Source organism: Tachypleus tridentatus, chromosome 9, assembly GCF_004210375.1.
Source record: "Tachypleus tridentatus isolate NWPU-2018 chromosome 9, ASM421037v1, whole genome shotgun sequence".
NCBI lineage: Eukaryota > Metazoa > Arthropoda > Merostomata > Xiphosura > Limulidae > Tachypleus > Tachypleus tridentatus.
Window position 1 is genome coordinate 47794454 of NC_134833.1, and position 144179 is coordinate 47938632.

General features: G+C 32.3%; 1 protein-coding gene across 3 annotated transcripts; it reads left to right on the forward strand.

Annotated features, from left to right (window-relative positions):
• Window positions 1-10735: 10735 nt before the first annotated feature.
• Window positions 10736-81947, forward strand: LOC143225201 (ATP-binding cassette sub-family G member 4-like). 3 transcript variants are annotated; one of them, XM_076454201.1, is made up of 13 exons: window positions 10736-10879; window positions 12266-12560; window positions 14370-14487; window positions 21854-22043; window positions 35890-36035; window positions 41544-41667; window positions 53082-53196; window positions 56538-56716; window positions 62546-62650; window positions 63023-63191; window positions 65476-65576; window positions 72608-72763; window positions 78376-81947. In XM_076454201.1, exons 2-13 carry the CDS (start codon window positions 12281-12283, stop codon window positions 78718-78720), a joined length of 2028 nt encoding a protein of 675 aa, XP_076310316.1. In that variant the 5' UTR covers window positions 10736-10879; window positions 12266-12280; the 3' UTR covers window positions 78721-81947. The 3 variants fall into 3 exon arrangements, with proteins under 3 accessions (XP_076310316.1, XP_076310317.1, XP_076310318.1); XM_076454202.1 differs by lacking the exon at window positions 78376-81947 and adding an exon at window positions 74150-76836; XM_076454203.1 differs by lacking the exon at window positions 12266-12560 and having other exon boundaries at window positions 10771-10879.
• Window positions 81948-144179: the final 62232 nt, after the last annotated feature.

The following is a 144179-nucleotide window of genomic DNA, read 5'->3' on the forward strand; positions in this document are numbered from 1 at the left end:
TATCTTTAAAAATCTTATCAAATACATATTGGAAAAATAGAATTGAGGGTGTGAAAGTTGTGTGAGATCAACTATGAGAAGTGTTTCATGCTTTGAATGCATTGCACAAACATGGCACTGACTAGACAAATGGAGCTATAGCCTCAGATGCTTTAAGAGTGGGCAATGACAATGCTCCATGGTAGTTTATCATCTCTTCAGTAGTTTGGTATGATGCCTTAAACCACGTCAAAAGAACAAGCAAGTTATTAGAGTGCCCTGAAAAAAATTGGTGTTCTCCAAACATTTTGAGAAAACAGTTTTGTAAAGGCCAAAGTAGAAAATAGAAAGATTGCTAAAGCGATGAAAGTAGTAAGAGTACTTTCAGACCAAATACAAAAGCAGAAATAACAAACTTTTGATTATGAAAGTAGAGAATAGTCACAGAACCCTTCTGTTTCTTAGTTCCTGCCTCCTGCTTAATGATATTTTCAATTGCAAACTCTCTATGATTTTTTGGTTTCATCTGTTTTATAAACGATATAAAATTGTTTCAGGTCAGAACATCCTATATGTTACTTGTGTTAAGATTGCGAACAAAATGATTGACTCAAATGATTTACATTTAAAGTATTATGTGCAATTAAGGCACTAGCATGCAATGTTTCTCTACTACTTCAGATTCTTGATTATATCTTCAAAGGAAATTTACTAGAATTGTATCCAGATTTGACTCTTTTCATTTTTATTTATTGCGCATATAACACTTGTCTTGGATGAAAGACTGTTTGAAACTGATAAGAGCTATTTAAGGTTTGCCATGTCGTAGAAATATTTAAATGGTTTTGTTCAGATTTCCATGGAGCATGAAGTTACAAGAGAGGTATTGATAATTATAAAGATTTTACTGTCTTTAATGCACGTGAAGTACATTTATAGGGCTATATATTCAAAAGGGAAAAATGTTAAAATTTCATTTGTGCTTAAAGACAATATTTGCTTTGTAAATAGGTAAAGTTATCTAAGTTCAATATATTCAGTATCAATCTGGAAAGTTTGGGTTAATGACTCCTGGTCTAAACATACATTTAAAATCTACTTTTGGTGGAATTGTTTGAAATTATGTCATCTTTTTCAGTTTTTATTGGATGTATGAATCACTCTAAGAATGAGCCTTTAGTATCACACTATTCTTTGAGGGCTTCAAAAGGTCTAACTCCAACCTTGACGATGTGCTTTTAATTTTGGTGTAATTTACATTAGGGTAGTTCTTATCTATTAAATTATAATTTTCTATTTTTTTCTCCATATTTTAACCCACTAATCAGTTCCTAGTTCTCTTCTAGTAGACGGTTAAGAGAATCAATTAATTGTTCCGTCCATCTCTGACAATATTCTAAACATGAATCTTGGGCTTTCACCTGATTGATTTATTTCTGAAAAAGTGAAGTATCCTCATATCAATTGTTACTTGTTGGAAATCAACAATAGCAGATGAGAACACTATGAATATATTTTGCAATTATAACACTATTCCAGGCCAAGGCCCTTATTAAATGTACCTAAAATCAGTACAGAAACTAACGAAAATGCAGATTAGAATGGCAATAACAGATTAAATAAATCAAACACCAACATGGTATTATGCGTACATTAAAGCCAGATAATACACTAAAAGACTGTTGAGTGATTCATAATAAACAAACAGAATAAAACGAAAGGGTATGTAAAACATCTACATCAAGATAGATTGAAATAAGAAAAACTACAAGTTAAAGAAAGAAAAGGAAATGAAAGGACATAGGATGGGTGCACAAGTTAAGTCAAGGAAATGAATGTAAAATAGTTAGTCAAATAAACTCTTTGTTAAGTGAATTGTATCTATGTTAATTTGCTCAGCAACTCAGTAAAAATGGCATCAAGCAATATCAATGCCCTTGGACTGATGGCAACTTCAGAGAAAACCAGGAATGGTATACAGTGGATAGACTAAAATCACTAACTTGCTTTTACACTCCTCTATAAGGCATGACAACAGTCATAGGACAAACATGATTGCCTGTCATAGCCTACATGTGATATGCAATAAGTTAATCTTGTTGAAGAGAGGGAAGGGATACAGGAGCTATGCAATAGCTAGAAACTCATTCATATTCGAGCAGCTTTTGGCGCAATTAACATTGGCATAGTAATGCATTACATGAACAAGCATGGGAGAAATTTCAATAATCAGTGAAGTGTACGGATTCTGTCTTCCAGAGTGAAACTAAAGCTCATACTGACATCATATCCGCAGCCATTTCAATGTAATAATAAATATAGTGATAGACTGTCTTGCTGCATGTGCCATAAAGTAGCAAGGTGAAACTGTAAGGTTCAGTGAAAAAAGACTTTTATCACTTCCTTAAGCTATTTTGTCAAGAGCAAATGATACGATATTGGGAGTAGTACAAAAAATGCTTGTACTGAATAACTTAGTAGTCAGTCAGCCTAGCTTTATCAGGGTATAGTAGAGTTCGTGACAGATTTAATGCCAAGTACCAATTTTTAATGGTTGTGTTTGTTTCGGTTAAATTTATCTTTATGAACTTACATAACTTAGTCTGTGATATATTAAATTTATATTTCGAATTTCATCATTACTTGTATATTCACGAACAACTTTTGCTCCCCGTTGGCACAGGGTATATCTGTAGACTTACAACGCCAGAAATCGGATTTTGATACCTGTGATAGGCATATATTCCCATACCATATATTCCCGACATCAGCAGAAAAATGACCAACATTTGGCAAAAACTAGTAACAAAATATGACATTCCAGTTAATACCAAATTTATTCAAAAACCAGGCATAAAACTGAGGTCTATACTATGTAAAAACTACACTGACAAACACCACAGCAACATTATTTATAAAATGTAATGTGATAACTGTCACGACTTCTATATTGGAGAAACAAGTAGAAAAATGGAAACCAGATTCAAAGAACATAGGAAGTCACCTTCACACGTTTTCGAACACTGCAAGTCAAATAAACACAACATAACCATAGAAAACACTCAAATACTAAATAAAGAAACAAACGCAAAATTAAAGAAGCCTTACTTATACAACAACTGAAACCCAAAATAAACCAATACAAAGGAACGCCTTTATACCTATATTAAAATTAATAAAATAAATAATATAAAATTATATATTCAAACATCCAACACCGCCCTCTACATTCCGACACTCAATTACACAACCTTTTTCAAATATGTGGTCAGCTCTCGGTCAGTTACCTCTTTCTTTCTTTGTGAACCTGACGATGACCGAAGAAGGTCGAAATGTTGTTCGCTCCTCATCGTAAAATATTTTCTCAACCCAAACGAGCTGTTTTTACATATATATTTCTCTACAAGTGGGTTTTTTCGACATCACTGATCTGCGGTTTATTCTATACAAAGTCTAATGCAACTGGTCACAGAAGTTGTGCTTAAAATAAATTGTTTCTTTTTCAGGCATTATGTTAAAATGGCTTGGATGGTCGTGTTTATGACATTGGAGGAACTTTCAGGGTTTATTTGTAATTATAGGCATTTAACTACCCTGTTGTACACTAGAATGGTTGTAGGTTAAAGTGCAAGTAACTGAAGCTAGCAGTATTGCTAGCATCGCATTCATTGCATCAAAGCTGAAAGCAAGTATACAGCTACCAACACATAAATAATTGATACTTTGTATAAACTTCAAACTCAACTCAGCAAAAGCATATGTGAATGTAGTCCCCAGCTGGTACAGCGGTAAGTCCACGAATTTACAACGCTAAACTCAAGGATTCGATTCCCTCGGTGGACTCAGCAGATAGCCCGATGTGGCTTTGTCATAAGAAAACACACACACACTATATCAATGTATTTATGAGATCAGTTAGCTAATTGGGTTAAACAATGAAAAACTTAGCATCACATAAATGCAGTTAATGCATGTTAATAAAGAAATCATTGTGTCAAATTTCACAATATGCATCACTTTGCCCGATTTCCGCTTAGTAATAAAGCTTGGAAAATCATTAGTATGGGTGAGAAATAACTGAAAGAGTTTTGTGGCCATTATTTTCCGAGCAAATGAGCAGGATAATGTTGTTTAACTAAATTTTAAATATAACTCAGTGACTTGTGCAAAAAAAGTAGTTCAAGGAATAGCTCTTGCAAAATGGTCAATGGGACCAGAAAGGCTTACACAACGTTGCTTTCTGACCTATCAAGCACAGTTTAATGATATGAGATATCCACCAGAAATTACATCACAGCTACTTGTAACCAGTTATAATGGTACAGTAGTTGAAAGGCTCTCAACTGAAAGGAAGTGATGACCTTTATTTTCCAATGATCCCAAGTATTAATATGAAATACTGTCGCTGCATCGAATGGTGTTCATACACTGTATGGTTACTGATCAGTCAACAGAAGCTAAAACAGCTTGAGTGAACTGATATAATAAATAGTACGTCATAAATTTGTAGAACTGAAGATGATAGCTAGGATTTCAAAATCTCAGGTGAAAGAACTTCATAACCATTGCTTTCTGAGCTATACCCAATAGAATGTATAAACTACATCTTCGATTTCTGCTTGATCATTGACAGCTAGGATGTCGTTTGATTGAAAAAAAAACACTGACAGAAAGGACATTGTGACTCTCCTTTCCAAGTTTAGATTAAATATTCTGAAACAAAACTTTGCCCATAATTCTGCGACAATCACTTTCATGAATTAGGTAAGTTGTAAAACTTGTTTTGAATATATCATCCTACACTTAAGATATTTTGTCTATATGTGCTGGTTATACAATACACGAGAGAGTTGTGTTTTCTCTTGAAGCAAAGTAGCACCAGCATAAACTATACTTTCAGTTAAAATGTCTTAATTTATCTCAATTTTGCCAAACATTGTTTATTTCATATAGCCTGAAATATACAGTACTGAGGCTAATTCTTTCATGTCATTCCAGAATGCAAATTTTAACACGATGGTAGTGCTTCACTGATCCCTGTTGATAACTGAATGACGGAGGGTGAGAATATTTATCATTCTTTAGAATTCTCATATACTTTCACAAAGAGCATGTCATAAAAGCTATGCTTGAATGAACATTCTGACAAAATTTAGGGTCTGAAATAACTATTATCGTACCCCATGAAGTGTCTTAACTATATAGAAAGAAGTTAGCAAGGAGTTAGCATATGGTACCAGTACATGCTAGAATAAATCAATTTAATAGTACTCCACAAATAAACATTGGTAGAAACAGTGTTTAATATTATATATATATTAAATTTTGTTGTTATGCCACAGCTTAGGAAGTGTAGAAAATTATCAGTAAAGTAGAGTTTGTATAAAAGCTTTACGTGATGCTGGTTGGACTCTCTGACAAGTTGCACATAAAACATTGTCAAGTACCTCTTAGACCATGAAACCAAGAAGTAAAACTTGAAAATTGGAAAGGAAGAGGTAGAACACTTAAACTCAATTATACTGATATTAAGTAATTCAAGGAAGACTGCCATTGATCCCAAGCATGAAATAAATGACCATGTAGTAAATGACAGGAAAGTGTCCATATTTACAATATTAAGAAGACTGAAATAGAATGGGATATTTGTTGTGTAACAGTTAAAATCCTTTGTTTTGATTTCTAAACATTGTCAAGAGGCTAACGTTGGCTAAAACATACACAACTGAACTGTTGGTGATTGGAAAGAGGGTGTTATGGACTGTTGTGTCCAAGTTTGAAATATTTTGTTCAAATTGTAGGTTGTATGTCCAGTTACAAAATGTTAAAGATATTTACCTCAATGCATAACTCCTACCATGAAGCACTGGAAGGCAATGTGATGGTTTGGGGGAAGGTATTTGGATTGAATGGATTGAATAATGGACCAGTATACCATCATTCGTGATTCGTGATGACATGAAACATTGAGATACATTTTTACAATATACCATCAGATATTGATCCGTTTTGATATGCTCAATGTTTTCCGTATTATCGGTAAATAATTCTATTCTGAGGCTTATATTTCTTCCAGAAAGTAATAATCTGGCTAAGGGAGAAGTCATTTGTTGATCCCTTTAATAATTATAGAAGATACCGTTTCGTTGGATGCTGTAGGCAGTCTTCCTATAGGAAGATTACCAATTTGGTTTGGAGATTGTTAAATGGGATATTTGCATGTCTCAGTTGAATGTGTGAATTTTCTTATAACAAAGCCCCATCGGCTATCTCCTGTGTCCACCGAGGGGAATCGAACACCTAATTTTATGGTTGTAAATCCGAAGATTTAATGCTGACCCAGCAGGGAACCTAAGTTTAATGATGAAAGCATACAATGATACAATAAATATATTCGTTGTTTAAAGACTTATCGTTGTACATTTTTTATTATTGTTTAAAGATGTTTTATTTTGATTATTACTACTTTCAAAATTTACATGACTTATCCCCATTTTGCCCCTCCCATCGAATGATTTGTTTTTCAGAATTTGGGTTACACCCAGAAACCTATCAATATAGACAGAAGACTATCATTATAATAAAAGTGCCTATCTCTCTGTATGTGGCCACCATGGCTAAAAGAGTGAAGACCCTGGAGACATGGAACTTTGTACACATACTAAGGTGATTCTGAGAGAGTGCTCCTGGTATTATTTATTTAGATAGTTTCTGTAATAAGAAACGAAGAGAATGCTAAGTTTGGAATTGAAAATGTAATGAAACACTTAGGTTGTTGTTTCTACTTTGTGTCTCAATTTGTTTGTGATCTTGCATGTCATACGCATTTTAGTTGGCTGGACAGGTCTCTTGAAGAGGGAGGTCAACTTGAAGAAAAAGATGTCTGATATTAAAGAAATTATTCCCACAGCATTAAGCAAGGACCTATGCTAAGTTTGTATTTCATGGTTTTAATTATACTGAATGAACTGGAGAGAGAGAGATGGTATTATGCTACACAAATTCTACCACATAACGAATGTAAAGCTTTCCCTTTGCTTAGAACAGAACACAGGGGTTGTATCAATAGAAAAGAGGACTGTAATTCTAGAAATACTATTACCTAAAGATACAAGTAAAAGTGCTGGATCCTTTCCTGAAGTCAGCTCCAAGTTGTGAATTTGACAACTACAAGGAACTATTTTTTCTTGTGGAAGATATAACAATCGAAATTCTGCATTCAGAATTCGGTCAATACATAGCAAAATCTTCTCCAGACAATCCAGAACTTAAAACAGTGAGATTCTAGAAAGATACTACAGCAAGATATCCACCTCTGTCAGCAGCAGCATTAGTACTACTTTGTATTCCGGCTAGAAGTGCAGCAGTATAGTGTTCCTTTAGTAAATTACACTATATTCAAAGACCAGACCGCAGTAAAATTTCGAAAATTACACTGAAACAGCAAATGTTTCTATACAGTGTTTGACATCTGTAACCAAATTGCATAGAAAGTTTTTTCTTTATGTTTATTGTTTTGAAAACCAACCAAAATACAAGACAAACTGTTGGAAAAGCCACACTTTCTTTTCTTTCTAACATTTTAAATTAGTTATACTTTTTTTCTTCAGACTGAAAGAGTAGCCATGTGAAAATACTTGGTTGGTGTTTAAGGATGAGAATGTATATTTCTTTAAAAATAATGCAGGTTGATGGCAGAATGATCAGTATATTTCTTGTAACCTACTTTAAACGTTTTTTGAGATTTATAGAGTAACCATCTGAAACACTTGGTGTTTAAGAAGCTATTTTTAACTACGACGTTGTAAACTGTTTTTGCGTTAAAACATTTGCGATTTTTTCTTAATAAAACCCAATTTTAACCTGATTATTTATTTTTACTTGATTATAGAAAAAAAACTTTTACTTGATTTTGTCCACTTTAAATTTAAAAATTCTGTCGGATTAAAAAAAAAATGTTGGTTAGAAATTAGTAAAAAAATTTCACCCTAAAATCAAAACCCCTGCTTATTTAAAGGCTATGGTTAACTTTCCAACCCCAGTATATATCAATGGTTTGTTTATAATTAAGCAGAAAACTACACAAAAGGCTATTTATGCTCTGCCAAACATGGGTATTGAAACTTGATTTATTGCGGTGTAAGTCCAAGAACGTGCCGCTGTGCCATTGGAGGTATCTCAATGGTGAGTCTGTGGACTTATAACTAACTGGTTTTCAATACCAATGATGGGCACAGCACAAAAAGGCAGTTGTGCAGCCGCGGGTTCGAATCCCCGACATACCAAACATGCTCGCCCTCCCAGCCGTGGGGGTGTATAATGTGACGGTCAATCCCACTATTCATTGGTAAAAGAGTAGCCCAAGAGTTGGCGGTGGGTGGTGATGACTAGCTGCCTTCCCTCTAGTCTTACACTGCTAAATTATGGACGGTTAGCACAGATAGCCCTCGAGTAGCTTTGTGCGAAATTCCAAAACAAACAAACAATTTATTCATTTATTTATTTTTAATTATTTTTAATAAGGCTAGAACGTAGGAGGCCTGTTTTATTTTAGCACTATTTTATTATTATTATTATTATTTTAAATTTAATTTTATCTTAAAGAACTGATGTACAAGTTTAACGGGGAGAAGTGATTAGGTCTTTCTTCATCATATATGCAATATTTGTCTAGTTCGCATAACAACTTATTTTTTCGCCAATTTTTATCAAAATATTTTATTGTATATCTAGAAGTCTATCTGGTATTGTTTGTTTATTTGAGTAATTGTGTATGAACTTTGAGGAAGTGGTTTTAGGTACTGTGTATGCTGATGTAATTATTGTGTTCTGTAATGTTTGGAGTTTGGTTTGTATTTGTTTTTCACTTACATTGATCCATGCAGGAGCTGCATAGTCTGTTGTTTCAGTTAATCTAATTAAATGATCTGTTGTTTGTCTATATTTTCTAAATCCGTTTTGTTCTTCTGGTAATTTTGAGTTAATCTCCAAAAATGTGGAGAGTCTGTTGCTTATTATTCTTTCAAGAATTTTGCCTACACAGCTGGTCATACTGATCGGTCGATAACTGTTTGGTTTATTGGCTGGTTTTCCTTCTTTGTGGAACATTAAAATATTAGCATGCTTCCAAGAAACTTGGATGTATCCAGAGTATAGAGATAAATTAAATATGGCTAATAGGTGGTCAAATAATTTTGGTGTGCCTTTTTTGAGAAGAATTTTTTTGTATTCCATCATTTCCCGGTGCTTTGTTTTTTGAATTTTTGATTGCTTGTTCAAGTTCATTTAGTTTTATTTTTTTGGTGAGCAGTTGGGTATTGTAGTCATGTGTATTATTAGTATTGCTGTTTATAATGTTGACTGGAAAATGTGGTTTATATAATTCTATGTTATTTGTTACGTGGTTGTTTATTTTATTGTAGTAATAGTTGTTCATGTCCGAGTCATTGTGTGTTTTAAATGCGTTTTGTAATTGATGTTTGAAGGCTTCTGCGTTTTCTTTGTTGATTTGTGCTAAGGTGTTGTTATATTCCAGTGTTGGCTAATTTATTGTCGTGAGTTCATTTGTGAATCTTTTTAAGTGTATCCAGAACTAACTAGGGTCGGTTTGTTCGTTTAGTTGGGAGCAGAAGTTGTCCCATTTCTCTTGTTTTAGCTGTTTAATTTCTGCTCTAATTTTATTTCTAATGTTGTTAATTTGTGTTTTTATTTCTTGTTCTTGTTCTCTTGTTGCCATGAATAATCTTCTTAATTGTCTTCGTTGTTTTATCATTGTTGATAGTTGTTTGGTTGGTTTCCATGCATTGTTTGTGGTTGTATATTGTTATTTTGGTACTGTGTCCGTAGCTGCTTTTAGAAGGCACTCCATGATTATTTGACTGTAACAATCAATTTCTGATTCGTTATTCGCTGTATGTTTAATTTTGTCTGGTAGTATGTTGTCTAATACTTTTTGAAATTCTTGCCAATTTGCTTTTTTGTAATCAAATTTGTCTTGCTTACAGATTTTATTTTTATGGGGGGTGAGATCGAAGACGCACCATCTCCCAATATGGTGTGTCAACATCTTTCCCCACATTAAAATTTATGAGCTTTTGTCTCACATTAAAAGAGGTGAGATGGATGTCTAGGGTATCATTTGAATTTGTTGCATAGGTAGTATGGGTAGGTGTATTATCATTAATAAGGGGTATGCTATTGTTATCTATGAATTTTAATAGGTGTCTGCCATTTGAGTTAGTGGATTTACATCCAAAGTTTTTATGTTTGCTATTCAGATCACCTATTACAATTGTATTTTGGTTGTGGGAAAAGATGTTGTAGATGAGATTTATGTCTATGCACTTTGTTGGAAAACAGTATAATCCTGCTATTGTTATTATCGAGTGGTTTACTAAGAGAATATCAACCACTATATTTTCGTTGCTGCTGTTCATTTGGATTTCAGTAACAGAAAGATGGTTTTTATATAGTAACATAACTCCTCTGTTGACGTCTTGATTATTTCTTCTATCTCTTCTTATTGACGTATAGTTACATATTTTGAATCTATTCTTGGGATAAATTAGTGTTTCACTTATGATAAGAATATCAGGGTTAGTACCTGTTATTAAGTCTTCGATCTCGTGTTTCTTGGAAGCAAGTGCACCTTGGATGTTGATGCTTAGAACTGTGAATTTTAAGATTTCAGCATTATCCTGTAATTTCATATGTCATTCCGACATGTTACTTGTTTTGATTTTGTGGCCTTTTTACGCATGCTCAGTAATGCAGTAGTAGAACAGGTTTCTCATTCAATTTGAATATATAAGGTATGGGTTACGTTTAAGCTAGTGTAGTATTTAATAGTGAGGTTTGAACGATTGATAATTTGTTTTGTGGCGAAAAGATAATTGCTTTGGTAAGTTTATATTTGTACTTGGTATGCGTTTTGTTGAATTCAGTATAAATATAGTATTTATTTTCACCATTGGCTATCGCGTATTTAAATAGGACACATGTAGGTTGATAATAATGTATTTATCAGCCTTATTTAATATTTTATGGAACTACTGGTATAAAAATCTATTTGCATGGAGAACTTGCAAATACGCTATCATTGTCAAAATGTTTGTGTCGAAAAGTGTTTTATATTACCAGTATTAGGTGTAACTAATCATCATTTGTTTATATTTAAATATTAACATTCCTAAACAGAAAAGTGATGTTGAACAAATATTTGCTTTGCCTCTATTAACTTAATGCTGAAAAATAATGTATATTTTTAATTTAAATATTCTTTTATACTAATTAAACACCAAAAAAGAAGTGGATCTAATATCCTAAAGATAATTTGGGCAATTACGTTCAAATACAACATCAACAATTTTTAAATTTCTGATTAAGAAAGCCTGTTTTTCTGTATTTAATTATTAGTATTATATCATATGACAATACTATGTCTATGACTAATTGAAAAAAATATTATAAACGTAAAAGTAATGTTATAGGACAATTTTAAATCTCTATAAAGGCAAATAATGAAGAAGATACATATATTAAGGAAATTGTATTGACCAACAGACTTCAAATGAAGTTAAATGAACAGTGTAGTTGCCTTATTATTAATTATGTAAGTATTTGTGTTTTTAATTTTTTGATCATGAGTTGAAGTAGTTGTGCAAACAGTGAGATTCTCATTTCTAAGTAAAGAAACTTTTAACCAAACTATTGATTTCCTGTCATGTTTCCATTTTTTTTTCTTCGTTGTCCATCATTTCTCATTCCCTCCCTGAAACAGCAGTCTTCCTCAGTGCTGTCTCATCTTTTCATAAACTGAGGCTAAAGCAGCAAGCGAAGTACTAGCAACATAATGAATATTTCTGAGTGTCCTGAAAACTGCAGTCCAACACACAATTTTCAAATATCTGTGAATGTAAACTTATGTATACCATTCAGAATTGTATAAGAATATTAACAACACATCATCAAGTAAACCATTACTTAAACATATAAGTTAATTGCTAACTAATAAAATTGTTGCATCAAGGTTTCAAAATTATGCTATATGTTTTTTTTTGTGTGTGCCAAATGGTATTTCAGAAATTCTGATAATGATGTTTCTGTATCCACTTGATTTTATTTCACTGTTTAAATATTCTAAAATGAGTATATGTATTTTATCCAGGTCTAATTACTAGAAATATTTGATTTGATGTATTTAATCTGTTTAGATCTTTTAAACACATAGTAATGAAACTGTTTACTTGATTACAAATAAAGAGACATGCATATATTGGTTGGTTAGAATTTCAAGCTGGTGATGAACACCCAACCTGTAGAAGCTGTGATGCAAGGTAATCAGGATAGAAATACTGTGATAGCAGGTTATGGTGAGAATAACCATTGGGAACATGAATCTGTTGACATGCAGCTGTTAACATCTGGTTTACAAAAGGAACCTATACATGTCATTCCAAGAGCAGATGAGAATGGGTCCTCTGATTTCAAAATGTTATTTAAGTTGAGAGGCATTCAAATGGTAAATGTTGAATGGAAGAATCTCACCTACACAATTTCAGAAGGTTACATTTATAAGTGCAGTAAGTCTATTCTTTACATTTATTTTTTTAAACTATCTAAGATTAATTTTGATGAAAAAATAATTAACTTTTACCAGTATATGTAAATTATATGCTTGTATACTGTTTTTTTTCTCTTCTATACTGAACTAATATAATGTGTAATTACATCTGTTTCTGTAATTTGTATGTGAAGCTGTTTAATATTTATTTAATATCAAAAGGTAACCTCAGTTTAATTTTAAAACTACTGAAAGAAGTCTTGTGTTACTGTGTAAAATTTAGAATCTTAAGTCTAAGCACTGCAAGTTGTATGAATGAAAAACATAAAAAACAAGCCGGGAAGACAATCAGCCCATTGTCATCTGTCCTCTCCTCAAACTCAAATGTTATCCTTTGCATCCATAAGTTTATTCAATAAAATGATTGAAGAAAAATGCACACATCACAAATCCAGGTAATATTTGAGACTAAGAAAACAAGTGACAGATTTTACCCTGAATATTTAATTCCAATAATGTAACCACAAAAAGAAGTATCTTTGAGGTTTAATTCAGCAAAGCTACTGAATTCACTGGTTGGAGGAGAGGAAGCAAAGGGTTGTAACAAGTGAAGTTCAAACTAAAATAGAACAGCAAGTGAAGTACCTCAGTGTTCTGTTCAGGGATTCTTACTTGTTTTGAGATTTACATTTCTGATGTGGATAATTTACTGATAATACTAAAGTTTTGAGTTTAGTCATCTGTCATTAGGTTTCTGTTTATCTGAAAAATATTTGAATCATTTGGAGAATTGAGCAAATAAAAGAAGATGAATTTAGTTATACTAATTGTTTTTTGAATAGGTTACTTACCCTTTGAAAATGGTAAATTAGCAGGATTCTGAGTTTTAGAGAGGACGCTATGAGTATTGCATGAATCAAGGTAGATGTGTATTGATGAAGTGAGTGGGACAGTTTAGATGGACTGATTGTCACCATATTGTTCCTCAAATATTGTATGCTATTTATTCTCTAATTGTTTTTTACTCTGAAGAAAACACAAGTGTAAGGTTCTTATATTATTTCAAATTTAAAAGGAATGCTACTACATTTTAAACATCTGGATTTCTAAAAATTTAGAAATTAGTCTACAAGTCTTTGGATTCTTTAAATATTTTTATTGTAGGTGTTTATTATAAATTTCAGACAAAACCAAATGTGCTAAATGGATCAACAATGGGTTTAAGTAACTAGTAATTCACAAATGTTTAGCTCATAAGAAAATAATATGAAATTTACTAATGTTAAAATGGGAGACAGAAAGGTTCACTGAATAAAGCTAAAACAAATCTAGAAAATTGTGAAATGTCTTTAAGCCAAGAGTTTATAAAAATAAATAAATAAAAATTAAAAAAATATTATTTTGCTTTTTTTTGGCTTGTTTTTGGTTATAACAAATTAATTAGTCAGTGATTTTTGTTGTTTTTAACACAGTCCTTCATTTTGATTTTGTTTTAATTTACTTAACTCTTGTCAGTGTGAATATTCTCACATTATAGTTTGTACCCTGGGATCCTTTCAATTAGTGCAGCATTTTTTAATTTTGTTTCAGCTTGTTTTTGTTTTTTTTGTGTGTGGCATATTTGGAAAAGAATGTGACATTTCCCATTTTTGCTTGGTGAAATATTTACATGTGTTATTAATTCATCTTATTTTTTGTTTAAAATGGTTAAAAAGAGAACTTTGGAAATAAACAGAAATCTAAAAATAATGGCAAATGTTGTTAATTTGTGATATATGAATAAATGTTGAATATATACGCTCAAACTATGTCTTTTAAACTTGTGAAGAGCGTAAAACCATATTGAATGGAATATCTGGTGAAGTTGTTAGTGGAGAAATGACAGCAGTTATGGGGCCATCAGGAGCAGGAAAATCAACATTGATGAACATCCTGACTGGCTATATGTAAGTTTAAACAAACAAACAAACACGCACGCATGCGCGCGTACGTTGAAAATAATATGTAATAGGTTGTGGTAAAAGCCTGTATACAAATGTAATGGTGTATCTAAAATAGAAAATGTAAATGTACAAGCTTTGAATAGTTACAAAACTATTGTTCCTTTAAAGTAACTTTCACAAGCAGTGGTGTATAGCTAGGATCATGAGGGATCCTGGGGTATACTGTTGGTAACTTTGATGGGAGTACGGAGCTTCATAGATAAAATGTGGATTCAGCAGCATAGAAATAAATTTAGTTTTATGCATGTGTTTGCCTTAGAAAAAATATCTTGTATTCATGTGGCTTATTGTGTTTAATCTAAACATTTTATGTCTCCAGGAGGAATAAGAATTACCATAAAAATAAAACTAGTTATTGTAAAATATTTATTGATAACTGTTACTCACCATTCAATATTGCATTATGTATCCACACTTTTTGCTTGACAAACTATTCAGGGAGGTGGTGCATATTGTTTCTGAGACACATGCCAGCTCATTCTCAAGTGACACTATTAATGAGTAGTATTTTTTTTTTCCATGGTATTTCTCAAATAAATTTATACTTTCAGTTTTTGAAATTGAACATTCTGACTTTGCAATAACAGCTGGAACTGTTAGAATGTCTTAAAGAATGGCATTCTTGGGAAATTGTTGTTGACATTTTGTATGGTCACCAGAGACGTGATCAAAGCCATTTTATAGCTGCTATCTGAACTGTTCAGGTGTATTCTCTTCCTTTGCATTTATTCTGATGGTTTCTCTGGCACAGTTCTCATGTCTTTTCTGTTCTTGAGTCATGATTTTATTTGGTATATGGTTGCCATCTTGACAAAGGGATTAAAAGTAAGGATCAACAACCTGAAATAATGACCTTGGATACAGTAATCAAGATCTGTACTCAAGATCATAATTACCTTATGTTAAAAAAAAAAGAAATCAGAAGGCAATATTTGCAGAATATAAAATGAGCTGAACACGAATAGTTGTAGTCAGACTTTGGCTCCCATAGCTTTCCTATTGCTTCCTGTATTTTATGGTTGATAGCTTTCAGCCTGAACACCTTTCTCTCCTGTTCAGAAGCTTGTTTTTTGTGAGAAAGCATGCACTGAAAAGTAAACTATCTAGTCATTTTTAAAACAATTATTGATATATTATCATGTGACTATTCTAGGTTTGGAATAGAATCCCACAAATGTAGGCTTTATGTTTACTATTACGGTGAGCTTGAGGACTGGTTATCAAATAGAAGGAAAGATCAGGTATTTTGAACTTGTTATAGGTGCATTTAACTAGATATGCAAATTCTCTTCACCATATTTGCAGGTATGGAACACCAAAAGCTCATCACAAACACAAATAGGCATTACGAATACGAGTCTAGACAGCGAATAAGTGTACAGAATGAATGAAATTACCCTTCAGTCATGCTGTTTGTTTGCTCCTTCACCTTGGTTGCTATGGAGACATTGCATTGTGAGAGAGCAAAGTTCCCAGATGTCTGATCTTGAATCCTGGACTTATTCAGAAAATTTTCATTTTTGTCATTTGATCTTGAAATTTTGTAAATTGTAGCATTTAACTGCATGATTGGTGCACATCACTTTCTCTATCTGCCTACCATAACAATATTTTACTATTATTGGTTTATACATGCTTGAGTCTCCATTTAGTATTATTTTTTTGATACCATACACTATGTATGTCTTCACTTTCCCAAAATCTTTCCACTATAATGTCAGACTTCATTTGTGTGGAGAATCATTCCAGTTTTTTCAACAATGATGCTCTATAGAGATGGCTGTTGATTGATTTTGTAAACAAATGCTAAAGAACTCATTCCTTACATCCACATATAACAGATTTTTTTTTTATGGAAACCAATTCCAGCAACAAAACCAGATTTTGCAATGCATTTATGCCCAAAACTGTGTTAGGACCAGCCATGATAAAGAGTAATAAATGGTTTGCTATCACTGTCTGTATCTTCTGCTTCTTTTGCTGAGAACTTTTTCATTTGTTCCAGTATCTTTTATTGTTTGAAACATTTGCTTTTCCCACAACTGAAACAAATAGAACATAAAATTAGATGGGATTTTTGTTATGATTTTATGACAATTAAATAGTGGGCTCTATTGTTATTTACTTAATAGTAACAGATTTGAATCTTCTTAAATCTGATATTATTCAATGAAAATTTGAATAAATATAATGAGAAGTTATGTTTATCATAGATAATGTTTTTAAAGGAAGAAACTATGGAATTTCAGTAAGCCAGTAACCATGTTAAAAACTTCCTGTGTATTGGATCATGCATAAATATTATGTAAAATACCTTTCTGAACATATTCTTCAGACACATGAATGGAACCTCTAATATTGAGAAAGTTCCATCCAAATGAGCATGCCCTCCACTACAACTCACAACACACCAAACTGCTTTATTGTTTACATCTAACTTATGAATGTCTTTCATATCTACTTGCTCTTCTAACTCTCGTACCATTTCAATAGTTTCAAAGCAAAAGTCACAAATGAATGGGAATGTCTATTTCAGGTCTTCTTTGGATTTAATGAAAAGTGTAGTCAGTCATATTTACTTGCCTTGTGTCTAAAAACCAAACATGTGGATAAATGCAAACTTAATATATATATAAAAAAAAAGAAACCAATTATAGTATTATAAATAATAAGTACCATTCTGTACGAAACACTTTATCCAGTTAGATACTGGTATATTTACCAATTTAAAACATTAAAATCATGGAGTTAATTCCATGTGGTTAACAGAGTGCATTTTGCGATGAAGATAGCCTATTTTATAGTTTTGAACAAAGAAAACAACTATCACAAAACAAGAAAAGAAATTTGTTTCATGAAATGAACTCCTTTATTATAAAAAAATATATACTTATGAATTTGGAAATGCCTTAATTCTGTTTATAAAATTCACATATCATTTTTTCTCTGTCCATGTAGTGAATGCAGTCCAGTGTCATTGGCAGTATTAAGCTTTTACTTTTCCACTGTGAAAGGTAGCTCCATGACTTATTACAATTCAAATTATGTTTATTCTAAGTTGTTTTGGCTACATTTTTCATTCATGCTTTTCTTGACTTTACTTGGCCAAACTCGTACTCTCTTTTTCAATAGTGCCATTGCTTCAAGTTGTTGACCATGTGTATACTTGAACTAAACTGATGATGGGAATGGTATTATTCACTGTTATGTTCATTGTCCAGTTATATAACTCCCAGTGTGTAGTGTATTGCAGTAGAAGATTAGTTTGACAGTTTTCCTACTAATTTATTGGACAAAAAACCAGATGTTTTAAAAATTTAGTAGTTTACAATGCCATAATTAATTCAAAATGTAAATTATAATCACATGTTGGATGAATTGTACATTTATTACATTATCTCTGCTGAAATTAGTATTCCAAATTCAGAACTAAGAAATTCAAGAATTTTGTAAATATGAAATGTATACTATGGGAGAGTAAGATATGTAGTATTTGCATACTACAAGGTTGCATTTCAAGGGGGTACTTCAGAGTTCTACAAGTTGGTATTCATTATCAGGTTATTTCCTTTGGAATTACACATCTCACTAGGAAGTTTGATTTAACAGGGTAGCATGCCATTCTTCTGTAATGCAATAAGAGAAAGTTTTACAGTAGGAAAGTTCTGATTTCATAATTACAACATTTTGACTCATGGTAGTGGGTTATCATTAGGTTATAGTTATATTCACTAAACCAGTTTGAATTTGAGAGAATGTTACAAACTTATGATGAGGAGTTCAAGGTTTTTTGGTGATATTGAATTAGTTTTTTTTTAGTAAAATGAGATGAATAAGCTTGTGATGGTTTTTCAGTGTCTTGAAATTGTTACGTGTTGTACAGCAAATTTTGTGCACTGAAACGTAAATGATATCCATTTTTCTTCATTATGTACAAATATTTCACAAAATATTATGTACTTTTACATAGTGAATCATTTTCATTAGAATTGGGTCACATTTTGTTATGCTCATAATGTTGACAGCCACTGACTGTAGAGTTTTCTAAACAAATCATAACATAAGCATCTTATTGATTGTTTTAGAATCCATGAGAAACACTTTTAATATATAAATGGTTTAACAGGCTGCATGATGTGTCATTTCTGCATATTATTTGCTTGTGTGTGAACTTTTACATTACTTTTTCCTTTCCAATATTACTTGTTCATTGTTGTGGTAATGAGGTTGTGTAAATCACCCAAACATATTCTATTATATCTGCTTTAAACTTCTTGTAAAGAAACAAAGACAAAACATTACAAAATTTGTCAAAAAAAGTGTATTTCTGTAATTTAGTAATAAAACTTTGGGACCAAGACAAATCTTGGGTCCTGTATAAAATTTGCACGCTTTTGTTGAAACATTGAGACAGTAGACTGAAGGTAAGAAAAAGTATTGGAATTTTGTTATTTAGTGTGAGCATAGAAACCATGGAAATGACTGCTGTTTTTATAATCCAAACCTTCAATCTGATTTAAGACCTATTGGATCTGGTGCACCTGTATGTACTTCACTGATGCCTCTCGATACAGTTTCATCTAATTCTGAATATGTAAGCAGTTGAAATTATGATATTTGTTGCTTTTCACCTGAAACGTCTGGTGAACCACAGCTTTTCACATGATGTAAACTTAAAGATTCAGTGAGAGATTTGAGCCTTTTAAAGGATTTGTCAGAGATTTTGGGATAAGAACTTAATTCTTCCATGAACATCATTTTACTGGAACAGAAATCATGAGATCATACCATACTTTTCTCAAAAAGATTTACTAGTTTATTGCAGCAGCATTGATAAATTGATACCAGTGCTTAGAGCTGCAGTCTGTGAAACAAGTGAGTGGTGATTGTTTATTTCTTCAAACGAAGCCTAAAAGGTGTTCTCCTTCACAGTGGTTATATATAATATGCATCTGCTCCTATTACTCATTTGGTTCACTTGAAGAAAATTCAAGTCATGAGCTTCATCTTAATGAGATCACATACAAAGATCATAGTTGGTTACTTTATGTAGATGTAAAAGCCTTTTGTATGGTGTTAGATTAACAAATTTACTCAAACCTTCCATGTTTTGTCTTAATGGGACAGCAGAGCATGAAATCAGCACTGGATAAAGAAGCAAAGGCCATTCAGAGTTACTGTTTTACTGGGATTGAAAAACATTGAATGTGAAAGTTTGGTTGACACAAAGGAAGTTCTATTACCTCCACATAAAACTGATCTTGATGAAGCAAAAATGGCAACTGTTTCAAGTATTTAATTTAGCAATTCTCAGGTCTTTTTTAAGTGAAACTTAAATAATGGATTTTTGGTGTGCTTCAGATTATTAAATTGACTTTGAATGGACAGTTCAAAAGGACAATAAGGAAAATTGAAAAAGAAGCATGGATTGTCTTTAAAGGTGTTATTGATAAATTTTTAAGAAACAACAGTAACGAGCTCAATAAATTCAAAGAATTGGGTTGTAATATGAGCTTCAAAGTTTGCTTCTTGCACTTGCATATTTACTATTTCACTGGAAATCTCTGTGCCTTCAGTGAAGAACAAAATGAAGGTTGCATCAAGACATCAGGGAAATAGAGAGGAGGTATCTGAGAAGGTGGAACATTAACATGATGATTGATTTCTGCTGGTCATTGAAACAAGATGTTTCAGATGCAATACATAAAAGATGAAGATTTCACAAAAAACAATGAATGGGAATGTATATTTGTTTCACTGCAGTGTTCTGCTCTTTATTATTTTTTAATTTTTAGTAAATATGATGATAAAAAAAATGTTCATTGTGTTAAATGAAGAAATAATTTCTTTATTCTTCTTCCCAATGCATAAAGTCCTTATGTGAAAGAAAATATAAATATTATTTTCAAAATCTGCATTGCTGAATTATGGAAAATCCACTATTGTAACCAAAACAACTTTTATGAACTTTAAATTTGCAGACCTGTGATATTAATATAGATAAATAGATGTTTCCAGGTATTTATGTAGTATTGCTTCATCTATGTTTTCTTTTGATACCTGGTTCTGCTTAGATGATATTCAGCTTTATTTTCAATGATATTATGTTTGGTTTATTTAAAAACATGTGATAATCCTTTTGTTAATCTAAAACTGTTTTCAAAAATTGCATATGATTTTGTAGATGATTCTGTTGTGTTTCTCTCAGCTGTTAGTAATAAGGTTCTTGATTTTAATTCCTATCTGTTGTATGATCAGGGTATTTATGACAGTGTTTATTTTCATTATACATTTCCATAATCCAATTTGGTTTTCATTGGTGTGTTTGATGTAAAGAATTGTAGTGGTGGTGGAGATGTTTTCATCTTTAAGATTTGGTGCTTTTTTGTCAGACATTTTTTCTGGTTGTGTTGATTATTTTCTTAATTTTTTCTGGCTAATCAGAAAATATTTTTTGTAGATCAGTGTCTAAATTAGTTGCAGAGTATATTAATGCTATTTGCATAATGCACTTCAAATTTATTTTTCTGTGCAGATTTCCATTTGAGGTATTGTTCCGAGTTTGTTGCTTTTCTGTAGACTTAGTCTTAGATCTTGACTGCTTTTTTACATGTGGACATTTAAAATGTAATGGAGAGATTGTATTCATTTTAATTATAAAAATGAATATTGAAGTATATGTTGTGTATTGATCACTTTTGTTTTTATGAATTCTTCATTGTCCATATTAATTAATTTTGAGAACTTTTTGGGCTTTTAGTGTACTACATGTAATTAATTTCTGTTGTAAATCAACTTTCATGAATATTGCAGTAGACACTTTGACAAAAAGTGCATTAGTACAGGCTATGTTAACATTCTTAAGAGCTTGCTTTGGCAGTGTTTAAAAAGTTAATATTCACAAATAGGTTTGTTTCATTTTTATAACATTATATCTTTTAATTGTTTTAATATATGTGATAATATGAACATAGAACATTCATTCTGATATTTCAAAATGAATTTAAATAGGTTTGTTCTATTGCAGTAACCATTTCTTTTTATAATATAGAAGCTTAATTTCACTTGGTTGGTGAGTTTCATCAAAGTTTAAGAGAAGATATTAGTGACAATGCAGTGTGTGTGATGGTTATAATATATTTTACAGTATATGTGGCTAAGTATGTGTATTATTGCAAAGTTAATGTCTTATTAAAATTTTATAGGATTTGGAGATTGTGCAGGAAGTTTAAAAATAGAAAAAAATATGCAATAACTTATTCTGTCTTGAAAGCATGGTGTATTGAAATTTCTTTTGTATTATATACAGAAGGAAGGAAGTGGAAGGAGAGATCCTTGCTAACAACACCCAAAGAGAACTTAGCTCTTTTCGCAGGCTTTCTAGCTATGTAATGCAGGATGATTTTCTTCTCCCTCAGTTAACAGTGAAAGAAATATTGACAATTGCAGCTAATCTCAAAATACCTTGTAGTATTCCTGTTAGCTGTAAAGAATTGGTTGTAAGTTTTCCTAATTGAAAGTTCCAGTATTAAGCTTATTGAAAGAGATTTCTTTGAAAACTTTCTCAAGATTCCTTTGAGAGTACAATTAAGAGATTTTTTGTATGCCAGCTGTTCATGGGTAAACAATAGAAAACATTATAATGCAGAATTTTGTCTAACTTTTTTCATGTTATTATCAAAATGTTTGATACTTTTATGTGAGAATTAATATTAAGATTATTTAAAATAACCTTGCACAAAAAAAAACTACCAATTCACCCAACTAGCAAAAACAAACAATTTCTTAAATTTGAACTGCTATCATGTACTTAATACATTATCTTTAACTACAAATAAAGTGTAATATAATTTTTTCTGTTCATTGCTAATGGACGTTTATAACCAGTTTAAAGAACAGATTATTTTCTATAAGCATTTTGCAATCTCTTATTTGTTTTTGGCAATGAAAGATATAATTAGGAAGAAGTGCTTGATTTGTACTTAGCAAAGATATTGCTGTGAGCAGTAATGGAATTGTTTAACATATTTATAGTTTAGTAAGAAAGACAAGTAGATTTTAGTAATTTTAGGACATTACATTCTGTTGAATGATATATATCTCTTTTATATTCAAGAAGTGCATTTTTCAAAATTTAATTAGTTTTTATTTGTACAATTGAGCTTAAAGAAAATAAAAGATCTTTTAATGTTGTAAGTTACGTCTTTGAGTGCAAAAGTTTACACAGTCCATACCACAAGGTATGTTGGTGCATGAGAAACTGTTAATGTGTTCCCACTCTGTTTTTTTTTTATATATAAAAAATTGGGCAATAATACCATAAAATTTAAAGATCTGGCAATGAATGATCCATTCAAATAAGAAAAAGGGCATGTTGATGATTTTACTACCTTTATTATTAAGGTAGCTAAACTAAAAGAGAAAATGTTTTACTAAACAACTGCCAGATATCCATTTTGCAAGTTTAAAAGATCAATTAAATATCAAAACTGTAAGATAAAGATAAGTATTTTTTATTCTTAGCATGAAAAATTGCCATTCACTGAAACTTACTCAATAAATGTTTCACAATTTTACAGTAAAGGCTTTAAAAATTGTTGTGTACAAGAAACTTGTACCAGAAATGTTCAAAATGTTGTGAACATACACTGTCACTGCTATAGTTTTATATAGTTTCATGGTTACAAGGTTGATCAAATTCTCCAAACTCTTATACAGATGGTTAATTTAGATATGAAAGTGAATTGCAGTGCAAGGTATCTGTCATATCAAATTGAACTATTTCCTTAAACCTTGTTATCTCAAAATATCCTTTTAACTAAGATGAGTTATGCTATGACATCAGGCACAAATTACAAAATAAACATTTGAAACAAAGTAAAGTGCAAACTAAAATACCCCTTGTGACACACTACTAGTAAATTCACTAATGCAGTATCACATTTGCATATGATACAAAACAAAGTACATTACATCTATATTATATACAAAAAAGATCAGTTAGGTACATAGATTGAAAGTCAGTCATAACCACTAGGTTATAATCATTATTTATCACTAAAAATTTCCTTTAGTAGCAAAGTAATGTAAAAATTACATTGGTTAAGTAACATTTCATAAAGGGTCATTACTTACTTTTCACCACCAAATGTTTTAACTGTGCTACCCTCTGCTGCCATTCTCTTTACAATGGACAGTGTGCTCAAGATTGGTACATTGGTTTATTAAATAAATACAATTTAAAAACTATTTTATCATCGTTTTGTTGTTTAAATTCAGCTTACACTGTTATAACTTATGGCTAGGCTATAAATCAGGCTAAATACATTTTATTGTTAAAGTTACATATATTGTTAGTTCAAATAAATTATCATGCTCTGTTTTTAAGTTTATATAATTAAATATAGACTTCAGTGTAAAAACAAAATAGTGATAAAAAAATTTTCTTAAATGTTAGGCTTAACATTAACGGTGTGAACAATAGGTTACTGGTATTTGGTATTAAGTATTTATTTTCAGGCTTTAATTATATATATAGTAGATAGGCTAGTGAAGGAGTTAAGTGTTCCGAGTTTGGTGGGTACAATAGGAGCAATAAGTTGGTTTTATTTGTGAACTTAAAACTGACTTACTTCTAAGGAAGCTAGTAATGAAGATGTGCAATTTGTATGTAGAGTTTGTTGGTTGAAGGAGAAGTTGGAGGCTGTTCCAATCAAAATGGGGGAAATATAAAGACAAGTGTAAACTGTGAAAAATGGCCACAGGATTTAGGAGGAGCTTAAGCATTTGCATGCAAGAGATACATCAGCTAGCAATGAATGTCAGGAAGTTAGAAATAGCACAATTAGAGTGAAAATAGTGAATTTAGTTATAATAAGTCTGTTCTGTTGAGCAACAAGTTTCAGCTCTTGGCTTCTGCAGATGAGGAACTATTGGAGGGAAGGATAGGAAAAGTGTCAGAGAAGTGTGTGAATGATTTCTTGACAAAGTATGTGGACAGAATAGTCTGTGGGGTAAATATTGAGAACAGAATCATCATGCAGGGGCACAGGTGGAGGACATAATGACAGATTAGGAGACATAATAAAGGGGACTAGCAGAGATGTAATTTTTTTTGGTGCATGTAGGAGCTAATGATGTATGAATGGTGGGTCAGAGGAGCTAAGTAATAAGTACAGAGAGTTGATAAAGACGTTTAAAGGAAAAGGCCATAATTTAATTTTGTCAGAGTTACTGTACAGAATTAACAGTGGGAATGAAACTATAAAGTAGGTCACTAGGGCTAAATGCTAGGTTTAGGTAAGTATTTAAGGATGAGCATATGGACTGGTTGGACTTACAGGATCATTTCAGTGGAAGTAAGGAGCATTTTGGAATGAATGGTTTACGTTAAAGTAGTGTAGGAGCTGGCTTGTTTGCTAAAGCTATTAGCTCATCTGTAAGGGAATTTTAAACTAGAGCTAGACACTGGTGAGGGCAAGGAAACATAAATACATAAAGAATAAGAAATGGAAAAAAGCTTAAGAAATGAGTATAGGAGAAGTTATAAGGATAGCCTTAATTGTTACTATCATAATGCTAAAAATGTAAGAAAAAAATATGATTTTAGAGCATTAGTAGGAATGGAAAATTTTGATATAATGGGAATAACTGAAACATGATTAAACATAGATGATTTGGAAGACAAGAAGTTTCTTTGATATACAGGGTTATGGTCTATTTAATAGGGATAGAGTACTAAAGAGGGGATGAGGAGTGGCTTTATGTCCTATATGATTTACATCCTGTGGAAGTTGATGTTAAAAAATAATAGCAAGGAGATGAAATTAATTTGAGTTTCTATTAGTAGATATAAATGGAAAAGGTTTTAGTGGGAATTTGTTACAGATCATCAAATAATATTGATAAAATTAATGAGAAACTTTTCAATGAAATTAAGATTTTAGCTGTTAGTGAAGTCATAATTATGGTTGATTTTAATTTCAGGCATATAGATTGAGAAATGCTAGAGTCAAACCATGAAAGAGAATAGTTTCTGCAAACTGTACAGGATGGCTTTCTTCACCAATTACTCAAGGAACCTACAAGAAACTATGCTATTTTAGATTTATTGTTAACTTCAAATATAGGAATGATTGAGAATGTAGAAATCAGGGAACATCTGGGTACAAGTGATCATTGCTTTATTAGGTTCAATGTGTTTCTGCATATGGAGATAAAAAATAATGGTACTTTGGTTACAAATTTAAAAAAATGCAAATTTTGAAAGGATGTGACAAGAATTATTTGTTGTGAATTGGGCAGCTGAGTTATTTGAAGATGCTGATCAGACGTGGACGTTTTTAAAAATAAATTTTTAAATATTCAAGGTAAACATATTCCTTATAAAAAGAAAATGGTAGCTACAAGTAAAACTAGGTTGGCTTACAAAGGGTATAAGAGATAAAATTAAAGAAAAACATCACAAATTTAAGAAATTTAAATTGACTGGCATTTTTAGAAGATTATACAAGATCAAGAAAGTTGGTGATGCAGGAAATTATGGCATCCAGAATGAACTATGAAAAAAATTTGACTGAAAAAAATTAACAGTAAGGATTTTTTAAATACATTAGGGGTAAACAAAATGTTAGAATGGAGATAGGGCTCTTGAGGGAAAATGACAAAAGAAGGCTTGTGTCTAATGATTATGAAATAGCTAGGTTATTACATTCTGCTTTTTCTTCAGTTGTCATTACTGAAGACTTAAGATCATGGTAAGATTGTAGATTTGTTGTATCTGGATTTTCAGAAAGGAATTGATAAAGTGTCACATAAGAGGCTTGTAAAGAAGCTTGTCTCTATGGGTGTGAAGAATAAGTTAACTAATTGGATAGAAGAGTGGCTTGAAGGAAGAAAGCAGAGGGTTGTTATAGTTCGAGTTCAGTCAAACTAGATTAATGCTGCAAGTGGTGTACCTTGGGGTTCAATCTTAGGACCATTGCTTCTTTTGATTTACATTAATAGATAGGTGAAGAATGGTTAAAGCTGCTGATGATATTGGGGTGTTGCTTGCTATGAACAGGATGTGGCTGCTTTACAAAATAATTTAGATCATTTAGTGAGATGGGCAAATAAATGGCAGATGGGTTTTAATTATGATGAATGCTAGGTACTGCATGTGGGTTATCATAATTTGAATTATAAGTAATTTGGATGAAAATAACCTTAACATTGTCACGAAAGAAAAATATTTTGATATAAGGGTTGATCAGTTTCTTAACTTATCGAGGTCTGTAAATTGCACTCTAGAAGTGGAATTGTCTTCAAGAAAAGTTATGGCTACTTCAAGAAGCTCTTGATAATTCTCTAGGTTGGCTGATTTAAAGCTGTCTTGAAGCAAAATCAGTGACACTGCCCAAAATTTCCTCTTTGGCTTCTGCTATTTCATCATTGTCAGCAGCAGTTTCATAACTGTATTAGTCCATGTATTTCTAATATTGCTGGAATCAATTGAAAATTGCAGTATCTGGACCAGGATAAGTCTTGAGACATGATGCTGATATGTCAGAAGATTATTTATGTTTTGTTCTAACAGAACATATACTCCATTTCTGTGTTTCTTGTTGTGTCAAAGGAAGCTGCCTTTACACAATCATTGACTCCCCACTTTTCCAGCAGATGTGTGCTACATCAGAAGCTTGAACTTCTCCAGTGGTAAAAATTAAGTTTGGAGCACCTAGGTGTGTTCTTTTCTTGTAAGATCAATAAAGATCTTGCCATGCCAGTGAACTATAAGAGAGACTGCTAGCTTGAACTATTCCTTTAGTTTTTGACATTGTTTCTTTTGGAAGTGATATTGTGATACTTGGATCAAGGGAAGGTTTGTGGTTTGCTCCTTCACATCATGAGCAAGGCTGTGAGCTGTGATAGTGGTATTAAGTGTTGCCTTTCTGTCACTCAACTTGGTTCTCTCTGTAGCTGCTGCTAAATCAGGAGTCATAATATTTCTTTTTGCTCTTTTTCTGAGTTTAGAATATGATTCTCCAATTTTTCTTCTATCCTTATCATTGTCAGTACTGTATCTACCAACACATCATCATCACTGCTCTGGGATGATTCCCAACAACTGACAATTTTATTTCAGATCTGTTGTTTCTGCTTCAGTTGCCATTTCCTACATGGACTTAACTGATTTCTTGTCTAAGCCTGTGATTTCTTTAAAGAAAGAATTCTATTTGTCAAACCTATGCCTCTCAGTGTGGATTCTTGAATGTGGTGAGGGGACCTCCCAGGGAAGGTTCTGTTCTTTCAGTTTACCACCTCTTGGATCTAAACATCCACCCACATGTTTGTTGTGCATGGCAACCCATGAAGGGGGGAGGGGAGGATCCTGGTGGTTGAAGGGTCCAACCCTAACACACCACTTTAGCCTTGAATTCCTGTAGATGAGCAGCCTTGGGGTGGCCCCTTTGGGTCAGTTGGCTGGTCACTCAGTTAGGGTCAACCAAGTACCAGTGTTGGATGTTTTCAATAGGTGTTGTGGACATTGTATCTGATGCTGGTGTTTGGGTGTAGTGCTCACGAAACCTTGGCATTGCTTCAGTGTCCTTGTTTGACGTTGTAGTGCATCCACTCATAGGGCTCTATGGTGGGTGGGGTCAGGAGGTACCGAAATTTCCCTTTATTTATTATAGATACTACAATTAAAACTCTCAATAAAATAGTGGAAAAACAGTCTATAGGTAAACGACCACGTCTTGAAGATTCTGAGCAGCAATCCTCACCATCTGCACCACCTGTGGTACCTCATTTTCTTATATTGCATTCACTTTCAGACAAACCTTTAGGGCAAATGTCTCCCTTTTTAATTGAGAAGGGACTAGAGGGACTTGCTGGCTTTCAAAAGTCTGTAAAGAAGCTTTGATCTGGTGACATATTGATGGAACTCCTCTTGCATTCAAAGGCAAGTGGGGACATACCTATTGAGGTTACACCTCATGCTACTTTGAATTCATCATGAGGAGTTATTGCTGAGAGGGATTTGAGAACCTCCCAGAGATGGAGATTCTTGCTGGTTTCTCCATTCAGGAAGTTTCTGCAGTGAGGTGTATATCCACTTGCAAAGATGGAATTATGGTGCCAACCAATGTCCTCATTATCAAATTTATGTCACAACGTCCTCCTGCCACCATCAAAGCAGGTTATTGTAATTGAAGAGTACAGCCATACATTCCAAATCCTTCCAGTGTCAGTGGTTCAGTCACTCGAAGACGTCATGTTGTGGTTCCTTGACGTGTGCTTGTTGTGGTGGCAAGAACCATGATGCCTACAAGTGTGAAATGGACCCTTATTGTATCAGTTGCAATGGCTCACCCATCCTACTTTCATTCTTGCCATAAATGGTTGGAAGAAAAAGAGGTGTAGCATTTGAAAACTATTGATAACATTACTTATCCTGAGGCTTGAAAATTGCTGTCCACTACCTCATTTCTCTGTGCCTCCAAAAGAATTGTTCTCTAAACAAATAAAAATTCTTTTGACCTCCATGGTTAAAAAGTTGATGAATCAACTTCAACACCTATCTCTGTCCCATACATATTTCCACCAAACCTCAAGATCCACATTCTTTGGTTCAAGGTGCTGGCATTCCCTTGGATACATCTTCTCCCACCCTAAGATTCAAAACAATCATTTGTTCACATCCTCAGTCTCTGGAATACCTTTCCAACAGTAAAGACCTGCTCAATCGACCCAGGGCAGGATCCATGTAGGTCAATAGACCTCCCTCGAATAAGGACAGTAAGGAAAAAAGAAGTGGTCATAAACAGAAGGGTTCTCCACCCAATTCACTTGCATGTAAATAAAAATAGCTACCCTGATACAATGGAACTGTTGAATTTACGTTCTAATCTGGATGACATCAAAACACTGATTACTTCCTACCATCCTGTTTGTCTTTCCTTCCAGGAAACATTTCTGAAACCTGCCAATACAGTCATCTTTTGATAGTTTTCTTTGTAGAGAAATGACAGGTTGTGTGATGGACGAGTGCATGGAGGGGTGGCACTGTTGGTTGATTAGCATATGTCAACCCCGTCCTTGCCATTCAACACACCCTTGGAGGCTGTAGCCCTCAGTGTTTCCTTGGGTCACACCATCACTGTTTGTTCTCTCTACCTGTTGCCTGGAGAGATGTATGATCAATCAGATCTTTATGCTCTCATTGAACAGTTGCCATCTACCTTTCTAATCCTGGGGGATTTTAATGGACATAATCCCCTCTGGGGAGGTGCTGATATTGATAGGAGGGGTCACTATATAGAGCAGATGCTCTATGATCACAACCTTTCCCTTTTCAATACTGGTTCTTTTTACTTATTTTCACACACCTAGTCAGTGCTTTACTACTATTGATCTCTGTTTGCTCCCCTTCATTATTCTCCCATTTTTCATGGAAGGTGACAATAATCCATGAGGCAGCAATCATTTTCCTATAATTTTGAGAGAGACTAGCTGTGGTCAATGCCACCCAACCTACATGCCCTGGTGGAAGCTGGATCAAACAAATTGGCCTTCTTTCACTGCTCTTGCAGAACTTGATCCTGCCATCATTTGTAAGTCATCAATAGATGACTTTGTGGCAGCAGTAACAGATTGTATTATACAAGTAGCTGCTCAATGAATTTCTAAAACCTCAGCACATTTTCTACTGTATCCTCATCCATGGTGGAATCCTGCCTACCACATGGCATAAAAGGCTCAAATATGGGCCTGGGATATTTTCTGTAGATATCCCACACTCTTGAATCGCATCGCTTTCTACATGCTCAGTGGGTAAGATGTCAAAGCCAGAAGGAATCTTGGATTAAGTTCACAACTGGCATATCTTCCACCACCAGTTCCAAAATCATATGGGATAAGATTCAAAAAGTTAATGGGCAATATAATTCTGTCCCCCTTTCAATCTTTCTCTTTGATGGCCAGGAAATAGCTGATACCTGGTGCATAACCGATACTCTACTGTAGGTGAAAGCTTTTGCTGGATATTTAACACTTCTACTTTTTCCTCCACCTTCTTAGCCATCAAGATTTGTGCAGAGCAATCACCACTTTCCTTTTGAGCTGATTGTCTCTATGACTGTGATCATCCCTTTACACTGGTGGAACTCAAACTGGCCCTTCATTGGTCTGGCAGTACACAGGTTGAACCTGATGATGTACAGTATAAATGCTGCACCATTTATCTCCTGCTTCGCTTGCTATTATTCTGATGGATTTTAACTGGATTTGGCAGGAGAATGTTTTTCCTGATATCTGGCACCATTCTATTGTTCTACTTTTCTCTAAGCCTGGGAAGGATTCCAAGATTCCTTCAAACTACCATCCAATTGCTCTGATGAGCTGTCTCTGTAAGATCTTGGAGAGGATGGTTAATGCTCATCTTGTTTGGTTTTTCGAATCAAACAACCTCCTCTCGCCCACCCAGTGTGGTTCCAATGACAGCACTCCACTGTGGACCACCTGGTTCAACTTGAAACATCCATCACAGAAGTCTTTCTCAAATGACAACATCATGTATCAATATTCTTTGACATTGAGAAAGTTTGTGATACAACATGGAGGTATGGCATTTTGCAAGTCCATATATGGGTTATGTGGTCATTTGCCCATTTTTTAATGGACAGGAAATTCGAAGTTTTTGTGGGTTTGACACTTTTTTGTTCTTTTCTACATGAACTTGGAGTCCCTCAGGGCTGTGTTCTGAGTGTCACAATTTTCAGTATAAAGATTAATGCCATTACTGAAAACTGCCTCTCACTGTTGCAAATGGGCTCTATGTCAAGGACTTTCACATCTCACGTCACTCGTTGAACATGAGGTATGGTGAGTGGCAGCTACAGACTCCCCTCAATCATTTACTGAAATAGACCACAGCAAACAGCTTCAACTTCTCTCTCTCTCTCTAAATCTGTTTGCATGCATTTTTGCTGCCAATGGGGTGCTCATCCAGGTCCTGAACTCCATATTGATGAAGTTGTGCTGTCTGTGGTCCCTGAGACGAAGTTCATGGGGCTTATCTTTGACTGTAAGCTGACCTTTATTCCACACATCAAGTAGTTATGAGTCAAATGTACAAGAACACTGAACATCCTATGTATCCTCTCTTCCACCACTTGGGGAGTGGATCTATGTTCTATGCTAAAGATATATCATGCTCTTATTCAATCAAAACTCTACTATGGTAACTGGTCTATGGCTCTGCCAGGATCTTGGCCTTAAAGATGCTGCACCCCATTCATCATCAAAGACTTCAGTTCTGCACTGGGGCTTTCTACTTCCCCAGTTCAGAGCTTATACGTAGTCTCGTGAATCTTTTTTGCACCTCCGCCATTTGCAACTGTCTTTACTATATGCTTTGAAACTTTGTTCCTTCCCAAAGCATCCTATCTGAGGTTGTGTTTTCCTTCCTTGGTGTGCAATACTTTTTCAGAACAGATAAATAAGCCATTGCTCCTTTTGGCCTTTGTATCCAGGTGCAGTTGGATGAATTGGATCTGTCATTGGATAACATAGCTGTATCCGTTGGTCAGCCCATCCTGCCATGGCTTCTTGGTTTCCAGATGAGACCTATCTTTAATTCATCTGAGAAAAGCAGACACTCCCAATTGGAAATACTGTCTGTTATTTGCTGAACATCTTTCGAACCATCCTTTCATTCCTATTTATACAGATGGTTTGAAATCAGGTGACTGTATAGGCCCTGCCATGGTTTGTTGTGGTTCAGTGGTTATGCACAGAATCCCCTCTACAGCTTCTGTGTTCACTGTATGTTGATAATTTTATTAGATGTAAAATTACATGGGATGTAGGCCCCACAAAAATAATTAGCCCTTGGGGACACACAATCTTAAGACCATCATTGCACATATGCAGTCCAGTGTTCCATGGGTTCATGTTTCTAACATGGTGTAACTACTTCAGATCATAAGTTCAAACATTTCATTGCTGATGCAGATTGATAAGCTTCATAGTCCATATTTTCAAAGAATGCAGATACCTTAACTGAGGCCATCAACAACTACCCTTTTTTTTTTTTTTTAAGTGAAACATTCTAGACATACTCAGTGTGACTTCTCCATTCATATTTTGTTTAACTTCATTACCTATGACAGTGGTAGTGTGGTATTTCTGAATTTTGGTTTTACCCTGATATACCATTGCTGTGACCACTCGTATTAACTGGGAACCATTATCTTTTGCACTCTTAACAGGCACATACCAAGATTCATCCAGCTTGAACATACTGGGCTGACCACAACACTTTCATGCAAGCTGCTAGTTGAATTTTTAGTGTCAGTAGTCAAGTCTGACAACAGCTTCTCTAATTTCTCACAGCTACAGCCACAGTATTTACTACTTACAGTTAACAAGTTCAGTAGAGATGTAAATATAAACCAGTAGCCTTGTCTACATTGCTATTTGGCAGTTCATTTAAGTTTCCAGTGCTCCACAAATAAAGCATGTGCATTACTTCATGTTCCAAGGGCAATGTTCAGGTTAAAGTCTTTTTAGCATGTTTTTCAACATAAAAACTTGGATAGTTCTTTCAGGTTACTGGATACTATTAAGATTGGTTAATCCATAGCTGAGTTGAAATCTGGATCAATGTGGCTTCAATAGTTGTACAGTCTCTTCAAAGTAAATTCCTTGCAAATGCTGCTGCATTATTTTCTTCTCTTAAGACTGGTTTAAATTATTGTTTGCTGCTGCACCACAACAGAATTCACCTTAGTAATGGTGGGAAGATCTCTCATTCACAGGTGATACCACATCATTTTTCTAATTTGTTCTTTCACAGACTCATCTACTTGGATATTCCTGCAATCTGCTAGCCAAGGTCATTGCAATGTGTTACTCATCTGTGTAAATGGTGAAACTTTCAGTGAGCCTTGCATTTGGCCCAATGCTTTTTTCCATTGAGTTGATCATCCAGTGCAACTGACTAATGACTGTCTTTCCAAGTACTAGATTGTGTCTAGTACAAGACCATTTATACTCAGAACCAAATGTTGAAAAGCCTGTTTCAGAATCCAGTGTTTCAAAATGATTACTTCAGAAAACAGTGAAATATCAGGGGTCATTATGAGTGAAATGAACAAACAAAAGAACTATCTGCTAAGGATACAACAAAAGGAGAGCCCCTATCACACTGTACCCCTGAAGCTTTCATGAAATATAGACTACTAATCCAGAATGGTAGAATGATGTGGTACTCTAAACAACTGGTGTGTTGGCTCTGCTAGTCTCTAAATTTAAGAATTGCTGTCTTTCCCTTAAGACATATTTCTTTTTCTTACTTATTGGAATAGTCATTCAGATATTTTTCCTGAGACGCATCCTCTACTTTTTTTTTTTCCCCACAGAGCCTGGTCAGTTTTTGTCAGACTGCTTCTTGAGGCTCAAGTATTGTTTTCTACACCAATTCTTTCTTTATTTTCTCCTGTTTATGATCTGTCTCTATATTCTGCCCAATGTTTTGATACTTTACAAAAAGCAGAAAGCTCTTTTGACAGAACTATTTTGAATTACCATTTGTATTGCTTAAAATGTTGTGGTTTCTTTGCAAAGTGCTGCTCCCTTCTTTGGGAGACAAATAAACTTCATGAAGTTTTTATTTTTGACATTGTAATCTCAGGATCTCATCTGTTTATATTGATTTCTTCACACTGGTATGCGTATCATGTTTTCTGTTTAGAACTGGATTCTAACTGTTTGTTTTGTGAAAAAAAACAGTCTGAAGTTTACTTTAGAAGACAAATACTCACCTTTCCACAGATCAGTCCACCGTATCTCACATTGCAGTGTTACATTTACCTCTGTGAGAATAAGCTTTTGGTCTACACAAAATTCTCAATATGGAGGATATGAAGGGGCATAGTTTAATGTTAGTTGTTCCATAGATTAGCACAATAACATTTTTATGTTTCTGGGTAAGATATGTTAATGTGACTTGGCACATAAAAAAAAAAAAAGTTTCATTGGCAGCATCAAAGCCTCAGTTTATTCTGTGGAGTGATCAGTGCTTATCTAGAGTGTGCAACTCAAGGTAAAGAAAATGTTTAGTTTTCAAACTTCTTCAATTTATTATATATACATTTTTCTTTTAAGTTTAATTTTCAATCTTTTAATTTAGGTGTGTAGTGAAGGCTCATTTAAATGAGTTATGTTCTAGAAATGATTTTGTGCAATTTGTTAAAATAGGGTTATGTTAGAAAGGCAAGAAACAGTAAGGAGTTAATGATTTATTCAGAATTCTGTTATTGATTTAGTTCATAGTTAGTGGTCAGAACTACTACATCTACTAGTGTATAGCCTGTCAAAAGTGACAGGGAAATTACTCCCACACCCACCCCATATTATATTCTAAACACCTCATGTTACATAACTAAATGAAATACATAAATTTTGTGAAATCAGTCTTAGCCAATAAAGAGACAAAGTGAAGTTGAGGCAGTCAAATGTCAGTAAATTTCTTTGATGTAATCAAAATTAAAATAATTCATGAAAGGAATTTGTGGAATATTCATAGAATAATTATTGGTAAAAATCAGATTAATAACTTCTGATGTATAGAAAAACCATCGTTTTTTGCTAACAATACATTGCAACAACACCTTTTATGTCATGTTGCATAGCAACAAAAGTATAACCTAATCTTGTTAGTTATATATACTGAAAGCACAAAATGCAACATATAGACAAAGAAACTGGAAAAATAATTGTTGATTTCTTAATTTAGAGCTCTGTTTATTAAAGGGGCTTATTTTTATTAGAAATTTTGGCAATATAACAGAAAATGGCCTAATTCAGAAATGATTTACATGTAAAATTCAGTTGATGTTTCTACTTTTATAATAAATTGTATATTTGATTATAGACTTGGTGATTTTACATTATGTTGTTACTTTAGTCTTATTATACCAACACTTGCTATATTTAAGGTTTTACAGCATCCTCACACCCCTGTTACTAAAATAGTATTGGATTAATTTTTTTTGCAATTTGGTCTTTATTATCTTAGTTGATTCTGTTTGATTGCCTGTTTTTAAGTTGTATGTTACTCTAGATATAAGTACTTTCTTTTTTAACATTTTAATTATGTAAATTGTGATGTATTTTTATAGAATGGAAAACCATACATTTTTCATTACCAGTTGCACTAGTTCAATAAAATTAGAAATGCAGTTTGTGGGATGTTTTATAAATGGTGAATCTCTAATAAAAGAATTTTTAAACCTTGTTGAAAAATTTTGTACTTTTAAGTTGCAGTTTACAAATAAAAATTACTGTTGTGTTCTGCAGGTTTCTGAAATTATTGTTGCTCTTGGTCTAAAAGATTGTTCCAACACAAAAACCTGTCAGATTTCTGGAGGTGAGCGAAAACGCCTTGCCATAGGTCAGGAACTTGTAAATAATCCATCAATAATATTTTTGGATGAACCAACTAGGTATGTCAGTATCCATAAATGTTATTTTAAAAAATCAGATCTTTGTAATAAACTTGTACAGAATTTTCTTTATTAATAAGCATTGGAAATACTTCGTGGTACTTGTTAAGAATTTTAATGTATAGCTGCCTTTGTTCATAGTAACTGTTAATGTTATAGTATATTGTGAAAGTTTTATGCTTCCATGTAATGTGTGGTTTATGTTTTAAGTATCATTAAAGTGAAGAAGTCAAAGGGCACACTTCATGTTTTATAGTTATTTTGAAAATTTAATTAAGTAATTTTATTATTAATGTATGTCAATACAGTTAGCATCACATGTAACTATTTACTTACTATTCAATTGTGCTTACTATTCAAATTTTAATATTATATATGCTTTAATGTCTTGGTTCAAATGGAAATATTTAAAAATAGAATGCTAAATATCCCTATCTGTATGTGTTGTGATATGTTGTCTTGTCTTACTGGTCACTTTATATTGTATTACACTTAGCATACAATGTCTGTAGTGATTATTAAATTAGAAACCTAACTTTTAGATATTTAGATGTTAGAGTATAAAATAATAACCTTCCACCTTTTTAATTTGCCAACAGATCAATATATTTAGCAAACCTACTGCAGTAGGTTTTCCAACTACTACATTTTTTAAAACCTCTTTTTTTCATTCATACCTGCTTTTTATAAATAATTTTTATAACCAATAGAAAGAGGACATAACAAACCACATAAATCTGCAATTATTTGTAATTTCCTTCAAGGACAAAGCTGGAGTTTTACTGGAAATTAATTCTGTTGCTCTGAACAGGAATGAGATTTTGTAACCCTCATACAACTTATATAGAAAGCCAGATAAATTGCAAAGACTTTTATTGTACCAGAATAGTAATTTGATAATTTTGTTGGTTTTCTAAAATACATCTTTGAAATCTATGAATATTAATTTGTTTTCCTCCTTCACTAAAATAAATAAACAAGATTTACTGTGAGGCTTAGTAAGTATGACAAACTAGTTTAAATCAACTTCATAATAGTGTAAGTATTGGAAATAATTTTTGCTATATATTTTTAGTTGTTGTTCTATGTTTTAAGAAACATAAGTAAAAAAAGTAAGGATTTATGAGTTAATATGTATTTATATACATGTGTAACATCAATAACTGATCATTGTACTTTTCAGAATATTTATTCTATAGCTACATTTGTATTTTGTAAGGCAATACATAATTATGCCTACTGAAATTGTGTTATTCTAATTGTCTGAAATGAGGTGTATTAAAACCACGTTATACAACATTCAAAATTTGACATCTTTACATCAGTTTATTCGTAACATTAGGAAAGTGAAATATTTTGCAAAAAAACTTGTATGCCTAAAAGGAATAGTGCACATACTATTTTCATAAATTAAAAAGAAATACATAAAATTGTGCAAAGAAAAATTTGAATGAATGGACACTTTTAACTATATAATTTACTACAAACATTTTAACTGCAAAAGCCATACCTGTGAGAGCATATACAGTATAACATTATAATATATGTCTAAAGGAATAATGCAGTTTCAAACTGCATAAATCTAAAACAAACTGAAAGTTGTACAAAGAAAAAGCTATATGAATAAATGAAACCTTACAGATATGAAAAATAAAATTAGCACTTAATTTTATGATTTGATTGCAATTTCATAAAAATGAAATCTTGTGGAAAAATTTACTTGTTTGCCTATTGGAAATTCTTGAACTAATTTTGGTATTGTTTTAGTAAAACATGGCTCTTATTATAGAATTCCTAAATATTACTATACACAACATTTTCCATGTGTTTGTATGTTATGTGTAGATATATATGTTAACAATGTTTAATGTAATAAAGTTAAAAATTGATAGAAAATTATAAATTATAAAATTAAGGCAAAATTTAAAAACATTGTATAATATAGGTTTTGAAACTATGCATTTTAACTTGTACCATAAATAGTTATTTTTCATCAGCTGTATTTGTACATTCATAAGGACCTTTCTTTCTGTAAAATGAAGTGTGCTGTAAAAGAAATCAGTTGTGTCTATGATTTAGGGTGGGATTGCTTTTATGAGAGATATTACATCATTTATGATAGTCATTATTTGTTATTCACTGAAAGAAAATATTCATTGCTGAATAACTTGGATATATTATATAATATTCTATTTGTCAGATATTACTGGACGTAGACTTGTATCAGTCCAGTAGTATGTAACACAGTGAAGTTGTTAACCTATTTACATGAACAGGATTCATGTTTCACAACAATTAGCTGTAACTACATAGGAAACAGTCATAAAGGAAAACAAAAGTCTGGCTGTCATCATGTGTCAGTTAAACATGGCCTGGTACAGTAAGTTGTCTGATTTGTTGATTTCCCATGCACACATTCTGCAGTAAAATATAAATGTAATAATAATTTTATTTTTTTATTTACAAGGAAAAACATAATTATTTAAGTTTTTTTAAGCTTGTGAAGGAATTGGAGAAGAAAATCCAAAATGTAGTAATTAAAGATTTCTTTAGTATTGCTGTATATTCTTTTTTTTTGTTGTTGTTATATTAGTACAAAGCTGCACAATGGACTATCTGCATTCTGTTCACCTCGGAGACTCGTACGCCAGCTGTTATAATCCTAAGTCTGTAAACGTATTGCTGACTCTAAAGAGGATTTGCTATTTCTTAAGTCTTAGACCTGCATATTATGAATCATTATAATCTCTGTGAAAAACTGGGTGATTAGAAGTATTTTTCAATTGATAAGTGTTACTGATTAGTACATGTTTCTTACCATCACACCTTGTACTAGCAAAAAACCAAATGGTTTACTGAGGTGTATGCCATTTATCTTGCTATGGATCATGTAGAAGTTTTGCAGTATACCAATTGTGCTATTTATACTATCTTGCTTAACTTCCTACTGGCCCTGGAATCACTTCATGTTTGTTCTCACCCTGTTTTCTTTATCTTCTGTTTCAGTCCAGTTTTTCCAACTGCTAAGTCACACCAGTATTTATAGGAATGAGGTTGCTTACACTGCATCTAAGTCTGCCTACTGTGGTGTTATCACTGCTATGTCTGTCTCATTATATGGACTACAGTCCTGTGTTCAAAGCTCAGCTCAGTGCTGCTCAGGAGCCAACTTGTAGTGAGCAACATAACAAATTTTTCTAGATTAAATCTTCTGTTCTCTTTGGCCATTTTGTTTCTGGAAAGATCAAAAGGAGGAAGATGCCCTTGCAAGGTTATTCATTGGTCCAGTTTGTAACTCTTTGTTTGTTTTCATCTGAGACTGATGCACCAGTGTGTGTGGCCTTTGTGACACTCAAGTCACAATAGCCAATGTTTTACTGTTATGCCATTGTTATGACTTTGAATGACAACACTATTTTAGACATGTTTTATTCATGAGTTTACCTCTGATGCTGGAAAGTGTTATTAGTGATGTTGACACTGTCCATCTTGCTTGTGTTTTCAACTTTTTAAGGCCCATTGGCCTTTTTAATTCTATTTAAGTTTTTTACTTAATTTTTGAAGTTTCTTTAGTTTTATCTTCATTTTTTTACATTTTACACTGATTTTACTTTTTACTAGTTGTTTGGCAGAGTTTTGCACCAGTAAATGCCAACCAACCAATCACAGATGTATTCCTAAACATTTAACTTGCTTAAATGTGTTAATTTGTTTTCTTTGATTTGTGTAAGACATGATTGATATTTAGTTAAACTTTTTACCACTCAATAAAGATGCTGGCTTTTTGTCAGTTTAACCAAAAAATTAAATAAAGGTAAGTCAGAGTATTTTTTTTTAGTTAATTATTACTATAGTGAGCTTAAATAATTAATGGTAATGACTGTTGCATGTTGCTGTATTAGTGCACATTTTGTTATATATTTTACTGTTATTTGATTTGTTGACACCAACTGCCATTGGTGTGTCAATTATATTCAGTCTAGCTAACTGTTTATTAGTTTTTTGTGTGGTTTCCAATGTTATAAAATTTGATACTAAGTAAGGCTTCATATACCCCCTTTTTTTTTAAATTAAGGTAATAAATTTGTTAAATTAGAACTTAAGAATTTATACCTTTGTTTCAGTAGCAATTACAATTTCTGAAATTGTTAATATAGAAACAAACAGACTACAAAAAGAGAAATTTTCATTTTGAAATATTGAACTTATGGTTTGAATCAAGATGATGTTTCTACTGTTATAAGCTTAATAACAATTGTATTGGTAATTTCCTTTGTTTAGAAAGTATTAATCAAAGCATATATAGAATATTTTTCAAAAAAATTTATATGGATTTAAATAGTAAGTCTTATGTACTTATTAACATTCCTAGTTATTTCTACAAAGATACATATCACTAAACATTTTGAAGTTAACAGCGTGAACAAAAACTGTAATGTTATTTAATTCTCAAAGTGTCATTTATGATATAACATTTAAGTTTGAAGGGTTAATAATTTAATTGATGTAATTAAAACAATACTGATAAGAAAAATCATTATACACTTAAATTTCAAACATAAAATTGTTAATGATTTGAAACTTTAAAAAATGTTCAAGTTTCTATAAGAGAAAATAGTTTTCCTTTTAAAGTACTTAAAATGTGTTTTGTCTATTATTGACTTTAATCTACTTTGCATCAACAGGTTTTATTGTCAGTCTGAAATTATTTAAAGTTGTTTATAAAGTACTAACTCCTTAAATTATGCTCAGAGAGAAATGTTTTTTCCAGTATTTAAAAAGAACTATTCTAATATTAACCGTGAAGTAACATGTAACATTTGGTGCAAATAAATTATTTCAATGAAATATACTCACTATGCTGTTATATTCCATGCAATTATGACTTTACAAACAATAAGAAATACAGTTAGTGATATAACAACTATAAAACCAAAGTGTTATTTTAGTTTGGAACAGTTGCAATTTTTTTTCAAGTACTAAATGCCATCTGGTGGCTTAGCAGTAAATCACTTGGCTTGCAAGTATTTGGGTTTGAAATAGTTGTGGGCCTTTAACACTAAAAGTCAGGTTTTGATACCCTTGGTGAACAGAGCAAAATTAGCCAATTATGTAGCTTTATATTGTACAATAAACATTCAAGCAAACCAATAATAAATATATATATATATATATATATATATATATAATTGTAAATTAATGCTTTAGTATACAGAATGTGTGAAATAAGGTTCTTTTTTTTAATTGTGAGCAACTTATTTTAAGATTTGTCTTATTGAACTGAAAATTCTTGGATGTACCTGTGATACAAATTTTATATGTTAGATGCCTCAATAAAATGAAGGTGGTAGTAGAGAAAGAAATAGTAAAACAAAAGTAAAAGGAATTGCTTATTTAAAATTAGTTTTCATGTGAAAAATTCTGAAGTCTAATATTTAAATGTTGTATGGAAATTATGTTTTTTCATCTTACAGTTGTTCAATTTATGAATGATATTTATTTTGTAAGTGGTTTAGATAGTTCGAACTGTCAGCAATGCATCACACTTCTGAAGACTCTTGCTAAACAGGGGTGCACAGTTGTTTGTTCCATACATCAGCCTAGTGCTCGAATATTTGAAAAGTTTGATAAGGTAGAGTAAACATTTCTGTATTACAGAACATCATTTAAACCAGATGAGTTGTAGTTCAAGAGTATAGTGTTTATTTAACACGTTGGCTCCCACATGACCCACAAGATGTGCTCTATTTTCTTTCTAAGGGGCTACTTATTGACTGGGCCGCAATGGCTACACATAGTCTTCTTAAAAAAAATAATTTTAAAATGATTAGTGGGACCCTGGAAAGTGTAGGCACAATAGGCTTGGGAGCTAACATGTTAAAGGTTAAAATATATAGGCATAAGTATTGATCTACTATTGAAATGAGATGAAGTAAAAAAAATTAAGTTTACAGAAAATCACAATGTTCAACTGTCAAATGCTGTGCATCAATTCAACACATGTTGAAAAAATAAAAACTACTGAATGGAATAGTTTGAAACTGAAGTTGAATATTTCTATAAAGAATTAATTTTTATTAAAAAAATTTTTATTAAAAAAAATCAAAATGTTTAATTTTATATGTTTAATGAGCATTATTCCTATTTTATGTATTTTACATATATTTTTAAAGTTTTTTTTGATGATTTTTTTTATTCATTTGGCCTGCATGTGGCATCAGTCACATATATTCACTACCACCCGACATATTTACTTTTTTACTTGGATTGTTACCCCCTTTGCAAGATCTTGTTGGCTCATGAGGGAAACTCCTCTGTTTAGCCCAATTCATTTCTTTATATTTCTCATCTCTAATCTTGTAGTGATCCAGATAAACTTCTGTGACCAGTGTATGCTTTTAATTGTTATATTGCCCACACAATTTCCTTCAGAGTCTCCTGTTCCTGTCTATTTATCCTATAGCAATCAACTTCCTCTCAGGATCTTTCTCCCTTTATTTTTACCACTTGGGGTAGTCATTTAATCCATTTGGCTTATTTTTCTGTGTTCCATTCCCAATGTACATTATTTTCAGTAACTTCACATCAAATCTGTTACCTCACTTTTTCCATTGCTTCTTGTCTTGGTTGTCCTTTGGAGGAGATTCTACAGTCAGAGATGTTGACCACCCTTCAGATGTTCATTTTGCATTATCTTCAACACATTTATGGTTTCTGCATCCTCAGGGTATTGCCTACCTCCAGTGGTTAAACTTCAGACTTAGATATGGCTGTGATTCTTAGTAAGTCTTTATTAATGATTTCTGCTTTGCAGGAGACCCTGATTGGACTTTTGTTTCTTGGATCCCTCTCTGTGGCAAGTGGTGCTTGACTAAGTATTCTTTCTTGCACACAAATATGCACTGTCAACCATGTTGAATCGAGTTTTGTATTCATTGCTGCGTATGCTAAGCTTTGAGACATGGCATTTCATAATATCATTTGAAGGTAAATAACCATGCAATATTTTGTTTCATACCATGGATGGCATTGGTAATGCGAAAGAGGAGGGCTACCCATCCCTGTTGTCATGCATTGATTGAATAAATTGATATGGTCTACTTTTCAAATTAGGGTTTCACGATCATCTTTTGCACTGTCTCAGGTGTAGCAGTCCCTCCAGAATCTCCAATGAAATATGGAAATCCTTACCAGTTTCTAGCCACTAAGGTTACTGATGAAGGGTTTCCCACAGATGATTAAGCATTCAGTTCAGAGCAGGACAGTGGTGGTCTACTGGTGTAGGAGATGTACCATCCTCTGGATTTAATGACACACATGTCAAAGTAAGACACCTTAGTACGATTCACTTCTTTGATTGGATGCTCTCGTCCTAATCTTGTACAGATGTCACAACCCCACGGGCTGGTTTTGCATATCGAACAAACCAAATGACATAAGTCTTCACACAGATGTGGGGTTCTTTATCTTCTTCCCTTGATTCTTTCTTCTGTGTCGTGGGTCACGGAGAGTATACTTGGGTTGTTTCTGTCTCTCTATCCTAGGATTTCTGTTGTTTTCTCTTCTGATGGTAATATTTATGAGCCTTGGATGTTTTGGACCACATTCGTGGTCATGGGAGTTGATTGCATGTGATAGAATTCCCTCAGATGCCATGTTCCTGATACCTGGCTCAATGCTACTCCAGTGTCATACCTTGAAGTTGGTGATTTTCTCAATTAATGATTTCAGGGCTTTAAGTGAAGATGATATGATCCTTATCCTACCTTCATGCATATGTTGGTACTCATTAGAAAGTTTTGGATGTAGTTAACTCACCAAGTATAGCCTGCTGCAATGTAGCCATTCTACACTATTGGATGCATTCTTCTTTACCCACTTTTCTTTTGTGGGACTGAGTTATTTCTTTATTTGATTGGGATCACTTTCCTGAGCTATTCTCTCTCACTTGGATGTTTTTCCTTCCTTTTTTGCCATATTTGTTCATAACTGTTCATGGTGAAAATATAGAGAGCAACACAAAATAGAAAACAAAACAAAACTAATCTTGTGAGAGGAGGGAAGTACCTATTGGAAGTACATTTTCAGTTTAGGAAGATTATAACATTGTAGCATACTGAAGTCAATACAAAAGTGAAATTTTATATATGAAGTTAAATAAATAAAACTTTCTTAGGAAATTAATTTTGACTGATTTTTTTTTTCTTTTATGCATGGAAGAATGACTGTATATGTACAATGATAATTTCTACAGTGTTTTTAGTTCATTGGTTCACTTTTGCCATTAATGTTGGATGTGCCTATCTGGGTAAGATAGAGTTAAGAGTGCTGATCTGAAATAAACTATAAAAAAAAATATACCCTGTACAATAAACTGGAAGTTGAACATGGTGAAAGTACAGGAGGAACTAAGTTTATTTACTACTTCACCCAGCATCATCAATCAAACAGTTCATAAAAGAAGGGTATTTTCCAAGTTTATGAAATAAATGAAAGACTTAAAAATTAAAAATATATGAAACGATAATTAAATATATATATATATAACAATAACAATTGAGTAAGACAACTAGAGAATAATCATATTGTTAGGAAATGCATAGTTTCTGAAAAAAGATATCAGTATGGTATGAATGAAAAAACTATATTTTTAATTCTTACCAAAGTTCTGATCTGAAGGGTGGCTGGAAAATATGTACTGCAATTGATGCTGGTGTTCCTTAATAGACTTTCATGTAACACATTTTAAAAGTGTGTTTTTATATTAATTTGACAGCTAATTAACAGATAAATAAACTTATAAAATTAGGTATATGAAAATGAGAAAACAAAATACAGATAGCATTTTGACAATTTCACTTCCTATCATCAGGTAAAATGTATAAGTGAATCTTATAGCATTATGTTTGACAATATAACACTTTAAATGTGACCCATTTGAGAATCTGCTGAAATACTATTTGTGAATAAACATAGGAAGGAACCAGGATATTTGATTATAAATTTTTTTGCGTGTGTGTTTATTAGTAATAGGACTTCTCTGATTTTTCTTTTGTAATTGTTTTCCTCAGAGATTATATAAAAAGAATGAGAATGCTGTGACCATAGTCTTGTTTGTGTTAGAGAACTGAGAAGGTGCATTGTTGGATTCAAGATATTTTTAGAAAAACTGAAAGAAAATACAATAGCTGCATAAATTAACCCAGTCTTGCACTCACTTTTATCTTTAAGTATAAACAAGTTTCTGATCATAAATCACCTTCTGTTCTTTTCACATAATTTTTAAGAAAAATAGCAGTTGCCAAAGAAAAATCAAAGAAGTCTTACCAATGATAAATGAAACCCCTCTATAAACAGAGTTTCCTGGTTCCCCACTGTATTTACACCAAAGGTATCTTATGATGACTAGTGAACTTTTCAAATTGTTGAAATTTATGTTTTCTTACTTTCCTCTTCCTGTATAGCTGTTTTGTAAGTTTATTTATATATTTTACTGTGGGTTTTCTCATTTGTATACATAATAATAGAAAGAAGAGTTAAAAGGCAAATTTTATCAACATTATGTTGTTCATAAATATATTTGTTTTTGTTGTGGAGGAGATTATATTAAATCAACACTGGTATGTAAAAAAGTGCCTGAAGCCTAATGGTGGAAATTCCTCAATCATCTACATGTGTCTTTACCAAAGAAATGACAGAACTGCAGATGCAAAGAACTTTAAAATGATATCTCACATACACTAACAAGACTTATGAATCAAGGAAATTTTGGCAAAAAGGAATGAAAACCAGTTGATCAGAATGATTGATAAAAGTTTTGGTAATTACTTAAGCACAATGCAATTTGTCAGTTGGGTAAAGAACCTATGGTGTTTCTTGTCAAGCAAAACTTTTATGTTTAAATTTATCAATCTAATGGTAAAATTACTCTGTTTGTCATTAAGAAGGCTGTTAAATTTGTGGTTATTGGTGTCTCTTTTTAGTACTGGTAGAACTAGTAAACTGTGCAACTTATTTATTAAATCCATACTTTAAGCATGTTTTCATTTCACCTAAAATGCCAGCAGAAATATCAAGTAACTGTTATGAACATTTCATATAACTGTCTCTTATATGTTATACATATTTCTTTACATTCTGTTTTGTAGACTAGCCCAGAGATTATGCTAATGGATGACTGAACCTTAGACTGACATAGAAAACAGTAATATAAAAAAATTGTAATATTAATGTTAATAGTACTTATTATGAAGGTTCTCAACATCAGAAAATTCATCAAATGAACCAGAGTAGACGTATCACTGCTATTGTGTTAGTTATGCTCTGTTACATTCCTTTATAAGATACTATGTACATTAATGGTATAGTTAACAATAAGCATCTGTTTTCAGTGTTGCAAGAATGTGTTTAAGACATTTATAAACATCTATGCATAACAAATATAATATATTTGCAAATCATCTAGCTACCTACTAGTAAAATATTTGTCAGAAATGGTACTACCTCCTTATCCCAAACTATCTTGACCTTGGTTTGCCCTCTAAGTATTGCTAAAATATTTCAACGGACAGTGTATCAGTCTTTTATATCCCTCTATTTTTGCATCATTGTAGCAACATGCTGATCATGTGAATGCCTTTCACCAACTATTCCCTCTATCACTGTAACACAATCCTCACTATCTTATTTGGCATTCTAGTGTGTAGGCACAGGTTTCAATTCATTTTCCATTTTTGTAATGGATTTTGATTTTATATCATGTTTTTGATTTTTATTGTTTCTACTCATTTGTTTTAGAAATATTTGTTTCAAAATTCTTCAAAGGTTATATGAATTCATGATTCAATATGGCTGATTTTGAAATTCTCACCATAAGTAGGACACTGGTTCTAAGATTTCAGGGTTGATAGTGTCTGCTGGGTAAGCACAAAGAATTTGTATCTTATGTTTGGCTGCCAGTTTTTTTTTTCATGTTACAATTATTGTACAGAGGAATACTGAACAACTGTGTGCAAATTGTCTTTCTGTGGCTTTTTCTATCTAGTACTGCATCTTCACATAATCTGCTGGTTTAGGTATTGTTCTTATCCAGGGAAGTTTGTGGTGAGATTTTCAGTGTGTATTTTGCACTCCCTGTGGTATACCCATGTTTAGTGCCTTTATAAGAGCTTGAGTGGATGGATATAATTTCCACACTTAATAATTTAAACCACTTATGTCTCATCTGCTCACTGTTGAGTGAATTAAATTTTTATATTTCTTTTACAGCTTAGGTTAACTCACTTTAAACTTGAGTTTGTAGTTTGATTATTCCTTTTTTCTAGTTTGCATTTTTACTTCTTTTCACTTTTAATGTTAATTTCTTTGCAAGTTCCTTTACTACCAGTTATGTATTATTGGGGATTAGATTAAACTTTGTTAACTGAGTATCTGTGTGGACTTATGTTTGATATTTAAGGATCATTTATTTTCTAAGTTTGTTTAGTACCAAGTCATTCAGTATTTTACTTTCACCTATTTGTTGTCTTCAAAATAGATGGGAATTAGAGCTACAATATAGCTCTTTCTTGGCTGTTTACTTATTTGGAGACATCTCACTTCACTCTGCAGTCCTATCTCTCACTTTTTTGGGTTGCTTTGCACCAGTGTCACATTTATTTTCTTTGGTTTGTCCATGAGGGTTCTGTATTCCAGTTATGTATGCTGCTGTTTGGTTTTTCTTCAGCTTTCTTTGTATTTTGTTGAGCGATAATCTCTTCTGCATATCTTCACTTGCTGGGTTTTGGTTTTGTTTATGTTTTTTGTTGTTTTTTTCTTATAGTAAAGCCACATCAGGCTATCTGCTGAGTCCACCAAGGGGAATTGAACACCTGATTTTAGCATTGTAAATCGATAGACATACCGCTGTACTAGCGGGGAGCCTGGGTTTCAGATTCCCTATTTCGGGGATGAATGACCTCTGTTTGCCTCTGCCTCTTCCTATGCCAAGTCAGTCACTCACACCCAGTTAATTATCTGAAAAGACACTCAGGTGAGGTTTTCATGCAGTTGGAGAAGTTCTTTACTACCCCTCACATTATCTTATTCACCTGGGGGTTCTCTTCACTTCCCATCTCAGTCAAGCTAAGCTTTCTCCACTTTGGCTGTGGGATGTGGAGTAAGCAGTCATGTCCTACTTCTCCTTTTCTTTCTTATGGCATTGCAGGACACCTTAGAAACTCTCATTCCCTTAGGTCAGGTGCACGTGTATTCCCTTCATTGGATGCTTCATGCCCAATGGAACTTCCCAGAAGGTCACTTGGACCATTCCACTTCTCTTTCATCTGGGATCAGGGCTGAACGTACTTGGTTGCTTGATAGATACTTGACCACAGTTGGGGGGTTCCCATTCTTCTGTCATGTATTGAGTATTATTTGTTTGCAAATGGTTCCTTAGTGAGCTTTTCTTGTTTCCACAGAAATTTTGGGTCAGTAGTTCATTGAGCAGGCTAATGTCCAATTCCACATCCTAGAACCTTTCACAGTTTATCTTGCTCTGTATCATGTTCTCCCATTTCTATCCGAGTTGGTTTTTACGGTTCATTCTGACAATTTCTTTGTTGGCTATGTTAGAGATTACTGTTTGTTCAGAATATAGATCTGTACTGAACCACCAACCACAACATGACTGTTTTGGCATGTTGTATTCCTGTAGTTATGAACTTTGTGGACAAATACTTATGTCCCAACCACAGTGGTCCCTTCATTCTCTAGTTTTGTTTTCTCTGGATGCATTTTCAACTTGGAACTCTGCACATATATACATTTCTTGCTAATTGGAATGCCAAACTTCATTTATGGTCTCCAGTTTCTTGCTTCTAATCGCTAAGGGTAGATGTTTACAATTCAGATTGGAGGGGTATTCACCTATATGCCTACCCTCCGGTCAGACTTTTTGCCTGAGTCTTTCCCTTATCCAGATCATTCCTTGTTGTTTTCTGCTGGTTCTCAGTATTGGCCAACTGAAATGTAGCTCCCCCTGTTCTCACCCTTAGTGGAGCTACAGCCCCTTCCCTTAATCTCTGTTTTGATCACTGTTTCAACAACCATGATTGAACATTTTACATCCAATGTCACCACACACTTACAGCTTCATGTGTGTTTTGTCCAGTTCCATGCCTCAAATAAACTTTTCCCTTGTATAGCATCTTGATTGTGTCACATGCTCAATTGTGTTACATACAGTCATGTGAAAAAGTTAGGACACCCTATGAAAGCCTGTGTAATTGTGAAACATTTTTGGATATATAGAAATTTAATCTGAATTTCAACAACACTGAGAAATTATAGGAATATAACTAAACAATTAAAACTGAAGAAAAGACTTTTCAATATCTTCTGTAAATGTAATTCTACAAAAATGTGTATTCTAACTGAGGAAGAAGTTAAGACACCCTACCCCCTAATAGCTAGTGTTACCCTCTTTGGCTGAAATAACTGCAGTGAGACACTTCTTGTAGCCATCTACCAGTCTCTGACATTGGTCTGAAGAAAGTTTGCCCTACTCCTCAATGCAGAATTCTTTCAGCTGTGAGATGTTTGAGGGGTTTCTTGTATGTACAGCCCGTTTCAAGTCACCCCACAGCATCTCAATGGGATAAAGATCTGGGCTTTGACTCGGCCATTCCAGGACTCTCCATTTCTTAGTTTTCAGCCAATTCTTGGTGGATTTATTGGTATGTTTTGGGCCATTGTCGTGTTGCAGGGTCCAGTTCTGCTTCAGCTTTAATCTTCTTACAGATGGTCTAACATGATCCTCAAGCACTCTCTGATACACAGTAAAATTCATGGTGGATTCTATGATTGTGAGCTGTCCAGGTCCTGCTGCAGCAAAGCAGCCCCAAACCATGACACTTCCACCTCCATGCTTCACAGTTGGTATGACGTTCTTTTCCTGAAATGCTGTATTTGGTTTATGCCAAACATGTCCTTTGTTCTTGTGTCCAAATAATTCAGTTTTGGACTCATCTGTCCAAAGAACATTATTCCAGAAGTCCTGGTCTTTGTCTACATTCTCTCTGGCAAACTTCAATCTGGCCTTGATGTTTCTCTTAGAGAGCAAAGGTTTCCTTCTTGCACACATCCCATGCAAGTTAAACTTGTGCAGTCTCTTTCTGATTGTAGAGGCATGCACTTTCGCATCAACAGTAGCCAGAGCCTGCTGTAGGTTCCGTGATGACATGTTAGTGTGTTTGGAGACCTCTTTGAGCATCTTGCAGTCTGTTCTTGGGGTGAACTTTCTTGGACGACCAGACCTTGGCATGTTTGCAGTTGTTTTGAAAGCCCTCCACTTGTTGATTATTTTCCGGACAGTGGAGTGGCTGATTTCAAAATCTTTTGGGATTTTTTTAAATCCCTTACCAGACTCATAAGCTGCTACAATTTTCTTTCTGAAGGACTCAGACATCTCTTTTGCTCTCACCATGGTGCTCACTCTCGCTTCAACAGTCAGGAGCACACCAAACTAAATGTCTGAGTTTTAAATAGGGCAAGCCTCATTCAAGATGCTGAGTAACGATCTTCTAATCATATGCACCTGGTGTGATGCACCTGTGTGTGAGTTGAGCCATTTTACGTGAGAATAAATGTGGGGTGTTTTAACTTTTTCCTCCGTTAAAATATACATTTTTGTAGAATTACATTTACAGAAGATCTTGAGAAGTCTTTTCTTCAGTTTTAATTGTTTGGTTATATTCCTATAATCTCTCAGTATTGTTAAAATTGAGATTAAATATCTATATATCCAAAAATGTTACAAAAATACACAGGCTTTCATAGGGTGTCCTTTTTCACATGACTGTATATGAACATCTTGTGTACTATCTGTTGCCCAGAGATGTAATCTGTATTACATAATATGCTGCCTGTTTATTAAGTTTTACCCAATGTGTCTTGCTTTGTTTGTTATTGGGCAAGGAACATACCTATTCCAGAAGTAATGCTAAACCACGAAGGTGTGCCTTGTTTTACAATTGTGGCACACCTGTTTTTTCATGGTGGTTGTTTTCCACTTGTTTGATTATTTTTGTGCCTCTCCTTTGCACTGTGTGATTCTAGCTTTGGGCCAACATAAGTAGTATTGCCACAGATGTTTTCTAATACTAGAAAAAAAATATTTAAAATAGGTACTTACCTCTTTTCACCAAGTTCTCACCCTTTCTTCCCATTTATTTGCTGGTGATTCTGGTTTGTATTTGTCAATACTCAATATTGATGATTGTGCTACAATGATAGATGTGCTGTTATAGGTGGTATGGTATGATTAATGGAGGATCATCTCATGATTGCATATGCTGCTGCAATGGCACAAAAATGAAGGGGTATAAAGACTAGTGTGTTATTGAAACATTTTAGCAATGCTTGGAGGGCAAATCAAGGTTAAGAAAGCTTTCTATGGATAATACATATATTCAGTATTAGAAAATATTAACTTGTAGATATCATAAGGTATGCAATATTTATACACTGCAGTCACCTTACAGTGACCTGCAGGAACATTTGACTTGCACATGATGTAGGTTTTTAAATTTGATGCTGCAAATATGTCATCATGTACCAAAGCCATATAGAAGGTGCCTGAAGTACTTCATTGTGCTTTTTGATTTATACTAGTCATAAAGATATATGTTGGTTAATTTGGTCATATTTTCTGTCACAAAAAGAAGTATGGGATATATAAACTTATCTTCTCCTATTTATAAATTTTAATGGTGTTTTCAATTTTTGAAAATGGGATGTTAAATAAATAATATCTTCTGTTACTACTGTGGGGGGATTTCAGCACATATGATGTAGTACTTTTTTGATATATTTAACCCAAATAAATTTAAGCTATTTTTAAAATCTAGGACAGAAATTTTCATTTTTTTAATTTCAGTTTGGTTTTTTTTTTTTCTGAATGAACTAGTGGTGTAAAACCAGCTTATGTAAAAAGAAAATAATTTGAATTTCAGTACTACTAAAGAAAAATAGTCATTTGCATAATCATTCAAAACTACTATAATGTGTAGAGAAAGTACAATAAACAGAAAACTTTGCTATAGATCAGGGTGGATTCAAAGTGTTCACAAACAAAATGACTAATGTTATTTTTATTTAAGAAAAGTAACATGCAAGTGTTAGAATTAACTTAACATCTAATTCTGCCTTTTCACAAACACATTATCTTTCAGTTATGATCTTTGCAGCTAATTGACCAGACTTTAATACATAAAGGCTTAGAAATACTCATTCAGAACATAATTAGCTACTACTTAGTACTGGAAGAGTAATCTTGTTTTTTTCTTCAAAAATTTCATTTCATTGTAACCTAAATTAACAGTCGTGATGTAATTTAAGCTCAAATTTTTACATTTTTATTATAGCAGAAAATAATTATATCTTGCTGACACATCATCAGTTATGTTGGTATTGGTGAATTGTGCTAATGCTACAATTATATATAAGTAAATAAAGCAAAATCATTAATTTTTTTTGTACAACTCATAATTTTTCAGAAACAATCAGAATGCTTAATTTGATCCTCACTTTTAATTCATGATTCAAAATCAGTGTTCTAGCAAGTTTCAATTTATGAAAACATGATTTGCTACATTAATCAAGTTGAAGGAGTTAACTTGCTGATATGGTGTACTTTGGTCAAGCTCTAGTTATCTCATTGCACATACTTTTCAAATTAGACATTTGGGTTGATTGGTTTTGTTAAGTGTTTATATAAAGAAGCAATTTTTTTTTTTTTTATTAAATATGATCTTAAATTGTTTGTATGGCGTGCTAACTTCTGCATACAATCGTACCCCAAAATTTGGAAACTATGAGAAGATTATGATATTGCAATAATCTATTCAGATAAATACAAGAAATCTTGTGAATGCTAAAGCAATTTTTATTTATTTATTATTGATTAAATTTGATAAAATAAGAAGTGTTAATTTTTGATTAAAATTAACAGATATTTTTAATTTTACATAAGTATAATGTTATGTTTTTTGTGCTTTTTTTTTGCAGTTATATATGCTTGCTGAAGGACAGTGTATTTATCAAGGCCCAGTGAACAGATTGCTAACTTTTCTGTCCCATCAGGGTTTGGATTGCCCTACTTATCATAACCCTGCTGATTTTAGTAAGTTTGTTTAATTATAATGATCTTCATCCCATTTTAAGGAGGATAAACTTTATAGGATAAAATACTCTCTTCTCTAATAATTTTAAAGCATTAACTGTTTCTGTATGCCATATGTGTTTTTCATTATTTTTCATAAGTATATTTTAGTAATATATATTTATTGAAATAAATGAAGGCAAAAATTGAGAAAATTTAGTCTCGAGTATAAGTGCAATGCTGCAGAACTTGCTCACTTTGTATGAATCATATATATATGACACACACACACACACACACACACACACACACACACACAGACATATACACTTATACACATTGTATGAAACAATATTATAAAAATAAAAGAAATTGCAATTAACGCTATCATAACAAGTCACAGGTTAAAGGCCATTACATTACATTTGTCAGCTGACATTCTAAAGTTTATTCAATTATTATTTTGTAAATTTGTCATTAAGTTTGGTATCATACTTAGATTATAATTCAGATTTTCATATTATATATTATGTAATTTCTTAATTCAAAAGTAAATATTTTAAACAATGCATACTCATCAGTTGTTTTTTTCTTGTCAGATGGTATGTTTATTGCAGCACTTGTTCAAACTGGATGTTTGTGGTGTCAAAATACAATATTAAGCCAGAATATAAAATAAAAACCTCCTGTCTTTTCTTTATGATGAGATATCATTAATGTACTGAATCAAACATTGTGGTCCCTCCACTTACTTACTTCAGTTTTGGGAAATAGTCCCTTATGCACACTTATTTCTATAAGTGACATGTGAATAACCTATCTAAAGCTCAGAATGTCTCAAAAATGGTTATCTAGCTATTTTCGTATATAATGGTGTTGTTTCTTTTTCTCTAGATTAACCTTTGAGTTGAGTGTTTTAGCTTGTTTGATTTTTATGTTTTTTTTTTACCAATGTTTTGTTACTACACAAGATAGATTATAATGGGTTTCTATGGTACCAATGTAGTAACTTATTATATATTGGTTATTCCAATAAGTATATGTATAAAAACCAAAAAACATTATTTTGTCTCACGTTCTCTGTGTTAAATTTCTTAAGGCTCAGCAACATATGACAAGGAGCAAACACATACAAAAGTTGTAACTAGATGAGATAATTATCTGCTTTACTTCTCTATTTACTGTTCTGTCATTTAAGAAAAATAAGTTTTAAAATCTTGTTTATAAAGAGTAATTGAGTTATAATGCATTATATATGTATATACACTAATGCAATCCTATTTTACAAAATACTAGTAAACTAAATCACAATCAAAACAGGTCTCTTTGTAAAGAGTAAAGATCAGTTTTATACTCTTAGATACTATAAAAAGAGTGCATTATTTTTGCTTATTTTAGTTATGCTTTATGTGAGAATAGTGAATGGAGGTTAAGACTGATAAGTAGTGTAACCCCATCGCAACGTAGGTCTTACTTTTTCAGTCACCTCCAAAACCTAAGGTACATCTTACATCCCACATTAAAACTTGGGGATTCTATCAATTGGTTCAATGTACACCACACACACACACACACACACACACACACACACACACACACACACACACACACACACACACACACACACACACACACACACACACGGACGGGCGGAGATAAATGGTACATATATGCACGATACCAGAGGTCAAAAGCATATGGTAAGCATTGTACACAAGTAAAGGGTGCATATGGTAATCGTTAGAAACACCTATTACATTTGCGGAGTGGGTGATACATCAGAACGGAACAATTAACTTGATTAATGGATATAAGCAATGACCTAAGAGCTTGAATTACGTCATTCACTGTCATATAAAATAATTGATTGTATGTTGGTATCCCACAATTGTAATGCTGTTATCAGGATTTGGGTAGTAAATCAGAATTTGTCCTGCCTTAGTACACATCCTTAATGTGGGTTTTGTAGTTACATTTTTATTTTAAGACACTAGTGTATCAGAACATCACACTAATAATGTAGGTCAGTAATTACAAAAAGATTCAACTTGTATATATTCTTCAGTGTACATTTATTTGCATTTTATATTAAAGTTTGAGATCTGAAACATTTTAAAAGGCTCATTCTTATTAAATTTAATGGAAATTGCACTTCTGTTATCATCAACATCTTGCTGGAACTCACCCCAGTTCTAGTAGGTTTTTAAATTATTTTTTCTATATAGCTTGTATAAGATCAGCATTTAAATTCATCATTTTATTTTCTATCGAACCTTTATATTTCTTTTCTTTATTGAAAGTTAGCGGTTCTGTATGTAGAAAATTGATTCTTCCTATTATTGTACTGTTGGTTTAATATTTATTTTATTTGACAATTTTGTAATTAATCAGTATCTAATTTTATTGTAATGAACATTTTTATTTACAGTTATATTAGTCTTAAAAACAATAGTATTAAGTCTGTATTACATTTTTAAACACTACATTTATCTTGTTCTTTAGGGATGTTTTAAGAATTAGAAGACTGTATAATAATAGTATTCCATACATGCTGTATTTGTCATATCTTTTGTTAATGATGGATCTAGGGTACAACAAACACAGCAGTGATTAGAATACTATTTAGAAAAACCATTTGATATAATAGCAGTTGTACTGTGTATGCTTTCCACAACATATGTTCAACCATTATATACATCTAGTAGTTAGAGAATGAAATAGGTTTGTGTAATATTCCATATGAAGAAATACTGGTCAAGTTTTGAGAAGCCCTTTGAAAAGGTGTTCGTACTTGACTTTTATCAAGAAGATGTTTGGTCTTCATAGAGTATGACTGAACATGGTGACATTATATGTAACAACCTTAAGAGGATTCAAGATCATTTTAGTATAATGAGCTGAAAACTGTACAAGTGATTAAAATAATTTACTCAAAGAAGGTTTTTTGAATTTCAAGTTGCTGATGTGGTAAAGCAAAAATTGTCAATGTAAATGACAAATTACCAAAGTGTAAACTGAGAAGTAGTATACTTAGAAATTAAATTATGTACAATATGATACATTTTAAATAAAAACATAAAACATGTATCAGTAGACAAGTTTTTATCCTTTGTTTGTTAACCCATTCATTGCAGCAGAGATATATATTCAGTGTATTGGGAAATGTATGTCACAGCTGTAGTGAGAGGGTTAAAATATCTTAATAGCAATGCTTTTTCAATAACTTCTTTTGACATGTTGTTTCAGATTATTAATGTCTTAAGTTTACAATTTTGAGTGACTTTTTCTAGATTGGAAATTATTCTGTTTTTTTTTTCCTTTCTTTTTCTATATTTGGATATTTAACTACATCTACTCTACAGTTACAGAAATAGCTTCAGGGGAATATGGTGACCAAGTGGGAAAGCTTGTAGAAGTTTTTAACTTCCAGAGAATCAATTGTAAGGATAGTATCAAGCAATACTGTACTACCATTCCTCAAGCACAACCAAATGAAAATGAAGGAGCACAGTGTAATAGTTCTTTGTTAAACAACATTGAGGTTAGTATGTCCTTAAGAGGAATGTTGTTTTCTATTTTATTGTGTGCTGTTTATCTCTGTTTTCATAATTTACTCAAGAAAATAAAGAATATTAGTGGAAAGTAATCTGAAGTGTTGTAAACAACAAAAACATTTATGAATTTATATACTGTGCTTATCATGTTTAATTTCTGTAACTCTCCAAAAGTCAACCATTTTTTAAGCATTTTGAATACCATTTTTTAATTCATAGAAAAGTTGCCCAAAATATATGTATCACAACAACTCTCATGGATTTTTGTTGTAAACGTTGCAGAACTTTTAGTGCAGATCTTACTAAACTGTTAATAAATTTCAATATTCTATCGTTAAACGTAAAATTATGTTTTGCATGATATTGTACATCACTTATTCTTTGTTATTTTTGGTTTCAAATGCAGCTTTTAAAAATCTTTAAATAATTGAAACATACTTCATCTAATGTTAAATTCAGGCAGCTGTATTCTCTTAAATATAAGTAAAATATTTGCCAAAATATAGATAAATACTGAAAATGATTCTTAAGTGAAAGCTAACTAAATGTTGAAGTCTGAGAGACACTACACAAAGTCTTTTGTCAAGCTCTTCTCTTGTTGATGACAATCTTAGCTCCATACTCTATGTACAGAACTTATAATTCTATATTGTCCCCTTCCATGTGACTTAATTCTCGTGCATCAGGAGACTATATACACGTTCTGTTTTATTGTTGACAGTCATGTGATTATCTTTTCTCTGAATTCTAAAATCAATTTTAATTCTTATACTCATGATTTTACAAATATCTGAAATTTTTCTATTTCATTGGAGACCTTATCTCGCAGTCTGTATCTAGTGTGCAGGGTGATCTTGTGGCTGCATTGAAAGCATGCACTGTTCAACATATTGTATACTGGTGTTCTAGACAATTTTATAATAGTGAATTCTCAAGTACAGAACACCTGTCATTTTTTCATTATTTTGAACAAGATCATTCTTATGAATTTAACTTATTTGCCTTTACTAATCTCAGAAGAATTTGCCTGCTAGCCCTGATTCTGAAGGAACATCTGTTTCTTTTTATTTATTTTTTCTCTTGGATACTTTTAAATATTGAGCAAATTTTTGTTATTCTTGAGTTTGATTGATCATATTAGATGAATCAGCAGTGTGTAGTTTTTATTTCTTACACTTCTGCTGATATATATATATATATATATATATATATATATATATATGAGTGAACTTTCACTGTTCAACGTACTTCTCAAGTTCTTGACTCTCAGATGGATTATTGGGATTTCTTCCATGCACGTGGTCTTTTATTTTGACTCGTCATGTTTTCATCCCTGCATGGTTTTATATGGTCAGTTTTCAGACTTTATTCTTGTTTTCCTGATTTTTTTAGTTAAGATTTCTACCTTAGTCTTCCTGAACTTCTGGATAAAACTGGTACTGTTTTTCTTGTCTTGTGACTCTTGAGCTCCTTTGCTATATTCGCCTATCATGCTGTATTGCAATGTATTTATGTTGCTCAAAAAGTTTTGGCTAACCTTAAAAGACATTTCTTCTTGCATTATTTTATTTTAGCAAGGAATTTGTACTGAATTTGTCTTGTTGAAGAGAAGCATGCAAGTATAAGCTGGTTAGAGTTTTAGCATCTTGTCTGTTTGCTCACTCAAGTAGTACTGTTTGTCCAGGTGCTTTGACCTTCTTGCCTGTTTCTCAGTCAGTGCTTGTTACTTCCACAAGTTCTCTTTGAGTGACCAAAAATTATAAAATGACAAGGTGAATATTTTTAACCTCATTGATGCTTTTTGTTTCCATGTAATTCACATATCATTTGGACTGTTTTGGTGGTCAAAGTGGATGGTTTTTTCATTTATAGAGCCCTTTGAGATTCTTGGATTCAACAGATAGTTTGACCTAGTCTTTACTATAATTTTCATTCTTCTTCTGTTTCTCCAACCAGTGCATTTTATCTACTCCTTTCAATCCTGTTTGCTTACAAATTTGGCATCAAAATGTCTTAGATCTTCTTCTAAAAAATTTAGTTCAAATAGTTTATCAGACCTCTTCACATTTAATCTAATACCTTCTCTTGGTGGTTTTAAAGAAGAAAGAGACTTGTCATAACTCACTCTTCAACTGAAGATGCTTCCTTTGAAAATGGAAAACATTAGTTTGCTATGGAAACTTTTCTGTTGCAGTCAATTGATGATGAAATGAGATATTCAGGGTGTTTATAATGACATTTCTGTTTATTTAAGATTGTTATATTTTGTTTATGACATTAGGGGTGGCTTTCTTTATGAATTAATTGCCATTTGTTATGACTTTGTTTCCTGTCATATGGTCAGAGTGTTTGCTTATCTTTTTCCTTTTCTCAACATAGATTTTCAGTTTTATGTGGTTGATTGTCTTGCTCTAGTCTTTTTTCTCACTCAGTGTCAACTCAGTAAACTATCTACCTAGTGATGTTGCTTACGTGAAAGAACTTTTAACGTAATTACAGTGTAGACATGGACATGTCTATAGTAATTAATGCTTGGTTTTAAATTTAGAAATTTAGTAATTCACCTGTTACTATATTATATTAAAAAGTAATTTCAGGGCTGCTCATTTGTTATGTTCTCTGTTTTGTTTTAGATGTGCTTGGAACTTGTATAGATTCACTCATATATTTATAGTTATGATTGTACCAGTTTTCAGCAGAGTTGTTCTTGATCATTTTAAAATTAATTCAACTGAAAAAAAAAAGTATGTAAGAACAGGTGTATGTAGATGTAACAACATACAAATGTGCAAAGTGTAGTGTAATATTCATAAACATTCATCTCATGCATTATGCAATTTAATTTTGAAAGCTAAATAATCAATTTTTACCAAAAATTCTTTGTTAGGGTGTGATTTTTTTTTCCTGTATTTCATTTTTCTGTTTGATAAAGTTATTTATGATTAACAATTAAGTTTAGTTTAAAGAATAGTAGGTTATAATTTGGCTCTTTTTATCCACCAAGGGAAATATTTCAACTTTTTTGCTTTGTACAGGGTAGTATTGTTTCAACCAATTTTCATTTTATCAGATTTACTGTTTCTTTCATAAAAGGGCCAAGCATAACCCAGTGGTTAATATACTGCAAAGTGAATGGAGGTTATTCTAGTTTGTGTCTTGTTCCTGCCAAAAAGGAAAAATTTTGCTCCATTTTCTGAGACCACTGATGGTTATAAGTAAGAGCTGGGTGATTAGCTTGATTAATCAATATAATCAATTATCATTGTATAAGGTTTCATCAGTTAGTGTCACATAAAATAATCAATCAAAATTAAAATTCATTTAATTGATGTAAGCAAAATAATCAAACTAATGTTTTCAGTTATTATTGTTTTATATCATTCCAACTATCCAGTATTCAGAATTGCAATTAAATCAATTAATATTGTAAATATAAGTAATTAATCAAAATTAGTATTTGTAATTGTTATTTTTTTATTATTCAGTGTATCCAGTTAATTTTGCCATCGTTGTTAAATACACAATGAGTTATCTGTAACCAGTAAGCTTTATGAGAAATAAATATGCTGTAAAAAACAGAAAATGCATAGTACGTGAAAGGACAGAATAAGATAAAAAAAACAAAAAAACAAACTTGTTTCTTGATTTGAAGGAATTCATCAAAAACATTCCATATTTTGACAGTGTTAAATTGTTTAATTTAATACTTTAAATACGTTAAATTTAATTATTTAAAAATAATATTGGAAAAGTAAAATCTACCTACCTTAATTTTTTCTGGCAATGTTACCAAACAAAAATATGTTTTTTGTCTAGTGTGCAATGATAAATAAACATCCAATAAAGACAGAAGATTAATGATGTGGTATGGGCATTTTGTTGATTCAAAATATTGTAGGTTCACTTCTTACTAAAATATTGTTGCACACTAAATAATTATATCGATGATAATATTTTTCTTCTTGATTTTAACAAGTGAAATTTGCATGTGTTTTTAATTTTGCCATCTCTTTATGCAGTGAATACACACACACACACACAAATGTTTACAACCCCAAGATTCTAAATTTCAACATTTCCAAATGTCCTTTCAATCTCATTGGTTTTCTTTTCATCAGATTAATAAGAATAACCAATAAATTCTGTAATCATCTTATTCTCAAGTAAACCTAAAAGTTATCTTCAAACCAAACAAACAAATAATCAACTTTTTCGTGTTTAAAGACAAAAACCTCATTAAACAAAATCACTGGTGAAGTATCAGTACATATTTCCATGCTTGCAGTACAGTATGTCTGTACTGGGCCACCAACCTGAACCCTTGCTACCAGAATTAAAGAGCATACACAAAACGGTTCTTCCATCTACTCTCAAAATAATAGACTCAAAGAAAAATGAATGGACACCGAGTGGTTTGGTTATTTACTAATGAAACACAGTATAATGTGAACAGCTACTACAGAATATAAATAAAATTGTGTAGAGCAAAAATTAAAACTTTTTATGTCACAGTAAATCAAACTTGGTAGTTTTGTGAGGAAGTTTTTTGTTGAAGTAGATTTTTTTGTAAAAGTTGGTTAGATAAAAAGGCACATAAACTTCAACTATATTTAGTGAGTGTGGTTAGTGGGTGTAAAATATTCTAATAACAGAAATTTTTATTTGCACTGTATTCAGACAATTACATATATTAATTAACTAGTTATTACTTAATTTCAATTGTGGCATGTTTTAAATAGAAATATTATTACCTTTATCAGTGTTAACAAAAGTTTTTAGTGTTTATTATCAATTTATTCTTCAGGTAGAATGATAAGTTTTGGACTTATAATGCTAAAATCTGGGATTTGATTTTCTGCAGTGGACACAGCATATAACCCAATGCTACTTTGTTCTATGACAAACAAATTATTAGTTTATTCGATTTGCACAATTCATTGGGATATTAGTGTATATTTTTAAAAGCAAACAAACTGGTTGTCTCAACAATAGCACTTTGTCAAATAGTAAATGTTCAGATTATTAAACAAAAATTTAACAGTTTTGCTATTTATTTTATATTATTTTATCTCACACACATTGTGTGAGATAATAGATTAGTTGAATTCATTAATGAGCTCAATGAATAATTAAACAGTTTATTCCATCAATCCCCGAGTTATAGTTATAAGTGTTATTCAAATCTTGTTATTCCATAAGAGTAGCCAAGGAGTTGATGATGGTGACTTGATGCCTTCTTTATACTCTGTTATATTTAAATTGGAGATGGTTAGTGTACACATAACCCCTTTCCTAGCTTTATGCAAAATTCAGCAAATACTTTTATTACAAAAATGTATACTGAAACTTTAAACTACTGATATAGTACAAAACATATGTATAAATTTAAATATTAAAGTTGAGTTCACATTATGCACAATATATATATGTATAATTTTATGTATAAGTATAAAAATATGTTGGAATCAGTATGCGTTACACAAATTTTGAAAACTTGTATCATCATTAGAACATGAACATGTTAACTTGTTATACACTGTATAATTGTCATAAAACCTCATAAAATACTTAAATATGTAATATATAAATGTATTTAAAAGTTACAAATGCTCACGTTTAGCTCACTGTGCTAAAATCCAAGAATAACCTTATATATTTTAAAGCTAAAAATTACTTTTTACTTAGAAACTGCAATATGGGTGTATAATAGATTGTCTCTAAGTCTTCATTTTTTTGCAAAAGTTAAATGCAAGACCTAATAATCTGATGTTTTAATTCTGATTTATCAAAATCTTATTGTTTCTTTTCTGTTATAGGTTGATCTTACAAACACACTAGGAAAAAAAGGTTACCCAACTAGCTTTTTTAACCAGTTCTTAGTTTTGGTGAAGAGGACTTTTCTCTGTGTTATGAGAGAACCTGTAAGATCCTAATCAGTTTTACTTGTTTGTTCATACATGTACGTGTAGTGCAGTCTCTTTGTAGTGTAAAATTGTGTACTGTGCTATTTTGTTAATTTAACATTTATATAAAGAATTTTTTTTTATTAATACATTAATTAACAATAAATACAGTTTGTTAGAATACTTTCCATTTCAAATCATTCATTTAGAACTCTATAAAATTTGTACATTTACAAAATTCTTTTATGAACCTAAAAGTTAGTCTTTAAATTATATATTTTGTTTGGCTTGAATAATTTCTTTATGGAAATTATTATTTGAGTGGAAATATAAAGAGTAGTATGTTGTTTCTGTTTTGCTTCCTTAAGTACTTTTAATGAATTTATTTAGATGCTTACTCAACTTCGCTTAGCTACACATCTTGTTGTTGGTGTTGTAATTGGACTTCTCTACTTCTCTGTTGGTAATGATGCTGGGAAAATGTTGAATAATTCAGCTTTTGTGTTTTTCACATTGCTTTTCCTGATGTTTACTGCAATGATGCCAACAGTATTAACATGTAAGTTTTTGGCCATTATAAGCAATCCATTTAAGTGAAATGATATTTATACCTAAATTATTGTGTAAAACTATCAAATACTATTATTTTAATTAAAAAAAAAGATTAAAATGTAATTTACTTTTTGATATTATTTAGAAACATGTAAAGATTATAGCTACTACTGCTACATTTAATTTTTGCAAAATAAAACTTGTGTTTTTCAAATTGTTTGTGATTGAATATACAAAATGTATCTGCATTTTTGTGATTATTACAGTGGATAATTCTGCCTGAAAATCAGTCAGGTGTTTCCTGCAAACAACAGTGCATGATATATTGTCAACATACCAGATAAAATAAAAAACTGAATATTATTAGGTGCATGTAATGAGTTGGAAATGAGAAACTAATGAAAACTCACCTAAATGTAGCAGATTTAATCTTTAACATTCCTGTAAAGTCTCAATATAAAACAGTATATTATTTGTGCATTTTGTACAAATATATCTGCATGTGGCTTCTACAAACTCCTTCAACAGAAATGCTGTTTTAACTGGAGATTCATAATTATTCATTAAACAAATTTCTCTGAAATGATACCATAACATTGAACACATTTTAAGCTATCCTCCCCACATGTCTTCCTTATAGTTGTGAATGCCACTAGCCTTCAGTGAACTCCCACTTAATCTCACAGAACTTTGTGAATTGTGCCATTGCCTAACTACATAATTATGTAGTAGAATCTCTCTTCCAACAGGAAGACAAGACAACTCAATGCTTAACACTTTCTTCATGCATTTCTACTTAATGTTTTTTTTTATTTTCCCTGGCACTGATCATTTCAGATGTTTTTATTTCTTTAATTTACTGAGGTTTTGTATTTTAAAGGACTTGATATTCATTTTCTTCTCTACTATGAAGTCGCATCTTAACGTAAACATTGAACTACTACTTTTGTAAGTGAGAAATTTCCTTACACAGGTTATGTATCAACTATGGCTTCTGGAAGTGCATTGATTAAAGATGACATGATAGTTATTGTGCATTGGGTAATGGGTTACTTTATACATTCAGGACCTTCAATTTCCATCTTTTCAAACATATCTTCTCATTTTGAGGGGGTGAATAGAAGGATGAATCCAATGACTTGTTTCCTCCTCCTGGTTTTGATTTGGGAACTTCTCTTCCAATTAAGGATAATCTTCAAACTTTGTTGCATTATCAAAAGTTAATGTCACAGGTACATACAATTCTTTCTCCTGTGTATTGTGACTCTTCTCATTCCATACTTCATAATGTTAAACCTAATGAGTATTTCATTTTTCCACCTCTCTTGACATTAGCATTCACATTGATTCCTTTCTTGACCATTTACATCCCTTCTATCTCATACCTTATCATCCTCATCTGTCTGGTTTTATCTTATTTTTATCTTTCATTCTAAATTATAAACTTACACTATAAACTTGTTTCCTTCATCTCTGAATGTCATTAAGTTGAGATGAGGCAAACATGAACTTACTAACTTATCCTCCTACTGCACTTGAGATTTGTTCAGTTGAGGTATGATGCACATACCAAATAATTATTTATGTCTTGAAAACTGTACCTTCCTCCCACAGCAGTTAGTCTGGTAAAGTCTGGTAAAGTTGAGATGAACACATGAGCTTGTGTGCCTCTTTCTTCCTTTATTATTGAATGGAAAAGTATACCCTGGATGAGATATGGTTTTCCACAGGTGTACTTCTGTAGAGCCCCTGCCATGAGATATCCTATTCCATGGGCTTCCATTGAGCACTTTTTGAAACAAATTTCATTTAGGTAAAACTTTTCACCAGCCTGTACTCTACTTGAGCATGGGATTGTAGCAAAATTGTGTGAAAAGGTGTGATATTGTCTCAGAAGCTAACCTTTTCCTTGCCTGAAAATTTATATCTGATAGATATTCACCTCTTACCCACATTCCCACTAATCTTCCCCACATCCAGTGCACCATTATATTTTTACCTCATCAGATAATGATGTTCTCAAGTTCAAATGCATACAGGGAGCTGTTGCACATAACAATTTGTCACACTCCATGTGGTGGAAGTGACACGATTCATTTAGTTTCTTAAAAAGCTATTGCATGAAAAATAATAATAGAAAATTTTTGTTTATTTAAAATATCAAGACATAGATTTTAAAAAATTGAAAAAAATTGCAGTTCAATATAATGACATGTTTGAAACATTTGCATCATGATGAATATATATAAACACATACATAGATATAAATATGCACCATGTGTTTTTTTCAGTTCCTCTTGAGACATCTGTCTTCATCAGAGAACACCTTAACTGTTGGTACAGTTCAAAAATGTATTATTTAGCCAAAACAGTTGCAGACATGCCATTTCAGGTCAGTGTGATGATATAGTTCTAATAGCTCAGTTTATTTCAGGTTCAAAATTTGTAGTTAAAGATTGTATGTGTAATTTTGTGTGATTAATACATTGTAGGTATGTATAAAATCCTCTTTTTGTTATTGAATATAAATTTTTATGGATTTTCTTCTTTAAAAGCTAAAGCTGATTATTAAGTATAATGCTAACATAACAGTTTCATGCTTTTTTGCTATGTATCACTGCAAACAAAAAACCAAAAAAAACAACTAATGATACAACTTTTGCTATAGAATGGAAACCATATCTTCCACTGAGATAAAATTAGTGGAAGAAATCTTCAATTTTTCAAAATTAATTGCAATTTTATCTTCAAAACCTCTCCTGCAGACATACAATGCAAAAAGTGAGTTTTAATATCCATGGTGGGCAAAGCATAGATAGTTCATTGTGTATCTTACTGTTTCACAAATTTCTAACAAACAAAATCTTCTAGTTAATTTTTCCGACTTTGCCTTCCCTAACTAAAATTGAGACAATTATTCATACTCAGGACTTTTTTATAATATACCTCATCTCATGTGACTAGTTGGTACTTTAGGCTTAATAAAAACTAAATTAAAGTGGTTTTCTTTATTTTTGAGTAGCTTAAGTAATCTAGATGTAGCTTTGTATGTGTTTTATTTAAGACTTTCTCTTTAGACAATCCTCATTAAGTATTTGTTTTAGGATATTTAGGTTTTGAATATCATTTCTTGAGTAAAATTAAAATAGTTTTTTTAATTGTCATTTTGTGTTTGAGAATTCCTTTGTTCCTGTATTTGTATTTTGATACCTGTGTGAATGATAAAATTATGAAAAGTTTTTGGTTTCCAATTTGAATATTTTTTCTGTCAGGTGTGTTTATTGGTGTATTATCAGAGAGTGTACTAGTACTCTCTATGTAGGGATGGTCTAAATGCCTGTATTAAAACAATACAAAAGTAATCTGTATTTTCCTCTTTACAGGTAATCCATTAGCAGCTGCTTAACATAATCTCTCTATCTCTGGTGTACATGCTCCTTTTCTTGTTGTTTTTTTTTTTCATCATCTTTCTTCAACAGGCCTAGTTTCAGCAGTAATAATGATTTTATTATCATTTAATAGAGCCAAACAATCATTACAGTTTTTCACTACCTATTTTATTATTATTTTATGTAAAATTTATAAAACTTTAATAGAGTGTACTCTATAACCTAGTAACACATATACACCATCTTATTAAAAACAAATTAGATCTTGGGGGGGAAAAAATGTCACTAAATAAAAAGTTATGTTGGGCTGGCTACTGAACTTAAAAACAAAAAAATCCTAACAAGTAAGGTTTAAAAGTGGACATATCAGTTTATCAAGCTAATAATCATATAGTAGACTAAGCCATCTTGAATTTATATGGAGAATAAAATCCCTACATTACTCACTGATAAAAGAAACAGTACCAGGACTTGCAGTTAAAATGTTACAGTATTATAAAATACATATAAAAGTAGTATTCTAAAGTTAACTATTGAAAAAAAAAAAAAAAAAAAGCTACAATTTTGTTTAAACACCAGTCCTTCACTAGACAAAGTAGGGAAGCCAGTAATCTAGGGAAATTATTCTCCATATAGAGTTAAGATGTTTTATTCTGCTATGTGATATTTAGTTGTATCAAGTGGTATGCCTACTTCAATTCTTATATTATTTGATTCCTTTTTTTTCAAGTTCCTAGCTTTTCTATTGGGTAATAAATTACAATAAAATATAAGCTGCATGAACTGACTTTATATCATATTATGTTTTTTTTTTTATCTTAATACTTTCCTCTTGCAGTGTTGCATTATTTTTGATCTATTTATTAAAATAGTGGATATTGAGATTTATTAATTGGATCTGTACATACAGGATGTTTCTTGTAATAATACTTCTTAATTCTTGAACTTTCTAAATTTTTTTTACACCACCTAACATGTAGATCATACTTGACTTTTGTATCTGTAACATCTGTTTAGATTAGTAGTTTTGAAAGTAAAATACTAAATTACTGTTTTCTGTAAATACAGTTTTGAGGCTATAGGGTACAATTGTCATTTAATTGTAACTCCCAATAGGTGTAATGTTTAAAAATATTGAACAATGAAGATGTTAATCCAAAAATAATTATCTGTTATACTTGCCAAGTCAAAATGATCTTGGAAGCAAAGGATTGGGTGTGAAAGGATATAGTCTTACATGTGTATTTAATCAGTAATAATTTATATATGTAAAAATGACTTGTTTGGGTTGAGAATTGTTTTTTTTACATATATATTTTTCACTACAGTGGGTTTTCTCAACATCATGATAATAATTTAATTTTTGTAGATGAACAAAATTTGAAACCGATGTATGTGTATATTACATAACTGAAAAATAATGTGGGAGTTTATAATTTATTAAGATTTTATAGAGTTTTATAAATTAATTCACTTCAATGCATTCTTGCAATGGAAATTAATTTTTTCAAAGGGGAAAAGCTTTTGGTACACTTTAAATAAAAACTTAACCATTTATGAATATAAAAAAACTAGAAGAAAAATTTTTTGTGCTTGATTGAAGACTTAAAAATTAATTACTTCACATTAAATTAAAATAGAAAGTATGTATGCAGCTTTATATATTTTACCTCAATTGTCACATTTTATTCAATATTTTCTAATGAACTGCTGAGAGAAATATATTTTCTCTTCCCTCATATCTCTGAGTAGAATAAATGTTGGGGCAATTGTTTAAATTGCTCACAGTGATTTTACTTGTTCACATCAAATTCATGTATAAAATAGGGTAAATTTCATTATACACACTGTTTTCTTAGTTGTTGATAATTTATTAAAACAATGGAACTACTGATTCCATAATTGAGCACATTTGTTGGAGATAGTCATGACTATGCTGTATTGCCTATACTACAATATTTTCATTATAACAAACTTCTGGAAAATATGGTTAAATCAGTTTTAGACCACATATTTTGACAAACTATCCAGAGCTATTTTCCTCTACACAAGTTTTCAAAACTTCATTTAAGTTGACCAAAAATACAAAAGTCAATCAAAGCTGAACCTGCAGACCTGACAGATATGTGGTTGAATAGGTGTGCTGTAATTCCAATTTTTGTTATTTTTCTCATAAAAGCATTCTTTAATTTTGATGTGTGGTGAAAGCTTGTTGACTTTTGGTTTGAGAGCCTGTGGTATATCATTATTCTTGTTTATTATATTGTTAATGGTACTAAGAGATGTATCAAGTTTTTAATACAGGTGAATTTTGTGGATCAAGAGATTCTCTTTTATAACAATATGCTGTGTGTTATTGTTACATGGAGAACTGTGAAAACTTTCTCATTATTCTAAATGTTGTGTCCTTTGGCTGCACATAATTTATCAATTCTGATATACAAACATCCTCTCTCAAAAAGTGCTGCAAAATAATTTTTTTGGATGATGACAACTGCATTGATGAATATTCAGGAGCTCACTGTAAAGTAAATATACAAGACCTTCCTATTTTGTCCCTTATGAAGAAAGGTCTATTATTATGAAAGCATTTCAGTTACAGTGTTCTGTACTTTTGTCTGTATAGGTCCTAAACATGTTGCTGAGACAAAAAGTAGCACAGCTATGAATTAATGTATACAAAGTGCCATTTTTCATTCTGCATGTATGCTGTTCAAAGGTGCTATGTTAAACTGTGTCAGTTATAAAAGACTGTTTAGTGGAGGTAGTATTATTAATTCATTTATTTTGTGTTTGTAATTCAATGATGTTGAGGCTATCATACATTATGTTTGCAATCCATTGATGTTGAGGTTGTCATGATTTCTAGAAGGCCTAAGTGATAGACATATAAATAGCTACAACTGGATGATTGAAAACAGAAAAAAAATGTCTAAGAGAAATGTGGTCAGAGAAAAGTTATAAAATGTAAAATTAACCATTGTGGGAGTGAATGGCCTCAGGGTTGATATGTTAGAGTGAGATTAATAACTTTAAAGAGATAAGTATAATAATTGGTCTTGTCAAAGGGTGTTATAAACTAATTTAACATGCCTGTGTGACATTTGACAGAAGGCAAATGATTATTGGAAGTTTTTGCAATAAAAACAGAGAAGAAAAGTTTTGTTTGTCAACTGACTTCTAAAGCAATTGAATTGGCCTAAATGGACTTTTGTCAAGAAGAAGAGAACTACATAATGTTTAAGATACAAATAAAATCTCCACAGTACAAAGAATCTTTGGACTTATGTTTAACTTGTTTTGAATATATATAAATTTAAAATCAAGAAGAGTGCATGCTGTTCATTTATTGTAGAATTTATCAACAGCAAGTCACAGACACCTACTGTATTTGAATCCTTTATCTATTACACTTGTATATTTAGATTACTATGTATACTACTGAAAGGTAGTTTTCTACAAATCAGTGTGGAGTAAGTCTCATTCAAAATGATGTGAAAGTATGAACTTAGGGGAACATCATATTTCAGGTCTGTGGTTTAGTTAGGAATCCAGGTTTCACATCAGTATGTTGGACTTTTGGGCAATCCAATGTGAGTGTGTGTGTATGTGTGTATATATATCAGGAATTCCTGGTGATGTTGCAACCTCAATGTATTTTGGTAACCATTTGGTAACAATTTGACTGTAGTGTTGAAAATGAATAAGCTGGACAGAACTCCTCAAAACCTTTGTTATGCAGCAGTTTGTTGTCTTTCTTAGTCCATTTGCATTATGTTATTCCATGAGCTTGCCATGTGCCTGGTATTATGAAAATTTTAGCAGATTATTTTCCTAAGTATGTCAGCTTCTACTAATGGATTTGGATCTCTTAGTTGTCCTGTGCTGGAGTAATGAATCATCATTTGCCACTTTACTGGTCTTCAGTTTTGGATCCAACTTCAACAGTGGATGTCTCAAGTCATTCTTTTGATAAACTTTTATTTCGCTATATCTACCCTAGTCTTCATTTTCTGCCTTGGATATTTGTAAAGATACACTTAGTAAGTTAAGAGTTACAGTATGTGTGGCTTCACCTTTCCATGACGTATCAAATTGATCTATTTGATATGTAAAATGTTAATTAAAGTTACTGCTTTTGATGATAACAACTATTATCTGTCAAATTTTGCATTATCTTGTAGCATATTTTTTTGATAGAATATATCTGAAAATACCTCAAAATTGTGTAAGTAAAACAAAAACTTATCTGAATTGTGTTGTTACTAGATTATTAATAACTGTTTATTTTCCTCGTTTGCAGAATATGAAAAATCATACTTGTAATATCATGTGTTACTTTTTGAGTTTAATGTATTCTTTTCTTGTTACTTTATTTGCAAATTAATAGGATCATTAAACCTTATACAATGAATTTCCAATGCCCTACTAGATGAAAGGTGACTTTCATTGTAAGAATTAAAAACACTTCTTTTCATCTTGCAGTTTTCATATTTTATTTAAATAAAGTCAAAAACTTCTTAGAATAATTTAACAGTTTGTTTGTTTTTCAGAAAATCTTAATTCTTTTCTTTGATTTCATTATGGTTAATATTAAAGAATACAATGAAATTAAAAGTTGAAGAAGCTGATATAAAATCAATAATATCAGTTTTTTCTTCTGCATTTACTGCACAAAGTTTGAAGCTATTTATCTTCACAGGTGTGGCTTTTTTTTTTTTTTCTCAAATTTGTTTTCTTTTGAGCTTGTCATTATATTACTTTGTACCATTGGATTAGTAATCCTCCCATCAAAAACAATAACTCACAACAGCTGTTTCCTACAGAGTTAACCTAAACAATATGTGATCTAGCATTATATTTCACACCAGCATTTAAAATAGTTCAATTTTGATATTTTATTTTAATGAAGTTTATAACAAAAAGTTATAATTTTAGTTGCTTTTAAAATACATGTGTTACAATAAACAGACATACATTAAAAAAGGATTTCTAGTACTCACTGCACACTCAAGTTATTTGTAATCAAATGTTCCAAAACTGTTATAAGTTATTTAACTTTTTTAAGTTAGTTACAAGTAGGTTATGAAAATTATTTTACTTTTTAGAGTACCAAATCTTATAAACCAAGCAATTCTTATGAGAGGAAAAATTAAGAGTGGGAAAATTTAATACAAATTTGTAAGATTTACAAGGGGAGAATCTGCTCTTTCTGTAGGTTATAACTATATCCATCAACTGTGCAAAGCTCATTAGTAAATAATCTTGAGAGTAAGAGAGAGAAGGGATGGGTTTCTTTTGTGAGTTTCACAAATTTATTAATATCTCAACAAACTAAATGTAGATGGCACAAAATCTTGATCCTTTCTTGAAATGCTTTTATTTTTGTGTGTATGATTCTAATTGGTTGGAAACTTACAACCTTATTTACAAGTTAGAAAGTTTTTAAGAGAAGACATTGAAGCTTGTACACATCACCTGATACAAAGAAATGATGTTTGATATTTTAAAGTATTTTTTTCAGAAATTAATAAGTTAAAACTACCAAAATAGTTACAGGAATACTAAGACATAGGTGGTTGTGAATAACTAAAGTTTAAAGATTGAAGGCTGAATTGTTTCAGTGTAGGAAGTGTGTGTGTGGGGATGATTTTTAAGATTTGTTATATATTAAAAAAATTAAATAAAAGGTACAGCACAAGAAAGAAAACAAAACTTGTATATATCAGTATAGTTTAACATGAAATAATACTATACTTTGTGTAGTTTTGAAAGAAAATTATAAAATCAAAACAAACTATTCATGTTATGTATCCCAATCATATTAAGACGGAGAGACTGCTTTGAGCAAATGAATTCATTTCACATTTTGCAAGTTTTCTTTTAATAATAATTTATAAGCATAATATGCTGCCATATTTAAGTTTTTTTCTTCCAATGAAAAACTTGATATTAGTGTATTTACATACTTCTCTTACAAATGTGTTTAATAAATACATCAGACTTTAATTTTTCTAACATTTCTTACATGCAGATAGTCTTCTCCCTGCTCTACAGTAGTATTGTGTATTGGATGACCAGTCAACCTGCTGAATCATCGAGGTTTCTGATATTTCTTGCTATATCAGTCCTTGCGTCGTTAGTGTCACAAGCATATGGACTAATATTGGGTGCTGCATGTGGTGCTCAGGTGTGTATTAATTTACAACACATAAGATCTCAATAAATTTGTGTAGAAAAAAAATGTATATAATCCATATCAGTATAATAGCACTGTCTGTTCCATATTCATGTAACTACTTTGCAGGGTGTAGATGGATCTTCACCAGAATTGGTATGAATGTTCATTAGGTCCATGCAGGAGTGCATATTGTTGTGTTATAATTTATCTTGGATGAATCTCCAATTTAATACATTATGTATTATAATTCCAAAATAGCCTGAAATTGAGTTAAATTTTAATTTAGAAGTTATTTAAATGTAGAGATATATTAAATTAATGATGTTTGCCAACAAGATTAATACACACAATTTTATTTCTTAATACAAATATATTTTAATATACAAAGAACAATACAATTTGTAAGAATTATCACAAATAATAAATTATATACAAAGTTTTACAAACTTACAAACAATATTGAGTCTTCTGTCTGATCCAGAACTTCCTGGGTAACTTATTGAGGGTTTACAAGAAGTGAATTAATTCTGAAATGATACAGGTATGATTTACTTAATGGGAAGCTAACCAGCTCTTCACATGCGACTTTTTCCAGTTGAAGTTGTACAATGTTTTTTAGAAATAATAACATCCAAAGTTAATCCACCAACATTAATCAGCATGTGATCTATGAACTTTCCAGTTCAAATACTTGTAGTTTCCCAATTATAGATTATGAGGTTTATAGTATGTCAAATGTAACAAATCAACAATACATACTGTCTCTTGGCATGTCAGTTTATAAATGTTAGGAAAGATTTTTGAAACTTCAGTTGGCAATAATACTGGCCATCATTATTATTTACATACACATACAGTACATTGTTGAGTTTTACACTTGAGAATCTTTTAAAACTTCAGTAAATAGGCAGGGATTTTGCATTTCTAAATATATAGTTAATTGAAACAAATATCTGTATTAGCATAAATAAATACTAGTAAATTTTTCACAATACAAATGGTCACTTTTGTGTTTTTTACCACTACTTTGCTATCCTTATATGGAATCTTCACCAAATTTGGTACAGAAGTTCATTGGATCCATGGGGAGATAGAAACAAAATTTGTTTTTATGGACAATTTTTTACAATTACATATAAGGGAAGAAACTCTTCATGACCTAAGATAATCTTTCATTAATTATGAATTTACAAGGGGACAGGTACTCCAGCTAGTGTGTGTATATACATATTAGGACAGAATATATTAAAGTTAATAAATACGTTACTATTCTCTGCAATTAAATGCAACTCTGTTAAAGAGGAGTACCTAAAGTTTCCTTGCCAAATGAGCAGTTTCTAATAAGTAATCTCCTAGTTTGAATACAGATAAAATGTGTCTAATTTTGCATTGAAGGCCTACGGAAGGAATATAACTGGCAAGTTCAAGAATAACCAATTAAAGTTCAAACCAGGGGTGACTGACCAGAAGTAGAATGCCATCAAGGGTGCCAAGATATTAACGGAAGAGATGCTAGGTTTATTATAAAATTTGGCATAATGTGAGTGAGTAAAAGTTTGTCATCAACAAACAACAGCAAATATTTCAACATAAGGCAGCTGGAGCTATCTACAAAGATAGTGCTAGCAAGAAGTAAGAAAAATAATGACTGTCACCATGGGCTGCTGCCAAAAGAAACAAAGACAATTTCTCAGCTTCATCACAGAAGAAAGTGCTATCACTATAATCAAACAGTGCATGGTCAGCTTAAGTTAGTAAATTGGTCAGAAGTGCCAGTGATGATCAGAGCATGTGACAAACTTACAGAAGTACCAACAAGCCACAACATATCAGTAGGTGAAGGCTTTGTCACAAACAAAGTGAATATCCTACAAGACACTGGGTATAGCAGTGCAACAGTGAGTACCAGTCTAGTATCTGATGATCAGATGTAGAGCAATGTACATTTGTGCAAACTGATTGATGGGACATTTAGGAAGCTTTTCATGGTAAAAATAAAAGTGGACATTCCATACTATATGGAAGATATTGAGATCATCTACAACCTAGTGATTGGCAATATACCAAGCAGTAAAAATTTGAAAGAACTGCACAGAAAGGAATCTGATGAAGCATCTGAAGTCACCACAAGATTGCAAGAGAAGCAAGCAAGGTATCAAATTCCTAGAGGTCTTGAAAGGTGACATCCTGAATGTAGACGTATGGGAACTGAAGGAAGCAGAGATTAATGATCCTTCACTACAGAAACTTAGACACAGTGCCTGGCAGAAAGTCCAGCACAAACAAAGTGGAAAGGGACTTGTGGAATAGAAGACCAGAAGAAAGTGATATACCACCTCTATCAAGATGGTTCTATGGAGGAAGTTAAACAGAATACTGTACTCAAGTGGTGATGTAACTCATGAGTCTACTGTGGGAGAACACCTAGGACTAAAGAAGGCAAGAGAGAGAACCACCAGCAACTTCCATTGGCCAGTAGTCTTTGAAGATGTGATCAGATTCTGCAGGTCATGTGACATCTACCAAAGGAAATACATAGAGGGAAGATAGCCAAGGTGCCAACAGGTGAGCTATCCATTATAGAAGAGCTGTTCAGTAGAGTAGCTGTGAACATGATCAGACCGCTAGTATCTGACAAGGGCAAATTTTATGTGCTGTCCGTAGTTGAATATGCATTATATTACCTACAAACCATAGTATTGCTAAAGATACAGATAGAAAGAGTAGCAGAAGCCTTTCTGGAAGTGTTCTAGATAGTAGGTTTTCCAAAAGAAATCTTGAGTGACAGAGGGACCCAGTTTACTTCAGAACTGATGCAAGATGGGTGCAGACTTATCAGCACCTGACAGTTGTTTACCACTTTGTACCACTTCAGGTGTAGTGGGCTTTGTGTGTCAACGGAGTCTTAAAGAACATGCTGAAGATGTTTCAGGAGAGACCATGTGACTGGGACAAGTACCTGCAGGCAGTAATATTTGCTTACCAAGAATTCTTGCAAGCAAGTACAGGATTTTTCACCCTTTGAGTTTCCATGTGAAAGAATTGTACAAGGTCCAATGCAGATATTGAAAGTACTCTTGGCATGGGAAAAAGAAGGGTTGGAGGCAAGAAACACACATCAGTATGTGTTAGACCTTGGAAAAAGACTTAACTTGCTCAAGAATAATTGTATGCTGCCAAGGATTGAAATTTCAAGGTTGAACAGAATGTTGTGGTCCTACTGGTAGAAAAGTAGGTTTTTTCAAATAAAACATATATTCCAAAATATTGCTTTAAATAAACCTTAATGTCTTGTAAAGTAATTTATTATATGAACGTATGTAATACAATTTAATATCTGTGGTAATTGACAGTGTAACATAAGTGATCTCATCACCAATTGTATTGTAATAATATAGCAAAGAATAATAATTTGTCACCATACTCACCAATAGAAACCAATATAAAATTTGGGACCAATTCTATGTCACTTCTGGAAAAAAATCCAGACTTTGCTTTAAGTACAAAACTTGAGGTTTTTAACTTCACATTAAAAAGCTGTTTATAGTGCTTGCTGGAAAGAATATCATAAAACTAAAGAAAGAATAAAATTGTTTAGAATATTTCACCAAAAAACCAATTAAAGAAACAAGTGAAATTTCCAAGAATACTCCACATAACATTTCTCCATTATCTACTAATCAAGATCTACAGGAGATACAAAACCCCAAGAAGACAATTAGAATCACTTATCATCCAGTAGTCACTCATTTTATTCACAATAGTATCAATTGCCAAACAGTTACAGCATTAAATAAAAATATATCCCAGTTACACACAAAAGTTAAGACAAAAATAACATTTTAGCAGTAGAAAAAGCTTCTATACAAACAAAAATCTAATTATAGAAGAATCAGGCAAAGGAAAGGTTTTGTAGTCTAAACTAAAATATTTACCAAGGTAAGACAGATAAACATCTGTCAAAACGCATCCACCTATGCTATATTAAAGAGAAATCCTACTTAGATAATCAGTTAAGAAGCCAAAAATAAACATCAGAAAGAAAATTTTCTTTGCTAGAAAAGTTACTAAGTGAATACAATCCTCCACATAGTTCAGTTATATGATAGTTGGAGGATTGTATTCACTTAGTAACTTTTCTAGCAAAGAAAATTTTCTTTTGAAAATTGAATCTATTTCGTACCAAATGCCATTCAAACAGTACAAAATGAATACTGAATATTGTCATGAGTCATTTTAAATCACAAAAACATTATGACAGACCTAAAAACATAATGGGTATTTATGAAAATACTCCCAATGAACAATTTTTTCTCAAACAACACAATCGTAACCAAGATTTGTAAAGTAATTAAACTATCTTAACTAACAATCAGCAAACATAAAAACTAGGTACAACATCAAAGGAACTATTAGTTTGCTCTTGATTATCACAAAAAAAGTGCCAAAAAACAGTGCTGTGCCAGAGAAAATATAGTAGGATAAATGTCTCGCACTAAAAAATTCAGTCTGTCAAAGCATATATAATATATGTGGAGGTATGTATATAATAACAACCAGAAGATTTTTACATATGAGCATCTTAAAATGCACCAGTATATTATATGTACATATGACCAACACAAAATATTTACAGCAGAACACTTATATAGGAAAAAAGTCGTTTAAATATTCTATCTTACAAATATAAGAAAGAGTTTAAAAGAAATAAATTAAATGGAAGCTATATTCATCAAAGAAAAATTCAAGAAATGAATAAACAATTGATGATACCAATAACTAAACCTCCCTTTAAAAAGAAACATCATGCCAGTACTCTTAGTTTAACATGCATAATCTGGTGTACTCCACAGTCTTACTATTTGTTTTAAACAGTGTTAAAACGGTATGTATCATATGTCGTATAATTAATATGTCGCATATCATTGTAGCAGTATAGTTACTATTATAATTGTACTATAATATTAGAACATAGTGATGCAATAATCATATACTGTACACTGTTAGAGGTATATTATAGTAGACACAGGAAATAGAACATCATTAATAGTTTTATAATTTCATGTATATTATACTATCAAACATTTTTATGTACTACTCCTGACAGAAAAATAATTCTACCTTTATCATCTGTAGAAAAAACATTTCTTAGTACATCATAAACAGGTGATAGTTTAAATATAAAAAGCAAAATTTTAATACAACTGAATATGGAAATCAATAAAAATGACAGTGTGAAGTAAGTTGTGCCTAGTAATATTAGTTTATTTAGGCATACAAAGTTGTTTTTTGTCTTTCAAAACTTGCAGTGCATTATGGAGGGTTTTCAACATTTTGATAAAAGTTAAGAAAAACTACCTTTACATGGTATTGAAAATCATTTTAATATGATATTAACCCTGAAGAATCTACAAGATGAAATGTAGGTTTAAATAAAAATATATTCTTTCATATTTATCTGGAGTGTACAGGTCATTTTTCTTAACTTTTATCACATTAGGCATACAAAATGTGAAACTAGTATTTAACCTCGTAGGCAGATGGAGAAAATATGCAAAATTAGTGCAGTAACCACTTATTTAATTTAACATCATTGTAATTCTCTTGTTACTTTGTTTCAGACAGCTGTGTTTTTAGCACCAGCTTCCTGCATTCCATTCTTACTCTTCTGTGGGTTTTTTATTACCTTTGAAACAATTCCTGGATACCTTCAATGGCTGTCCTATATATCTTATATGAGATATGCTTTTGAAGGATTAATGCTGTCAATATATGGCTTTGATAGGCAAGATCTGGAGTGTAAGGATACTTTTTGTCCATTTGTAAACCCATCAAACTTCCTGAAGTATATGGGCATGAACAAAGTAAACCTGTATGTTAACATTATAATCCTCTTTATATTTTTTCTTGTCTTCCGCCTAGTGGCATATGTAGCATTAAGATGGAAACTGACAGTTCATAAATAAGAAATTTTCAGAATGGTTATGTTTTATTTAATATACAGTAAAGCTGATAAAACTGATCTGTTTTAATGTTTATGTAAACTATTCATTCACACTTGCATTAATGATTTGCTTCACTATTAGCAATCACATGACATACATTACATATAAACAAGGATGTTAGTTGTATATGTCACAGGTGTGTAAAAACTATCTACTTAGGACAATGATTTTGCTTTTTTTTCAAACAACATTTTTTCTGACATAAGCCTGTAGGTTAAATGTTTTTGTTTTATCAGCCTAATTTATAATTTATACGCACATAAATACCATATAATGTTGATCAGATTATCTTTCTATCTATACCATAATATTATCAATATTTAGATAATCATTCCAACAATCAAGCATATATTGTTTGAAGCATTGTTGTTGCCTTAGAGCTTTAAAAAGAGTGTCTTATGACAATGTGAACAGTCATACTATATGTACATCAAATTATGTCAAACTTGAGTACAGTCTTTTTTTTTTTAATCTAATGAATTACATGAATTATTTATGTTCCATTTTTATAAATACCTTTATAGTTGAACTTTTTTTTGCTTTATATACCAGAACAATTTTATTCAAAATGTGTTAATGAAAACCAAAATGTTCCTACATATCTGAAAATTTCATGTTGTGGTCATTATACTCCTCATTTTTCTGAAATATTTTAATTCGAATATATTAAAGTTAAATTTTATTTGCAAGAAAATTTGCACAAACTTCTATTTTTACATCGAACATATAAAACTTATAAAGAGGAAGCTATTACACAACTTGTAATGGAATAATTTTACCTAAATTGTGTATGGTATTTTGTAGCCATCAATATATCATCCACTTCTGTTATTCAGGAAGCTTACAATGCACATTTCATTAGTGTCAAAACAAAAGTAGAGGATCTGTGTTTACAATAAAGGAAGGGTCAGATTTTGAAATAGCACCAAAAATATCAGAATAATATTTATTTTCTGACTCTTATTTCTCATCCAGACATCACTATCATATTTTAGAAAAATTCATACTTAAAACAAACTATTTAATGTAAAATTCAGTCACTTGTGATTTAGAGAAGGCTCAAAATTTTATTATCCATTCCAGAATACAATTGAAAAATGAAAAAGTATTTTATATTTAATCCAGTTTGCATGGGTGGGACACAAAATGTGTATGCCATGACCTTTTAAAGAATGTTGTTCAACATGGAATTGTGTATTTGATGTCCAAATTGTCGGATAATTATTGTACCCAACACTGCTAATTTACAATAGTTCATGGTAGCAGAGAGTTAATACCAGAAGCAGTATACATGGATACTGAAAAGATCTGTAGATATGCATTTCACAGGGTTCTAGAGGTTATGCAAATACAGTACACAAACTGTATAATGAATAAAAGTATTTATAGCTTTCACATAAACATTACCTTTCACTCCAACTTGTCACATTCTGAATCACACTGAAATCAATTGACAGATATATCTTGAGTACAAATTCTTCTGCAACATGTGATTTTTTTTATGTACAACAGATTTTCTTGCCAAATAGTAGCATGTAAAAATTAGTAGTCTTAAATATATTGGTTTTAGAAACTTTTCCATGTGCCTAATTTATTTAACCACTTAATTAAAACTGTTTTTTTTTTAAATATACTCTATGGGCAGTTTTATCCATCATTATCTTTATGATTTTTGGTATGTGCATATCTTACAACTTAACTACTTTCATATATTACTGATAAATATCCATCAATATACAGTACAATTAGTATTATTATTGGAAGAACAAACTGCACCTAAGTAATAAATTCATTGACCATTTTTAAATGTGATTTTAAAAATTAATATGTGCTTGACTAATTAAATTCATTAAGTTATAAGCTGCATATTTTCCATAGAACTGAGAAGTTCAATGTTAGATGCTATTTTGTAATTATAGAAAATAAATTACTAATTTAAATTGAAAATGAACAGTTGAAATTCAAATTTGCTGTTGAAACTCAACGTGATAAGAATAAATAGCTCACTTGTTAATATTTTTTGCTATTGCTTCACTTAAGATCCATTACTTTTTTTTACCAGAGGATCATAAGAATTTAAATATTACTTACATTTTCTATAAAATTACTTAATTTTACAAATAAATAATTTTAGCCAATTATCATAGGACAAAAATTGCTTTGCTAAAGATTCAGAATTTTGGATTTAATAGAAAATTATAGAACATTTTACATAAATAATGGCGCCCGCGTCGCTCTAAACATGCTCGCCCTCCCAGCCTTGGGGGCGTATAATGTGACGGTCAATTCCACTATTCGTTGGTAAAAGAGTAGCCCAAGAGTTGGCAGTGGGTAGTGATGACTAGCTGCCTTCCCTCTAGTCTTACACTGCTAAATTAGGGACGGCTAGCACAGATAGCCCTCGAGTAGCTTTGTGCGAAATTCCAAAACAAACAAACAAACATAAATAATTAATTTTCCCATTGTATAGAAAAACCTTTTATCAATGATAATTATGGAATTCTATACTTTATTTAAAAAACAAAAGCATACCAGAAGTATTCAAAGCTTTTTTTCTTAATATTCTTAATTTAGTAAAGATTGTTGACTGTCTTCAGTCACATTTTTGTTTCATTGGTATTGCTTGATAATTTAGTATGCTTGTTTGTGTAGTTACTAATAGTCTAATGTTGTTACAAATGTGGGTGTTTAAATGAAGTGCTTTAAGCAGAGGATTTTAATATAAATTTCTACTTTAAATTACTAACATCCTAGCTTTCCTTATTAAACAGGTATATAAAGAAAATGTGTAATATAATTGTGACAATAGTTTGATGTGAGTACTTTTTATAACAATTAAGTCATTTTATTGTGATTTATTTTAATTTTTGAGTCTCATTGACCTGGCAATTTACCTTCATAAAGATGTAGGTACTTTTATCATTTTTTAGTAATTTTTATTCTTGGATTGAAGTTTTGTTATTTTTGATACTTTATTGTTGTGGTGCTTTTGTTATAAAGGATAAAGAAGTTTAATAATGCTATTTTGATATCCATGTTATATACTAATTTTTTAATAGCAGTGATATGTATTTTGAGATACTGGTGTTTTATCATGTTAGTTTTTTATTATATATGAACACATATACATACATACTGACATATATGTAAGTTTTATTTGGGTAAAAAATAAAGGAAATTACAACAAACTAGTTGTGAACTTGAGCAGCAGTGTTTATAAAATCATTGAACAAAAGTTATGTAATCCTTTCAATTTACTTGCATCATAATTTTAAAACTGAGTGATTTCAAATGTTGAAGAACATGCTAACTGGTTGTCATTTAACTGGTGTCAAAAAAAATTAATTTTGAACTTGAAACATGTTATGAGGAAAGTTTCATTATAATAGACATTAACCATCAGTCATTATTTCTGTGGCAAAGTATTCTCCTCATCAAACAGTGAACTCTTGATTAATATAATGTTTGAATATCATCAACAATTTTTACTTTGTGATATTTCCCATGCTTTATCATTAGTTCTTAAGTATTTGATGTTTTATTACCCTTGGAGAAACATGAGTTGTTAAACTGCCATAATCAAAATTCAGTATTTGCTGATATAGCATTTCCTATACATTGCATTCAGAATTTGGAACAACATTTTCTGAAACTATTATTGTTTTGTTTGACACACAAAATTTTCTTTTTTAACACAAATATATTTTAATATACAAACAACAAACAATTTATAAAAATGGTTATTTCAAACAGGTATTTCTATCAAAAATGTTTTAAACTCACAAACAATATTCAGTCTTCTATCTGTTCTAGAAGTGAATATTTTATCGATATTCAGGTTCACAACAGTGAATTAATTTTATGTTGATACACTTCACTTGACAAGAATGCTAGCTAGCTCTATTCTTGTTTGCTCTAACATGGTTTATAAACTTACTTTTCACAGAATAATTTAAATATCTAATGTCTTAGTAGAAATATTAATGTCTGAAATTAATTCTTTGAAATTGAATGGTTTGGGATGTTTACAATCTATAAATGTTCTTAGTCAAATATGTGTAGTTTTCTGATTAATAAGCATTTATCACAATTATAGCTTCAGAGGCTCATAGTATACTGCTTGTAGCAAACTAACAATATTAAACTGTCTCTTGGCAACTTGCGATGGCTATCTTTTATACTCGTTAAGCAAGATTATCAAATTTACTTACCAACAATATTTGAAGATGTGCTGGTGCTTTCATGAAACATGTATTGTTGGTTCTTACACTCAAGAATATTTTACAAATTTATAAAACAGTACATAATATATTCAAAACAAATAACTTGATGATCATAAAATTATATAGCACGTAGCATTATTTTTACATCATACTCTTGTAATGTTAACTTCCAATTTAACAGCCTTCTGTTCTTGTTCTTGCCCTTGATTTGGTTCAAAAATGTCAGTGGATTGTGATCAGTATAATTGACAATAGGTTGTTGAGATGGAGATACATGCACAGTGAAATGTTCTAAAGTTAATACTGAGACCAGTGTTTCTTTTTCCATAGTTGAAATGTTCTTTTGGTTGGCAACAGTTAAACATTTTAGAAAAATAACAAATGGGGTACTCAATACTTCTGTCATCTGATTGTAATAGAATGGTACCACTACCACAGTTGCTGGCATCAACAGTTAATGCTAAGGGCTTATCAAAGTCAGGTGCCATCCATACGGAGTGTACAGTCAAGATTTGTCCTTTTCAAAAACAGATTTGTGTTGCATGTTTCAGACCACATGAAGTTTGGATTTTTCTTCAGTAGGTTTGTCTATAGTGCAGTGATGTCATCAAAATGTTTACAAAACTTCTTGTAATAACTAGCCATTCCCAAAATTCTCAAACTTTTTTTATTTGTAGGGGTTGGATAATTCATAATGCAAATCAACTTTGGCTTCACAAAAGTCACTTTTTTACAAATTTTACATTGAGATTAGCTTTCTTAAACCTCTCAAAAACACCACATAGTACAAGTGTTCTTCCAAGGTGTTACTGTAAGTTACAATATCACCAGCATAATTTCCAACATTTGGCAGATTGCTGAGACATTGATTCATCATTTGCTAAAACATTGCCTAAGAATTTTTCATCCCAAACAGCATTACATTGTCCTGGTATAATCCATCAGGGATAGCAAAAACGGAGATTTATTGTGCTCTGTTAGTCAGAGAAACAGCCCTGTCCCTTTAGTTAGGTTGCATTTTGTGATATATCTGGCTTTTCCAATTTTATCAATACAATTGTCCATTCTTGGAATGGGATAGGAATCTGTCTTTCCCAAAGCATTTACTTTGCAAAAGTCTGTACAGAATCTAACCGAACCATCGGATTTATGAAACAGTTAACAGGGTGAATATCAGACACTTTTACTGGGCTTTATAATGCCATTCTTAAGCATAAATAATTCTTTAAACATTTTATTGGTCTTGATTTGATTCACATGATAGATAGACAGTTTCACAGGACAAACATTTCCTATATCTCCATCATCAAGAGCACTGTTGGTTTGATTAGGAATGTATGAAAATATACACTCATATTCAATCAATAAACTAGCAAGTTCGTTTTTCTCTTCAGAAGGCAAGTGATCACATTTTGCCAGAATGTCAGATTTACTCAGTTTGATGTTGCATTCATCTCTACTATTTTCAAATTTACTGATTTCTGATTCAAAGAGACTGTCATTAATATCAGGAGAACACTTAATAGCTAAAAGGTTTTCAGATGCATCTCGAACGTGATAAAGCTTCAACATATTGATATGATACAGCCTGATAGCCTTCTGATGATCGGTGTTTTTTACAACATAGTTTGTCTCATTGAATTTCTGAACAACCTCATAGGGACCATGGTACCTAGCTTTGAGTGGATGTTCCATAGTGGGTACCAATACATGTTATCAAGATTGAACTTACACTCTTCAACATTGTGATCATTTAGGATGACTTCAAATTTTCTCGAGCCAGTTCACAAGCACCTAACAGTCTGTACTGAAACTTGGAATTCTAATCCAGTAAATCCATTTCTTTTGGGTCATCTTCCAACCACTGTTACTTCAGCAAGTTTAAAGGACAATGTACTGAATGACCAAACACCAATTTGAACAGGCTAAATCCCAGTGACTTCTGAACTGACTCACAAACAGCAAATAATAACTTAACTCCTTCATCCCAATCATTCTCATTATCGAGATAATAAGTCTGAATCATATTTTTCAAGATAGAATGGAATCTCTCAAGAGCACCTATTACTCAGGATGGTATGTGCTAGATTTGATATTTTTAGTACCAAGCTGGTAAACAACCTATAGAAACAAGCCAGACGTAAAATTTGGTTCCCTATCAGACAGAACTTCTTTGGGCAAGCCAGCAAAAGTAAAACCTTAGAAATGTTTTTTTTTTTAAAACATTTCTTAAGGGGATAACTTTAGGGAATCGAGTGGATGTGCACACAATAGTCAACACGTACTGGTTCCTTATTTGAGTTTTTTGATATATGCCCAACACAGTCAATAATCACAGAACCGAAGGGTTCTTCAAAATTTTGGAGAGGTTTCAAAGGAGATAAGGGATTCTAACACTCTAGAATCTTTTACAAGTTTAGAGTATAGGCAGGACTTGTGCAATACACATTTAACAGTATACATTACATGCATTAAACTGAAACAAACTTAGATGTTAAAATAAAATAATATTAGTAAATCCATTGCAAAATTAAAATATTAAAAACAGCTTAAAATGCTGCCTCCTTCCCTGAATTGTTAAGTCTCTTGAACAGTTCTATTACACGCACATAAAATGATGGTACATTAAACTTAATTTTTATAATTAGCAACAATGAAACTCTTTACAATTAACAAAATAAGTATATTAATAAACAGGCATTAAGAACTTTAATTTGATTGAACAAATTACAATAAAGATATTCATTAACGATTCTTATTCACTGTTCATTCACCAAAATTTTTTTTTTTAATCTGTGGCTTATGACATACACATTGTATGATACTTGAAGTCCATCCTTTAGTGGTGTAATTCTTGTATATTGCATGTAGATTTTCTGTTTTTAGGCTGAAAAACTAGTCAAACCTCAAACCAATGCTGCCAAATGAAGTTATTTGCAGTATGTACTATTCAATAGGTCATCTGTATTTCCTTTAACTTTCACCTAATTGGTGCATACTAAAAATGATATTGATTCTACAAATGAGTTGCAATGCACGTGGATTCTGTATGACATCTCAACTTAGTATGGATTACTGTGCAACTGATTTTGCACAATAAATCAGTTCTGCATAAAAAAACTTGAATATGATTTGAGTTTTGCACAATATATCAATTCTGAATAATAAATTACCATGTGAGTTGGTTCTGTATAAGATATCAGTTGTATTTTGCAAGTTAAAATATAGATTATTTCTGCATTCTCAAGTTAACATAGAGTTAATAAGCACAATTGGTAAACTTAGCACATATTTGCAAAGCTCATTTTGAATGTACATTAAAAATACAATGTGAAATGACAATGGTCACACATCTCTTTCCATGTAAACTTGATGTAGCCTGGTAGCTCATTGCTTAACTTATAATCTATAAGTCATGGGATTAAAAACTGGTTCCAAACATGCTCGTTCTTTCAGGTGTGAGGAGTGTTATAATATAACACCTCACTATTTGTTGGTAGAAAAGTATCCCAGGAGTTAGTGGTAGGTGTTATCAGTTGATTGCCTTCCCTGTGGTTGATATTTCAAAGTTAGGAATGCTGACAGATAGGTTTAATGGTTTAACTGTAAGAAAAAACAATCTTTGTATATGTTATGAAGATTTGACCCTTTTTTGCAAACCATTATGCATAATTGATCTGTTGTGCAGTTTCGGCCCTATCTTAACTTGTTTCGTAAAAACTAATCCATTGCACAGAATTGAGCAGTTATGCAGAAACTGACTTATGTTTTAACTCATTATGTACAATTGAGCTGTATTGATGTCTAATCAGTTTATTTTGCAGAATCTACAACTATTATTGTAGACAAGTTATGCAAAATTTAAATAAGTTATGCAATTTTAGTGATATATGCAAGTTAGACAAATTAATATATCACTATACATTCTTCCTCAATGTTGATTACCCATACATTGTTTACATCAATCTGTCTTTATGCTATATCTTTGGAGTTAATTTCTCACCTATGTTAAAGAATTGCAGCTGTACAGCTAATGCCAATCAATGTAACTCAATAACTGCACAGACTGATTTATTTAAGTAATAAGTTTCTTATTTCTAAAGAGGCAGATGGATTTTTCTCGTTCTCAAGATATTGTTTCGTTGGTTTATTATCAGTGACTGATTCAGTATAGTTTCAGGTACAACATCTATGTTTTTCATGCTTATGTTAATTGTTTTTAAAGACTTGTATATGTAATTATTGATAATATTGGCTTTTAAGATACAACTCAAATATCTCTACTTTGATTGAATTCTTCTGTTTATAATAAACTGTCATCAAGTCAAACGTTCTTCTGCAGTTCATTGCAATATGCCTTTTTTAGACTTATGCTTGAAGCACCTATTGTCTTATGGTTACTTTCCTTCTAAATAACCAATTGTCTAATTTATTCTTTTACTTCTTCTCGTGGGTCAGTATTAAATTTATAGATTTTCAGTGCAAACTCCAGGACTTGAGTTTGTATAGAGTATAAATAGTTCATTGAGTAGCTTTGTACAAAGAAAACAACAATTCTTCTAGGCTTTCTACAGATAGTTTGCCATCACTATGTTTGATGTGTTGATTCTGTAACTTCTAGATGGTCAACTTTAATTGACTAAAGTTCTCTTCAAGCCCAATGGTGGGTTTATTCTAAACATATAAGTCTACTTTGCTGTAATGCAATTTGCATTTGTGTCTATGAATTGGTCACGTGTCAACGAAGCTATCATTTCTCGTTTTGTTTTTTTTCTCCTTGATAAATTGTTTCTTTCCTGACTTTATGTACTAAAACCATATTAACTAGTGACATAACTGTAGTAGTGTAGGGAGATTCTTAATCATAGGTAGCCCAATAGTTGTACAGACATAGACCAGATTGGTTCTCCTGTTCTTTTATTTATAGTTAGTTATCATTGGAGTTGTAATTCTTAGGTACTTGCAAAGAAAGGTGTGGCGACTTTGGTCCTTCCATTTATAAATTAATTTCTCAAATGTTTTATTCTGTCACTAATATTATTTTATATGCTGTTGATTTGGCTCTTATAAGTTTTTGTACTTTAGAGATGACTTTTGTACTGCCATTTTTACTTTACTAATATCCATATGTACTTCTTTTCAGTTTTAATTGTAGTCTTTGTGTATACATCCAATAACTTCTTTAATCTCTTTGTCAATTAATTTAGTTTTGTTTGTAAATATTCTATAAATCTTTTTCTTGTAATTCTTTTCTTAAATTCCTGTCTCTTATCTATTGATTTTTTAATTTTTTACATCTTTCACTTTTGGTCAGTTTTCCACTTTTTCATCATTTCCAGCAAATCCTAAATCTGCTTCAAGATGTCTTAATTCTTTTTTAGTTTTACCAAAATAATCCCACCCCTGATATACATTTTGTGGCAGTTTCTGTCATTACAGAGGTTCTTTTTTTGTTATTTGGTGAAAACAATGCAAAGTTCAGTCCAGCTAATAATAACAAAAGGGTTTTATTATGTGGTAGATATTCCAAAGGTGTACTGATTTATTTGAAATACTCACTTTGGTTTCACAGAATAACAGGAAGCCTGTTAGAAACTGAATTATGGAACAGATCATCATAAAACTCCAACTTTGTCTGTGTTCAAAGAAAAAGAGAGAAAATAAATAAGATAAATCACAGTAAAACAATAGTTTTTACTGATGGATTATACTGGAAACAACCATTTTCATATTCTTGCAGAAGTACTGCACAATTTCTAATGTCTGATGTGTTGGCCTGAATGTCTAGTATTGTAAGAACAGGTGAGCTTCCTAACATATTCTTCAGTTTCTTGAATGCCAGTACCCCAGTGGCACAGCAGTATGTCTGTAGACTCACACTACTAGAATTTGATTTTTGATGGCCTTGGTGGGCAGGGCAAAGATAGCCTATTGTGTAGCTTTGTGTTTAATTCCAAACTGGAATGCCATCTGCTGAGGTTATTCCCACTTCACCTTTTTGGGCTGGCCTTTCTTGGTCAGGACAATCAAGAATGTAACAACTTCAGCATAATTTGCCATGAACTTCCTGTAGTATCCTGCTAACCCCAGCAAAAATCTGACTTGCTGTTTGAATATCGATACTTCTCCTCTTCCATGACTGTCTGTCAGATGCACACTTTGCATCCAACAAAGTTTGACACAGAATAGCTAATATAGCACTTAGATTGTCTGATGGTCAGACATGCTGCCCTGACTCATCTGAACAGCTCTCATGTTTTCCAGGTGGTTTTTCTATCTGGCTATGGGGGTCAGAATGTCATCCATATAATGCTTGACATCGGTGGGTTTGTATAACGTCTTTTCTCAACATGCAGTTTGAATGTCTCTCCTGAGTTGACTAATCCAAATGATATTCTCTTGAACTGGCAGCATCTGTCTGATGTCATAAAGGCTGTCATCTCTTTCAATCTTGTTTCCATCAGTATCTTCCAATAACCTTTATTGAGATTGACCTTAAAATTTAGCTCTGTGTAGTTTTGTCATAATAGGTTCTGGGCTGCTTGTAGGTTTGTAGTTAAACTTCATCACGAGATACAGCTTCCAGAAATATATGCAGAAGCAGTTTGAGCCACTCTTCTTCTTCTTCTTCACAATTACCACTGGCAAACAATAGGCTGAATTAAAATGCTTAATGATTCCATCATCTAACATTAACTTGCCTTCTTGCTTTATCAGGCCTCTTGTTGCAGAGACCATCCGGTATGGCTTTACCTTGACTGCATACCTGGCTGTGGCTTTGATCTTGTGTTACACAAGGCTTTTGTTGCCTGATCTGTCTATGAAGACATCTGCATACTGACAGAATAGATTTTGCAGATCTTTCTTCTGCTTCTCAGGTAGTACTTCATTTATCTTGATGTCTTTGTATGTCTTATCTCCACCCAGTAGTCTAGTAGGTCCTCATCTTCTATGACAAAATCATGGTCTTCTGATTCTGTATCTATGATAGTCACATTTTCAATGTCCATCTATGCTCCAATAGTTACATCCATTAGGTCTTCTTCCCTCTCAAAGCACCTCTTCAAGAGATTATCTGTGGTAGATCTTGGTCTTCTCATCTGCAGTCACTTTACAGTCTATTCTTTGACCATATTGTGCCATTCAAAATGTCCTTTTTTATTGTTGGGTGAGTTTGTTGTCATCTGTGGGTAGCAGAACCAAGATCTTTTGTCTGACACTGAAATGTTGATCCTTGGCCTTCATGTGAAAGAAGTGTTTCTGATTTCCTTGAGCTGTATACAAGCTTTCTTGAGCAAGTTGACAAGTCTCCTTCAATCGATTTTTGAGATCTAACACATACCATTATGTGTTTCTCACTGTTCACAGTTCTTTCAGTATTTGCATTAGCCCTTATACCATTCTCCTCCACAATAACTGGAAGGTTAAAACTACTGCACTTATTTATGTGACTTCTTGATACATGTCCCAGTCATATTTTAAGATTCCACTGACTCTCTCACAAAGTCCTTTACATTTGAGGTTATACAAAGTGGTAAACAGTTGTCTGGTGCTGATGAGTCTGGATACCTCTTGCATCAGTTCTGAGGTAAATTGGGTCCTTCTGTCACTCAATATTTCTTTTGAAAAGCCTACTCTACTGTGTGTCTCTACAGAACACTTCCAGGAAGGCTTTTGCTTCTCTCTCTGTTTTTGTCTTTGGCAATGATATCTAAATATTAAAACTGAGAAAAGAACTATGTTTTATAATACACAAATAAGTTTTTATTTAAACTTGTCAACAGTTGTAAAAGTCACTCTGCATCTTTCAACGTGGTTTCACCTCATCTTAAGGAATGTAAAAAATAGTTACTGTGTGTTTTATAAATACAAAATCTATGGTCATGTGACATTACTTTACAATTCAGAAAGAATAATTTCTGATTTTCTAACCCTTCATTCTTATTTAAGACCATGTTGTTTTTGCTGTGTTTCATTATTTCAGTGATTTCTCTGATATTTCTAATTTTTCATATTATATAGTTGAATCAAAAACTGTTCTTCACACTGGATAAAATATCCAGTATAAATTTCGAATTCAGCTAATACCAAATTTTCACTTTTGTTTAAACAGTTGTCTTACGCGGGTCCGGCATGGCCAAGCGTGTTTAGGCGTGCGACTCGTAATCCGAGGGTTGCGGGTTCGCTTCCCCATCGCGCCAAACATGTTCGCCCTTTCAGCCGTGGGGGCGTTATAATGTTTCGGTCAATCCCACTATTCGTTGGTAAAAGAGTAGCCCAAGAGCTGGCGGTGGGTGGTGATGACTAGCTGCCTTCCCTCTAGTCTTACACTGCTAAATTAGGGACGGCTAGCACAGATAGCTCTCGAGTAGCTTTGTGTGAAATTCAAAACAAGCAATTGTCTTATGTTTTATCAATGTATGCACAACCACATTAACATTGAACATTATGTATACTTTTCTGCTTGACTAGATTTTTTTCATCTTTAGATTTTTTTAATATTTGACTAATTTTATTCAGTAATCTGTAAATGACAATAATTTCTTTGTTTTTGAATTTATGAAAAAAATGACATGCTAAAGGTAATATATGGTAAATACATTTATTTTTTCATCTATTTTAGTTTACATTTTTGTTCAACAATTTGTTAAATTTTCTCAAGGCTGTATGAACTATATGAGGCAAAAAACCTTTAGCTAATACTAATAACTGAAAGGGGCCTGGCATGACCAAGCGCGTAAGGCGTGCGACTCGTAATCCGAGGGTCGTGGGTTCGGGCCCGCGTCGCGCTAAACATGCTCGCCCTCCCAGCCGTGGGGGTGTATAATGTGACGGTCAATCCCACTATTCGTTGGTAAAAGAGTAGCCCAAGAGTTGGCGGTGGGTGGTGATGACTAGCTGCCTTCCCTCTAGTCTTACACTGCTAAATTAGGGACGGCTAGCACAGATAGCCCTCGAGTAGCTTTATGCGAAATTCCAAAACAAACAAACAATAACTGAAAGTTCTTTTTTCATCTGGTAAATCACATCATAATTTTAAAGACCTGTAAACATAACAGTACAAAAACCTGAAATTTTTTGCGACTTTGGATGACATACTTTAACTGAATATGTAAATTATACTAAACATATTAAACAGTGGAGAGAAATAATTATTTCTGCACTCAACTGAATAATATTGCTGCTAGAAATATTTAAATAATGAAACAGAGCAAAAACAACTTGATCTCAGCTAACTGTTAACGGTAAGAAAATCAGAAAGTGATTTTTATTTTCTGATATGATGTTTGTTTTTAATTATAAACTAGTGTCACTAATCATGTGAAACCATATTGAAACATGTACAGTGACTTCTGACCACTAATCAGTTTAAATAAAGATTTTGTTTGTGCATTATAAGACGTTGTTTCTTGGTGGATTTTAATATTTTAAATATATACTCAAGTTTAATGAATTCTAAACATTTGAGTCTGGGTAATGTGTTGCATAGTCAACTATTTATTGTCAGCACGTATTGGTTGTGCTTGAGAGATACAGGTGCTAGTGGTCCAATCAAATCCATAATCACTATACTGATTACTATGCTACCAGATTTCAGACCACAGAAATTCGTGCGTCGAATATAAATCATCAACTGAAAAACAGCATTATTTTTAATAATTAATTTAATTAATAAAGAACTATTATTTTATATTAACTAATGTAAATGTTTATGACAGGCGATGTAGTAAAATAATCAGCTATCCCATTTCGCGTCATACAATTATAACAGTTATTGTAGAAATTATTTTTAATTTTTGTTGTACTTTTCTCAGCAGAAAAAGTTAAGTACTAATTTTTTTTTAGTTTTCTATATGTTACTAATTTTATTATAATAGCTTATGGTAACTTGTGTAATAAATTTTAAAAATAAAAAAAGAACAGTGTTTAAAAGGCACAATAACATTTTGATAATGCACCTGACTGTCAGATTAGATTTGTTTAAGACACGTTCTTTGGTTTGGAAGAATCAAATACTGAGATGAAAATATTTGCTGATTATCTAAACAATGTTGATCCTTCTAAGTATATTCAGGAATGCCATTTTGAAGTCTCCGATAATCTCCCAGCCATACTCATCATACTTCAAAGCTTCTGGCAAGGTCTTGACGCTGTTGTATTCCTCTTTGAGGTGCACTGAATGAACCATTGGAAGAGACGGGATACTTATTCCCGTTATGGAGCAACACAGCTTTGAGGCTTCTGGATGAACTATCAATGAAGAGGCGCCACTCGTTCGGGTTACAGGCAATTCCAATTGCCTCGCACAGACTGGATACATTGTGGCAGAAGCAAAGCCCATCTTGACAAGTGAAGAAGCTTGAAAAATGTCGGTGATGCTTTCTCTGACTTGCGACTTGTACACTTTAATCTAATAAATCCCACTCCTTGAACCTAGATGTCAAAAGATCGACATTCGACTTGGTTATACCAAGATCTCTGATCAAGTCATTGAGATCTCTTTGGTTGGGGTAGTATGGGTTTCTCTCACCATATGCATCTCTGAAATTGTAATCTGGATCTTCAATGTCTACCTCCTCTTCTTGAAAATTCTCGTAAGTTCTACAACATTCTAGAAAGTTCTTGAAAATTCTTTTAAGTTCGGGAAATTTCTCTAACAGCTTCTCAGCACGAATCTATCTGAAATATTCTAGAAATGGGTAAACTTGAAAATTTCATTACCCAGGTCACAAAGCAAAGTTTGAAGACAAAAATAGGTCTTTTCCATTTACTTTAGGCATAAGCAATTGGGAAATAACACTTTCTGCCCAGGAACAAGAAATGTAAAGATTTTGTTACATAATGTAATGGAAGTATTTCCAGAATTGTTTGTCGGAAAACATATTTAGTCTCCATGTAAAAGCTTATGTTACTCATTTCCTCAAAAATTTAGCAGATTTTTATACTCATATAGATAGAGCCTTTAAATTTGTTTTGAAAAAGAATTAAATAATATACAAAGCACTGCTAACGAAAGAGGCGTTAATGTTGAAACAGTTGAATGTATAATACAAAGAAAATACAAATCAATATTTATTAAGCAACGTACTAGATTAACGTGTCTGTCATAATCAAATTAAAAGTAAAATAACATTACCATATATACAAGGTATAACTAGCCAAAACGACAATATATTCAGGAAAAAAGTATATTCCTATGTTAAAACCATTTAATAAAATTAAAACAATACTTCCTTGTATGAAAGATAAAAACACATTTTAGAGACAAAAAGGTATTTATATATATATATCACACTTGCTGTGATTGCAACGAAAAATATAGTGGTTAAACTAAACGTAATTTGAAATATTATTTTAATAAAGGCCTGGCATGACCTAGCGCGTAAGGCGTGCGACTCGTAATCCGAGGGTCGTGGGTTCGGGCCCGCGTCGCGCTAAACATGCTCGCCCTCCCAGCCGTGGGGGTGTATAATGTGACGGTCAATCCCACTATTCGTTGGTAAAAGAGTAGCCCAAGAGTTGGCGGTGGGTGGTGATGACTAACTGCCTTCTCTCTAGTCTTTCACTGCTAAATTAGGAACGGCTCGGTGCAGTGGGCTAACAACCTACTCACTTAAATACTTGTTGAAGAATCCGCAAGTGATTGCGGCCCTATGTTCCTTGTTGGAATCTAATGGTGATAACTAACTAACCATATTATTTTAATAAACATAGATGTTACGTATATAACAAGATTAATGGCCTGGCATGGCCAAGCGCGTAAGGCGTGCGACTCGTAATCCGAGGGTCGCGGGCCCGCGTCGCGCTAAACATGCTCGCCCTCCCAGCCGTGGGGGTGTATAATGTGACGGTCAATCCCACTATTCGTTGGTAAAAGAGTAGCCCAAGAGTTGGCGGTGGGTGGTGATGACTAGCTGCCTTCCCTCTAGTCTTACACTGCTAAATTAGGGACGGCTAGCACAGATAGCCCTCGAGTAGCTTTGTGCGAAATTCAAAAACAAAACAAACAAAATTAATTTATCCTCTCGCGAAACATATTGTTGAAACAAGTCATTCAACACAATTGTACAAACAATAATTGGCTGTGAATCTAACAGCCAAAATGAAGTAAATACTGTAGAATGAACATAAATTTTGTGCTGTAAAATAAATAGTTCTTTGTTAAATTGAGGTGGAGGGTTAACTGGCTCATAATGCACAATTTTGGAAAGAAATATTAACTTCTTATGTACAATACTCATACCATCCTCATATATTAGAACGAGTTAAACCTAAGCCTTAAAAATTACCCGCTTGTATTATTGGTTTTTACTAAAGGTGTCGTGATGCAACAATACGATGCAAGTGTTTATCGTGTTGCGATACGATTGTACCGCTACATCGTTTGATATAGTACGATTTACGTGTATTTCACGAAATTTGGCAAGCTTTCAATAAACATTGTAAGTCTTTTGTACCGAAAAATAATTAGAATTTCTAACAAACTGTTTATGCTAAAAAGTACCGATTAGGTAAAGGAATATAAGCATTGAATACTGTATGTTGTCTTAATTTATTCAATCAACATTACATGCAAGGTAACAACAATTTAGTAGTAATAAAGTGGATATACATATATTAACGTGTTATTTTTATTTTACTTCTTTTACCTGCTGTCATTTAGTTGAAGTTGACCAAACCTGAGAATTTGAAAAACCAACAAACAAAGCTAGAAAGTGTAGCCCCCCGCTAGTATAGCGGTATGTCTCCGGATTTACAACGCTATTATCAGGTGTTCGATTCTCCTGGGTGGGCTGACTAGATAACTCGATGTGGCTTTGCTATAAGAAAAACACACAAACACAGTGTAAAGTACTGAAATAAGACAATGTTAGTAATGTAGATAATAAATTATACTATTTAACAAAGTCTTTACTATTTCTTGCTCCTGGGCAGAAAGTGTTATTTCCCAATTGCTTATACCTAAACCAAATGAAAAAGACCTATTTTTCTCTTCAAATTTTACTTTTGTGACCTGGGTAATGAATTTTCAAATTTACCCGTTATCCAGAACATTCCAGCTGGATTCAGTGCTGAGTAGCTGATAGAGAATTTTCCTGAACTTACAAAAATTTTGAAGAACTATCTAGAATGTTGTAGAACTTACGAGAATTTTCTGGAACATTCTATAGTAATATATATATGGGGCTCACCACTTTAGTTTAGTTCTAGCTGCCTAAATGAGCACATAGACCTATCTGATTTTATCAGAGATGGCATCAAGAAGCTGCAAGCATTCTCCAGACGCATTCTGCTAAGTATGTGGCCAATTTATCAAGACAAGAGCGAAAAAGTACTCTGTTACAGAATATACTAAAATGTATGAAGTCTACAAGGCACATTTCGGTATGCCTGTAGGGGATCAAGACAAACCCTGGGCACCTTATTTTACCTGCGAGTACCGCAAAAAACTCCAGCAGATAAGACGGACAATTTTACTTGCTTGAATAGTAAGATTTTATATCATACAAATTTTAGATCTTTTAAAAATCTTTCAGTGCACCTCAAAGAGGATTGTTTGTTTTTTGAATTTCGCACAAAGCTACTCGAGAGCTATCTGTGCTAGCCGTCCATAATTTAGTAGTGTAAGACTAGAGGGAAGGTAGCTTGTCATCACCACCCACCACCAATTCTTGGGCTACTCTTTTACCAACGAATAGTGGGATTGACCGTCACATTATAACGCCCCCACGGCTAAAAGGACAAGCATATTTGGCGCGACGGGGATGCGAACCCGCGACTCTCAGAATACGAGTCGCACACCTTAACACACTTGGCCATGCAGGGCCATCCTCAAAGAGGAATACAACAGCGTCAAGACCTTGCTAGAAGCCTTGAAGTATGATGTGTATGGTTGGAAGGTTATCGGGAACTTAAAAATGGTGGCATTCCTGATGGGTCTCCAAAGAGGCTTTACCAAGTTTCCCTATTATCTTTGTCTTTGGGACAGCAGGAACACCGCATCGCACTACAACAGGAAGCACTGGCTACAACGGACCGAGTTCTCTGTGGGAAGGCACAATGTCACGTGTGAGCCACTAGTGGACCTCCAAAAGGTGTTGTACCCACTATCGCACATAAAACTGGGTCTTATAAAACAATGTGTCACAGCTCTTAATAAAGAGTCTGCAGACTTTAAGTACCTTCGAGACTTCTTCCCTAAGCTATCTGAGGCAAAGGGCAAAGCTGGTGTATTCGTTGGACCACAAATAAAGAGGATCCTGGAGTGCACAGAATACCCCAAGAAGCTCAGTAAGAAGGAAACAAAGCTTGGGGCAGCTTTGTTGCAGTGGTTTGGGGCTTCTTGGGCAATCACAAGGCCAAAAATTATGTGGAACAGATTGAGGCTCTGGTGAAGAACTATGGCAAAATGGGCTGCAGGATGTCCCTGAAAGTCCATATCCTTGACGCTCATCTTGATAAATTCAAGGAAAACATGGGAGCATACTCAGAGGAGCAAGGCGAGCGCTTCCACCAAGATATACTGGACTTTGAACGCCGCTACCAAGAAGCGTATAACGAAAACATAATGGGCGACTATATTTAGGGGCTGACACGTGAAAGTGATTTACATTATAGTCGCAGATCTCGAAAAACTACTCACTTCTAAACATTTTTGTTCATTTTTGTTTTACTTTAGTATAAATACATGTAAATCTTGATTCATATGTTGTTTTATTCAGACCTTACGTAAATAAAAATTTGCAAATCTGCCCGTTTTTACATAGCAAAGTTTGAAGGGAATAATGGCCATTTTCTATACCTTTACAACATACGCAATTAAGAAATAACACATACTATCCAGGAACAAAATTTGTGTTACATAGTGTTATCGACAAGACTTTCCAACTCTGTGACTGATAAAACATCTGTTTTTAAATGCATATCGTATTGCGACATCTATATATAGATACGTATCGTATCCACTACGATGACAAGATATGCACCTCTGGTACTTTCTTCTCACGGCGGTAGGTAGAGTAAAGGTACCGAAGCATGTAGAGTCTTTTCAATTTTGGCAGTGGGCCATATAAAAATTTTATTATGCATTTTAAATATTGATCTTGTTTGAAGTTTTAGTATGATATATGTTATACTTTTTAAGTGTATTAAATTTTGAAAGAAAAATGTATAATGAATATATTATGCAATTTATCATACTTAAAATGGTGATTACCAAAATAAATAAACTCTTGTAGCCGATTTACTGTTATGCATTTATTTTAATATATTCATTTGGTTTAGTTTGATTCATGCGACACATGCTGTTGGATGTGTAGTACGCAAATCATGCCTGTTCTCTAAATTTTTAGAAGATTCTTGGGAACAACATTCAACAATGTACGTTTTACGAAAACACTACCGTATCCTCGAGGTGTGACAATATTAGCGCAGAGTAAACTTGCTCTTCGTGAACCTGAAACGGCGAAAAGTGTTCATTTACAAATCTGATAGAAAACTCAGCATTGTTTGTAAAACTCTTGAATATAAACTGATATTTTTAATAACTATTTGAAATAACCGTTATTATAAAATTGTTGTTTGTGTATTAAAATATACTTATCTTAAGAACGAAAACTGTGTGTATGAATCTTGTTGGCAAATTTGATGCATATTGACATTTAATTAAATTCTAAATTAAAATTAAAATTTCTGGACATTTGATATCGTAATATGTAACGTACATAACATACTAAATCGGAGACTCGTCTGAGATAAATTATAATACGTAACACTGTTTTATTGTTTTTTGTTGTTAGTATAAGCACTATTCTAATTGTAAAAAGATGACTTTAACACTACTACTACAAATGAGACAATAGTGGGAACAAGTAACCGTAACAGTCGACTTAGAACGTTGTTGGTATTGATTTTTATTGTACTTCCGCAGCTTACAACAATTTTACCTCTATTTTGTGTTCCATACGAAAAAAGTAACAATAAACTTTCTTTTCCTTCCTGTTTTTCAAGTTAAGTCTTACTGCTCTTCATAGTTTCATCAATCAGTACTGTCTCGTTGGCCTTTTTCGGTTTTTATTTAGGGTTTTTGTCTTATCACCTAGTGGACTAGAAATAACCCAAGATTAAAGTTTTCGTCAAAATCTTGCTAGTGGTGACTTTCAAAGGATTATTAGGTCTTTTTCTTTCAGGTACTTATGTTGCATCAAACTCTCAAGAAACTATTTACTAGAATCAATAAGTAGATGGTGAATCACAAACAAGGTAAAAAACAAAAGCGAGCTGTAATGTTAATTTTTAACTCATTAATTCTAACTTTCTAACAAATAAAACAAAAGCTCAATTTATACACGAAACTGATACTTTCATTGACTTGTAACTTCTCCAAACGACTCTGGTGAATTGAAAAATAAGCGTTTTCGTAGTACGTATCAGAAAACGTGATACAGAAATGATGCTTTACTTCTTTATATTTCAATATGAAATGCAGCACTACGTGATAAAAACAAATATACCACAGCCACCCATTATTAAATACAATTTCGTTTACCAATTTAAATAAAAGAAATTTAGTATATAATCATTCATCTATCGACTTTTTCTAAAAAAAAAAAACAAGGTAATATTCTTTATCTACTATAACTAGATATAGACCTAAATTTATTAGTGAGCGAATATTTTAAATTGAAATGTAAATTCAGTTTAATATTTTGTTCTACAACACATTAGGTAAACGTTTGATAAATACGAGTTTTAACAAAATCTTATTCTAGTTTTGTTACCAGTGTTTCATATAAAGCTATACACACAATGCGATATCTATATTACATCCATCATGAGGAACCGAATCAGGATCTTAACGTCGTAAGCCTGAAAACCGTGGACTAGTGAAGATAATTACACTAGTTCAGTTTTGGAAATGCACAAAAAGTATAGAGTTTAAAGTGTATATGTGTGTGTTTTCTTATAGCAAGGCCACATCGGGTTATCCGGTGTGTCCACAGAGGGGAATCGATTCCCTGATTTTAACGTTGTTTGTTTGTTGGGAATTAAGCACAAAGCTAAACAATGGGCTACCTGATCTCTGCCCATCACCGGCATCGAAACCGAGTTTCTAGCGGTGTGAATCCGCAGTTATACCGCTGAGGGGCGATTTTATCTTTGCGAATCCATAGATGTTTGTTTTGGGATTTCGCGTAAGACTACACGAGGGCTATCTGCGCTAGCCGTCCCTAATTTAGCAGTCTATGACTAGAGGGAAGGCAAGCTAGCTGTCACTACCTACCGCCAACTCTTGGGTTACTCTTTTACCAACGAATAGTGGGATTGACCGTGACATTATAACGCCCTTACGTCTGAAAGGACGAGCATGTTTGGTGCGACGAGGATTCGAACCCGCGACACTCAGATTATAAGTCGAACGCCTTAACCCACCTGGCCATGCCGGGTCAATATATATCCATAGACTTACCGCTTTACCAAACGAAAGTTACTTGAACACGCAAAATTTTAGAACGTTAATATCAAAATATTTTTAAAAACCTGTAAACAATGGTTTTAAAAAATCTTTATATATATATATATATATTATCATAACTAGCTACACAAACCAGCAAATGATAAAATGTTAGCATAATAACTTCGATAAATGAGGTGTTACAGGAATATTATTTTCTTAGAAATGTGCTTTAACAGTTTAATGTAATACCTCAAACTACAAACACTTTTGATCAATCCTGAAAACAGACTTTGACAAATAGCTAGATGGATACTATTTCAAAGGAAAGTCCCATCTGGAAACTTAAGATTTGAAGCCTCAGTTCAGTCGTACTTAGGACCTAGCACAGGGTGGTGGTTATGGTTCTCAACTCGCAATTTTCTTCTTGCATGCTCTAGTTTTACCGCGAATAAGTTCACCTTTTGAGACACGAAAATGTTATAATGCGCGGTCATTCACATTTTTCTTTCCTTGGTGAAGAATAGCCCACAAGCTAGTGGTGGGCGGCATTGACTTGCTTCCTTTCACTGACTATCACTTCTAAAACAGCGAAGATTAACGCATGTGCCCGTCAACTAGCTTTGCGCGAAATTCTATGAACCTAATAATAATTCAGTATTATTTTTAAAAAACATACTTCTGAAACCCTTTTTTTTTTGCAATGAAAAAGTAAATGCATTAATTTTCTCATTTTAACCACAAAGAATAATAGAATGATTGATTATCATTTGAGCTTTCAAACCAATTCTGAATCCAAATTCTTTTAATCTAATTTAGTTTAATCAATACTTATTTTCTTACAAAACATCGCTGGTGACACAAAGAGATGTCTGCGGAATTATAACTTCAGTATCCCGGTTTCGATATTCCAGAAAGTAGAGGAGCAGGTGAATAGCACATACAACTCATTGTGTAGCTTTGTACTTAATTTCTAACAATTTAGACGAAACCATCCGTTTAAGCCACAATAATGATACTAATATTTAAGTAAAATGCATGCATCATCATCATTCTGGGGTGAAATGACTTCTCGTTAAAGATATATTTTTCGTGTATTTTATTATTCTCTTGTATTTTTGTTAGTTATGTCTTTAATCTATGATAACATTTGCCACCATACCCATTTTTACAGTTTTACGCTTATTCTTAATTTCTCAGAAATTTCCAAGGCATCTATACAAATATTACCCCTTTCATACGTTGCGGGACGGCCAGGCGAGGCCGGGTGGTTAGGGCGCTCGACTCGTGCTCTGTCACACCAAAAATGTTCGCCCTTTCAGCCGTAGGGGCGTCATGATGTGATGGTCAATCACATTATTCGTTCTTAAAAGAGTAGCACAAGAGTCGCGGTGGGTGGTGATGAATAGCTCCCTTCTCTCTAGTCTTATACTGCTAAGTTGGGGACGACTAGTGCAGATAGCCTCGTGTAGTATTGTGCGAAATTAAAAACAAACAAGTAAAAATTTTGCGGGACTCTAACTAAATTTCAAAGTATTGTCATTTAGGAAAAATCTATGTGATAAAATAACTGCATGTTAAAATCCATGTATGATTAATTTTGCTCTGGAAGTTGTAAACATTCATAGCCTTTGTTTACGAGTTATTGTCGCGTACTGAGTGAACAGATTCATGCAGACAACGTGTTGAATAGTTGTTGTTTGAAATTGTTGAAGTAACTGAAAACAGAATAATTATCGTAAGTTGTTTTTTTAACAACTAAGACCAGCTCCATCTGGAGAGAACACCCAAATTATCTTATACTTTAAACAGCCTTAATGTAGAAAATGTCACATCTCGTCCACCAATGGCACAGTGGTATGTCTTCTGCTAGAAACCGGGTTGCAATACACGTAATAGGCAGAGTACAGATATTTTTTCGTGTAGCTGTACTTATTAACAACAACTAAAAAAATAATTTTATTTCTGCGCTACGTTTGGTCCCTTTAGACAACAGTAAGTCTACGGATTTACAACGCTAAATTCAGGGTTTCGATTTCTGTCGGCGGACACAGCACATAGCTCGATGTGGTTTTGCTACACGAAAGCACATACACACACTCAAAATGTTGTAATCATTTATCAACTTCGATTTCATTAAATGGTGGTACTTTAATATATAGATTGAGATCAAAGTTGTGATTGTGGTTTGGTCGATCGAAGTTGAGTCCAATTTCCAATTCTTTCAGTCCGATTTCCTTCTCGGTTTTGATACTGGATTGTTCGTCCTCAAGACGGTTACTTTCTCGTTTTTTAAAATGTAGATAACAGTGCACACTTTTATATAGACAGAGATTGTTTTATTATTATTACTATTTGTAGTCATCTTTGTTGTATTTTGTATTATTTAAATAATATTGGCCTAGCGATGAAATATAAAAATTAAATTTTTAACCAAATCAGATCAGGCGAGAGTATGGAGAAATATACACCATATTACTGGCACGCCTCCTCAGTTCTTGTCTTTTTATAAATTGAAGGCAGATTGTAGTAAGAAAAAACAAAAATGTTACATGTTTTAAGTAACCATAATTCAGTGGTTATTTATGACAACAAAAGCTCAATTGTTCTTTTAGTGATTCATTATATATGTTGTTAAGTTGGTTCTAATTGCGATATTTCACCTCATTTAACGGAAGTTCTGTCGCTGAGCCAAATAGTGCTTGTCAGCAAATACAGTTGGCAATTTATCTCTGTAGTTTGTATTAACATAATGGTTTATCGATTTCGTAGTGCACCATATAGTTACAATGTTAAAAAATATGTGTACCAGTGCGCTAATATTTATTTGTTTTAGGACAAAGGTACATAATATGATATTAATGATATGGCCACAATCGGAAAACAAACCTCAGATCATAGCATTATAAGTCGTTAAGCTTACCCACTGATATACCGGTGTCACGCTGATGTTTAAAACTTGTCAATTTCGAATTAAATTGTATGATCTGAAACAATTTAAAATTATTTGGGATAAAATTAAAAACTAACAATTTCAAATTAAATTGTCTGAAGAGGAAAAACTAATCAAATAGCATTTTTCAACCTCAAGATCTCTAGAACCGATACACAACTCAAAACAGAATATCCACAAAAAAATCACCCATACTGGTTTATACATTCCTGGAACTCAGCACATGAAACAACAACAACAACAAAAAACTCAATATATTAAGAAACCAAATAAACATAGTCACAAACCTATGTTCACCAGATAAAATTAACGATGAAAACAACAAAATAAAACAGCAACTAATCAGCATGAACAAATTTCCTCCAAAAATTGTAGATAAAATTGTACGCACACACTTAGACCAACAACAAACAAACAATACTAAATCCTACGACACAACAAACTACAAAACCTTACAATGCTGCATACCATATATTCCCGTCATCAGCGAAAAAATAACCAACATGTGGAAAAAAACAAAACTAATTTCAGTATGTGCTACATTTATTCAAAAACCATATTATGTAAAAACTACACTGACAAACATGACACCAACATAATTTATAAAATGCAATGTAACAATTGCCACGACTTCTATATTGGAGAAGCAAGCAGAAAAATGGAAACCATATTCAAAGAACACACATACACACACACACACACACACAAATCTTTCACACGTTTTTGAACACACTGTAAATAAAATAAACACAACATAACTATAGAAAACACCTAACCTCAAACTGCAAAGCCCCCTAGAATCCCGAACCCGTTTATACTCTAGTCCCTAAGACACGGCAACGGTCAGTTGCAAACTCTTTCTTTATTAATCTGAAAATGACCTAGGGGGTCAAAACGTTGTTCTCTGCTTATCAGTAAAAGTGTTAATACCCATATCAGTTGTTCTGAGATACAATAAAAATATTATTTATTTTATAAAACGGTTTATTGTTACTTTATCTAAACATCCATATGATGCAGCGTATTATGAATTTTCTAAAAGGTAGGTATAACAATAAAAAAATCGATTCAATGAGGAAATCCATTTTTGTATGAAAAGTGTAAATATATATTTTCATATAAAATAAAATAAGAAATTCAATTGTTACGTAAGTAATGAGAATAGGACAATGAAATAATATTTTTAATATGTTAAGAATAGTTTCAGAATATTTTCCAGTGTAAGAATTAATAATATACATGTGTAGGTAAACATCAGTGTATCGTCAGTATAGTTGTGCTTGCCGAAATTTCTTTGGGCAAACCAACAAAAGTAAAAAATGAATAAAAAACTTCAGAATTGTTTTGGTCTGATATGATTCTCAAGTTTGTTTGTTTGTTTTTGGAATTTCGCACAAAGCTACTCGAGGGCTATCTGTGCTAGCCGTCCCTAATTTAGCAGTGTAAGACTAGAGGGAAGGCAGCTAGTCATCACCACCCACCGCCAACTTGTGGGCTGCTCTTTTACCAACGAATAGTGGGATTGACCGTAACATTATACACCCCCACGGCTGGGAGGGCGAACATGTTTAGCGCGACGCGGGCGCAAACCCGCGACCCTCGGATTACGAGTCGCACGCCTTACGCGCTTGGCCATGCCAGGCCATGATTCTCAAAGGAATAGCTTCAGAGAATTGAGTAGAAGTGCACATGATAACCAATAAATATTAATTTCCTGATAGGGTGTTTGGTAAAGGTGCAACACAATCCACAAACACAAAATTTAAGCATTCTTCGAAAGTTGGATCATGTTTCAAAGGAGCAAGAGGAATTTTCTGGTTAGGGTTTCCGACCTCTTGATAGCTACGACAAATTTCACCAAACTGAGAAATATCTTGCCTAATTTGTGGCTAAAAGAAGTATCTTATAATTTTGTCACATGCCTTATTGACACATATATGACCTTTTACGAGTAGTTCATGGGTAACCCTTAATATTTCGAAACAAAGATTTGATAAAATACAGCACAGTCCTCTAAATTTGGCACATCTGGTGGTTTCCATGTTTGGAATATTATTTTAAAATAGACCATTAACAGGTTAAAGTACACTTCTACAACAGATTTCGTGAAATAATGCCCAAAAGTTTTGTAGCTGTTATTTGTTTATACTTGAGCATCAACAAAATAGGTGATTGTAGAATTTGTGAGTAGATTAACAACCTGTCCTTGTTGCTTAATCACATTTTCGCCCGCCGCGACCATGTGGCTAGAGTGCATGATACATAGTGTGAGGGTCGAGGGTTCGAATATCCGTTACACCAAACATGTTCGCCCCTTCATTCGTGGTAGTGTTATAATATTACAGTCAATCCCCTGATACAGTAGCTCAAGAGTGGGTGGTGGGTGGTGATGACTGAATAGAAGGCAGATAGTTACGCGAGGGATATTTGCGTAACTTTTCACTAAAATTCAAAACAAACAAATGAAATTGTCAGGTTACATGTAATCACAAGAATCGAGGTAATTTTGAACAGAAGTAAAAAATGTCAACTATGACTGTTATCGTGAAACGTAATCTCGTGATCTTCTTTACCACGCATAAATGGCAGTTCATTTAGTACTTTCATTAATGTAATATAATTTTTTAAAACTTAACACTGTGCACATTTTCTTACCTCTTGCTTGTATTATAACACAATAAACATTTAATACGGTAAATGTTTTCCGGCTACTATCAGAATTTGATCTCGCATTTTTAATAATTAGAGAAGTAGAAAAACTGCAGGGTATTCAGTAAAATATTTTCGGCAATATGTTTGTTTGTTGCCGAATTATAGAATATAGTCTGCATCTGATTCTCAGCGGTCAACATACGTGTAGAATTACAGCGGAGAATGCAAAATTCAATTTAGTTTGACAATCGAGTTATTAAGATCTCTAAAATACCTAACTGGGATTATTAATATTTTATTAGGAAAAATTTTATAAAAGACAACAACGGTATTTTGTGGTGTTGTCGTCTTCAAAAGTCTTTATGCTTTAGGATGAAAACAAAACATTATGACGAAGGCATGCTCGGTAATAATTTTCAATAACTTCGTAGTTGTTATCGCTCTTCGAAAAGAATCAAAGAATCCAAGAAAATATTTTTATCCACATAACATGAATCCAACAGTTTGTATTGTCAGAACAATTCAAGTAGGATGAAGTACATCATGTAGATGACTTCATGTTTTGTATCTTTCCGTTACTAAATAAAAGGAATAAAGCTGAAGTCATTCGTTGTCTGTAGTTTCACTCTTGTCTTTATTACAATTTATTTATCTCAATATTCCATTTATTGATATTTTTTCATCAGATAATGATAAAAGACCCCCGTGTTTATAATACAAAACAACGTTTAAATTCATATTATTTTAATATTTTCATTATATTACCCACTTGTTACAGCTACTTAGATTTGGTGGTTATATTTACTGAAAAATGCTTTATACAGCTGTTTGTGAGTTCAGGCCGATGTAATATGTTTAATGAATCCAATGTTTAATCTTACATGAAACTAATGCCAGACTTTGTTACATCTCCGTCACACCAAACATGCTCGCCCTCCCAACAGTGGGGGCGTGATAAAGTGACGGTCAATACTACTATTCGTTGGTAAAAAAGTAGCCCAAGAGAGTTGGCGGTGGGTGGTGATGACTAGCTGCCTTCACTCTAGTCTTACACTGCTAAATTAGGGACGGCTAGCGCAGATAGCCCTCGAGTAGCTTTGTGCGAAATTAAAAAAAACAAAAAACAAACAGACATACATACCATTAGACATTAAAATCCAACTTTTTATATCTAGAACTTGCACATTTTATAGAAATTCCAAAATAAATATGCCGTGATTAGTAAAATTGCACATTTAAGTTTACATAAATGACTACTTTTCATAATTTCGACTTATTGGTATAATTATATTTTTAAAGTGAAAATGTTTGCGCAGTTTTCGTGAGGTAATGTAACTATACGTACAGACATTATTTTGGATAGAAAATATAATATACCACGATGATTTATAAAATATTTGTTTTCTTATCTCTTTCTGTAGTTTCAAAATGATGTACACAATTTATTAAATGAGTTGGAGAAATGGAGTTGACCGCCAATCGAAGTTACAACCTCAAGGACGAAGCAAGTATAAATATTTGGTAGTACCTGTCTTGGCGAGCTTTTAGACGCTTTAGGACGATTTACAAGTTCGTTCTTAGTGAGAATACGTTTCTATGATTGTAATGATTTTAATTTAAAAGAAACGTTGTCCAAATATATATTTAACTATCTTTATGGGGACAAACTAGAAGATTGAGTTTTCTTAGTTTCCTTGGAACTGTATGGTTATATTCAACATTTCGAACGATTCAACTAGTAACGTTTGTCTAACTTACTATATGACCAAATACACATAATATGTTTGCGTTTATCTGTCGGGATCTTTTCTCGCAAGTTTCTTGATTTTTGATTAGACACTACTAATCTAATACTGTTAGAAAGTCTTCTACCCGAGGAATCTACATTGCACATTGGCTTTTCCATTCAGACGATAATGTAACGATTATGCTGCATAGTAACATTGTCATCTCGTGACGACTGGTTTCGATTTCACCTTTATACTTTCTATTTGGAAAGTACTTCACACCAACAATTTTTGTGTAGAGTTGAATTAATGCTGAATGGGCCCTCGATGCAAGTAATAGTACGTGGGAATAATAACGATAATCATAGTGATATACAGCGTTAATCACTTTTGGTCTTTTAGTTTTACAAACCATATATTTTTTATTTGGGTGACCGGTAGGGCCCTAGGCCCGGAACAAAGTGGCCTATTCGTTAATCTGGTGTTACTTAATCCGCGTGTAATTTCCTTAATAAATGACGCATGTGCTGTTCGTTCAAAACCATATGCCTATATTTTTGTGAACACACATTCAGCTAAGTTTGTCTTCATTACACCTTCGGTTCATTTCATAGGCTGCTAGACACAGCGTTCAGCGACTTCTTAATTTAGTATGTGTTTTATTCTTTTTTTGTGAGTTTTATTTGTTTCATCTAGTAAAACCCCTAGTAAAAAATCATACACTGAACACTCATAGCTGTTTCGTACTGTGTAAATACCATTACATTATTTGATTGTTTATTTTACGTGTAGTTTTATCAAATAAAGTTATGTCTACGTGAATTTGTTTGTCTGATTGTGTAAAAGTGTTTCAAATTGATCAGGAATTATCGATCTAACACATAATGCGTGCAAGAAAGCGTAGCTTAAACGAAATGCGTGAAAATGATAGAATAAGGAAAATTCAAGTGGAGTGCATAAAACTACCGCAAATATTTCGCGATTCACGTCTAACTTTGTGCCTGATTGATTTCATTTGACTGGCTGGATATCATGAATATAAGTATTTGTTAGTTTGAAAGGGTAATAGCTTCCCTTTAACAAAAAAACCTCACCTGGAATTCTCTGTAGACATTTATTTAAAGTATATCAAGCTCTGTGTTTGATTGATAAACTATACTTAGAAATACAGTATAACTTTTTTAAATCACAACTACTCAGAGAGATAGAGACTTAGGAATGATAATAAATAGTTAAGTTTGTGCAAAGTTTTAGCTTAGGTGTTAGATATTTCCATAGATTAGAGATTCTATATAAAAACACTCGCTGTTAGTTCAAGACAGCTAGTTTATTTGTGAAATTCATCCGTATTTTAATATAATTAGCTGCGACTTAGCGTTTATAGTTTGTTTGTTTTTTGAATTTCTCGCAAAACTACTCGAGGGCTATCTGCGCTAGCCGTTCCTAATTTAGAAGTGTAAGACCAGAGGGAAGGCAGCTAGTCATCACTACCCACCACCAACTCTTGAGTTTCTCTTTTACTAACGAATAGTGGGATTGACCGTCACATTATAACGCCTCCACGGCTGAAAAGGCGATCATGTTTGGTGCGACGGGGATGCAAACTCGCAACCCTCAGATTACAAGTCTCACGCCTTAACCTACCTGGCCATGCCGGGCCAGCGTTTATAGAATGGTTTTGAATTTTTCAAGTACAGGCTCATAGCCCTGTCATATTGACCGTTTTGTTATCTGGTTACAGCTAAGGACTCAGCAGGTCATATCCTTTCGACTGATGTATCTGACCACGCCCAAGTTCTCATAGATTAATTGACTCTCATCTTGTCTAAAAGAATTTTAATTTGAAGGTAGGCTGGCAGATATCCCGATGAGTACTAAAATCGAATTGGTTATACGCACGCCCAACGTTTGATATTGCTGGCACACAAAAAAATATAAAATTAAATATCTAAAAAAGTTATCACATATTAATTTACTTTAATCTTGCCTTAAGGAATTTCAACTACCACGGCTATTGAGGATTTCCTTTTGTTTTTTATTTATAATAGTGGCTTCTGCAGTGAGCTGTAGAAACCAAATGTAATGTACAGAGGCATAAAGTATTATCCTATATGATGCCTACCTGCTGCAGGTTAGAATTACGCGTTAAAAGATAGGTAGTATGTGTCTAAAATTCTACATTTATATTGTAAGGATTACGAGGTATACTCAAACTTGACGTATTAAAGCAAGTTTCTAAGGACGATAATATATCCCACTTAGATGTATCGTTTAGTTAGAAGTCAAATTATATGTACTTCAAACGATTGTCGTTCAGCAAAATATGGTTGCTGTTAAGACAGTTACTTTACAATTACTGTTAAGATAGCTTTTAATTTACTTCAATAAATGTAACGTGTAATAACTTCATAATTTATATATCTTAAGATACAAAATATATTTAAGTCTCTTTTATGTCTTTGAATTTTTGTTGTTTCATTCTTTCTTTAATCAGTTATTTCTTCTTCAACGTGAACAAAATATTTCTAAATATAAAATTACGGAACCTATTGAAACATCCCGTACAATATGTATTTATATATTTAACTATATGTGAATTATACCATTAACGATAAACGAATAATTAGGATTTATTCAAGAATGGCCCAAAAGAAAAAGTTTGGAAACTAATATAAAGTGGTTTTTGTTTTGTTATTAACGCAAACGATTTTTTTTTTCTAAAGTAAGGATGGTGATACCCCAAAAAGTTCTATTTAAGTTTCTTTTCAGAAAGGTAGCATCATGAATTAATAATATTTCATAAAGTTTAGATAAGAGTTTCTCATAAGTAATATTTATTTTCCCGTGGGACAATGGTAAGATCACAGATATATAACACTAAATTCTGAAGATCGATTCGTAACTGTTGATACAGCAGATATGTCAATATGGCTTTGGTCTAAGGATAAACAAATAAATCGAAACAAAATTAACGTAGTCACACCAAAGAATAGTTTAACCTTTTGATAATTTGAAAACTTAACTAAAAAAGAACTAGATCGTTTTATGTTATTGTATGGTTGAAAAATGTGCAACGAAGTTTGATCTAAATTCAGCTTTCATTTTGTATTACATGATTAGTATATATTATTAAGTTTGTAGTACTTATAAGTAGGTTCGATAAATAAAAAGAAATGATAAATATGAGCTTGTTATTGAACAAAATATTTTTTTTTCAGAATTACAAACTTGCCTATTTCATTATCTGATTACGTGGTGGTTAATAATTGCTTCAATTCAATCGAACATTTACTGATGTCACTGTAAAATATGATCGATTATTTATGTAATTCCTCTGAGAATGAGAGATGATAAAAATGAATTATCTTATGCCATTGGGATCTTATGACGGTTACATTAGCACACAGAAAATATTGTATTAATGAAGTAAGCAGTTCAAAATACATCTAATTTTAAACATAAATTAAAATTTTGTTTGCATTAACTTTGTGATATTATACATGTTTGAAGAGAATGTAAATGTTTTAAACATAATGAAGAATTAATGATATGCACTTGAACGCGTAAAACTCAAGTACTTAAAACAAAGACGTAACAATTTGCAATATTTTTATTGTAATTTAATTTTTAATTTTAAAAATAGTATTTTGTTAGTATGTGAGAAAAACCTAAATTTAATTAAAATTTGCTATAAATATATTTTCTTGAAAATATCTACCCTTTATAATATGTATGAAAACTTCAATAAACTCTTTATCTAAATCTGATGATCGAATATTACTAAACATTCCTTTCTCAATAGTCAGATTAATTGTTAAAAATGTTTAGAGGTCATGCATCTTATCATAAAATATCTCTTTATTTCAGTATTTCTCTCGGTGTACTCAGCAGATAGTCTGATGTGGCTTTGCTATAAGAAAAACACGCATGCACGCAAACACACACACTCTATCTCAGTAAAATAACACTATGTTACAAAAATTTTACTTTTTCTTGTTCCTGGGCAGAAAGTGTTATTTCCCAACTGTTTATGCCCAAAGTAAATGGAAAAGACCTATTTTTTTCTTCAGACTTTGCTTTTGTGACCTGGGAGCGTATAACGAAAACATGATGGGTGACTGTATTTTGGGGGCTGATACGTGAAAGTGATTTACGTTACAGTCGCAAATCTTGAAAAACTACTCACTTCTAAACATTTTTGTATAACTTTAGTATAAATACATGTGAATCTTGATTCATATGTTTTTTATTCAGACCTTATGTAAATGAAAATATGCAAATTTGCCCGTTTTTACATAGATAATAGGTTAATTTCTAAATTTCATTATCCAGGTCACAAAAGTAAAGTTTTGTGTATTCAGGTTAACCTGAAGACGACCTAAGAAGGTCGAAACGTTGTTCTCTACTTTGTTTTAATTAAAGTGTTAATACTCATACAAGCCGTCTTGAGATACATTTTTACTTTAAATGAGTTTCTCGTCATCACGAAAGTACCGAGTATATTCTCTAAATACGGTTATTGACACAAACGAGTAGGTCGTGACCAAATTATATAAGATTTTGGTTAATGATAATTGTACATCTATCTTTGTAACAATATATATCTATATATGTATATAATTATTTTATGTCTACAACGTTAACTGGATTGTCATTTGAGAATATTTTATCAGTAACATTTTTGAAGTCAAACTATTTACACTACTTTTGCATTTCCTATAAAACTTATTTAACGATATGATTTCAGGACAACACAATTCACAATTACGCTAGAAATATGATCGAAAAATTATACAAACATATTGGTTTGCATACTAGACTACATTTTTTACCTCGTATGTGGTTTTTTTTATTAGAAACTGACCGTTAAGAAATCACTGTTTTTTAAATATATATACTTCTTTATGCATATAATCTCCACAGTTACAAAATGCTTTTTCGATTTTCTGTCAAAGGTTTAGTAACTGCAACTATTTAATAATATTAATACTTTACGATTATACCAACGAATGTTATGTGTTATTCTTGTATACAGTAACCATTATATGTTACTAAAGGTTCAACTTTGTGGATGTTTATATTTTAATGGTATAATAGATAACGTGGTGATTGAATAAGTTAAATAGCAATTTCAAAAAAGAAATACGCTCTAGATAATTTATTTATAAAACTGTAAGATAAAATTTTTAATGATGTTTGAGGCATATCCTGAGCAATAACAGACTCACCAGTGACAGAACTCGAATCTAAATAAAATGCAATGCACCCTATAGCAACAATGACTGAGCATCTCAGTGTCACGTAAAATACGTATGGGTATGGTATTAATAGTGTCATTTGTCAAAGACACTGAATTAACAGACATAAAATGTCTAAATTCTAAATTCACTAACTACATTAGCCTTTTTGTCACTGGCCAAATTCAACAGCATTAGTTAATTTGGTGAAACCACAGATGGAATTAAATGCACTGGATGTTGCCTCCTTTTCATTCTTCTTTTTCAAACTCCAACAATCTGACATAACCATGACCCGGTTTTTCATACTTTTGTGAAGTTTTATCGTGATTGTCAGAGTATTTCGAACTAGAAGAGTTGGATTTTTAGAAGAATCCTCAACTTTGGTGGGTTGAACTGGTACAGATTTTTGCTGAGCTGACAGGAGTTTCTTTTTATGAAAAGTGGTTTTACGTGTTAAAATGTAATCATCAGAAAAGACAACTGCTTCCAGAAGTGTCTCAATTTTCTTTTCATTAAAGTAAATATTGAGGTCATCACTTACACAGTGTTTAAATTCCTCAATTAGACATAAGTGTCTTGATTTGTAGACACTGTTGCCAATATGCATAGAATTACAACATCGATCAAAATAAACCTCTTTTTCATGGGCAAATTCCATATAAGTTTGACTATCTTACTTGCGATAACCTTGCAACTTTTGGGGGTAAGTCTCTGGTACTAACTCGTATGTGTGCTTTGAGAATAGTTAATTTGTTGTTATTATAATCTGCATAATCTTCCAGAGAGAGAGTACCATAAGTTGTTTTTTTTGCTTTACCAGTAAAAATACTTTGTAACTATAATGACCATTTTTTCAATGGGCCATTCTATCTTTTGGGCAAGCTTCCCAAAATGTTTGAAGTATTTGTTAACTTCATTTTTGTTAAATGGTGTTACGTTAACATATCGATTGAGTTCATATATATCAATTTGCCTTAGTCGATTGGAATTGAGCCTAATTTCCAATTCTTTCTTCCTAATTTTTCTTGACTCAGTTCGAGCTTGTTCGGCCTGGAAGGCGTTACTTTCTCTCTCGCTTCGATATGGGCTTTTTTTGGATTTGTTGCAGACTTGCTCTTTCATGAGTTCGAATCGTGCTTGTTCAAGCTCGATTTATTTGAGTTTAAATTGGATTTGTAATTTACCTTTATCATTTAATTTTGATTTGCTAGAGATGACACCAAAGTATTCACCTAATGATTCCTTAGACAAAAAACATCATCGACTAGTATTTTAACAATACTCTTTTTAGCTAATTTTTCTATGTGATTTTTAACATCTAATTCTAAGATTTTGGCAATTTCGAACAATTTCCTTTTATTGTATTTTTGTAGTTATTTGAGAGAGGATGATGCAAGAATAACCTTAATAATCAGACATGATCAACTCTTGTTGACACTGATAAATAGAAACTGAAATACGATTTGAATTTGAATTTATTTCAAATTTTGTCTTTGACACGCGTCCCAAATATATTATGTTGTATATTATAATTTATTTTGGATAAGTCTCCAATTTGTTATGTACGTTAGGCATTACGTTTTCAAACAGCTGAGATTTTTAATTTTAATTTAGAAGTTAATTTAATGTTTATATGTATCAAATGTATGATATTTGCCTCAAGATTGATGCACACAATTTTCTTTATTAACACAAATATATTTTAATACATACACAACAATACAATTTATAATACCCGTCATTAGAAATAGTTATTACAAATATTGATTTATAAACAATGGTTTTTACAAACTTACAAACTGTAATGAGTCGTTTATCTGGTATAGAACTGAATATTTTATTGACGATCCAGGTTAACGACGAGATCATTTCTTCCTCACTTAATATAGCTAGCTTGGTTGGCCTCACGTCGCTGATTTTTTTTTTTACCGTTGAAGTTATTTATTGTCCTCGTAGAAATACTAATGTCTGAAGTTAATTCACTGAAGTTGAACAGTTTGTAATGTTGGAAATCCATAAACGTTCCTGGTCAAATTCTGTAGTTTTCCAATTAGTAAACGTTAATCACGAATATAGTTTTCGAGGTTTATAGTATACTCACTGTAGTTAACAAATAATAACAACTGCCTCTGTGCACGTCGGCTTTATATACCAAACACACGAGATTCTCGAACTTTCAACAATGTTCAAAACACGCCAGCACTTTCATAAAACAAATATTGTTGATTCTTGCTCTTAATAATCTTCTACAAATTTAGAAAACAAGCGGAATTTGCGCAATATAATCCAACAATATACGTCACAAGTATATAAAAAACTAAACTGAAACAAACTTAGGCACTGAAATAAATGTATACCATTAAATCCGTTGCACTGTATGAACATAGTATTAATTCGTTCTCTGTGAACTGTCGATAAAATATTTAGTTCCGGCCCAGACAAAAGACTCGGTGTGATTTGTAAGTTTGCAATAACCGGTATTTTAAATTCTATTGATGTTTATGCATTAAAATATATTTGTCTTCAGAAAGAAAATTGTGTGCACCAATCTCGTTGTTAAATATCATAAATTTGATGCATATTTACAGTCAGTTAACTTCTAAACCAAATTGAAAAGTTCCGGCTATTTGAAATTGTAATAACAATACCAGCGTACGTAACTTAATACATCGGAGACTCGTTCGAGATAAGTTATAATACGTAACAAATACATCTTGACATTTAATTAACTTCTAAATTCAAATTCAAATTTAACTCAGTTTCAAGCTACTTGAAATCGTAATACGTGACATAATAAATTGAAAGCTCGTTCGAGATAAATCACAATATGTTACAGATGATTTTTACTGAAACAAGTTAGGATGAAAATATATTTTCGTATGAGTAACTATTAGTAGTGAGTAGAAAACAATCTTCAGTTTAGGCTATATAAATGAAAGGGGACAGTACTATATTTGAGTAAATATGAACTAAATTATAGGCAGATCTTATTTAAATAGACTTAAGTAATTTCTTCTAAGGTATATATATATATATCTATATGTATCCGTGGTCTAGTAGTTATCTCTTCAGGCTGAGAAATATAGGGTCGAAGGTTCGAGATGTAATACCACTGAACAAGCTGCATACTTTCTGAACCGAAAGTGTTATGAAAAAAAAGTTTCTTTTATTTTTTCGTTCAGGGAATGTGACAGTCCCTGTAATTGGTCGTTAGGCCACGTATGCATAAGATGCTGTGCAGGATGAAAAGTTTAGTTTAGATAAGGGCTTTCAAACTTTATAGGATATGAGTATTTAATATCATGGCCTGGCATGACCTAGCGCGTAAGGCGTGCGACTCGTAATCCGAGGGTCGCGGGTTCGCGCCCGCGTCGCGCCAAACATGCTCGCCCTCCCAGCCGTGGGGGTGTTATAATGTGACGGTCAATCCCACTATTCGTTGGTAAAAGAGTAGTCCAAGAGTTGGCGGTGGGTGGTGATGACTAGCTGCCTTCCCTCTAGTATTACACTGCTAAATTAGGGACGGCTAGCACAGATAGCCCTCGAGTAGCTTTGTGCGAAATTCCAAAACAAACAAATAAAATTTAATATCATAACATTTACTTGTAATTTTAAAAGTGTATGGACTTTTAACTGTGGCTAAACGTATAAAATGTGCAAAGAAAATCTTAAATGATTAAATATGGTTACATGCTAGTTTATATAACAAATCACTTGTTTTTGCGTTTATTACATCATTGAAACAGTGTAAGTGTTATAAAGCAAAAGTGTCTGTAGTAAATGATATTCAGATACATATGTATGTGATTACGTTGTTTAATAATGTGCTATCCCTACGAACGAAAGTGCACATTTTGGAATTAAACTTTAATGCAATGTTACGCTTAGTGTAGACTAAAACCTAGTGTATGCAATATGTGTGCATGACAAATAAACATTAACATTAATTTAACTTTGAATATTTTGTATTATATTTATTACTGCTTTTAAAAAATAAAATATGTTCGAAATGTAATCACATAACCATATCTTGACTCAATATCCATGACATTTGTCACACTTAATTCTACTCTGACTCATGTAACTTGCCACGAGAATAACGAGACATCCCTACTTGCTAGTATTGTTGCGCGGTCACCTTTTTATATTTCGATTAGAGACTTATTTGATACTTTTGATTATTTTTATTTCGAAAATAATGTACTTTCATAAACTTCCAATGCGTAATATTTGATTTTAGTGGGTAAAAAAATTAGGAAAATTGACTGGAATAATAGACATTTCAATAATCGAGAGATGTCACAACAATATGATGTATAACAACTGATCTCTAGCTTTATATCATGTTTTAAAACTCTTAGTGCTGACTCAAGAACAGAAACTGTTTTTAGTGACGACGATAAACAGCTTCAGATAAATGTTTATTTCTCCCTAACGTTTTGACTTACGTCTTTATCAAAAGTCTATAAACGTCACAGGTTACAAAAGAGTGTTTGTTTTTTTTCGTTAATAGTATGATTTATAACAACTGATCTCTAGTTTAATTTGTTTTACTCCCATCAACAGTATGATGTATAACTATGGATCTTTAGTTTCATTTTTTATTTTATTTTTGTCAATACAGTGATGTATAAACAAATCAAACTCTTCTTTTGTTGTGCTACCATCAGTTTTATGACGCATGATCTCTAATCATCTCACTCCCACCAAACGTGCTCGCTCTTTCAGCCGTGATGTTGTTGCAAATTTTCAGTCAATCCCACTTTTTGTTAGTAAAAGAGTAGTCTAATAGTTGGCGATGGATGGTGATGACTAGCTGCCTTCCCTCCAGTCTTTCACTGCTAAATTAGGGATGGCTAGCGCAGATAGCCATTGTGTAGCTTTGAGCGGAATTTGTAGCAAACCAAACCAAACTGAACCCTAGTCTTGGGGGCCCAGCATTGCCATGTGATTAGGGCACTTGACTCGTAATATGTAGGGCTGTGACGATTACACGATTATCCGGTTACAGTTCGGTTACTGCTCTTAACCGGTTACGGATTTCCTAACCAGTTAATCTAAGATTTTTTTCCGAGAAAAATAAACGAGGGAAAACAATACGATTATCGACATTTGCGTGTAAATATTCCATTATTTGACCTTAACATTGGTATGTTTGCCTATCGCGATTTTACGAACTGCTTGCCTTTTCGTTTGGTTGAATTTTCGTTGTTGTTGTTGAAAGCCTTTAGAGTTTTTGTTAACGTTCGGTGCGGCCGTCACGCGCAAATTCCTAGGGCTGTGACGATTACACGATTAACCGGTTACGGTTCGGTTATGAGGCAAAGTTTAACCGGTTACAAAAGTCCGTAATCGTCGCAGCCCTAGTAATATGAGGGTCGCGGACTCGAATCTGTGTCACACCAGACATGCTCGCCCTTTCAGCTGTGGGGGCGTTTTAATGTATGTTTAATCCCGCTATTCGTTGGTAAAATGTTAGCCCTTTCTGTTGTCATTGATACATGTGATAAAGATCAGTTCTGAATTAACCAAGTTTATTTTGCAATACAAAATTAAACTGGATTGCTCGTCCATATATAAAGAGGTGTAAATAAGTCTACAATCACTTTGAATTCATGCAATTACTCTATCTTATAGTTTTACTTGTGACAACTGTAGACAACTGAACTGACGTTAATATGATTTTTCAATATATTTCTGAACTAAATTTACAGTTAACGTTTTGCAACATTATATAAGTCAAAGAACTATAATAACTGACTTCTAAATTTTACCGATATTCAGAAATTCTAGTTAAAGTTGGATGACCATTACATTTATGTAGAAAATGTATGATTATGTAGAGTTTGAATCATTTATTTTCAGTATTAAATATAATATAAATACATCGAGAAAATGTATTATACTTGAATTGCATTTAATAAAAGTTTAATAAAAGTTTTCTGAATATTGATAACGTGTTGAAACATTGACAGTGTCTTTGTGGGCGTGATCACGTGAGAATATTTGTATTTCACATTTCACACATTTAAGTAGATATTAAAAGTAGATATTTGATTCGATTTTTTAATACATAATTCGTTGTATTGTATAAAAAATATCCTACATTTCACATGTTTAAGTAAATATATATTAGAATTGAATGGGCTTTTCATTTTGAAAATTTATTCCAAGCCAACTGAAATACTCTGACCATTTATTGGGAACAGCGTGTAATAATAATTTGCCAACCCAATAAGATGAATCACTCCTCTCATTTTAGTTAAAGTTTTTTTGAAATGTAGACAATAATGACGTCAGTATTTCCGTAGTGCTTTTGTGTACTGTAGAATTCTAATCTGTATATATGTGACCCCATGGTAATTTTTAAAATATTATGTCTAAATTGTATGTATGTAGTTTCCTAATAATTGTCAAGATTGTATGCAGTTTGGCGTTTTAAATAATAAATTAAACAGTAAGTTATTCATATACTGTTTTAATTGTCAAGATTGTATGCAGTTTGGCGTTTTAAATAATAAATTAAACAGTAAGTTATTCATATACTGTTTTTAGTTGTAGGATGACGATAACAGTAAATTATTAGTTATAATAACTGTTTCATTCAAGTGACATATATGTTGTATTTAAAGAAAAAAAACATTAAGTGTTCTGCGTAACATTGTCTTTGAGAATCAATGAACACTTTATAAATGTTTTCTATACTTTTACAAGACTTGTGTGCTCAAAGAAGTTTGACGGTATTTTTTACAGTGATCAATGTTTAATAATGTGTGTGAAACAATCTGAAAGATTTATGGAGCTTAATCTTTAAAAATGGACTAATAAACAGTAAGTCATTTATTATTTTTAAGATGTAACAAATTTTATTAGTATAGATGTTAAATATGCTAAATAATATTTTCAACACGATTTAATCTAAACATTGATTATATACCAAAATATAGTAACAATATCACAGTATATTTGTTAAAATCCTATGGACAATCATAAAATTTATTATTTCAATATAGACATTGATCATATTTATAAGTGTAGTGTTCACTCTTGTAAAACATGAGATAAAACTATAACGTAAAATGCATAAAATGAATAATTTGTCAAATATCATGCAATAACTCAACTTGCACTTTTACTAATCTGATTTTATATTTTGTCAAGTTATAGTATTATAGCATAAAGTCAAACTAGTAAAATTGTAAGCCGTTTCTACATGTATAATTTTCTCTACAAGTGGTTTTTCTCGTGATCACTGATCACTGTAGGTTTCAATTATTTCATGATATTATCTTTTTAGGATGATTTAAATGGTGAGAAAATGTACCTAAATAATGAGTTAATGTTAAGCATCCTTAAGTCATCTAGGATGACTTAAATGGTTAGGGAAAGTAATTGACTAATGATCTAGTGTTTTAAACAGATTAAATTTCGCCATGTTGAGACATCAAACAGTAGATTTTAATTATTTCATGATATCGTTCTTTTAGGTCAGGAAACTTAATTAACAATTTGTAATAACTGTCTGTTTTAGGATGATTCAATTAATTAACTAATGAATTAGTGTTAAACATCTTTTTTAGAACGATTTAAATGTTAACGAAATATTGTTAAACATCCTGTTTAGGACGATTTAATTATAAAATATTTGGTTAACTAATAAATTAGTATTTTAAACCAATTAATTATAGTCACTTGGGGCAAATTCGTGCAGGTTCAATAGAACTATTGCATCATGGTGACCTAGAAACAAATTTGTACTGTTAGATAATCATCTGTTGTGGCGGACTATCAAATTGCCCTCTGATGGCAGTTTATGGAACTATGACGTAACCGTCTTTAAATGGCATCATTCCTCTCGAGTCCGACTACGTGTGGCGCCCTCTAATGGCATATAACATGAGTATTGGAAAAATTACTTGTTTAAGACCGCCAAATATGTGTACGTATGTGTTAACTTTAATGTGAACTTGAAAGATGAGCATGAGGTTTGGAAAAGCGTTTATTGTATTGTTGTTCTTACTGTATGGACGATCACTGCAAAATATTTATTCTCTTATTGCTTTTCACTTTGAAATGATAATTATTATTATAATCCTTTTATACGACACAGTGGCTTACTTTTAACTGTATTTTTATGACCAAAATAGGGCCTGACATGACCTTGTGATTAAACTATTCGACTTGCAATCCGCGGGTCTCACGATAGAAGCCCGTTGCCAAACATGTTTACTCCTTTCAGCTTTGGTAGCGCGATACTGTGACTGTCAGTTTCACTATTCGTTAGTAAAGAATACCCCGAAAATGGTGGGTGGTGTTGACTAATTGCATTCCTTCTAGTTTATTACTTCAACATTAGGAACATTTGTCGTTGAAAACTCTCGAGAAACTGAGAGCGAAATCTAATAAACATACATACAAATGACTAATACAGCTTGTGTATACATTGTTAGATTTAGAGTATTATAAGTTGTCAGAGAGAATTTAAAAATCCAACATATAAGTTTGCTAACTGTAAGATAGATTGAAAATTTGGTTAATCTTGGGAAAGCCATCAGTGGCTTAGCAGTAAGTCTGAGAACTTAATGCTAAAAATCGGATTTCGATTCTTGTACTGGGCAAAAACAAACAGCCAATTGTATAGCTTTTTGCTTAAGAACAAACAAATATCTTGATATCACGCCTACATCTAGAATAAAACAATTATATATTATAAAATTCTGAATAACTTGCCACTTTTGCAAAGATAATTTAATAGTTAATTTGAACAAATGTCAAATGTATCAATGAAACATGTATACGTCAAACAAAAATACTGTGTGATCGTGTATTTAGTTACACAATGCAAAACTGGTGTTTAATCGTACTCATGCAAAATTTAATTTGTATAAATAAACGTGAATGTGAGTATGTATCTCTGTGTCTGTTTCTTGTACGTTTCCACATTTTTTGATTAACCAACACCAAACTTCACACAGTGATACAAGATGACATAAAGAAGGTAATTAAAGGGGTTGGAGTTGGACTCCCTCTAACTTCGGCAAAAAAAAACAAAGCAACTATCAATGTCGTGTATATATCTCAGCATTACAATGAGCTATGCAATGACTATATTGGTAGAAATCTTGAAAAATCTTGAGCTGCAAGGTGAAAAAAAAAAGTAGGTCTCGTCTTGTATGCACCAGATAATAAAACAATGATGACGACTGGCAGTGTGACAACTACCGTTCGTAGAAGTGTTTCCTACTGTTATCTAGTGTCCTGAGACTTAGAAATATGCTGTGATAATTACCAAGAATTCCTGTCATTTCTTTTTGCTGTAATCCGAATCCGAAATACAAACGCGTTAAACTGCCAAGTTCACGTGTTATTGTTGCAATGTCTCAAACAGTATGAAGAGTATGAATATTTACTTCGTGTTTTAGGTACACATAGTATGATTCATTATCTCGTAAGTACGACATAGCTTTCTTACGCAAGACTTTCTATCTCGTACGTGCGAGATGAGACTTTCATTTTTTACACACCTTGATATTCTGGGCTTCTGTGCTTCAGTTACTCCCATTTGTTACACACAAGTTTTTATTTCGCTCGTCAAACAGACGGATACTTCAGCTAGTGCATAATGAATATATTACAGGAATGTACATGTATGTTCCCAAATAACGGTAATTCTCGTGCAGCAAGCTTTCATTTAATTGCAAGAGTTGCCTTAAGCTTTAGCGGCCAATGATGACGTTTAAGACTAAAAGCGCTATCACAGATTAAATGTGTTATATATATATACATATATATATGTATACATCAGATTCACGTGCAAGGTGCTTAAATGTAAGTATCTCAGGTGATTTGATATAAGGATGGTATGGTATGGCTTCTAATTGTTATAATTCAGAAATTTGATTAAAACAATGGTAAATAACGAAGTTTTCTAATATTAATACGCAAAAATAAATTGTATGCACGGTTAATTTTGCAACGAAAAATGTTATATCTTTCAGTAACGAAAAACTTGTACTAATGTATTAATATTCACATTGTTAGAGCTTATATTTAATGTATTTTAGATATTTCGGTTCCTTTTTGAAATATTTTTAAATATTAGAATTATTATTTTACTTCGTTATCTAAACTATACTTATTTGATTGAAGGTTACTATCCTGGTCCCAGAAAATAAGCCATCAGATATACAGCATTATTTTTTTTATGAAGAAAGGCAAACGAATACATATTTTTTAAAATAATTTTTCTAACTTAAAACCTATACAACAAAAAGTGTTGCCTAATATATAACCTATATAACAGGAAGTGTTATCTAATTTAAAACCTATATAACAGGAAGTGTTGTCTAATTTAAAACTTATATATCAGGGAATGTTGTCTAACTTAAAACTACGATATCAAATAGCTGGAAATTTGAAATTCAATTTAGAGGTCAACTGAATGTCAATATGTATCAAATTTATGGTATTTGCCAACAAGATTGATACACACAATTTTATTTCTTAACGCCACTGTATTTTAATATACAAACAACAGTACAATTTATAATAGCGTTTATTACAAATAATGATTTATATTAAAAATTTTTACAAACTTACAAAGAATACTGAGCCTTCTATCTAATCTGGAACTGAATATTGTATTGATGGTCCAGTATGAGCGAATTACTCCTGAGTTGATATTGTTACACTTAATAGGTAGCTATAATTTCTATTCTTACCTAGCCTCAACGCCGCTTACACGTTTTTTTTTGTTTTTTTTTTAATTTCGCACAAAGCTACTCGAGGGCTATCTGTACTAGTCGTCCCTAATTTATCAGTGTAAGACTAGAGGGAAGGCAGCTAGTCATCACCACCCACCGCCAACTCTTGGGCTACTCTTTTACCAACGAATTGTGGAATTGACGGTCACATTATAACGCTACCAGGGCTGAAAGGGCGAGCATGCTTGGCGCGATGGGGATGCGAACTCGCGACCCTCAGATTACGAGTCGCACGCCTTAACACGCTTGGCCATGCCGGGCCTCGCTGTTTACAAGCTGACTTTTTCTGATAAAGATATCTAATATCCTCGTAGAAATACTAACGTCCGAAGTTAATTCACTGAAGTTAAACGGTTTTATATGCTCAAAAATTATAAACGTTCCTGGTTTCCCGATTAGTAAAAGTTTATCAGAGTAATAGCTTCCGAGGTTTATAGTATACTAAGTGTAACAAACTAACAATACGTAACTGTCTCTCCGCGTTACAGTGGTTACCTTTTATACGACTGAGAGGAGATTTGCTAAGGCAACAATACTTGTATTTTACATACACACGTACGCCAGAGAATCTTCTACAAATTTAGAGACTAGGCGAGACTTTCTTCGCAATACACATTTAACAATAAAAGTTACTTTCTAAATATATATTTTACTAAATTAAACATTGGTATTAGAATAAATATATATTAGTAAATACGTTACAATACAAAATTTTCAATTTTGTGTTTTTTACCATTATTTTGTCTCTTGTTGATGGACCATCGAAGTTCGGATGAAGGTTTGTTGTGTACATGCAGAAATACATGCAAACTTGCTGTTTCCTTTCACATTTTGCGTTTTGCAGTTTTATGAGTGTGTTTTTTTTCACAGTTATGTGTAAGGGAAGCAACTTTTCATGTTCTAATATAACCTTTTATTAATCATGAATTTACATAACTTAACTTCAGTCCACGGGATAAGTATTTTAATTAGTGTATAATAAGAAATTCTAACTATTGTACAAAAGTATTGTGACTTGTAATTTTCTACCACACATTGTTTATTTTCTAAATAACGAAAACATGCAAACTTCATAAATGTTCCTACAATTCATGCTCGGTCGGTATGACTCAGTTAGAGTTTTGCGGAAAGACCTCAAAGTTTAAGCTAAGTATATTTTGTCCTTTGTTATTCGTTACTTCTAGATTTATTTAAATATGCTTCTTCTTGTGGTGGTGATCGATAGCTGTTATCGTCGTTTTTAAACAATTTAAGTTATCAAGAAGTGATAGTAGACTGTGAAAGGTAATGATAATTTCCAAAATCAATTACTTGGATGACGAGAACATTATATCTACGAGTTATTAAAGGTTTTCTTTAGATTATAGATAGGTGATTATTATTATTACTGGACGTTTATCAGTAAGCCGTTCTGGCTCCGTGATAGTTGCACTGGAGGCTGCTTCTGAAACGTGAAAAAAAAAAAAAAAAGAGAGGCAAAAATACATCTTCAGAACAGATATGACAGATAGTACTCCGGTATTATATTCTGAAAGGCCACATCAACTTGTCGATATATGATTTATGTCTACGTTATCAGGTGAAGTCCGCTGTTCTTAAGAAAATAAATAATTCATATTATATAATATTTATTACTGATAAGTTATTACAACTTAAATATTTCTAGTGTATTTATTGATTATGAAAACTTTATATTTTTCTTCATAAGATATTTTAACTGCAATTCGAAACTATATTTTGTGAAATTTGAATATGCGAATGAAAATTCCTGAATTTTGAAAGAAAAAAAACAGATGTCAGTAACAACGAATCAAACTTTTGAATGAAATATATGTTGAAATAACTTATGTTAATAAACTTATGTGGTACAATGTTTCAAAATGTGCATGTTACTGTAAACGATCAACCATTTATGAGTTGTATTGAATATGATATACAGCAAGTAAATATTTTTAAAAAATGTAAGTGAAACCTGTGTTATTAAATCAGAATATTTTCCTTTGAATTTATATATGAAATAGCTTCAGGCATTTAAACTGACATAAATATAATATTTTATGTATAATTTTCCACAAGACAGTAAACATAAATAACCAATGCTGCAATTTAATAGTGAACTGTTGTTTGAAAATGTCATTATGTTTAACACATATTTTCTTTGAAGCTTAAAAGAATCAATTTACTTACGTTAGGAAATTATAGACGTGCGTAATTTTGTTGTACTTTATGACCTAAGATGAAATAGAAAATATGCCCTGCTTCTTGTTTTCTTTAATGTATAGCTCATTGAGCAATTTTTAGAATTATCAAGCGTGTTCTAATAAGGATTAATTTAAATTAACCAGAAACTATTCGGACACTACTAATAAATAACATTATATTTTGTAATCAGGTTGACGTCTTAGGGTTCAGTGTACTATAAAGAAACATTAACTGCAACTCTTAATTACAAACATAGATATAGTATTTAGAAGAGTGAAATACGGTGAGTTTTACATAATCTTCCAGGTGATAATCAGAATTAAATTCCTATCAAATGAATTACCTACATGGTCTACTGCAAAAGTTTAAGATGTAAAATTTTATAAACAGTTAAATAAACAGAGAATTTCACGACTTGTGTACGTACAAATCTCCACTTTTTTAAGATTAAGGATGAAAAATTACGGAGTAATAAAACCTGATGCACATTAAGCGTAAAATACTGATGGTTAATCATTGTTTAAAACAACGATGCTTCTGGTCTTACGCTACCCTTGTAATTTCGTTATCCTTCGTCGACTATGCTTTTAACGTTACAGGTAAAAACCTGAATGTGCTCGACACAACAAACTTCCATGAAGGTCTGTGGAACAAGTTTTAGACCAAATATGTTGAGAAATTTTCCACAGACTCTTCATTATGTGAAGACATTAACCTCCAAGATCATTGTTGAGCCCACAAAAGACACAAGTCTATCAACTGGAGAAACATCGAGGGACTTGACAGGTATCAAGTCGAGTGAGCTTACTGTAATCCCAGTTTCTTTGGCCTTTCTGAAAACAGCCGTTGAGCTCAAAATCTGGATATTTTTTTGTTTCTTTTTCTTTGAAATGGGCAGCTTTAGTATATATAGATTATTATTTTCAGAGATAATTTCAAATATAATTGTTAATAGAATATGAGCATGACATAAAACCTAACTGTGATTTTAAACTGTATAACTCATAACTTGTTTTCACAAAAGGATATGTATTACTTTTTCTGAATATATCACTTACTATACAAATATTTCTAATGCAAAAATACAAAACCAGTTATTTGTAAAACTCAGTTTTAGTATTTAGCAGTAGATAATACGTTTGTTGTTTGACAGTATTTTTTTTACATTTAGTCGTAGTTATAATATATTTATTTGCTTTAAGTTGCTTTCAGATAATGATATATCCAATATATATATATAATCTATAATACACAGATCTCTTCAGGCAAACCGTTATGTCTATCCTACATATATGTTGTTATATTGCACTATTTTGAAGAACTTAATGTTGGTTCGATCAACGAAAGAAACATGTTGACGTACCGGATCCGTGATAACACTGCGTGCCATCACAATACAGAAAACAACGGAGTCCTTTTATTTATTTTTCTATTTCCACTATAAGTTGCAACCGAGGCAAAATAACCTTTAGATTTTCGCAATTAGCAACAGAAAGAATATTAATTTACTGATTATATTAATTTATGTTTTCGTCAGTACTTCTGTTTCAAGCACGTTACAAAGTGCTACAATTACAGTTATAGTAGTTTGTATTTATTTCTAGGTGCACACTCTTATGTCCTGCAAATATAACATTATTGTTGCAAAACCTCTCAGAAGAATTTTACAGGATATAACAAGTAACTGCATAAAGTTAATAGACTAAAAAAGCTATTTGACGAACTTTTTTTTTCTTCCACAAAATAGAAGTCAAACAACTCAATACTGCATTCAGATTTAGCTGGTTCAAATTATACAAAAACGTTCTGTTCCTAAAATATACCGTGTGCTACTTCTTAATATTTTAGGCGCTTTTTCAAGAAATCCATCTTGTTTATAAGACATGGTACTCGTCAAAAGTCTCATTTGCACTATTTAATGTGTGTTTGTGTGTGTGTTTTTTCTTATAGCAAAGCCACATCGGGCTATCTGCTGAGCCAACCGTGAGGAATCGAATCCCTGATTTTGCGTTGTAAATCCGTAGACATACTCAACCATGACACATGAAAATCATTATTATAAACTACGAGTAATCATTTGTAGACGCATATCTTTTAATTACATTATTTATAATGTTATATTTTACTAATAAATTAATACAGTTTAATATTTAATTTTTTAAACAACTTTACAGAAAATTGATACATGTATTTACATATATACACTTTTGTTATGATATTATATTTTTCCATTAAAGATGTCATTTGCTTAATTGTAACTATCAAAAAGGATATTAAATTAAACACATGCAGCTATTGAAATCAAAACAAAAATACAACTTGTAATTGAGGTGTGTAAAATTCGAAAGGAAAATATCTAGGGGTCAAAATATTAAAACTTACCTTAAATATTGTTACAATCTTAATATATTAGTTCATAATGTACAAGAGTTGATTAGTAATTAAACTTTGTCTTATGCATCTACAAACATCTTTGTATGCATCTACAAACATGTGGGTCATTTTAAGCGCTTGTTTGAGAAATTGCTCTATATTTTAGTATTAAAGAGAACTGAGTTCCATTTGTTATATTTCTCATTAAATTAATTATATTGTTTATTGTTTTATATTGGAATTAAACAAACTTAATGCAACAAAATTTGCAGTAGATACTTTACTGTTTTGCAACCTTTACTTAAAACTGAACACAAATATTGCTCGATATATTTCTTTCTTTAATGTCTTTTTATTCATCAACCGATGCTTCAGGCAAGATCTTGTTTAAGTTCTACTTTTCCAAAATGTATGTTGCTAGAAAAGGAAGAAATCACTGAAACATTAAACTTTATTAGTGCCTGAATGAATAATGAATAAGCATCAACAGTAATGGGATAATTATGATGTAAGTCACTTTGATATATACATAAAACCTTCAAATGATTTATTTCTCTCACACCGCTTTCAACAGTCGATGACATCTATCTGTATGATGTGGCGACTTCGTTAACTGTTGACAATATTCTGAATTTATTAGCAGGTTTCATTTGGCATAATGCGAACTTCCTTGAAAGTATTTCTCATAACTCGTAATTAGATAAAATGAGAGGCTATTATATCAAAATATTCTGCTTTAAAAACAACATAACTTTCTTATGTTTCGTCCCTTTAAAGTATTTCTGTCTTCCTTGTGTCGAGACCGTAATTAATACTGATGACGTTTTAACGACGAACGACAACACAACTTAGCATATGTGTGGTATTTCAATAGATTTTTCTTGCCGCAGTAAACATATATTCGTCTTTTTGGTTTCAAAAATAAAACTACAACATTCCCTCGCGATCTTAACAGCTGACATACCAGAAGTACGGAGATCGAATTAACGTTATGGTGAAGACTTGCTACTTATTTCTAGGGGTATCGTCATTATTACTACATTGTTTTTTTTAGAGCAAGCCACACTGGGCTATCTGCTACGTCTACCACAGATAATCAAACCTTGGATTTCAGCGTTGTAAGCCCCTAAATTCACTGTACTAAACAAAATAATAGTATTCGATATTTATTTATTTAACTTTCGGGGTAGTTTACTAATTGGCTCGACATGGCCAGGTATGTAATGTACTCGAATCCGAGGGTGGGAAGTTCGAATCTCTGTCACACCAAACATGCTTGCACTTTCACCCGTGGGGTCGTTATAATGGTAAAAGAGTAGCCCAAGAGTTGGCGGTGGGTGGTCATGACTAGCTTAAATTTTAGTGAAACAAAATATATAGTTTTATAATTAATGATACACTATTTTCATTTTTTCTCTTAAAATGTAGAACACATGACTTTATACCTAAAGTTTTGGCATAGAAACTGAAAATAACAAAATAACTTTTCCTTTCTCCTTTCTATTTATGAGAGTGTTCAAATCATAACTCTATTTTCACTACATTTTCTCTTTTGACATCCATTAACTCGTAAAATTTAACTTTCAATCCAGAAGTTAGAAAATTGAATTTATATCACTCACAATGAACTTTTAAAACATTTATTCTTGTAGACATATATGACTTTCTACGCTACTTAACGTTTGCATGCTGGGTAAACTTAATATGGTCGGCCCATCATGGCCAGGTGATGAAGGCACTCGACTCGTAATTCGAGGGTCGCGGATTTCGAATCCACGTCACACCAAACATGCTCACCCTTTCAGCCGTGAGGGCGTTATAATGTTACGATCAATCCCACTATTCTTTAGTAAAAGAATATCCCAAGAGTTGGTGGTGGGTGGTCATGACTAGTTGCCTCCCATCTAGTCATACACTTCTAAATTAAGGACGACTAGCGCAGATAGTCCTCGTGTAGCTTTGCGCGAAATTTAAAACAAACCAAACGTTTAACACATCCAGATTGCTTCCAAACTAATGACATAGTTATTTGAATACCTTGTGAACATACATACGGAGGCGACTACTATTTTTCTCTTGGCTCGTAGCTAAAGGATGAAGTTTCTAAACCTTCCTTTACTTGTCACCATAATACTCTTATATCGAACCAAACTGTCAAGAACCATAAAGATTTAAGACCATATCTAAGAAATCTTTATTTACGAACATAAGTTGATGATTAATTATTTGCATTTCAGTTTACATTGAATGATCTTATGATTAGCATGCCAATTTTTGGATAAAAGAGTCCAAGCCTCGATATACAACTATGCAATTTTAGTTATAGGGCTATTTAATCGTGACACTCATTCCTGTTAATCTAATAAAAGTAGCTTGACAGTAGAAACTGATGCTTAGTGATTGGTCTCCTGATCAGCTGTTCAAAATTAAAATGATTAAGAATGAACCCATGTAGGAGCAAATTCCAATAATTATGATTTATTTGACTGATCAGGAACTAATAACTAAAAGGGTAGTCAGTAATAATGAATTAATAGACAAGTTACCTTGACAGAAGAAATATCGTTGGTGTTACGTAGTAGTGTTAGTAATGCATAATAATACTGTAACGGTTAGACGCTAATCTTATTGGTTTTAATATTGAACTTAATATGTGGTCAGAATTTAAAACCAAATATACCTGTTCAGAATTCTTTGTATAATTGATATGATTGATTCTTATCGAATATTCTGAACTCCAGAACAGTCTTTGAATATTTTAAAACGCTCTTGACTTAGGCCTAGATTTCTATAAAGTACCGAAACTTTCTGGAATGCAGATTGGAGGTCAACGATCTTTCCAGAGAGCATGTGATAACATTCACGGGTAGCAATTTTCACAGTCTAGATGATTTTAGAGTTCTGTAATAGTATATAATTGTTGATAAGGGTAATGTGAAGTTATTGCCTTTTGCAGAGGCCTAATAACTGCCGAAAGTCACCATGCTCGAATTTTTAGAAAACTTGGAACTGTGTGTGACGGAAATAAAAACAAACAAACTGGAATTGTATTTGACGGTGAAATTGGACTAGTTATGGCATATTGTATTAAGAAATTCTTGATTCTGTCCAGGTCAGTTAATTCTTAGTATTTTTGTGGTTTTGTCAATATAGCTTTATAACTGTGTAAATATTTTTCATGTAAAATTATTCTTATTGTGATTTAATAAATTTGTTAAAATTGTTACTATAAACTGGTTCTGTCTTGGTTGCTGGTTTTACGATCGATAATTTCTACGGTAACACAGGTGAGTAATTGTTATATGAATAGAGGAAAATAAATTAATATTACTGATAACAAAAATAGCGTATTTACATATAAATTATGCCTCGGTAGATTATACTTGCTGACACTATACATAATCCAGGACTGCTACTGCAAGACAGGAACTAGCTGACTAATGCTATTAAACAGCGCATTAACTATCCAGTTGTCATCTGCACTACTGTTTCTAAACTGAGGCTTAATTTTGCGGGACCTTTTAGTGTTCGGAAAAATCTATACTAGTTATTACCCAACATTATTCTTTACCGTTTCAATCAGACATAAGTTAAAGGTCGATGATTAGTCCATTTTTTTCATGCAATTGTTAGGCCAGTGACAAAAAAGGCCACCCTTTCGGTTTCTAAGAGTAAATAAACGAATGAAAATACAGATGCAGTCGAAGGTATTGATTAGTTAGTGTAGTATTATAATTTATTTCGGACGATTCTCCAATTTATTATGTTACGTATGTTAATATATTACTATTTCAAATAATCGAAAATTTCAATTTGAGCTTAGTAGTTAATTAAATGTCAATATGTATTAAATTTTATGTTATTTTCCAATAAGATTGATACACACATTTCCCTTTTTTAATATATTTTTAACATACAAACATAAAAACAATACAATTTATAATAACGGTTATTACTAATAGTTATAACAAATAATGGTTTATATACAACAGTTTTACAAACTTGCAAGCTATACTGAGTGTTACATCCAGTTTAAAACTGAATATTTTATCGACGATACAGGATCACGACGAGAAAGTTAATTCTGAGTTGATATTGTTGCACCTCGCTTGAGCTAATAACATCTTTCTTGATTAGTTTTACACCAGTTAGAACCTCACTCCTTCCAGCAAAGATACTTAGTGTTCTTGTAGAAATAATAACATCCGAAGTAATTCACTAAAGTTGAACGATTTGTAATGTTCGAAATCTATAACGTTCCTGGTCCAATTCTGTAGTTTTTCGACTAATAGACGATAATCACAATTATAGCTTCCTGGGCCTATAGTACACTATCTGTAGCTGTCCGATAATATTCTCTTCCGTCTCTCGGTTAGCCTCTTTTATAGGAATCACGCGGTTTTCTCGATGCTTCAACAATATTCTAGCGCAGTGGTTCCAAAACTGTTCGTCACGGCGCCTTAGGGCGCTGCGGGATATTTCACATTTTCGAGGTAAACAGTGATATCGACGTCTGTTGGACACCGCGCGAACTACTAGTTCGAAGTAGTTCACAGTTTTGACATTAGATCGCGCTACATTCCTTTCGGTGACGTTCTAGAATATTTCAGATATGTTTTTACTAACTTGAACCCCAGTAACTTCTCGAACTTTTTCGTTTCTTAGGTTTTGTATATAAATACCTGTCAACTCTCCAGGTCCATCAGTAATTGAAATGACTAAAGGGTATTATAATCAAGTGTTTGGGAGGTCTAGCGAAGTTCAGTGAATTATTTTGTTGAATTTTAGTCCTTGTGTATGAAAATGGAAAGATTTTTGAACATTAATAAAAAGTGTGGTAGTGAAGAAAAGGATGGCGAACCACAGACCAGTGGAAAAGTTGTGAAAAACGGATATCGGAAAAATGACGATGGTTTACTTTGGTAAATGTCAATCATGAATAGTCTAAAAGTTTTGGCTCCAGAGTGCATGCTTCCAAGTAAACTAAAATGCCACTTAGAGAACAGTCATTCTAACACGGTTAGTAAATCCCGTCGTTATTTTACCAGAAAGTTAAAATAATTTAAAAACCAAAAGGTAAATTTTTGAAACAAACATCAGTGCCAAGCAATGCTTTGTTAGCGTCCTACAAGGTGGCATATAGAGTCACGAAATGTTAAAAACCTCACACCATCACAGAAGAACTGATTTTATCGACTGCAGTGGATTCTGGTGAATTTGCGGGAAAGACTGCTTTCAAAGTTGCCTTTATCCAACAGCACTAACAGTCGTAGAATCCAACACATGGCCGAAGATCTGAACAATTAGCTAACTGAAAAAAAGAAAGGTGAGGAATTCGGGTTACAGCTAGATGAGGCAATGGATAGTAACAAGGATGCTCATTTTATTTGCTACACACGATTCGTGGATGGTGACAAAATTGTGGAAGACCTCCTCTTTTGTAAAAGTATCACTGCAGGTACAAAGGCTCAAGACTTGTTTGAGATCTTTGACACTTTTGTGCGTGAAAACAACTTAGACTGGACTTTGTATGTTGGCGTCTGTACCGATGGTGGTTTCTGTATGTCAGGCTGTTATGAAGGATTGCAGGCACTCATACGAAGCAAAGTTCTTGATGACAAGAAACCCACTTGAAATAAAAATGTTTCTCAAAACGGCTGGTATTGGTATTAACACTTTTATTGATAAGCAGAGAACAATGTTTCAACCTTCCTAGGTAATCTTCAAGATAACAAAGAGATGCACTGTGGACCCACTGCATAATCCACAGGGAAGCCCTTGTGTCAAAGCACCTGAATCCTCCACTGAATCTATTCTTGGAAAGTATGTTGCAAGTGATGAACTTTATAAAAACTCGGCTACAGAAGGCGAGGTTTTTAAAAACTGTGTAAGGGTATTGGATCTGAGCACACATGTTTGTTGTACTACTGTAGCTCGCGATAGCTCAACCGTGCGAATGTACTGTCCCATGTGTTCGAATTACAACAGGAACTCTACTCTTACCTGGAAGAAGAAGAACACAAATCTGCTAAAAACTTCCTGGATACTCATTTTTTTGTCAAAATTAGCATACCTGTGTGATCTCTTCGAAAAATTGAATGCGTTGAGTCTCTCCGCAGGAAAACAACACACATACACATTCTGAAATTCGCAGAGAAGGTTTCAGCTTTCAGAAGAAAGTTACTACTATGGAGAAGTAAAATGAATGAAGATAGTGGCAGAGACAGTTTCCCCCTGTCGGTGACTGGTTTGAAAATTATTTTTCAGAAGATGTGGAAAAGTGTGCATGGATCCAAGACTCATTCAAGACTAAGACCCCATCTGAATTTACCTCTGCAGAAGAAGAAGACTCTTATTGAGCTGTCTTGTGACAATACTTTAAGAACAAAATATAGCAGCATGGAACTAACTGAGTTTTGGATATCAGTAAAAGATGAATATCGACTGCTAAGTATTAAAGTTCAGCGAATCCTAATTCCATTTGTGACGTCATATCTTTGCGAAGCTGCATTTCCGGCGGTTGCTGTGATAAAAAGCAAGTACCGCGCGAAAATCAATGTGGAACATGAAATGAGGGTGGTGGTGTCTAATCTGATTCCAAGGTTTGATGAGCTGTGCAGTGCCTAACAGGCGCACACATCCCATTAGTAATTGTGTTTTTACTTTCAATTTACGTGTATTATTCTTTCAAACGGCTACGAAGTTGTTAGGATATAAATAATTATTAAGTTTTAAGTTTTTTGGATCTAACTACTTAATAAACGGAATTGTTAGGTTTTTCTTTTTGTCTAGGGGCGCCGTGAAAGAATTGCTGAGACACTAAATGCGCCGTGAACCGAGAAAGTTTGGGATACGCTGTTCTAGCGTGTATTCGTAAAACGGTATTGTTAAATTTCACTCTAAAGAAAGTTCAACAAATTCGGAGAACAGGTGGTATTTGTGCAATGCATAGTCAAGAATATACGTTACATGCAAAAAAAGATGCAAAAAGAAAATTATACAGAAATAAGCGTAGGCTCTAAAATAAATGTACAATAGTAAATATGTGATATTTATAAGATACGGATTACTGATAGTCAAAATTAGACGAAGAAGTAAAACCTGTATCTAGAAATACACTGGAAGTTTAAATATTTTGAACTTAAAAGGCAGTGTAACTTTCTCTGAAGATGACAAAAATGGGCCTGAGAAGAAAAAGGTTCTGCATTTTTGAATAAATGTATTATAAATAAATGTATTATATCTACAGGTAATTTCTTCTTCCAAAAATGATTTTCTTTAAATTAATAAAATTTAAGGATTATTAATATATTATTGTTTTGTGTTTTTTTTTTAAATTAAGTACAAAGCTGCACAATGTGATATCTGTGCTCTGCCCACCACAGGTATTCAAACCCGGTTTCAAGAAGTGTCCACCTAAGTGATCAATTATATTTTTTTATTAGTTTGTATTTTTGATATTAAAGTGTCTCAGTTCTAATTCTTTATTTGCATTTTCATTATAACTAAATGGTTTGGCTGTGAGTTGTACTTTATAGTTTTTTTCTATTATTCTGACTGTTTTTCATTATATTGTGTATTTGTACTTATTCGAGGTTTATGATATTGTGTTGTACTTCTTTGCTTAAGGGTTGTGTCACATATGTTACATCTAAACATTTACAGGGTAAAAGAAAGATAATAAACTTCTTGACATTGTAACCACATTAAATATTGAATTCGGCTACCAGGTCTGGTCTCAAGGTATCATATTTGTGCCTTGTCAGCATAGAAAGCTCCTGACTAACTTCAAGAGTTACTGAAATTTGAGACATCAGCTCTCTTCTTGATGGTACAATGGTGGTTTCTTTTGGTACGTAAAGTGGACTCTTGTCCCAAACTAGTACCATGGAAATGGACTTGTTCAGAAACGTCTTACTGTCCCGTAGAGAATACCCAGTAAATTTTGGGATATTCCAACTGCTTGATGCTATTCTGACCCTTATTTATTGCTTTTAGCACCCTGGATCATGGTAAGTAACCACAAAGTATTTTATAAACTAGCTTGGATGTACTTTTACTATTTACTTATCTTTCTCTTAGTCCAAAAAATGTGGATAAACCTCTTGCCATTATCACTGAATGTTCTATTTGTAAGATAATTTACTCTAGGCCTTGCCACATTTTCATTTTAAGTCCTCTCTTTAGCCTCGGCTTTCTCTTCTACTCCTTATATTATTCGTAGTCTCCTAAAAGATCTTTTCATGATTACCATTTGCAAATGTAAACTCTGCAACAACACATTCTTTGATCACGTACCAAATCTTACTTTTTAATTATCTCATTGCATTACAACAGATAGATCTAAAGCATTTACATAACCCAAATTCGAGAAGTATTATTCAAAAATTAATTTGATAAAGTCAGAAAAAACAACAGCACATAACTAGGCAAGCAAACAAGTCTTTGTTCACAATAACGTATGAAGTACTTTACCTACTAGCCGGTTTAGGTGGCTGTTGGAATTGGAGAAGGGTGCTGTTCTTCACACATACAAATAGAAAGAGAACGAATATAACGATAATTTAGTATCACCTGAATTCGGACAAAGAGTTCCAGTATGGTGCCCATAATCTAAAGTTTTTTATGTCATTGACTCTTCGAAATGATATATACATAAAGAGAAAAACCCCAGCTCGCACCAATATGTAAAATGCAACTGTTTCATCATTTGATATGGGCTTGCCTCATTCCGTAAGTAAACACAGTCACAGGGCAAACATGACACAAATACCTAACCTTTGCGTGTGCAACCTTTACCTAAGTAAAATTATCATCCCCATGTGTATGACCTATTTAATCCAGTTAAAGAAAATGTCACAACTGTACGTAAAAATTTACTCGAAAATTTAGACATTAACAAGATATACCTAAAATAAACTATTTATGAAAGAATCGTATTACTACCTATGAATGAAAAAGACCAGTGAGCTGTGTGTGTTTTCTTATAGCAAACCCTATCCGGCCATTTGCGGAGTCCACCGAAGGAAATCGAACACCTGATTTTAGCATTGGAAGTCCGTATAAATACCGCTTCCGTATAAAATTTTAAGAAATGCTAAGTTTCAATATGATCAATGTGGATGTGAGATCTAAATTTATTTTTGCTTAATGATGAAAAATAAATGTTAAATATACCAAAAGCTAAATACGAGTTACGATCAAACTCTGAAATAATTCACTTAATTTCCTATTCTCGAGCGATAAATAAATTTTGATTTTATTAACTAACCAGTTATTTCAAATGGAATGAAGAAATAATTTGATTAATCCTTTCTCTCTATATATATATATGTATATATATTTGAAATCAGTGTCTACTTTATAACAAACCCACGTCTGGTTATCTGCTGGGTCCACCGAAGAGAATCTTACTTCTTTTTTACCGTTGTAAATCCGTAGACGTACCGCTGTACCATCGAGGGACTTTAAATAATAGCAGATGTATACGTGGGTGTGTGTTATAATATAACTCTAGGCTAAGATGTATAGTACACAAGTTTAAGATTTTGTAGAATACTGTTTTGTTTACAAATAAGTAAAAACCTGACGATTTTCTCAAGTACTTACTATAATCGAATTACTTTAAAGGTTTCAAACTGTATTCTTGTAATTTGAACACAAATTGTTCTTTTGGTAAATTTCTAGATTTCGGAGGTGGTGGGTTGTGTTGGAATATATGTAATTCCATAAACCTTTCCCCCCAATTTATTCTGCGGAATTGTGTTTTTGGTTATTGAATTTCGCGCAAAGTCACTATAATGCTTCGTGTTCTAGCCATCCATTATTTCCTAGTGGTAGCTTTACTAACAAACAGTTGAACTGATCACCAATTTATAACATTACCACAGGTGAAAGAGCGAGCAGGTTCAGTGACGGGATTAGATTCCAGTCGAGTGCCTTAACCACCAGGCTATGCCAGATACTGACTGATCATAATGTCAAAGCCTAAAGTGGATGATGTGCTGCTAACTGGTTGTCTTCATTTTCGTTAGTTGAAAATTAGAGACACCGACAGATTACCTCAGTAGCTTGGTCAAAAATATAAACATATATTTTATTTTTATCATCAGTTCTATACAGCAAATGATCTTTTTAGTATTGTGGAGCTTCAAGCGAAAACATTGCCTTTATATTTGAAGTTACCTCTCCCAATTTCAAAATTTTAAATTTAGCTTGGTTTGGGTAGCCCAGTACTTTTTGCATACTACCGAATCATGCTATAGTGTACACCAATAACTTATTACGCATTGTTATTTCTGTTTATCAATTAGCTTGTTGGGTCATATTGCACGCGGAAATAACTTTAATAAAACTATATGGCATGTGAATTTAACTAGAATATTTTACAAATGCGCTTGTTATTAAGCACAAAGCTACACAAAGTGCTCTCCGTGCTTTGCCCATCATGGGTATCGAAACCCAGTTTCTAGCAATAGATAAGCTGCTGTGGCATTGTGGGCTCCTTTCAGTGTAACTGCCCTAACGTGTTTTTGTTCATGACAACACTGATTCCATTGGCTCAATTATGATGTTAAAAGGCTAAAAATCAAAGCTATAATTCTACGTTAAAGGCTACGACTACGAATTTTAAATGAAACAAGTATTCTCAATTCACTGAGTTAAATTAATTGCAAATGCAATATAAGATAAATTGAAGCTGATGTTTTATATAGTATTAATCTGGAACCTACATGATGTAATATAAAGGCGGCAAATTCCTTCATTAGGCTGAAGCTTAGTGAAGATAAATTTGGAAAAAGAGCTCAATTACTACAGCTTAAGTAACTACATATGAAAACTTTTATAAACGACTTAAGTTTTCTTGTCCATTAATATAAACTATAGGTCTATTATATTATTTTATCTTCACTCCATTATGAATGTCTATCTAGCTTGTTGATGAGATATTTATCTCCACTAAATTTGTCAGCCAAGATGAGTTTCAAATTTGACATTTCTTTAAAAACATGTACGAACATGCTTTGCGAGTAAACAGATATTTATTTTTAATGTTTACACATGCTTGAGTAACTGAGTTTTATACATTATAAACTGTGTGTCGTATTTCTGAAACTCTAGACATTTTTTCCTTACATTTTAATATTCGTTTTTCTTCATTTTTTGCAATTTATTATCACTGGTTTTCGTTTAAACTATATCATTTTGTTATAAAATATGCATATTGAGGTTAAGAACGTTATAAATTGTAAAATATTGTTTTTGGAGAAACAAAATCTCCAAAAGAGAATTGTGCTAATATCCGATAGGTACACGTTTTAGTTTTTATATCTACCATCAACATGCAAATCAATATATCAATAGGTTAATCCAGTTATCTTGGTATTATATGCTTAGCTTGAGACCAATCAAGTTATCAAGCTTAAGTGAAGTGTGACAATATTAATTTGTTCATCGTGCACCTGGATCATTGATAAAATATTTAGTTCTAGGATGGATATAAGAATCAGTATTGTCTGTATATAAACCATCATTTGTAATAATTATTAATAATAACCGTTATTATAAATTCCATTGATTTTTGTTTGTTTATATATTAAACATATTTCTGTTTCAAAAAATGAAAATTATGTGTATTATTCTTGTTAGCAAACAGCATAAATTTAATACATATTCACATTTAATTAACTTCTAAGTACAAATTCAAATTTACGGTTATTTGAAATAGTAATACATAACGTATGTAATAAAATAAATTAGACTTATCCGAAATAAAGTATAAAACGTAACATTATTTGCAACATTTCTTGCAACCAAAATTTTTCTATGTATTGATATAAGAGGTATTAATAAGTTTGGGCTCGGCATGACCAGATGGTTAAGGCGCTCGACTCGTAATCTGAGGGTCGCAGGCTCGAATTCCGGTCGCACCAAACATGCTCGTCCTTTCAACTGTGGGGGCGTTATAATGTTACGATCAATCTCACTATTCGTTGATAAAAGGGTAGCCTAAGATTGGCGGTGGGTGTGATGACTACCTTTCTTCCCTTTAGTTTTACACTACTAAAGTAGGGACGGCTAGCGCAGATAGCCCTTCTGTAGCTTTCCGCGAAATTCAGAACAAACCAAACAAACCAGTTAATAAATTTAAATTAATTCAAATTTAGAATGTCAAGTGAAAGATTTTATAATGTTGCTTACTAACATTAAATTACAAAATGTTTTTGTTACTGCTCTTTCGGGCCTGGCATGGCCAAGCACGTAAGGCGTGCGACTCGTAATCCGAGGGTCGCGGGTTCGCGCCCGCGTGGCGCTAAACATGCTCGCCCTCCCAGCCGTGGGGTGTATAATGTTACGGTCAATCCCACTATTCGTTGGTAAAAGAGTAGCCCAAGAGTTGGCGGTGGGTGGTGATGACTAGTTGCCTTCCCTCTAGTCTTACACTGCTAATTTAGGAACGGCTAGCACAGATAGCCCTCGAGTAGCTTTGTGCGAAATTCCAAAACAAACAAACAATACTGCTCTTTTGTGTCCATTTCTTTAAGTGATAAATTTATCGTTTTTCCTCTTTATTGCTTGCAACAAAGGATCCCTCATTATCGTTCACAAGAACTTCGATAAAGCAAGATTTGAATCAACAACAATTCTATTAAAAGTTACAAATTCTTGTATATTTTATCGAAACTGCACAAAGCAACGTGTTATATCTTAGCACGTGAATCTAAAAATATAATGTTAATAAACAATTTTCTATAGTTTAAATTAATGTGTGCAGAGCAACTACAATAAAATATTTATTTTTCTACAGAGAGGTTTCATAATATTCTAAAATAAATCTCAAAAGTTCTATTTTAATACATTATTAAAAATGTTAATTTGGAAACGAAAATAAGAATCGTAAAAGATACAGAAACAAATTAGCTCAAAGTGAAAATGCAGTCGCGAAAAATAAACAAACAAGCTTTAAGTTTGAGACAAGAGATAAATAAAAAAGCAGTATAGTTTGTATATTTATAATCCTGTAGCTATAATAGGAGTTTGTAAATACCAGACTGGAGAGACTACTGAACTATACTGGTGTATGGGCTGGATTTCGTAATCATATGAGTTTTATACATGAAGAGAAAGGAGGAAATATAACAACTATAAAAAATAGTAAAAATGATTATTTGTATACATACGCTATTATATTATGACACATTTTCCTTATATTTGTGGCCTGGCATGGCCAGGGAAGTTAAGGCGTTCGACTCCTGATCCAAACAAGCTCGCCGTTTTAGCCGTGGGGACGTTATAATGTGACCATCAATCCCACTATTCGTTGGTAAAAGAGTAGCCCAAGAGTTGGCGGTGGGTGGTGATGACTAGCTGCCTTCCCTCTAGTTTTACACTGCTAAATTAGGGACGGCTAGCGCAGATAGTCCTCGAGTAGGTTTGTGCGAAATTAGAAAACAAACAAAACAATCCTTATATTTGCATTGAATGTATTTGCATGCATCTATGCAATTTGAAACATTCATAGGACTATCTATATATACGACTTCACAACTTTAAAACTATAAAGCCTATATGTATATATTTATACGAATATATATAGATATTTTCAGAACGATTATATTTAAAAAATGTGATAGAAGTTTGTCTTATCCAATTTACCATTTACTGCCTCTTCCTCTCAGTGGGCACTGTTTGTGAATTAAAGGATTTCTGGTTCATGGTCCATTGTCATTTAACGCCCTATGCACTTTGAATCATGGGTATATTATTAAAAATAATAGCTTAAGTGTTGGCAGTCAGTCCTGTTGACTGTCTGTCTTACCTATATTCTATAAGATCAAAATATATAAATATCGCCTTTAGTAGCCTTTTATGAAAACTATAAAATTATGAAACAAAATTTAATTTCTAAATTCTCTATGTAATTATTAAACCAAGTGTTTCATTCTTTTAGGTTTATAGATTTTGTAATAGAGCTCTGGATTTCTCAGCTGCCAAGCTGGGTTTGTATTATTGCAATTGTATAAAATATTCTCCTCACTTTAAACTATTTATGCATTACGATAAGGATAATTAATCCTTTAGGGTGTACTGGGTATTGGTAGAGTGCTACTGACTGGCTTATACCTTTCCTTTAGTCACCCACCCAGAATTAGGAAAGGCAACGGATAGCTTTACTATAAATGTGAGGGTAGTTAGGGCTGTACCCTGGCATTCAAAGGTTAATTTAATATTTTTACTTTCAGAAACCAAAACTTTACGACACACGTAATTAAAAAAAACAATAAGTTTAGAAGATACATTAAAACGTTATAATTGATTAATATCAGGCAATAAACTATGTGTAAGCAAACTATATTAACTGTTTTCTTCAAACTTTAATGTATATCAACAGTTTCTATTGATATTTTATTAATGGACATAGGGCAGTCTTATATTTGTATCCAACTTTACGTTATCGACTACTTTCCAAAGATACGTAAGTGTGGCAGTATATTTTATCATGGATTTTGATTTTCGCAAGAAATCAAAGTAGAAGATATTATTTACGCATTTTTCTTAAGATAAATAGTTTAAAACATATCAGTATTTCCTTTCAAAAACAACAAAATTAACGTATATTTTAGGCATACAGATCCTTCGATTAGATTATTTCTTAATAACGAAATAAACAAGTTTTAAATTATAGAAAGCCTTACTGTAAAAGAAAATCATGGTAGGGAACGAGGCTGCTCGGGAATGAGAAAAACTCAGATGGTAAGCTTATCTTTCCACAACAAGCTGTGAAAGTTTAGTCTCCAGTAACTCATGAAATAGTTCAGTATAAAATAGATTTAATGGGTATACTAGTTTTTATCAATAAAGGACTAGATAATAAACTGTTGCAACGGATAAAATAACTTAAGACTCGAGTTAAAAAAATCCATTATATAGAAAAGGAGAACTGTATATTTAGTTGAACTTTTGTGCATATTAACTAGAATAGTATATATTCAAAATGAAAATGGCTGTACATATCAATATAAAGAAAGTTCATGATTTCATGAAACATTTCATAAAAGAGAAAAATGGCTTATTTTATTAATGTATTAATATATATTTACATTAATAGATTATAGAATAGGAATAAATGAAATGGAATAAATTTTTGACATATAAGTTGATACATAATTGTATTTGAGAAACAGCAAGAAGTCTGTTTGGAGAATTAAACATCCTTGTCTACCTTTTAGTCTAGTAGCCACATTTAATGATAGAAACGATAATGGATTAATTGAAGCAGGAGATAATTTCATTTTAATCGTTTTTTAATGAAATTGTATACGTAGTAAATTTCTACAGCTACATAAGTATTATTTATCCCGGAAGAACCCCCAGTTTATTATGTCACGTATTATTATTTTATTTCGGACGATTCTTCGATTATTACGTTATGTACGTCTTGTATTACTATCTCAAATAACCACAAATTTGAATCTGAGCTTAGTAGTTAATTAAATGTTGATATGTATTAAATTTATATTATTTACCAACAAGAATGATATGCACAATTTCCTGTTTCAACACAAATATATTTTAGTATACAAACATAAAAGTTATAAATTTATAATAACGATTATAACTAATAGTTATTACAAATAATGGTTTATATACAACAGTTTTACAAATTTGCAAGCTATACTGAGTCTTCTATCCGATCTAAAACTGAATATTTTATCAACTATCCATGCCAAACAACGAGAAAATTCATTCTGAGTTGATATTGCTGCATCTCGCTTTAGCTAACAACGTCTTTCTGGACTAGCCTCACACTGGTCAGAAGTTCACTCCTTCC

Bases quoted from the DNA above. Each gene is read 5' to 3' on its own strand.
- LOC143225201 (XM_076454201.1), top strand. From the start codon at position 12,281: ATGAACACCCAACCTGTAGAAGCTGTGATGCAAGGTAATCAGGATAGA. The intron at 63,192-65,475 runs GTAAGTTTTTGG...TGTTTTTTTCAG, and splicing joins GATGCCAACAGTATTAACAT to TTCCTCTTGAGACATCTGTC. The intron at 65,577-72,607 runs GTCAGTGTGATG...TCTTACATGCAG, and splicing joins TTGCAGACATGCCATTTCAG to ATAGTCTTCTCCCTGCTCTA.